The 144,179-nt window shown below is 44.0% G+C and overlaps 1 protein-coding gene across 2 annotated transcripts; it reads right to left on the reverse strand.

The window, feature by feature from the left end:
• Positions 1 to 28,330: 28,330 nt before the first annotated feature.
• LOC124046979 (ubiquitin-conjugating enzyme E2 E3) lies at positions 28,331 to 97,461 on the reverse strand. Of its 2 annotated transcripts, none has more exons than XM_046367732.1 (6): positions 97,304 to 97,461; positions 95,872 to 96,091; positions 93,574 to 93,624; positions 53,419 to 53,551; positions 30,299 to 30,446; positions 28,331 to 29,205 (listed from the first exon to the last, which is right to left on the reverse strand). In XM_046367732.1, exons 2-6 carry the CDS (start codon positions 96,078 to 96,080, stop codon positions 29,108 to 29,110), a joined length of 639 nt encoding a protein of 212 aa, XP_046223688.1. In that variant the 5' UTR covers positions 96,081 to 96,091; positions 97,304 to 97,461; the 3' UTR covers positions 28,331 to 29,107. The 2 variants fall into 2 exon arrangements, with proteins under 2 accessions (XP_046223688.1, XP_046223695.1); XM_046367739.1 differs by lacking the exon at positions 97,304 to 97,461 and adding an exon at positions 97,110 to 97,227.
• Between the last annotated feature and the right edge of the window lie 46,718 nt (positions 97,462 to 144,179).

Consider the following 144,179-nt stretch of genomic DNA (forward strand, 5'->3'; position numbering starts at 1 on the left):
CCAGACTCTCAGCGTACATTGTTACATAAATACTCCTGCAGCCAACCCTACATCACAGCGTGTGTGTAGAAAGTACTTCAGTGACGATGCATTTGAATGAGATATGCAATCAGAAAACTGAAGAATACTAAAAGATACAGCTGTTGCTACTCTATTTCCATGGACTGGATCTGGCCAAAATGCAAAGGCGCGTTTGAGAAGAGAAAGCAAGTCTACAGAGGTACAGTTGAAGTCGGAGGTTTACATACACCTTAGCCAAATACATTTCAACTCAGTTTTTCACAATTCCTGACATTTAACCCTAGTAAAAACTCCCTGTCTTAGGTCAGATAGGATCACCACTTTATTTTAGGAATGAATATCAGAATAATAGAGATAATAGAGAGAATGATTCATTTCAGCTTTAATTTCTTTCATCACATTCCCAGTGGGTCAGAAGTGTACATACACTCAATTAGAATTTGGTAGCATTGCCTTTGAATTGTTTAACTTGGGTCAAACATTTCAGGTAGCCTTCCACAAGCTCCCCATAATAAGTTGGGTGAATTTTGGCCAATTCCTCCTGACAGAGCTGATGTATCTGAGTCAGGTTTGTAGGCCTCCTTGCTCACACATGCTTTTTCAGTTCTGCCCACCAATTGTCTATGGGATTGAGGTCAGGGCTTTGTGATCGCCACTCCAATACCTTGACTTTGCCATTTTGACACAACTTTGGAAGTATGCTTGGGGTCGTTGTCCATTTGGAAGAACCATTTGTGACCAAGCTTTAACTTCTAGACTGATGTCTTGAGATGTTGTTTCAATATAGCAACATAATTTTCCATCCTCATGATACCATCCATTTATTGAAGTGCACCACAGTCCCTCCTGCAGCAAAGCACCCCCACAACATGATGCTGCTACCCCGTGCTTCACGGTTGGGATGATGTCCTTTGTGTTTTGGAGCAGTGACTTCTTCCTTGCTGAGCGGCCTTTCAGGTCATGTCGATGTAGGTTTCGTTTTACTGTGGATATAGATACTTTTGTACCTGTTTCCTCCAGCATCTTCACAAGGTCCTTTGCTGTTTTTCTGGGATTGATTTGCACTTTTTGCACCAGCGTACGTTCATCTCTAGGAGACAGAACGCGTCTCCTTCCTGAGCAGTATGGCAGCTGCGTGGTACCATGGTGTATGTACTTGTGTACTATTGTTTGTGCAGATGAACATGGTAACTTCAGGTGTTTGGAAATTGCTCCCAAGGATGAACCAGACTTGTAGAGGTCTACAATTTTTTTTCTGAGGTCTTGGCTAATTTCTTTTGATTTTCCCATGATGTCAAGCAAAGAGGCACTGAGTTTGAAGGTAGGCCTTGAAATACAACCACAGGTACACCTCCAATAGGCTAATTGACATCATTTGAGTCAATCAGAAGCTTCTGAAGCCATGACATGATTTATTCCAATTTTGCCAGCTGTTTAAAGGCACAGTCAATTTAGTGTATGTAAACTTCTGGCCCACTGGACTTGTGATACAATGAATTGTAAGTGAAATAATCTGTCTATAAACAATTGTTGGAAAAATTACTTGTGCCATCCACAAAGTAGATATCCTAACTGACTTGCCGAAACAATAGTTTGTTAAAAAGACATTTGTAGAGTTTTAATGACTCCAACCTAAGTGTATGTAAACTTCTGACCTCAACTGTATGTAGCCTAGCCTGATTCTCAAATCAAATGTTATTTGTCACATGTGCCGAATACAACAGGTGACCTTGCAGTGAAAGGCTTACTTACATCTGCATTGTTGGTTAAGATCTTGTAAGAAAAATTCCACAAAAAAAGGTAAGAAATTAAAGTAACAGTTGTTCTTATTGTGTTATTACCATTACATCACATTATGTACACATATAGGCCTAGGTGCTTTACGGGTTACCATATGTTCCCTATGTATTTACGACAGGGGGGGTTGAGTAGTGACATTGTGTTACCTTACATTAAAGAATAGACTATCCCAAAAAGCATTGTGATAATTCAACATAGGTTATAGAGTGTTTTGGGCTAATGTGAAAACATAAAACCCAATAACGGCCCCATTCATTGAGGTTTATGATAAGCGATCATTCAGTAAAGTAAAGTTTAGCTACGTACTCGTTAGATAACTGTCCATTTGGCCCAACCGGAACAGAGGTGCGTCTCCAATTTGTTTTTGTAATACTGAAAAATGTTTCAAGGACACCAGAGTTTGTGGCTAGCAATATCCCCGTGGTCCCAAAAACAAACTAACTGCTCCTCACATTACATTTACATTTAAGTCATTTAGCAGACGCTCTTATCCAGAGCGACTTACAAATTGGTGCATTCACCTTATGACATCCAGTAGAACAGTCACTTTACAATAGTGCATCTAAATCTTAAAGGGGGGGGGGTGAGAAGGATTACTTATCCTATCCTAGGTATTCCTTATTCATTGTGTTCCTCCATTTCTGTAAGACTTTTAGTCACGTATTTGAATTTGGAGCTCAATTTCCACAATTGCACCACCAGTCTGTGTTGATCCTAAGGATGGGTTGGGGCTGTGGTCGAGCTACTGCTGTGGCTTCGCAGGCTAGAGTGGCAGCGGCCATCTGAAACGCAAATAAATACGGTTCGATTACATCATGGGCGCCCCTCCGGGAGTTTTCTTCATCGTTCGCGAGTTTCAGTCATCAGACATCATTTTTTGTATGTTGTCTACTTTGTATAACTAATGTGTAATGTTGTCTTCACTTCTCCGCCAGAAAATATTTCCATCTGTCACTAAAGGACTTAAGGTGCAGTTTCTATGTACCATCTCCACTGCTGTGGCAGTCGATTACATAAACATTTGTGATTATTTTATATCATTATTTTAAGGTGGAAAAGTACACATTTGCTGACTCAAAGCTGATAGTACTTTTGACAAAAAATAGCTAATTCGGCCGTACACTTTCAGTAAAACAACACATTTGTCCACATGCTGCAGATTTCTGAATCATGAATTCACCGGCACCGGATCAGAGCAAGGCCTGCATCCAGCAACGTCACGAGCTACATGACCCGTTTCTGCATCTGTTTTAGTACAGCACTACAGGGAGAGAGAGACAAGTAGAGGGAAAACACCACTGAACTAGTTTCAGTGTATTGAACCATTTGGGAGTTTCTGGACTTTGGGTAAACTTCTCCTTTAATAGGGTTTATGAGATACAATGTGAGAATGGACAGTCAAGATTCCCACTGGGCACAGAGGTCAAATCGATGTCTATTCCATGTTGGTTCAACATCATTTCATTGAAATGACTTGGAGTCAAACAATTGTTTGATAAGATGGCGTCGAAGAGGATGACTGACTTTTTAGATGTTCCTGACCAATATGTGCTATTTTGTTCATTTTTTTATTGAACTTACTTTGTTAATTATTTTGTACATAATGTTCTATCCTCCAGATTCCTGCGTACAGTACAAGCAAAAACTAAAGCAAGAAGTAAATCAAATCAAATCAAATCAAATTTTATTTGTCACATACACATGGTTAGCAGATGTTAATGCGAGTGTAGCGAAATGCTTGTGCTTCTAGTTCCGACAATGCAGTGATAACCAACAAGTAATCTAACTAACAATTCCAAAACTACTGTCTTATACACAGTGTAAGGGGATAAGGAACATGTACATAAGGATATATGAATGAGTGATGGTACAGAGCAGCATACAGTAGATGGTATCGAGTACAGTATATACATATGAGATGAGTATGTAGACAAAGTAAACAAAGTGGCATAGTTAAAGTGGCTAGTGATACATGTGTTACATAAGGATGCAGTCGATGTTGTAGAGTACAGTATATACATATGTATATGAGATGAATAATGTAGGGTAAGTAACATTATATAAGGTAGCATTGTTTAAAGTGGCTAGTGATATATTTACATCATTTCCCATCAATTCCCATTATTAAAATGGCTGGAGTTGGGTCAGTGTCAATGACAGTGTGTTGGCAGCAGCCACTCAATGTTAGTGGTGGCTATTTAACAGTCTGATGGCCTTGAGATAGAAGCTGTTTTTCAGTCTCTCGGTCCCAGCTTTGATGCACCTGTACTGACCTCGCCTTCTGGATGATAGCGGGGTGAACAGGCAGTGGTTCGGGTGGTTGATGTCCTTGATGATCTTTATGGCCTTCCTGTAACAACGGGTGGTGTAGGTGTCCTGGAGGGCAGGTAGTTTGCCCCCGGTGATGCGTTGTGCAGTCCTCACTACCCTCTGGAGAGCCTTACGGTTGAGGGCGGAGCAGTTGCCGTACCAGGCGGTGATACAGCCCGCCAGGATGCTCTCGATTGTGCATCTGTAGAAGTTTGTGAGTGCTTTTGGTGACAAGCCGAATTTCTTCAGCCTCCTGAGGTTGAATAGGCGCTGCTGCTCCTTCTTCACGACGCTGTCAGTGTGACCCTACCTGACAGACGTCATTTCCGGTCACAACTTGCAGGCTTGTTTTCAAATTGCTGTGCGTTTTGTTGCCAACCTATTTTGCTACCTGACAACTTTACGGGTTTCACTTTTTAATTACCGTTCATATATTTATTTTTTCCTCGACTTTTTCACTCCGGACGCTTTATCTGGACACGATTCGTCAGGACCTCCAACAGCCGAAGCTAAGTAGTAACATTAACATGATGCCTTCTAATTGCAGCCGCTGTGCTCGCCTTACGGCGAGGATAGCTGTACTGCAAGCCCAGCTTCAGACGCAATCGTTAGGCAAGGGTAATTTCAGTGTAGGAAAGGATGAAACAGCGTCTGTGCCACCAGTAAGTACAGATAGTAGTATAAATCCCCTGGCACAGTCCCCGCAGCCGGACAACTTTCTCACGGTTTCTGGTAGGAAATGCTGTAGGAACGCTCAACCGGTGTCGCTCATTCAGCAGACAGAAACTTTCAACCGGTTCTCCCCATTAAGCAGCGGGTCGGTGTCAGAGGCCGAGTCTTCTCTGGTCTCTACTCCTCCCGTTACGGGGTCTGAGACGCCGAAGCTTCCCACCATTAGCTCTGACAAATTGAAAACTCTAGTCATTGGCGACTCCATTACCCGCAGTATTAGACTTAAAGCGAATCATCCAGCGATCATACACTGTTTACCCGGGGCAGGGCTACCGACGTTAAGGCTAATCTGAAGATGGTGCTGGCTAAAGCTAAAACTGGCGAGTGTAGAGAGTATAGAGATATTGTTATCCGTCGGCACCAACGATGTTAGGATGAAACAGTCAGAGATCACCAAGCGCAACATAGCTTCTGCGTGCATATCAGCTAGAAAGATGTGTCGGCATCGAGTAATTGTCTCTGGCCCCCTCCCAGTTAGGGGGAGTGATGAGCTCTACAGCAGAGTCTCACAACTCAATCGCTGGTTGAAAACTGTTTTCTGCCCCTCCCAAAAGATAGAATTTGTAGATAATTGGCCCTCTTTCTGGGACTCGCCCACAAACAGGACCAAGCCTGACCTGCTGAGGAGTGACGGACTCCATCCTAGCTGGAGGGGTGCTCTCATCTTATCTGCCAACATAGACAGGGCTCTAACTCCTCTAGCTCCACAATGAAATAGGGTGCAGGCCAGGCAGCAGGCTATTAGCCAGCCTGCCAGCATAGTGGAGTCTGCCACTAGCATAGTTAGTGTAGTCAGCTTAGCTATCACCATTGAGACCGTGTCTGTGCCTCGACCTGGGTTGGGCAAAACTAAACATGGCGGTGTTCGCCTTAGCAATCTCACTAGGATAAAGACCACCTCCATTCCTGTCATTACTGAAAGAGATCATGATACCTCACATCTCAAAATAGGGCTACTTAATGTTAGATCCCTTACTTCAAAGGCAATTATAGTCAATGAACTAATCACTGATCATAATCTTGATGTGATTGGCCTGACTGAAACATGGCTTAAGCCTGATGAATTTACTGTGTTAAATGAGGCCTCACCTCCTGGCTACACTAGTGACCATATCCCCCGTGCATCCCGCAAAGGCGGAGGTGTTGCTAACATTTACGATAGCAAATTTCAATTTACAAAAAAAAAAATGACGTTTTCGTCTTTTGAGCTTCTAGTCATGAAATCTATGCAGCCTACTCAATCACTTTTTATAGCTACTGTTTACAGGCCTCCTGGGCCATATACAGCGTTTCTCACTGAGTTCCCTGAATTCCTATCAGACCTTGTAGTCATTGCAGATAATATTCTAATCTTTGGTGACTTTAATATTCACATGGAAAAGTCCACAGACCCACTCCAAAAGGCTTTTGGAGCCATCATCGACTCAGTGGGTTTTGTCCAACATGTCTCTGGACCCACTCACTCTCACAGTCATACGCTGGACCTAGTTTTGTCCCATGGAATAAATGTTGTGGATCTTAATGTTTTCCTCATAATCCTGGACTATCAGACCACCATTTTATTACGTTTGCAATTGCAACAAATAATCTGCTCAGACCCCAACCAAGGAACATCAAAAGTCGTGCTATAAATTCACAGACAACACAAAGATTCCTTGATGCCCTTCCAGACTCCCTCTGCCTACCCAAGGACGCCAGAGGACAAAAATCCGTTAACCACCTAACTGAGGATCTCAATTTAACCTTGCGCAATACCCTAGATGCAGTTGCACCCCTAAAAACTAAAAAAATGTCTCATAAGAAACTAGCTCCATGGTACACAGAAAATACCCGAGCTCTGAAGCAAGCTTCAGAAAATTGGAACGGAAATGGCGCCACACCAAACTGGAAGTCTTCCGACTAGCTTGGAAGGATGGTACCGTGCAGTACCGAAGAGCCCTTACTGCTGCTCGATCGTCCTATTTTTCTAACTTAATTGAGGAAAATAAGAACAATCCGAAATTCCTTTTTGATACTGTGGCAAAGCTAACTAAAAAGCAGCATTCCCCAAGAGAGGATGACTTGCACTTTAGCAGTGATAAATTCATGAACTTCTTTGAGGAAAAGATTATGATTATTAGAAAGCAAATTACGGACTCCTCTTTAAACCTGCGTATTCCTCCAAACCTCAGTTGTCCTGAGTCTGCACAACTCTGCCAGGACCTAGGATCAAGAGAGACGCTCAAGTGTTTTAGTACTATATCTCTTGACACAATGATGAAAATAATCATGGCCTCTAAACCTTCAAGCTGTATACTGGACCCTATTCCAACTAAACTACTGAAAGAGCTGCTTCCTGTGCTTGGCCCTCCTATGTTGAACATAATAAACGGCTCTCTATCCACTGGATGTGTACCAAACTCACTAAAAGTGGCAGTAATAAAGCCTCTCTTGAAAAAGCCAAACCTTGACCCAGAAAATATAAAAAACTATCGGCCTATATCAAATCTTCCATTCCTCTCAAAGATTTTAGAGAAGGCTGTTGCGCAGCAACTCACTGCCTTCCTGAAGACAAACAATGTATACGAAATGCTTCAGTCTGGTTTTAGACCCCATCATAGCACTGAGACGGCACTTGTGAAGGTGGTAAATGACATTTTGATGGCATCGGACCGAGGCTCTGCATCTGTCCTCGTGCTCCTAGACCTTAGTGCTGCTTTTGATACCATCGATCACCACATTCTTTTGGAGAGATTGGAAACCCAAATTGGTCTACACGGACATGTTCTGGCCTGGTTTAGGTCTTATCTGTCGGAAAGATATCAGTTTGTCTCTGTGAATGGTTTGTCCTCTGACAAATCAACTGTACATTTCGGTGTTCCTCAAGGTTCTGTTTTAGGACCACTATTGTTTTCACTATATATTTTACCTCTTGGGGATGTTATTCGAAAACATAATGTAAACTTTCACTGCTATGCGGATGACACACAGCTGTACATTTCAATGAAACACGGTGAAGCACCAAAATTGCCCTCGCTAGAAGCATGTGTTTCAGACATAAGGAAGTGGATGGCTGCAAACTTTCTACTATTAAACTCGGACAAAACAGAGATGCTTGTTCTAGGTCCCAAGAAACAAAGAGATCTTCTGTTGAATCTGACAATTAATCTTAATGGTTGTACAGTCGTCTCAAATAAAACTGTGAAGGACCTCGGCGTTACTCTGGACCCTGATCTCTCTTTTGAAGAACATATCAAGACCATTTCGAGGACAGCTTTTTTCCATCTACGTAACATTGCAAAAATCAGAAACTTTCTGTCCAAAAATGATGCAGAAAAATTAATCCATGCTTTTGTCACTTCTAGGTTAGACTACTGCAATGCTCTATTTTCCGGCTACCCGGATAAAGCACTAAATAAACTTCAGTTAGTGCTAAATACGGCTGCTAGAATCCTGACTAGAACCAAAAAATTTGATCATATTACTCCAGTGCTAGCCTCTCTACACTGGCTTCCTGTCAAAGCAAGGGCTGATTTCAAGGTTTTACTGCTAACCTACAAAGCATTACATGGGCTTGCTCCTACCTACCTCTCTGATTTGGTCCTGCCGTACATACCTATACGTACGCTACGGTCACAAGACGCAGGCCTCCTAATTGTCCCTAGAATTTCTAAGCAAACAGCTGGAGGCAGGGCTTTCTCCTATAGAGCTCCATTTTTATGGAACGGTCTGCCTACCCATGTCAGAGACGCAAACTCGGTCTCAACCTTTAAGTCTTTACTGAAGACTCATCTCTTCAGTGGGTCATATGATTGAGTGTAGTCTGGCCCAGGAGTGGGAAGGTGAACGGAAAGGCTCTGGAGCAACGAACCGCCCTTGCTGTCTCTGCCTGGCCGGTTCCCCTTTTTCCACTGGGATTCTCTGCCTCTAACCCTGTTACGGGGGCTGAGTCACTGGCTTGCTGGGGCTCTCTCGTGCCGTCCCTGGGGGGGTGCGTCACCTGGGTGGGTTGATTCACTGTTGTGGTCGGCCTGTCTGGGTTTCCCCCTTTGGGTTGTACCGTGTCGGAGATCTTTGTGGGCTATACTCGGCCTTGTCTCAGGATGGTAAGTTGGTGGTTGTAGATTTCCCTCTAGTGGTGTGGGGGCTGTGCTTTGGCAAAGTGGGTGGGGTTATATCCTTCCTGTTTGGCCCTGTCCGGGGGTGTCCTCGGATGGGGCCACAGTGTCTCCTGACCCCTCCTGTCTCAGCCTCCAGTATTTATGCTGCAGTAGTTTATGTGTCGGGGGCTAGGGTCAGTTTGTTTATCTGGAGTACTTCTCCTGTCCTATTCGGTGTCCTGTGTAAATCTAAGTGTGCGTTCTCTAATTCTCTCCTTCTCTCCTTCTTTCTCTCTCTCGGAGGACCTGAGCCCTAGAACCATGCCCCAGGACTACCTGACATGATGACTCCTTGCTGTCCCCAGTCCACCTGGCCATGCTGCTGCTCCAGTTTCAACTGGCCTGGGCCCTAGGACCATGTCCCAGGACTACCTGACATGAGGACTCCTTGCTGTCCCCAGTCCACCTGGCCATGCTCCTGCTCCAGTTTCAACTGTTCTGCCTTACTATTATTCAACCATGCTGGTCATTTATGAACATTTGAACATCTTGGCCACGTTCTGTTATAATCTCCACCCGGCACAGCCAGAAGAGGACTGGCCACCCCACATATGCTCTCTCTAATTCTCTCTTTCTTTCTCTCTCTCGGAGGACCTGAGCCCTAGGACCGTGCCCCAGGACTACCTGACATGATGGCTCCTTGCTGTCCCCAGTCCACCTGACTGTGCTGCTGCTCCAGTTTCAACTGTTCTGCCTTATTATTATTTGACCATGCTGGTCATTTATGAACATTTGAACATCTTGGTCATTTTCTGTTATAATCTCTACCCGGCACAGCCAGAAGAGGACTGGCCACCCCACATAGCCCGGTTCCTCTCTAGGTTTCTTCCTAGGTTTTGGCCTTTCTAGGGAGTTTTTCCTAGCCACCGTGCTTTTACACCTGCATTGTTTGCTGTTTGGGGTTTTAGGCTGGGTTTCTGTACAGCACTTTGAGATATCAGCTGATGTACGAAGGGCTATATAAATAAATTTGATTTGATTTGATTTGAGTGGACCAATTCAGTTTGTCTGTGATGTGTATGCCGAGGAACTTAAAACTAGCTACCCTCTCCACTACTGTTCCATCGATGTGGATAGGGGGGTGTTCCCTCTGCTGTTTCCTGAAGTCCACAATCATCTCCTTAGTTTTGTTGACGTTGAGTGTGAGGTTATTTTCCTGACACCACACTCCAAGGGCCCTCACCTCCTCCCTGTAGGCCGTCTCGTCGTTGTTGGTAATCAAGCCTACCACTGTTGTGTCGTCCGCAAACTTGATGATTGAGTTGGAGGCGTGCGTGGCCACGCAGTCGTGGGTGAACAGGGAGTACAGGAGAGGGCTCAGAACGCACCCTTGTGGGGCCCCCGTGTTGAGGATCAGCGGGAGGAGATGTTGTTGCCTACCCTCACCACCTGGGGGCGGCCCGTCAGGAAGTCCAGTACCCAGTTGCACAGGGCGGGGTCGAGACCCAGGGTCTCGAGCTTGATGACGAGCTTGGAGGGTACTATGGTGTTGAATGCCGAGCTGTAGTCGATGAACAGCATTCTCACATAGGTATTCCTCTTGTCCAGGTGGGTTAGGGCAGTGTGCAGTGTGGTTGAGATTGCATCGTCTGTGGACCTATTTGGGCGGTAAGCAAATTGGAGTGGGTCTAGGGTGTCAGGTAGGGTGGAGGTGATATGGTCCTTGACTAGTCTCTCAAAGCACTTCATGATGACGGAAGTGAGTGCTACGGGGCGGTAGTCGTTTAGCTCAGTTACCTTAGCTTTCTTGGGAACAGGAACAATGGTGGCCCTCTTGAAGCATGTGGGAACAGCAGACTGGTATAGGGATTGATTGAATATGTCCGTAAACACACCGGCCAGCTGGTCTGCGCATGCTCGGAGGGCGCGGCTGGGGATGCCGTCTGGGCCTGCAGCCTTGCGAGGGTTAACACGTTTAAATGTCTTAATCACCTCGGCTGCAGTGAAGGAGAGACTGCATGTTTCCGTTGCAGGCCGTGTCAGTGGCACTGTATTGTCCTCAAAGCGGGCAAAAAAGTTATTTAGTCTGCCTGGGAGCAAGACATCCTGGTCCGTGACTGGGCTGGATTTCATCTTGTAGTCCGTGATTGACTGTAGACCCTGCCACATGCCTCTTGTGTCTGAGCCATTGAATTGAGATTCCACTTTGTCTCTGTACTGACGCTTAGCTTGTTTGATAGCCTTACGGAGGGAATAGCTGCACTGTTTGTATTCAGTCATGTTGCCAGACACCTTGCCCTGATTAAAAGCAGTGGTTCGCGCTTTCAGTTTCACGCGAATGCTGCCATCAATCCACGGTTTCTGGTTAGGGAATGTTTTTATCGTTGCTATGGGAACGACATCTTCGACGCACGTTCTAATGAACTCGCACACCGAATCAGCGTATTCGTCAATATTCCCATCTGACGCAATACGAAACATGTCCCAGTCCACGTGATGGAAGCAGTCTTGGAGTGTAGAGTCAGCTTGGTCTGACCAGCGTTGGACAGACCTCAGCGTGGGAGCCTCTTGTTTTAATTTCTGCCTGTAGGCAGGGATCAGCAAAATGGAGTCGTGGTCAGCTTTTCCGAAAGGGGGCGGGGCAGGGCCTTATATGCGTCGCGGAAGTTAGAGTAACAGTGATCCAAGGTTTTACCACCCCTGGTTGCGCAATCGATATGCTGATAAAATTTAGGGAGTCTTGTTTTCAGATTGGCTTTGTTAAAATCCCCAGCTACAATGAATGCAGCCTCCGGATAAATGTTTTCCAGTTTGCAAAGAGTTAAATAAAGTTCGTTCAGAGCCATCGATGTGTCTGCTTGGGGGGGGGATATATACGGCTGTGATTATAATCGAAGAGAATTCTCTTGGAAGATAATGCGGTCTACATTTGATTGTGAGGAATTCTAAATCAGGTGAACAGAAGGATTTGAGTTCCTGTATGTTTCCTGTATGTTTCCTGTATGTTTCCTTCATCACACCATGTCCCATTAGTCATGAGGCATACGCCCCCTCCACTCTTCTTACCAGTTACTCGCTCAATACGGAAGTGGTCAGATGACGCGGATGCTAAGCTACAGGACTGTTTTGCTAGCACAGACTAGAATATGTTCCGGGACTCATCCAATGGCATTGAGAAGTATACCACCTCAGTCATTGGCTATATCAATAAGTGCATCGACGACATCATCTCCCCAGTGACCATACGTATATATCCCAACCAGAAGCCATGGATTACAGGCAATGACTGAGGTGGTATACTTCTCAATGTTATGCTACAAGACCATGGTGCTTGCCTACGGAGCTGTGAGGGGAACGGGAACGGCACCTCAGTACCTCCAGGCTCTGATCAGGCCCTACACCCAAACAAGGGCACTGCGTTCATCCACCTCTGGCCTGCTCGCCACCCTACCACTGAGGAAGTACAGCTCCCGCTCAGCCCAGTCAAAACTGTTCGCTGCTCTGGCCCCCCCCAATGGTGGAACAAACTCCCTCACGACGCCAGGACAGCGGAGTCAATCACCACCTTCCGGAGACACCTGAAACCCCACCTCTTTAAGGAATACCTAGGATAGGATAAGTAATCCCTCTCACCCCCCCCCCTTTAAGATTTAGATGCACTATTGTAAAGTGACTGTTCCACTGGATGTCATAAGGTGAATGCACCAATTTGTAAGTCGCTCTGGATAAGAGCGTCTGCTAAATGACTTAAATGTAAATGTAATGTAAATGCAACAACCGCACTGAGCTAAAGGCTAGAGCTGCCGCTTTCAAGGAGTGGGACACTAATCCGGACGCTTTTAAGAAATTCCACTATGCCCTCAGACGAACAATCAAACAAGCAAAGCATCAATACAGGATTAAGATTGAATCCTACTACACCGGCTCTGACGCTCGAAGGATGTGGCAGGGCTTGAAAACTATTACGGACAACAAAGGGAAACCAGACGTCAGCTGCCCAGTGACGCGAGCCTATCTAAATAAATGTTATGCTCGCTTCGAGGCAAGCAACACTGAAGCATGCACAAGACCACTAGCTGTTCTGGATTACTGTGCGATAACACTCTCAGTAGCCGATGTGAGCAAGACCATTTAAACAGGTCAAAATTCACAAAGCAGCAGGGCCAGATGGATTACCAGGATGTGTACTCAAAGCATGTGCGGACCAACTGGCAAGTGTCTTAAATTAAATTTTCAACCTCTCCCTGACTGAGCCTGTAATACTTATATATTTCAAGCAGACCACCATAGTCCCTGTTCCCAAGGAAGTGAAAGTAACCTGCCTAAATTATTACTGCCCCGTAGTACTCACGTCGGTAGCCATGAAGTGCTTTGAAAGGTTGGTCATGGCTCACATCAACAGCACATTCCCGGATACCATAAACCCACTCCAATTCGCATACCACTCCAACTGATCCACAGATGACGCATTCTCAATCACACTCCACACGGCCCTTTTCCCACCTGGACAAAAGGAACACCTACGTGAGAATGCTGTTCACTGACTACAGCTCAGCGTTCAACACCATACTGCCCACGAAGCTCATCACTAAGTCCCCCATTCTCATTTACGGGGCTGTAGTGGAGCAGGTTGAGAGCTTCAAGTTCCTTGGTGTCCACATCACCAACAAACTATCATGGTTCAAACACACCAAGACAGTAGTGAAGAGGACACGACAAAACCTTTTCCCCCTCATTAGACTGAAAAGATTTTGCATTGGTCCCCAGATCTTCAAAAAGTTCTACAGCTGCACCATCAAGAGCATCCTGACTGGTTGCATCACCACCTGGTATGGCAACTGCTTGGCATCTGACCGTAAGGCACTACAGAGGGTAGTGCGCATGGCCCAGTACATCACTGGGGCCAAGCTTCCTGTCATCCGGGACCTATGTAATATGCTGTGTCAGAGGAAAGTCCATAAAATTGTCAGAGACTCCAGTCACCGAAGTCATAGACTGTTTTCTCTGCTACCGCCAAGTCTAGGACCAAAAAGCTCCTTAACAGCTTCTACCCCCAAGCCATAAGACTGCTGAACAATTAATCAAGTGGCCACTCAACTATTACATTGACCCCCCCCCCCCAATTTGTTTTGTACACTGCTGCTGCTTGCTGTTTTATTATCTATGCATAGTCACTTCACCCCTAACTACATGTGCAAATTACTTGAGCTAATCTGTACCCCACACACTGACTCGCACCGGTACCCCCTGTATATAGCCTCATTATTGTGTTAATTATTTTAATTATTTTTTTAATTATTTGGTAAATATTTTCTTAACTCTTCTTGAACTGCATTGGTTAAGGGCATGAAAGTAAGCTTTTCACAGTTTTATTTTATTTCACCTTTATTTAACCAGGTAGGCTAGTTGATAACAAGATCTCATTTACAACCGCGACCTGGCCAAGATAAAGAATAGCAGTGTGAACAGACAACAACACAGAGTTACACATGGAGTAAACAATAAACAAGTCAATAACACAGTAGAAAAAAATAGTCTATATACATTGTGTGCAAAAGGCCTGAGGAGGTAGGCAATAAATAGGCCATAGGAGCGAATAATTACAATTTAGCAGATTAACACTGGAGTGATAAATGATCAGATGATCATGTGCAAGTAGAGATACTGGTGTGCAAAAGAGCAGAAAAGTAAATAAAATAAAAACAGTATGGGGATGAGGTAGGTAAATTGGGTGGGCTATATACCGATGGACTATGTACAGCTGCAGCGATCGGTTAGCTGCTCAGATAGCAGATGTTTAAAGTTGGTGAGGGAAATAAAAGTCTCCAACTTCAAGCGATGTTTGCAATTCGTTCCAGTCACAGGCAGCAGAGAACTGGAAGGAAAGGCAGCCAAATGAGGTGCAAATGAGTTTTGTACACAGTAAGTCAGAACAAATCAATCGTGTGTTCTGTTCTGGCGTTTTCTACACATTCAGTGATTCACCCAGGGAGTCATCCATGTCTACTGATCCCTTCATCAAACCCTGAACACTCCAGACTATGATGAGATTATAAAACCCCAATTAAAGTTTTCAAAGTTTCCCATTAGAATACCGATCATGTCTTTGAACAGTGTCACCATTAGCTAGTTAACAGAAAACATATGTTTACGAAGAGCTCTTCTATTAGCGTCATGGAAGTTTATATCCATTATCCTAGGCTGACTAAGTGAAGTTTATATTCATGGCTGACTAACTGCTTGTTCTCAACAGTTGTATGTCTTAAAAGCTCCTGCTGTTCTTTGACGTGAGAAGACAGAAGAGGCTGCATCTCAAATGGCATCCTAGTCCCTATATCGTGCACTACAAAGGGAATAGGGTGCCATTAGGGAGGCAAACAGAGATGATTGAGTATATTGCCCACAGCTAAAACCACATTATACTCTTCAGCACACAAGAAGAAGTAGGAAACAGATCAGTCACACATTGAGACCTTATTTGGGTGTGTGGACAACCCTCTTCCTGTGTTTCCCTGTCTGTGTGAATGAATGAGAACTCTCAGAATTCCACACACATCAGCTCGGCTCAGACACACACACCACAAACACGCGCACACACATGGCCGCGCACACACACACACACATGCACGCATGTATGTGCTCTGAGTTCAAAGTGGGGGCCAATCAGTGTGGCCACAGAGCTGATCTCACTGAAAATGAATATGAAAGACAACTTTCTGGTGACTTATGCCTGGCAGGCAGCAAGATGCGTGGGTAGGGTAGCTTTGCCTCATATAGAGTTTTTCTGGCTGCGAAGGACAAGGGACGTGGGGTCTGTATTCATATTCAGCAGACCAGGAGCTGGAATTTTTTTCGAGAATAAGATGTGTTTAGTGGGGTAGAATCCTGAGTACTTCGGGGGGACCTCAGGACAGCTATAGTCCAAACCTGGCCATGTAAAATGGCCATGTAAAAAATCCTTCATTACTATGGTCTCTGTTCTTCTTCAAATATGAAATTATTGGCGTTGTGTTCTAAAAATACATTATTTGAACATTAATCCCACTATTTTGTCAACTATCAGACAGTTACTGGGACAACAGGGTTATGTTTTCTGGCCTGAGAAATACCTTGGTTCTAAACATGTTTGACAAGGCATTTTCAAACATGACATCTTATGAGATTTCTGACATCTTCATGTCCTCCTACTTATGTCTTCTCCAGAAACACACTCCCCATGTTCCTACCTCATCTTTTATAAACTGAAAGACAGGGACGCTGGATTCACTCAAACCCCACACAGGAGGCATATATGAACCAAACACACCACACCTCAAACTGACGAGAATCCTAACTTTTTATGGGAAAATACCCAGATCAAGGTGCTGATAGTACTGACTGACTCTGCCCAGGGGAGGTCAGGCTAGGGGTCCTAGAGGAGGAGATACAGACTGCTTCCCAAATCCCTTTATAGTGCATTACTTTTGACTAAGGCCCATAGGCCCCATGTAGGGTATAGAGTGCTATTTGGGACACAGACTAGATGATTGCATGTTTTAGTGCAACCATAAATATAGGGAATATAATGGCAATAGCACTACATAGGGAATAGGATGGGTCCTGGTCAAAATTAGTGCACTATATCGATACCATTTGGGACGCATTCTCAGTCTGCTGCGTCATGTAGGACCTTCTGTTTGGACTGGTTTTAGACTGGAGGAGGATCCCCAAGGAAAATAAACACACAAAGCCCTCCTGTAACCCCTGCTTGAGTTTGAAGGGGAGCGGAAAACAGGGTTTCTACATACAGTCTAGTCCTGAGTCACTATAGCAAGAGCAGACACACAGAAGTGGTCCACTTATTACTGTCTTGCTTTGATTGCTATAAAAAAGAGGGATATAGTTGAGACTGACCAAGGATAAAAATCAACTGAGGATAAAAATCTATTTCATGCAGACAGGTTCATAGTACTATATGGTGTGCTGCAGTTCACACAAATTATATAAATTCACCCCATTTAACCCAATATTACACCACCCAAAAAGGTCAGTGATATTAGACTATCGACTATTGTCGATAAGCTGAATTCCCTCATTGCTTCTTGAATCATCAGCAGCACCAAGAGGTGAAAATGAAGAAACAGTGGTTCTCAAAAAGAGGAACTACATAATGTCCTCTCCTCTCTTCTCTAGAGTGAAACGGTAATCATAGTGAAACAATATCATAACCACCATCGATAAAAGACAGTACTGTGCAGCCATCTTCATTGACCTGCCCAAGGCTTTCTACTCTGTCGATCACCACATTCTTATTGGCAGACTCAATAGCCTTGGCTTCTCAAATGACTCACCAACTACTTCTCAGACAGAGTTCAGTGTGTCAAATCGGAGCGCCTGTTGTCCGGACCTCTGGCAGTCTCTATGGGGGTGCCACAGGGTTCAATTCTCGGGCCGACTCTTTTCTCTGAATATATCAATGATCTCGCTCTTGCTGCTGGTGATTCTCTGAGCCACCTCTACACAAACGACACCATTCCGTATACATCTGGCCCCTCTTTGGACACTGTGCTAACAAACCTCCAAACGAGCTTCAACGCCATACAACACTCCTTCCGAGGCTTTTAAATGTAAGTAAACTAAGTAAAACTAAGTGTATGCTCTTCAATCAATTGCTGCCCGCACCCAACCGCCCGACTAGCATCACTACTCGGTTCTGACTTAGAATATGTGGACAACTACAAATACCTAGGTGTCTGGTTAGACTGTAAACTCTCCTTCCAGACTCATATTAAGCATCTCTAATCCAAAATTAAATCTAGAATCGGCTTCCTATTTCGCAACAAAGCCTCCTTCACTCATGCTGCCAAACATAACCGCGTAAAACTGACTACCCTACCGATCCTTGACTTCGGTGATGTCATTTACAAAATAGCCTCCAACACTCTACTCAGCAAACTGGATGTAGTCTATCACAGTGCCATCTGTTTTATCACCAAAGCCCCATATACTACCCATCACTAGGACCTGTATGCTCTTGTTGGCTGGCCCTCACTACATATTCGTTGCCAAACCCACTGGCTCCAGGTCATCTATAAGTCTTTGCTAGGTAAATCCCCGCCTTATCTCAGCTCACTGGTCACCATAGCAACGCCCACCCGTAGCACGCGCGCCAATAGGTATATTTCACTGGTCATTCCCAAAGCCAATACTTCCTTTGGCCGCCTTTCCTTCCAGTTCTCTGCTGCCAATGACTGGAACAAATTGCAAAAATCACTGAAGCTGGAGTCTCATATCTCTCTCTCTAACTTTAAGCATCAGATATCAGAGCAGCTTACTGATCATTGCACCTGTACATATTCCATCTGTAAACAGCCCACCCACCATATTATGTATTCTTTTGCTCCTTTGCACCCCAGTATCTCTACATGTACATCATTATCTGCACATCTATCACTCCAGTATTAATGCTGAATTGTAATTATTTCGCCTCCATTGCCTATTTTTTGCCTTACCTCCCTACTCTTCTACATTTGCACACACTGTGCATAGACTTTTCTATTGTGTTATTGGCTGTATGTTTGTTTATGTGTAACTCTGTTGTTGTTTTTGTCACACTGATTTGCTTTATCTTGGCCTGGTCGCAGTTGTAAATGAGAACTTGTTCTCAGCTGGCCTACCTGGTTAAATAAAGGTTAAATAAATAAATAAATAAAATGGGCCAATGATCCCTGCGGCAGCAGCAGCTGCTATGGTTTGTGAGAGAAGAGAATCTCATGTTGGAGTCTGATTGGCTGGCTGGCTGACTGCTAAACTGCCATGACAACAGCACCCGAGACGACATACTTAGCCACTCATCTAAGCTCCATCATGAAAACAAAGCAACTCAAATCTCTGTGTCACTGGCTGTTCAACCAGAAACTGGAACAGTATGGATACACCGCCATCTGTTGGTCACATAAACTAGCACACATACACACGAGATATGAATTAAAAACGTCAATTTAGAGATTAAGATTAGGTTTGCTAGATTACATTTGACAGATGTAGCTACTATTCCTTGGAAGAATCTCATTGTGAATCTGATAAGATAATGGATGGAACAACAGTGGCTGTCTCAAAGTAGTTTTTGACTACAGCATGTGTTTGTGGGCCAATTATACACCTTCTGGCTTGCTGTTCCAAATCAGGCTTGGCTCATGGGATCAGCTGACTGTAGGCACACAGCATACTGCCCTTACGCTATCATGACACTGTGACATGCCTGCTGACACCGTGCTGCTAGTGGATGGCTGTGAAGAATAGAGCTGCAATGGATAGCTGCTATTTTACGGACTCCTGACCAATTATGCTATTTTGTATGTGTTTTTGCGATGATCTTAACTTTTTTTGTACATAAAGTTTCCGCCATCATTTCCTATGACTGAAAAGAGCTTCTGGACATCAGAACAGTGATCATTAACCTTGATTTTGGATTAGGATTTCTACTTCAGAGAGTCTGTGGCACAGGACATACTGCTCACCCCGGACCAGGCCCTAATCCCAGAGACTCGGAAAAGGAAGAGATGGCATTAGAGAGGCCAACTATGTCGGTGAGTACATAATCCGCCTCTACCAGCATGTCACCTGTGCAACTAGAGGCAACCAAACTCTAGATCACCTTTACTCCACACACAGAACTGGTCTGATGAAGCAGAGGCTAACCTACAGGACTGTTTCGCTAGCACAGACTGGAATATGTTTGTGGATTAATCCAATGGCTTTGAGGAATTTACCACATCAGTCACCGGCTTCATTAATAAGTGCATCGATGACGTCTTCCCCACAGTGACCGTAAGCACATATCCCAACCAGAAGGCTAGAGCTGCCACTTTCAAGATGAGGGACATTAATCCCGGCACTTATAAGAAATCCCGCTATGACCTCCGACAAGCCATCAAACAGGCAAAGTGTCAATACAGTACTAAGATCGATCCTATTACGCTAGCTCTGAAGTTCGTTGGATGTGGCAGGGCTTGCAAACTATCATGGATTACAAAGGGAAACCCATAATCGAGCTGCACAGTGACGCAAGCCTAAATGTCTTCTATCCTCACGTCGAGGCAAGCAACATTGAACCATGCATGAGAGCACCATGCATGGTTTTAACCTCTCGTTGACCCAAGCTGTAATACCTACATGTTTCAAGCAGACAAACAAAGTCCCTGTGCCCAAGAAAGCCAAGGTAGCCTGTCTAAATGACTATTGCCCTATAGCACTCACATCTGTTGCCATGAAATGCTTTGAAAGGCTGGTCATGGCTCAAATCTACCACATCTACACCAAAAGGAACACCAACACTACCGTTCAAAAGTTTGGGGTCACTTAGAAATGTTCTTGTTTTTGAAAGAAAAGCTTTTTTTGTCCATTAAAATAACATAAATTTGATCAGAAATACAATGTAGACATTGTTAATATTGTAAATGACTATTGTAGCTGGAAATGGCTGATTCTTAATGGAATATTTACATTGGCGTACAGAGGCCCATTATCATCAACCATCACTCCTGTGTTCCAATGGCACGTTCTTCTGAAACTTGTCAGTCTATTCTTGTTCTGAGAAATGAAGGCTATTCCATGCGAGAAAATGCCAAGAAACTGAAGATCTGGTACAATGCTGTGTACTACTCCCTTCACAGAACAGCGCAAACTGGCTCTAAGCAGAATAGAAGGATGAGTGTGAGGCCCCAGTGCACAACTGCGCAAGAGGACAAGTACTTTAGAGTGTCTAGTTTGAGAAACGGATGCCTCACTAGTCCTCATATGGCAGCTTCATTAAATAGCACCCGCAAAACACCAGTCTCAACGTCAACAGTGAAGAGGCGACTCCGGGATGCTGGCCTTCTAGGCATAGTTGCAAAGGAAAAGCCATATCTCAGACTGGCCAATAAAAATAAAAGATTAAGATGGGCAAAAGAATACAGTCACTGGACAGAAGAACTCTGCCTAGAAGGCCAGCATCCCGGAGTCGCCTCTTCACTGTTTACGTTGAGACTAGTGTTTTGCGGGTACTGCACGAAAGAGTGCAATATGTACGGCCCAGTATATCACTGGGGCTGAGCTCCCTGCCATCTCGGAACTCTATACCAGGCGGTGTCAGAGGAAGGCCCTAAAATCTGTCAAAGACTCCAGCCACCCAAGTCATAGACTCTCTCTGCTACAACACGGCAAGTCTGAAACCAACAGAACCCTGAAAACCTTCTACCCCAAGCCATAAGACTGCTATATAGTTTGTTAAATAGTTAAATGAATACATAGCTGGACAATCTGCATGGACCCCTTTTGAACTAACTTTGGCCCTTTTTTAACTAACACGTTTCCACAACTCCAGAGTCCAACGGGGTGAGCTTTACACCACTCCAATCGACGCTTGGCATTGCGCATGGTGATCTTAGGCTTGTTTGCGGCGGCTCGGCAATGGAAACCCATATCATGAAGCTCCCGGCGAACAGTTCTTGTGCTGACATTGCTTCCAGAGGCCGTTTGGAACTCGGTAGTGAGTGTTGAACTGAGGACAGACGATTTTTACTCGCTACGCACTTCAGCACTCTGTGGTCCCATTCTGTGAGCTTGTGTGGCCTACCACTTTGCAGCTGAGCCATTGTTGCTCCTAGACTTTTCCACTTCACAATAACAGCACTTGACTGGGGCAGAAATTTGCAGGGCAAAAATTTGACAAACTGACTTGTTTGGACAGGTGGCATCCTATGACGGCGTCACATTTAAAGTCACTGAGCTCTTCAGTAAGGCCTACTGCCAATGTTTGTCTATGGAGATTGCAAGGCTGTGTGCTCGATTATATATACCTGTCAACAACAGGTGTGGTTGAAATAGCCCAAACCACTAATTTAATGGGTTGTCCACATACTTGTTTTTATATATATAGTGTATCTACCTCAATTGCCTAGTACTCCTGCACACTGACTCGGTACTGGTTCACCATGCATATAGCCAAGTTATTGTTGCTTGGTGTGTATTTATTATTACTTGTATTATTACTTTTCTATTATTTCTCTATTTTCTTTCTCTCTGCATTGTTGGGAAGGGCCTGTAAGTAAGCATTTCACTGTTAGTCTGCACATGTTGTTCATGAAGCATGTGACTAATACAATTTGATTTGATTTGTTCAATCTCCCCTCTTCATTGGTTCTTCTTAACCTTTGACTGGATGACACACAGGCTCACTTTCTAGTACAGCACAAGTGCTAGGAATTATTACTAGAACACATGTAGAACAATTTCAAATGACTCGAAATGGCTGATATTTAGTTTGACCATGCATAACCACATTATAATGCATTATACATAATCTCATCTGAGTCATGGATAGTTTGACCCAATTAAAGCCATTTAAATAAGGAGTTGGGGGCCCACAGGTCCTCAAGGAGGAAATTCCTTGTTTTACATGCGTATAAAAAAGCAAGAACCAATGTGCAAACAATTACTTGTGGTGAGAATTCTACATTAGAAATACCTCAAATTTGTAACGGAAATGTAGTGTTTAAAGCGTGATAGTCATTCCAGGTTTATTTTCTCTTAAAAACCTTGGTGGGAAGGAAGGTTTTTGGAATAGTTTTATATCCTGGACCAAAGCCTATGTCCAGTTCGGATGGCTCTGTCTTTCCCTGTCAAAAGACACAAGCTCTGGTTTTTGAACTAGGGCAAAACACAGCATGAAGGAAGCAAAAAGATTTTTAGCCAGCCAAGAGAGCAACACTCCTACACACTATCCATTCCTTATCCATCTTGATAATACAGGTACAGTACATGTTTGGAAAGTGTGTCCTTGGGTGATAAATTCAACACTGCATCCTTTACAAGGAAGAAATACCACCCAGGCAATTTTTTATTTTGAATTAAATTACAGCCGAACTCAGGTTTGTGTGATTTCATTATGACCATGTAGGCCTAGTGAAAAGGGTTTCAGATTAAAGGAAATGTTGCACGGCCTGCCATTGGAAACACATAGTCCTTCAGAAACAATAAGTACGGTTTTAGCCGCCCAAGACAGACAAACACACACACCCTCCATCCGAGGTCCTCTATTGTGACTCTAGTTTATGGTAATTCGGAGATCCATAGCACACAGAGAGCAGACCACAGATCACTTAATCTCAATTAACTCATTGTGTCTGCCACTTGTAATGGCTCTAACACCACGGGAGAGGCTTAAAGAGGAGAGGGGAGAGGAGGTAGGAGAGAGGGGTCAGGTGTGACTATGCTGACAGAGAGGGGTCTGCTTACTCTATTTCTGACCACTTGGCTCAAGAGAGGAAGTGAGTTGCCTCTGTACACTTTTTATTGATACTGTTTACAGGCCTCCTGGGCCGTATATAGCACTCCTCACTGAGTTCACTTAGTTCCTATCGGACCTCGTAGTCATGGCAGATAATACATTAAAACATTTTGGTGACTTCAATATTCACACAGAGAAACTTTTGGAGCCATCATTGACTCATTGAGTTTTTACATGTCTCGGGACATATGCATAGTTTTGTCCTGTGGAATAAATGTTGTGGATCTAAATGTTTTTTAAATCATAATCCTGGACTATCGGACCACCATCTTATTATGTTTACAATCACAACAAATAATTTGCTTAGACCTCAACCAAGGATTATCAAAAGCCACGCTATAAATTCTTGAACAACCCAAAGATTCCTAAATGCCCTTCCTGAGTCCCTCCCCTTACCAAAGAATGGCAGAGTACAAGAATCAGTTAACCACATAACTGAGGATCTAAACTTAACCTTGCGTAATACCCTAAATGCAGTTTCACTGCTAAAAACAAAAAAAATCGGTCACAAGAAACTAGCTCCCTGGTATACAGAAAATACCTAAGACCCGAAGCAAGCTTCCAGAAAATTTGAACAGAAATGGTGGTCCACCAAATTGGAAGTCTTCTGGCTAGTTTGGAAAGAGTACCGTGCAATATTGAAAAGCCCTCACTGCTGATCTAACAGTCTACTTTTCCAACCTGATTGAGGAGAATAAATACAATCCAAAATGTTTTTTGATACAGTCACAAAGCTAACTAAAAAGCAGCATTCACCAAGTGAGGATGGCCTTCACTTCAGCCGTGATGAATTCATTAACTTCTTAGATTAAAATAATAAATAAATAAAAAATACGGACTCCTCTTTGAATATGCATATTTCTCCAAAACTAATTTGTCCTGTGTCTGCACAGAACTGCCAGGACCTCGGATCAATAGATACTCAAGTTTTCTATACATTCACAAAAATAGTCATGGCCTCTAAACCTTGAAGCTGTCTACTGGACTAAACTTTAGAAAGAGCTTCCTGTGCTTGGCCCTCCTATGTTGAACATAATAAATGGCTCCCTATCCTCCAGATGTGTACCAAACTCATTAAAAGTGTCAGTAATAAAACCTCTCCAGAAAAAGCCAAACCTTGACACGGAAAATTACAAAAACTATCGGCCTCTGTCGAATCTCCCATTCCTCTCAACATTTGTTTTTGAAATAATTTGCTCAGCAACTCACTCCCTTCCTGAAGACAAATACTGTATACGAAATGCTCCGGACTGGTTTTAGACCACATCATAGTACTGAGACCGCACTTGTGAAGGTGGTAAATTACCTTTTAATGGCGTCAGACCAAGGCTCTGCGCCTGTCCTCGTGCTCCTAGACCTTAGTGCTGCTTTTGACATGATCGATCACCACATTCTTTTGGAGAGATTGGAAATCGTAATTGGTATACACGGACAAGTTCTTGCCTGGATTAGTTCTTATCTGTTGGAAAGAGATAATTTTGTCTCTGTGGATAGGATAGTTTGTCCTCTGACAAATCAGTAGTACGTTTCGGTGTTCCTCAAAGATCCATTCTAGGACCACTATTGTTTTCACTTTATATGCTACCTCTTGGGGATATCATTTGCAAACACAATGTCAAATTTCACTGCTATGCAGACGACACATACATTTCGATGAAACATGGTGAAGCCCCAAAATTGCCTACCCTGGAAGCGTGTGTTTCAGACATAATGAAGTGGATGACAGACAAAACAGAGATGTTAGTTCTAGGTCCCAAGAAGGAAAAAGAGATCTGCCATCGGATCTCACAATGAATCTCAAAGGTTGCTCAGTACAATTGTCTCAAATAAAACTGTGAAGGACCTCCGAGTTACTTTGGACCCTGATCTAGCTTTTGACGAACACATACAAAATATATCAAGAGCAGTCTTTTTCCATCTTCTTAACATTGCAATAATGTGAAACTTTTTGTCCCAAAATTAGGGAGAAAAGCTAATCCATCATTGTTTCACTTCGTCTACCCAGATAAGGCACTAAATAAACTTCAGGTAGTGCTAAATACGACTGCTAGAATCTTGACTAGAACTAAAACATTTGATCATATTACTCCAGTGCTAACCTCTACACTTGCTTCCCGTTAAGGCTAGGGCTGACTTCCAAAATTTTACTGATAACATAAAAAGCATTACATGGACTTGCTCCTACCTATCTTGCCGATTTGGTCCTGCCGTACATACCTGCATGTACACTACGGTCACAAGACACAAGCCTTCTTATTGTTCCTAGAATTTCTAAGCAAAAAGCTGGAGGCAGTGCTTTCTCCTAATAGAGCTACATTTTTATGGAATGGTCTGCCGATCCATGTGAGAGACGCAGACTCTGTCTCATCCTTTTAGTCTTTACTAAAGACTCATATCTTCAATAGGTCCTATGATTGAGTGTAGTCTAGCCCAGGGGTGCAAAGGTGAATGTCAATGTCCTGGACTGACGAACCACCCTTGCTGTCTCTTCCTGGCCTGCTCCCCACTCTCCTCCGGGATTGTCAGCCTCTGACCCTATTACGGGGGCTGAGTCACTGGCTTGCTCTCGCTCTCCCATCCTTTCTGTCCTCTGGCTTGTGCGGTGGGGGAGATCTTTGTGGGCTATACTCCACCTTCTCTCAGGGTAGTAAGTTAGTGGTCTGTTGATATCCCTTTGGTGGTGTGGGGGCTGTGCTTTAGCAAAGTGGGTGGGGTCATATCCTGCCTGGTTGGCCCTGTCCTAGGGTAATTTTGGATGGGGACACAGTGTCCCCCGACCCCCCCCATTTCTCAGTCTCTGTCTCCAGGATCTAAACTCACCCCTGAGTTTGTGGGCTATACTCTACCTTGTCTCATGACAGCAGTCCTGCTGTCTGAGAGAAATTCAGTGGAGAGTGAGGCCCCACTTGGCCCGTGGTAGGGAAAGCATTACAGCTTGCCCTACCAGCCATAGGGATTCTCTCAATCTATGTGTGTGTCTGTGATATGTCCATTTATGATCTCCACCCTTTCAATCTTTGAAAAGATAATTAATTACTCTCTCCTTATGCTTCAATCTCTCTTCCTACTGTGTCCCTACTGTCTCCCTACTGTGATAATTCCAGTCAGAATTACTGATATACACAGCGTAGTTCATGTTATATACAATGTGATAACTACACTGAACAAAAATATAAACGCAACATGTAAAGTGTTGGTTCCATGTTTCATGAGCTGGAATATAAAATCCCAGAAATTGTCCATGAACACAAAAAGCTTATATTACATCCCTGTTACTGAAAATGTCTCCTTTACCAAGATAATTGATCCCCCTTACAGGTGTGGCATATCAAGAAGCTGATTAAACAGCATGATCATTACACAGGTGCACCTTGTGCTGGGAACAATACAATGCCACTTTAAAATGTGCGGTTTTGTCACACAACACAATGTCACAGATGTCTCAAGTTTTGAGGGAGCATGCAATTGGTATGCTGACTGGAATGATGTCCACCAGAGCTGATGCCAGAGATTTGAATGTAAATGTCTTTACCATAAACTGCCTCCAACACTGTTTTAGAGACTACAGACCACATGTAGCCACGCCAGCCCAGGTCTTCCACATCCGGCTTCTTCACCTATGGGATCATCTGAGGGGGGATTGGGGGGTGCTGAGAGGTATTTCTATCTGTAATAAAGCCCTTTTGTGAGGAAAAACTCATTACGATTGGCTGGGTCTGGCTCCCATCGCTGCACTTCTGCCCAGTCATGTGAAATCCATAGATTTGGGCCTAATTTATTTATTTCAGTTCTGATTTCATTATATGAACTGTAGCTGAGTAAAATCTTTGAAATTGTTGCACGTACCTTTCATATTTTTGTTCAGTATAGTTTAGAATTACAACTAGCCATTTATCTTATAAGCATCTCTTCCCATCTAGTCTTTAAAAAGTCGGAATCATCAGATACACCGCAAGTAATCATTTACTTACTGTGGTTTCTCAACGCATCATATGAATATTGCTTCATTAAACCAGCAACATGCTATCTATCTATGGTCATAGAGCATAATTCAATGTAGAACAAGACCATGAGTACTAGAACAATAGCCTCTTCCAGGTATGTGTAGTTCAAAGATCCAACCACAAGGGGGTGGTCTAACTATGAGAGGGTGATTTTAAGGGTGAAATTGTCCCTAGAAACAGATCTAGGATCAGCTTGCAATACCAACAGCCTAACCTCAGCAATTGCGACAAAACACAGACCAGTATGTAGTGGTACCTATGCCTTAATCCTAAAGCACCACTACCAGGTATTCTTCTATCCATCTCCAGGGTTATGATACGGGCCAGAGAATATCTATCTCTCACTCCACTGTTGAGGCTAGACAGTGAAAATAGAAAAATTAGCCCGAACACTGACAGCAGCTACTCTTCAGAGACCAACTCTTGAACCACACATCAAACAAGTCCGAGATCAATAGAGAATAATGAAAAAACCCACGTCAATTAAAACGAAAACCTGTATCTATGTTTATAGAGTACAGAGGCAGCTAGCAAAAATAGAGAACACTATATCTACTAAATCTACTACAGTTACAAAATTCTACTTGAATAGCATTTACCAGTTTCTCTCTTTCCAGCCTTCAACGTTTTGTTTTATTCTCATAGGATTTAACTTCAAGAGATGGAGAGCTGCGTCTGTTTCCCCTTTTATGTGTACTTCAAGTCTAGGTCGATTTGAGCACCGTCTTTTCCTACAGACATCAGTCCTCATATGGTAATAGCAGTTGTAGAATCAGTATGAAATTATACATCTCAAGAGATAACAGTATAGCAGTTTGCAGAGCAGCAGTTCTGAGTGTCCAACTTTATGTAACATAATGACATTGTCTTGGTCATTTCCCGGGGTTCTCTCATTCCTCTCATTGGCCCTGAACAAATTGAGCCTTTCTCTATGTCCCAAATGGCAACCTATCTTCTATGTAGTGCCCTTCTTCGCATGGGCTCTGGTTACAAGTCAGAATATGGTGTCATTTGGGATGCAACCCTGGTTATTGAATGCTAACTGCCAATGTCAATCATCCATGAGTTTACACTGTACAATTCAACCCTTGGGGACAAGTTTATTGTGTTTTGGGGATGTTACAGTGGTGGCTCATCTTTTGTTGAGCTACAAAAAGGTTTCAATGAAATCTCGTTTTCATTACAAATTGACAAGGTAAAACAGAGTCATCACAACAGTATAATGTAACTACATAACTGGAAATGGGTGTCTGGCTTTCATATAAATGACATCATCATCTCTAATAATCTACATCAGCTAGTTGTTTTTTCTTCTTTAACTTCATACAGATAATGGAGAAGGCTAAAATGCACCATAATATTTGGTTGAGACTTTAGGAATAGTTTCCTTTATTACATCACAAAATACATTTTATTTTTTAATATCCCAAAGAAGCAAGACTTGCAAGTAGAGGCATTTAAACATAACTAAAATCTACAGCGACAAAATTCTACTCCAATATACATTTACCTTTTGTTGGGCATTGTCTTCCGACAGATGGCGTCATTCTAACGCTCTGTGTTGCCATGAACTACAGTATCAGTGCAGACAGAGGCGACACTTCGCTATCTGACGTGAGACAATGCCTGCTTGGATCTTTCTCTCTGTCTCTCTTCAGACCCAGTCCTCATAGCAGGGAAAAAATGTGGAGGAGTAGAATCAGTAATCAGACATATACACAGAAGTCCGTATTGTAAAGGCTATAAAGATTTGTTGCACGATGTGACGTCGCCTCCGGGACCTTCACACTGCAGGCAGGGGGACTGGGTGGACAGGGGATCAGACAGGACGGGGTTAGGGGTCGTGACCTCTAAGTGGCGTATCTCTTGGTCCACTGTCGGGCTATCCTGTCATGCTCGGCTCTGTTGGTCAGGTACTGAGTGGCAATGCTACCAACCAGAGGGTCAGCTGAGGAGAGGAAAGGGAGAAGACAGGAAAGAGATGAGCAACGCATTAGTAAGAGGGTTGCGGAAGTCTAAAATGACTGAAGAGGAAAGGGACGAGACAGTCATGAGTAAGAGGCCTTAGTCATTGGTAAGAGGACGAACTTAGATCAAGTCTCAAGCCAGGCATACAGGACTGCATTTTTTGTTTTTGTATAAATTACTTCATTCAAGTAGAAATTGAAGCATGCATCAAGGTAGAAGAAAGATTGAGTAGGATTTCTACATTTATGGCTGTCCCGTTGTCCCATCCCTGACACAGTGCAAACATTCCACAAGTCAAGTGCAGTGTAATCTCTTTGGTTTTGAGGCTTGTTTTGGGGTTCCAGTCTGTTACTGGTGTACAGTATATTTACTGTATGTCTGACTGGTTGCCCGCTGTGTCACTCACCAGGGTTGCAGTCTGTATCTACTATACACTGAGTGTACAAAACATTATGAATACCTGCTCTTTACACGACAGGCCGACCAGGTGAATCTATGTGAAAGCGATGATCCCTTATTGATGTTACTTGTTAAACACTTCAAATCAGTCTAGATGAAGGGTAGGAGACAAGTTAAAAAATGATTTTTAAGCCTTGAGACAATTGAGACATGGATTGTGTATGTGTGTCATTTAGAGGGTGAATGGGCAAAACAAAAGATTCTAGTGCCTTTTTTAAGTGGTAGTAGGTGCCAGGCACCCCGGTCTGCGTCAAGAACTGCAACGCTGCTGGGGTTTTTCACGCTCAACAGTTTCCCGTGTGTTTAAAAAATGGTCCACAACCCAAAGGACAACCAGCCAACTTGACACAACTGTGGGAAGCATTAGAGTCAACATGGGTAGGCATTCCTTTGGAATGATTTTGACACATTGTGGAGTCCATGTGCCGATGAATACAGGCTGTTCTGAGAGGGAGGGGGGTGCAACTCACTATTAGGAAGGTTTTCTTAATGTTTTGTACACTCAGTGTACGTCTGATTGGTTGACCGCTGTGTCACTCACCAAGGTTGCAGTCTGTTGCATGTGTACAGTATATATACTATATGTCTGATTGGTTGACCACTGTGTCACTCACCAGGGTTACAGTCTGTGAGCAGGGAACAGATGGACAGCAGCACCTTGGAGATGGTGAGGGCGGGGCTCCAGTTGTCCTTCAGGATATCCAGGCAAATCACACCCTGACTGTTGATGTTACAGTGGTAGATCCTGGTGCGGAATGTCACCTACGGAATGAAATAAAGCAGATCTAACATCACCTAAGAAATAACATAAAGTTGATCCAGACAGATCAAACCCTGACTGTCGATGATACAGTGGTAGTTCCAGGTGCAGAATGTTACCTAGGAGACAACATAAAGTAAATATATACAGTTGAAGTCGGACGTTTACATACACCTTAGACAAATACATTTAAACTCAGTTTTTCACAATTCCTGACATTTAATCTGTAGCTCAGTTGACATTTAATAGTGGGTTCGATCCCCGGGACCACCCATACGTAGAATGTATGCACACATGACTGTAAGTCGCTTTGGATAAAAGCGTCTGCTAAATGGCATATATTATTATTATTATTATTATTAAAAATTCCCTGGCTTAGGTCGGTTAGGATCACCACTTTAGTTTAAGAATGTGAAATGTCAGAATAATAGAAGATAATTATTTATTTCAGCTTTTTTTCTTTCGTCACATTCCCAATGTGTCAGAAGTTTACATACACTCAATTAGTATTTGGTAGCATTGCCTTTAAATTATTTAACTTGGGTCAAACGTTTTGGGTAGCAATCCAAAAGATCCCACAATAAGTTTTGACCCATCTCTCCTGACAGAATTGGTGTAAATGAGTCAGGTCTGTAGGCCTCCTTGCTCACACACGCCTTTTCAGTTCTGCCCACAAATTTTCTATGGGATTGAGGTCAGGGCTTTGTGATGGCCACTCCAATACCTTGACTTTGTTGTCCTTAAGCAATTTTGCCACAACTTTGGAAGTATGTTTGGGATCATTGTCCATTTGGAAGACCCATTTGCGACCAAGCTTTTAACTTCCTGACTGATATATTGAGATGTTGCTTCAATATATCCACATAATTTTCCAGCCTCATGAAGCCATCTATTTTGTGAAGTGCACCAGTCCCTCCTGCAGCAAAGCACCCCACAACATGCTGCCACCCCCGTGCTTAACGGTTGGGATGGTGTTTGTTTCATCAGACCAGAGGACATTTCTCAAAAAAGTATGATCTTTCTCCTCATGTACAGTTGCAAACCGTAGTCTGGCTTTATTTATGGTGGTTTTGGAGCAGTGGCTTCTTCCATGCTGAGTGGCCTTTCAGGTTATGTTTCGATATAGGACTCGTTTATGTGGATATAGATCATGTTGTACCTGTTTCCTCCAACATCTTCACAAGGTCCTTTGCTGTTGTTCTGGGATTGATTTGCACCCCCCAAGGAAGTTCATATCTAGGAGACAGAACGTGTCTCCTTCCTGAGCGGTAGGTCGGCTGCATGGTCCCATGGTGTTTATACTTGCGTAATATTGTTTGTACAGATGAACGTGGTACTTTCAGGCATTTGGACATTTCTCCCAAGGATGAACCAGACTTGTGGACGTCTACAATTTTCTTTCTGAGGTCTTGGCTGATTTCTTTTTATTTTCCCCATCTAAAACAAAATCCAGAAAAACACATTGTATGACTTTTAAGTAATTCATTTGCATTTTGTTGCATGACATAAGTATTTGATACATCAGAAAAGCAGAACTTAATATTTGGTACAGAAACCTTTGTTTGCAATTACAGAGATCATACGTTCGGATGAAAAGCGTGCCCAGAGTAAATTCCCTGCTACTCAGGCCCAGAAGTTAATATATGCATATTATTAGTAGTATTGGATAGAAAACACTCTGAAGTTTCTAAAACGGTTTGAATGAGGTCTGTGAGTATAACAGAACTCATATGGCAGGTTGAAAACCTGAGAAAAATCCAACCAGGAAGCGGAAAATCTGAGGTTTGTAGTTTTTCAACTCATTGCCTATCGAATATACAGTGTCTGTGGGGTCATATTGCACTTCCTAAGGCTTCCACTAGATGTCAACAGTCTTTAGAACGTTGTTTGAGGCTTCTACTGTGAAGTGGGGGTGAATGAGAGCTGATTCAAACAGAGGTCTGCCAGAGTGGCACGAGATGATCACGCGCACAACCGTGAGAGCAACCTGCGTTCCATTGCATTTCTAAAGGCAAAGGAATTCTCCGGTTGGAACATTATTACATAAGATTTATGTTAAAAACATCCTAAAGATATATTCTATACATCGTTTGACATGTCTCTACGAACTGTAATATAACTTTTTGAACTTTTCGTCTGAACTTTCGCCTGGACTTGCCCGCACCTCGTGCAAGTTTGGATTTGTTTACTAAACGCGCTAACAAAAGGAGGTATTTGGTCATAGATGATGGACTTTATGGAACAAAACAAACATTTATTGTGGAACTTGGATTCCTGAGAGTGCATTCTGATGAAGATCATCAAAGGTAAGTGAATATTTATAACGCTATTTCTGACTTTTACTGACTCCACAACATGGCAGGTATCTGCATGGCTTGTTTTTGTGTCTGAGCGCCGTACTCAGATTATTGCATGGTTGGCTTTTTCCGTAAAGATTTTTTGAAATCTGACACAGTGGTTGTATTAAGGAGAGGTATATCTATAAATCTGTGCATAGTACTTGTATCTTTTATCAAAGTTTACTATTTCTGTAAATTGATGTGGCCCTCTGAAATTTTGCCGGATGTTTTCGAGGCACAACATTACTGACCATAAAGCGCCAATGTAAACTGAGATTTGTGGATATAAATATGAACTTTATCGAACAAAACATACATATATTGTGTAACATGAAGTCCTATGAGTGCCATCTGATGAAGATCATCAAAGGTTAGTGATTAATTTTATCTCTATTTCTGCTTTTTGTGACTAGGCTCTGACCTAACATAATCATATGGCATGCTTTCGCTGTAAAGCCTTTTTTAAATCGGACAAAATGGGTAGATTAACAAGAAGTTAAGCTTTAATTTGGTGTATTGCACTTGTGAATGTATGAAAGTTAAATATTTTTTTAAAAGCGGAACCCCTAGCCCTAACAAGTTTAACAAGACATTTGTGGAGTGGTTGAAAAACGAGTTTAATTGATTCCAACCTAGTGTATGTAAACTTCCGACTTCAACTGTACACTGGCTAGGAAACAACACATACATACAGATCAGTACGACCTGATTGTTTTTGTTAGGCCCACTTTCCACTCTCAAATGAAAACTGACCTGTGGAAGAGGAGGAAGGCATGAAACACATTCAGGCTTTATCAGCCATCCAGATAAGATAAGCTACAGTGTTAACAATTGGGTCAACAATAAAGCATGCAAGGATCACGAGCTAGAACATTTACTGAGGAGCTAGAACATTTACAGAGGACAAAGAACATTTACTGACATTTACATTTTAGTCATTTAGCAGACGCTCTTATCCAGAGAGACTTGCCGTAGCAATTATGTTTAAGTGTCTTGGTCAAGGGCACATCGACGTATTTTTCAGTTAGTCGGCTCGGGGATTTGAAACCAAACCTCTCGGTTACTGTCCCAAAGCTCTTAATTGCTAGGCTACCTGCCGCCTGAGGAGGAGCGAGAACATTTACTGTGGAACAAGAATATTCCCAACCATCCACAGCTCCCTGGATGTTAAGTCTGCAGATACTGTCGTCATCTAAACCTCACAAAGCTAAATCACACATCCTTCACATTTGCCTTTATAAAACAGCATAAAGACAGGCAATTGGCATAAATGTGTATGGCAACTTAACACATCCCATAATTAAGCCACCATACAGTAGATAAGACCGGGAGACCTCAGGTACCAGCAAATGGTGTGTGAATATCTATTAGCATTTCCCTGCTATATCTGGTAGTTAGGCCAGTCGGTGACATGTGTTGAGCTAACTCTTAAGGAAAAACCACATGAATTGCAAATCTCATATGATCACGTGATTTAATGTAAAGGTAATGTGAAGCAACATGTGATAACATAAATACACATGACAACATGTTAGCAGATGTGAGAATGTGATGTCGTGAAATTAACGTGAAATAAATGTGACAAAAAGAGGATGCAAAATCTCAACATGTGATAACATGAAACTACAAGTGACAGACAGCATGTAAAAATAAAAAAATGTGACATGTGGAGGAAAAATTTCTACATGTGATCCCATGAATATGACACTGTATTTTTATTGCTAAATTATGGTGTTAATGGACAGTATGATGCTTTATTTAAAAAACAGTCCACTTTCTTTTTTATTTAACCAGGCAAGTCAGTTAAAAACTAATTCTTATTTACAATGACAGCCTACCCCAGCCAAACCCGTACGACGCTGGGCCAATTGTGCGCCGCCTTATGGGATTCCCGATCACGGGCCGGATGTGATACAGCCTGGAATTGAAACAAGGACTGTAGGAACACCTCTTGCACCAGGATGCAGTGCCTTAGACTGCTGTAACACTCAGGAGCCCTATTATTTGAATCACTTGGTAACCAACCTGAGAACCGCTTGGTTGCTAGCTATCTGAAATTCCTGCTGTGTCACCAGGTCTGTAGACATAAAGGAGATCAGCTATATATTTATTGCCAAGAACACACTTGTGCACTTCGCCTAAAGTTGCAGTGAAAATAAAGTAAATATATACACAACAACTTGTAGGCGTTATTTATATCAAGAAACATTATACTGATGTCGCTCTTGATGCTGGTGATTATTTGATCCACCTCTATGCAGACAACACCATTCTGTATACATCTGGCCCTGCTTTGGACACTGTGTTAACTAACCTCCAAACGAGCTTCAACGCCATACAACACTCCTACCGTGGCCTCCAACTGCTTTTAAATGCTAGTAAAACTAAGTGCATGCTCTTCAAACGATTTCTTCCCGCACCCAACCGCCCGACTAGCATCACTACTCTGGATGGTTCTGACTTAGAATATGTGGACAACTACAAATATCTAGGTGTCTGTTTAGACTGTAAACTTTCCTTCCAGACTCACATTAAGCATCTCCAATCCAAAATTAAATCTAGAATCGACTTCCTATTTTGCAACAAAGCCTCCTTCACTCATGCTGCCAAACATACCCTCGTAAAACTGACTATGCTACCGATCCTTGACTTTGGCGATGTCATTTACAAAATAGTCCCCTACTCAGCAAACTGGATGCAGTCTATCACAGTGACATCCATTTTATCACCAAAGCCCCATATACTACCCAACACTGCGACCTGTATGCTCTCCTTGGCTGGCCCTCACTACATATCCATTGCCAAACCCACTGACTCCAGGTCATCTATAAGTATTCGGTAGGTAAAGCCCTGCCTTATCTCAGCTCAGTGTTCACCATAGCAATACCCACCCGTAGCACGCGCTCCAACAGGTATATTGCACTGGTCACGTCACCCCCAGAGCCAACACTTCCTTTGGCTGCCTTTCCTTCCAGTTCTCTGCTGCCAACGAATTGCAAAAATCTCTGAAGCTGGAGTCTTATAACCCCCTCTCTAACTTTAAGCATCACGTGTCAGAGCAGTTTACTGATCACTGTACCTGTACACAATCTGTAAATAGCACACCCAACTACCTCATCCCCATATTGTTACTTATCCTCTTGCTCTGTTGCACACCAGTATCTCTACTTGCACATCATCATCTGCACATCTATCACTCCAGCATTAATGCTGAATTGTAATTATTTTCTAATGCCTATTTAGTGCCTACCTCCCTTCTCTTCTACATTTGCACACACTGTAAATAGATTTTTCTATTTTTCTTTACTTTTGTGTTATTGACTGTACGTTTGTTTAGGTGTAACTCTGTTGTTTTTGTCGCACTGCTTTGCTTTATCTTGGCCATGTCGCAGTTGTAAATTAACATTTGTTCTCAATTGGCCTATCTGGTTAAATAAATGTGAAATAATTTATTTCTTTAAATTCTGATTTCAATTACTGTAGAATCTTGTACTGTTACCACCATTGGGACCTTGAATGGAATTTGAATTCATAACGTCTCAGTCGCTCACAACCTGAAATGTCCTGCTACAGTGCAGCTACACCACCAGATCTGTGAGTGTGAAATAAATATGGGCCACATACATATTGGCAGGAATGCATTTCTGCATTATTCAACACTGCCCAGAATCAAGTAAATAATTGTGCAATTATCACCACCAACGTAACATTTAGGTAAAACTAGCAGTGCTCAAGCAGCTGTTGTAGCAGTTTAAGTGTTTGATGGTTATGCCGATGCAAGTCAAGCACCTCTTTTCTGCAAACTTTGTAAGAGCATGCGTCACTAATAAGCTGCACTGTAAAGAGGTTATTGTGCTTTTTACAGTAAGTTAATTGCAACTTGTTGCAAGAAGTTGCTGTGAATTTGTCATTTTTTACTTTGAAACTACTAGTTAGTAAGTTATTGTCAAATTAACAGATACATACTGCCAATTTTTGGGGGACAGTAACCAATCTTTGCTCGTAACCTACTGTGCATTCACCGACTCTTCTGTTGACAACATGTGCATCACTTGGCAGCATAGTTCGTTGTTGTAAATTAAATGACAAAATACAGTTCAGCTGTGGAAATACATAAAAAGTAGCTGGTAACTTACTATAAAATAATCAGTGTATCATGTTCATTTGCATGACGCACAAAAACCCTCGCAAGGCTGCAGGCCCAGACGGCATCCCCAGCCACGCCCTCAGAGCATGCGCAGACCAGCTGGCTGGTGTGTTTACGGACATACTCAATCAATCCCTATCCCAGTCTGTTGTTCCCACATGCTTCAAGAGGGCCACCATTGTTCCTGTTCCCAAGAAAGCTAAGGTAACTGAGCTAAACGACTACCGCCCCGTAGCACTCACTTCCGTCATCATGAAGTGCTTTGAGAGACTAGTCAAGGACCATATCACCTCTGTTAAACAGCCACCACTAACATTGAGTGGCTGCTGCCAACACACTGACTCAACTCCAGCCACTTTAATAATGGGAATTGATGGTAAATGATGTAAAATATAACACTAGCCACTTTAAACAATGCTACCTAATATAATGTTCCCTACATTATTCATCTCATATGTATACGTATATACTGTACTCTATATCATCTACTGCATCCTTATGTAATACATGTGTCATGTTTTGTCATATATTGTCTTGTCCTTGTGCTTTCCCTTCTGTTCGTTTCCCCCTGCTGGTCTTATTAGGTTTGTTCCCTTTTTCTATCCCTCTCTCTCCCCCTCCCTCTCTCTCTTCTCTCTATCGTTCCGTTCCTGCTCCCAGCTGTTCCTCATTCTCCTAACTCACTCATTTACTCTTTTCACACCTGTCCCCTATTTTGCCCTCTGATTAGAGCCCCTATTTCTCCCCTTGTTTTCCGCTTCTGTCCTTGTCGGATCCTTGTATGATGTTCGCTGTTCTGTGTCCTTGTCTCGCCCTGTCGTGTTTTGTCTTCTTCAGATGCTGCGTGTGAGCAGGTGTCTTAGTCTGCTACGGTCGGTGCCTTCCCGAAGCAACCTGCAGTCAATGGTCGAGTCTCCAGTCAGTCCTCGTTACTACGAGTGGATTTAAGTTTTTTCCTGTTTTGTTTTCTTCTTGATTTATCCAGGATTATTACTTTTGTCATATACTGGAATAAAGACTCTGTTTTCGTTAAGTCGCTTTTGGGTCCTCATTCACCAGCATAACAGAAGGATCCGACCAAGAATGGACCCAGCGACTACGGATTCTCGTAACACTGCCGTCGAGATCCAGGGAGCTATGCTCGGCAGACACGAGCAGGAATTGTCTGCTGCCCGTCATGCCGTTGAGACCCTGGCCGCTCAGGTTTCCGACCTCTCAGGACAGTTTCAGAGTCTTCGTCTCGTGCCACCAGCTACTTCCTGGTCTTCCGAGTCTCCGGAACCTAGGGTTAATAACCCACCATGTTACTCGGGGCAGCCCACTGAGTGCCGCTCCTTTCTCACCCAGTGTGATATTGTGTTCTCTCTCCAACCCAACACATACTCAAGAGAGAGAGCTCGGATTGCTTACGTCATTTCACTCCTTACTGGTCGGGCTCGAGAGTGGGGCACAGATATCTGGGAGGCAAGGGCTGAGTGTTCTAACAATTATCTGAACTTTAAAGAGGAGATGATACGGGTTTTTGATCGTTCAGTTTTTGGTAGGGAGGCTTCTAGGGCCCTGGCTTCCCTATGTCAAGGTGATCGATCCATAACGGATTACTCTATAGAGTTTCGCACTCTTGCTGCCTCTAGTGACTGGAACGAGCCGGCGTTGCTCGCTTGTTTTCTGGAGGGACTCCACGCTGAGGTTAAGGATGAGATTCTCTCCCGGGAGGTTCCTTCCAGTGTGGACTCTTTGATTGCACTCGCCATCCGCATAGAACGACGGGTAGATCTTCGTCACCAAGCTCGTGGAAGAGGGCTCGCGTTAACGGTGTTCCCCCTCTCCGCATCGCAACCATCTCCTTCCTCCGGCTCAGAGACTGAGCCCATGCAGCTGGGAGGTATTCGCATCTCGACTAAGGAGAGGGAACGGAGGATCACCAACCGCCTTTGCCTCTATTGCGGTTCTGCTGGACATTTTGTCAATTCATGTCCAGTAAAAGCCAGAGCTCATCAGTAAGCAGAGGGCTACTGGTGAGCGCTACTACTCAGGTCTCTCCATCAAGATCCTGTACTACCATGTCGGTCCATCTACGCTGGACCGGTTCGGCTGCTTCATGCAGTGCCTTGATAGACTCTGGGGCTGAGGGTTGTTTTATGGACGAAGCATGGGCTCGGAAACATGACATTCCTCTCAGAAAGTTAGGGAAGCCCACACCCATGTTCGCCTTAGATGGTAGTCTTCTCCCCAGTATCAGATATGAGACACTACCTTTAACCCTCACAGTATCTGGTAACCACAGTGAGACCATTTCCTTTTTGATTTTTCGTTCACCTTTTACACCTGTTGTTTTGGGTCATCCCTGGCTAGTATGTCATAATCCTTCTATTAATTGGTCTAGTAATTCTATCCTATCCTGGAACGTTTCTTGTCATGTGAAGTGTTTAATGTCTGCTATCCCTCCTGTTTCTTCTGTCCCCTCTTCTCAGGAGGAACCTGGTGATTTGACAGGAGTGCCGGAGGAATATCATGATCTGCGCACGGTCTTCAGTCGGTCCAGAGCCAACTCCCTTCCTCCTCACCGGTCGTATGATTGTAGTATTGATCTCCTTCCGGGGACCACTCCCCCTCGGGGTAGACTATACTCTCTGTCGGCTCCCGAACGTAAGGCTCTCGAGGATTATTTGTCTGTTTCTCTCGACGCCGGCACCGTAGTGCCTTCTTCCTCTCCCGCCGGAGCGGGTTTTTTTTTGTTAAGAAGAAGGACGGTACTCTGCGCCCCTGCGTGGATTATCGAGGGCTGAATGACATAACGGTTAAGAATCGTTATCCGCTTCCCCTTATGTCGTCAGCCTTCGAGATTCTGCAGGGAGCCAGGTTCTTTACTAAGTTGGACCTTCGTAATGCTTACCATCTCGTGCGCATCAGAGAGGGGGACGAGTGGAAAACGGCGTTTAACACTCCGTTAGGGCATTTTGAGTACCGGGTTCTGCCGTTTGGTCTCACTAATGCTCCAGCTGTTTTTCAGGCGTTAGTTAATGATGTACTGAGAGACATGCTGAACATCTTTGTTTTTGTCTACCTTGACGATATCCTGATTTTTTTCACCGTCACTCGAGATTCATGTTCAGCACGTTCGACGTGTACTCCAACGCCTTTTAGAGAATTGTCTCTACGTGAAGGCTGAGAAGTGCGCCTTTCATGTCTCCTCTGTCACATTTCTCGGTTCTGTTATTTCCGCTGAAGGCATTCAGATGGATCCCGCTAAGGTCCAGGCTGTCAGTGATTGGCCCGTTCCAAGGTCACGTGTCGAGTTGCAGCGCTTTCTAGGTTTCGCTAATTTCTATCGGCGTTTCATTCGTAATTTCGGTCAAGTTGCTGCCCCTCTCACAGCTCTTACTTCTGTCAAGACGTGCTTTAAGTGGTCCGGTTCCGCCCAGGGAGCTTTTGATCTCCTCAAGAAGCGTTTTACGTCCGCTCCTATCCTTGTTACTCCCGACGTCCCTAAACAATTCATTGTCGAGGTTGACGCTTCAGAGGTGGGCGTGGGAGCCATTCTATCCCAGCGCTTCCAGTCTGACGATAAGGTCCATCCTTGCGCTTATTTTTCTCATCGCCTGTCGCCATCGGAACGCAACTATGATGTGGGTAACCGCGAACTGCTCGCCATCCGCTTAGCCCTAGGCGAATGGCGACAGTGGTTGGAGGGCGACCGTTCCTTTGTCGTTTGGACTGACCATAAGAACCTTGAGTACATCCGTTCTGCCAAACGACTTAATGCACGTCAAGCTCGTTGGGCGTTGTTTTTCGCTCGTTTCGAGTTTGTGATTTCTTATCGCCCGGGTAATAAGAACACCAAGCCTGATGCCTTATCCCGTCTCTTTAGTTCTTCTGTGGCTTCTACCGATCCCGAGGGGATTCTTCCTTATGGGCGTGTTGTCGGGTTGACTGTCTGGGGAATTGAGAGACAGGTTAAGCAAGCACTCACTCACACTGCGTCGCCGCACGCTTGTCCTAGTAACCTTCTTTTCGTTCCTGTTTCTACTCGTCTGGCTGTTCTTCAGTGGGCTCACTCTGCCAAGTTAGCTGGCCATCCCGGCGTTCGAGGTACACTTGCTTCTATTCGCCAGCGGTTTTGGTGGCCTACTCAGGAGCATGACACGCGCCGTTTCGTGGCTGCTTGTTCGGACTGCGCGCAGACTAAGTCAGGTAACTCTCCTCCTGCCGGTCGTCTCAGACCGCTTCCCATTCCTTCTCGACCATGGTCTCACATCGCCTTAGACTTCATTACCGGTCTGCCTTCGTCTGCGGGGAAGACTGTGATTCTTACGGTTGTCGATAGGTTCTCTAAGGCGGCACATTTCATTCCCCTCGCTAAGCTTCCTTCCGCTAAGGAGACGGCACAAATCATCATTGAGAATGTGTTCAGAATTCATGGCCTCCCGTTAGACGCCGTTTCAGACAGAGGTCCGCAATTCACGTCACAGTTTTGGAGGGAGTTCTGTCGTTTGATTGGTGCTTCCGTCAGTCTCTCTTCCGGTTTTCATCCCCAGTCTAACGGTCAAGCAGAAAGGGCCAATCAGACGATTGGTCGCATATTACGCAGCCTTTCTTTTAGAAACCCTGCGTCTTGGGCAGAACAGCTCCCCTGGGCAGAATACGCTCACAACTCGCTTCCTTCGTCTGCTACCGGGCTATCTCCGTTTCAGAGTAGTCTGGGGTACCAGCCTCCCCTGTTCTCGTCCCAGCTCGCCGAGTCCAGCGTTCCCTCCGCTCAGGCGTTTGTCCAACGTTGTGAGCGCACCTGGAGGAGGGTGAGGTCTGCACTTTGCCGTTACAGGGCGCAGACTGTGAGAGCCGCCAATAAACGTAGGATTAAGATTCCTAGGTATTGTCGCGGCCAGAGAGTGTGGCTTTCCACTCGTAACCTTCCCCTTACGACAGCTTCTCGTAAGTTGACTCCGCGGTTCATTGGTCCGTTCCGTGTCTCCCAGGTCGTCAATCCTGTCGCTGTGCGACTGCTTCTTCCGCGACATCTTCGTCGCGTCCACCCTGTCTTCCATGTCTCCTGTGTCAAGCCCTTTCTTCGCGCCCCGTTCTTCTTCCCCCCCCGTCCTTGTCGAGGGCGCACCTATTTACAAGGTACGTAGGATCATGGACATGCGTTCTCAGGGACGTGGTCACCAGTACTTAGTGGATTGGGAGGGTTACGGTCCTGAGGAGAGGAGTTGGGTTCCATCTCGGGACGTGCTGGACCGTTCGCTGATTGATGATTTCCTCCGTTGCCGCCAGGATTCCTCCTCGAGTGCGCCAGGAGGCGCTCGGTGAGTGGGGGGGTACTGTTATGTTTTGTCATATATTGTCTTGTCCTTGTGCTTTCCCTTCTGTTCGTTTCCCCCTGCTGGTCTTATTAGGTTCGTTCCCTTTTTCTATCCCTCTCTCTCCCCCTCCCTCTCTCTCTTCTCTCTATCGTTCCGTTCCTGCTCCCAGCTGTTCCTCATTCTCCTAACTCACTCATTTACTCTTTTCACACCTGTCCCCTATTTTGCCCTCTGATTAGAGCCCCTATTTCTCCCCTTGTTTTCCGCTTCTGTCCTTGTCAGATCCTTGTATGATGTTCGCTGTTCTGTGTCCTTGTCTCGCCCTGTCGTGTTTTGTCTTCTTCAGATGCTGCGTGTGAGCAGGTGTCTTAGTCTGCTACGGTCGGTGCCTTCCCGAAGCAACCTGCAGTCAATGGTCGAGTCTCCAGTCAGTCCTCGTTACTACGAGTGGATTTAAGTTTTTTCCTGTTTTGTTTTCTTCTTGATTTATCCAGGATTATTACTTTTGTCATATACTGGAATAAATACTCTGTTTTCGTTAAGTCGCTTTTGGGTCCTCATTCACCAGCATAACAACATGTATCACTAGCCACTTTAACTATGCCACTTTGTTTACATACTCATCTCATATGTATATACTGCACTCAATACCATCTACTGTATCTTGCCTATGCCGCTCGGTACCATCACTCATTCATATATCTTTATGTACATATTCTTTATCCCCTTACACTTGTGTCTATAAGGTCGTAGTTATGGAATTGTTAGCTAGATTACTTGTTGGTTATTACTGCATTGTCGGAACTAGAAGCACAAGCATTTCGCTACACTCGCACTAACATCTGCTAACCATGTGTATGTGACAAATAAAATTGGATTTGATTTGAAGTAGTCTGCATTGCAATTGACAGTAAACATGTATCAAAACACTAATACAGTATCCTATTACAGCAATGGCTAACATGTAGGACCACATTATTTCACATGTGGAAAATCACATGATTTGACATTTCACATGTGAAATTCTGTGAAAACTTCACATGTGAAAACATGTTTTTGGAACACTTCATGTGACATTTCGCATATGGAATCATGTAAAAATGTGTTTTTGGAACACTTCGTGTGATATTTTACGTGAAAACGTGATTTTGGAACACTTCACATGTGACATTTCACTTGTGAAAATGTGTTTTTGGAACACTTTACAAATTTGGTTTTGAAGCTTCACATATGTTTTTCACGTGTGAAGTCACTGTTCAGCTAAAGTATGACCCCACCTGGGATTTGAACACACAACCTCTGGATTTGAGGTATGCTGCCCTTACTGCTGCACAACAAAGTCTGTAACATTCTCATACACATTCAACAACTATAATACATCTCTGCACTTAGCAAAAGAGTGACATCTGCACTGCTATTTTAGTTATCAGTTATTCTGACTATTCTCTCATCATTGATTACATTGACTTATTTCAGCAATTTGAGGGATTTCTGTGACGTTGTCTAATGTTGGTGGGCATATTATTTTACTTTAATGTTACACCTGAATCTCAGATTTGCTAAAAAATATACTGAATCAGGTGAGAGTATTTTTTAGCAAATCTGAGATGTAATTCCAAAGTCTAGGAATACGGGTGAAATGAGTTAATGACACAGACATGGTGGCGAAGCAGGACAATTGGAATGCAGTGAACCAAGAGGTTGTGAGGTCTAATCCCAGGTAAAGACAGGTTGAATAATAAGTACTATATAAATAAACATACACAATGTAGTTATGTGTCCAATATGTAAGTTGAAAACACTGTGTGTATCATGAAGACGCATATTTGTTTGCAGGGCATCACCTGTGAAATCTCGTGTGAAAACTTGAGTGAAAGGTAATGCGAACACGTGAAAATCCACATGTGAAATATCATGTGAAGTGTTCCAAAAACACATAGTTTCACATGAAATGTTCCATTAACACATGGTTTCACATGTGAAAATCCACATCACCACATGTGAATTATTCCAAAAATACATGATTTCACATGTGCAATTTTCCACATGTGTGATTTTCCACATGTGAAATGATGTGGTGTTTACATAAGGGAAGTCTTTTAACATCCATCCCATTGAGGCCTTCTCTCTCTGAGCAGCCCTTATTTCAGGGGAAACCAATTAGGGCCACGCACAGCCAATGATCTTAATGATACCACTAGCTGTTTATGGCTTTGACATTAGAGGGAGAGAGAGATAAGAGAGAGAGAAAGAGACAGAGAGCGAGAGAGAAAGAGAGGAGAGAGAGAGTAGATCGAGAGCAGACTTGTTCAGAGGCTGTCATGTTTGTCATTTATTATCATGTCTTGTCCCTGTGCTCCCCATGCTATTCGTTTCCCTCTGCTGGTCTTATTTGGTTCTTTCCCTCCTATCCCTCTCTCTCCCCCTCCCTCTCTCACTCTCTCGCTCTCTCTTCTCTCTGTCGTTCCGTTCCTGCTCCCAGCTGTTCCTATTCCCCTAATCATCATTTAGTCTTCCCACACCTGTTCCCGATCCTTTCCCCTGATTAGATTCCCTATTTATTCCTTTGTAATCCGTTCCTGTTCCGTCGGTTCCTTGTTTTGTATTCCATGCTGTAATTGCGTTTCGCCCTGTCCTGTCGTGTTTTTTGCCGTGATTGTGTATCACCCTGTCCTGTCGTGTTTTGTGCCTTCTTCAGACGCTGCGTGTGAGCAGGTGTCTCAGTTGACTACGGCCTGCGCCTACCCGAAGCGACCTGCAGTCTGTGGCCGCTTCTCCAGTTGTTTTCCCCTCTACAAATCTAGAGGATTTCAGTTATTCCGTTTTGAGCATTAATAAACTCTGTTTCTGTTAAGTCGCGTTTGGGTCCTCTTTCACCAGCATGACAGAAGGAACCGACCAAGGAATGGACCCAGCGACTTCAGACGCTGTTTACACTGCCGTCAAGATCAAGGAGCCATGCTCGGCAGACACGAGCAGGAATTGTCTGCTGCTCGCCATGCCGTGGAGAACCTGGCCGCTCAGGTTTCCGACCTCTCTGGACAGTTCCAGAGTCTACGTCTCGTGCCACCTGTTACTCCCTGGCCTGCCGAGTCTCCAGAACCCAGGGTTAATAACCCACCTTGCTACTCCGGGCAGCCCACTGAGTGCCGCTCCTTTCTCACGCAGTGTGAGATTGTGTTCTCTCTCCAACCCCACACATACTCTAGAGAGAGAGCTCGGGTTGCTTACGTCATTTCACTCCTTACTGGCCGGGCTCGAGAATGGGGCACAGCTATCTGGGAGGCAAGGGCTGATTGCTCTAACAGATTCCAGAACTTTAAAGAGGAGATGATTCGGGTTTTTGACCGTTCAGTTTTTGGTGAGGAGGCTTCTAGGGCCCTGGCTTCCTTATGCCAAGGTGAACGGTCCATAACGGATTATTCCATTGAGTTTCGCACTCTTGCTGCCTCTAGTGAGTGGAACAGATGCCGCGCTGCTCGCTCGTTTTCTGGAGGGACTCACGCAGCGGTTAAGGATGAGATTCTTTCCCGGGAGGTTCCTTCAGATGTGGACTCTTTGATTGCTCTCGCCATCCGCATAGAACGACGGGTAGATCTTCGTCACCGGGCTCGTGGAAGAGAGCTTAAATCAACGGTGTTTCCCTGCTCCGCATCGCAACCATCTCCCTCCTCTGGCTTTGAGACTGAGCCCATGCAGCTGGGAGGGATTCGCATCTCGAATAAGGAGAGGGAACAGAGGATCACCAACCGCCTGTGCCTCTATTGCGGAGTTGCTGGACATTTTGTTATTTCATGTCCAGTAAGAGGCCAGAGCCCATCAGTAAGCGGAGGGCTACTGGTGAGCGCTACTACTCAGGTCCCTTCATCTAGATCTTGTACTACTATGTCGGTCCATCTACGCTGGACCGGTTCGGATGCTACATGCAGTGCCTTGATTGACTCTGGGGCTGAGGGTTGTTTCATGGACGAAGCATGGGTTCGGAAACATAACATTCCTTTCAGACCATTAGACAAGCCTACGCCCATGTTTGCCTTAGATGGTAGTCATCTTCCCAGTATCAAATTTGAGACACTACCTTTAACTCTCACAGTATCTGGTAACCACAGTGAGACTATTTCTTTTGATTTTCCGTTCACCGTTTACACCTGTTGTTTTGGGTCATCCCTGGCTAGTATGTCATAATCCTTCTATTAATTGGTCTAGTAATTCTATCCTATCCTGGAACGTTTCTTGTCATGTGAAGTGTTTAATGTCTGCCATCCCTCCCGTTTCTTCTCTCCCTACTTCTCAGGAGGAACCTGGCGATTTGACAGGAGTGCCGGAGGAATATCATGATCTGCGCACGGTCTTCAGTCGGTCCCGAGCCAACTCCCTTCCTCCTCACCGGTCGTATGATTGTAGTATTGATCTCCTTCCAGGGACCACGCCTCCTCGAGGTAGACTATACTCTCTGTCGGCTCCCGAACGTAAGGCTCTCGAGGATTATTTGTCTGTGTCTCTTGACGCCGGTACCATAGTGCCTTCTTCTTCTCCGGCCGGGGCGGGTTCTTTTTTGTTAAGAAGAAGGACGGTACTCTGCGCCCCTGCGTGGATTATCGAGGGCTGAATGACATAACGGTTAAGAATCGTTATCCGCTTCCCCTTATGTCATCAGCCTTCGAGATTCTGCAGGGAGCCAGGTGCTTTACTAAGTTGGACCTTCGTAACGCTTACCATCTCGTGCGCATCAGAGGGGGGACGAGTGGAAAACGGCGTTTAACACTCCGTTAGGGCATTTTGAGTACCGGGTTCTGCCGTTCGGTCTCGCCAATGCGCCAGCTGTTTTTCAGGCATTAGTTAATGATGTTCTGAGAGACATGCTGAACATTTTTGTTTTTGTCTATCTTGACGATATCCTGATTTTTTCTCCGTCACTCGAGATTCATGTTCAGCACGTTCGACGTGTTCTACAGCGCCTTTTAGAGAATTGTCTCTACGTAAAGGCTGAGAAGTGCTCTTTTCATGTCTCCTCCGTTACTTTTCTCGGTTCCGTTATTTCCGCTGAAGGCATTCAGATGGATTCCGCTAAGGTCCAAGCTGTCAGTGATTGGCCCGTTCCAAGGTCACGTGTCGAGTTGCAGCGCTTTTCCAGGTTTCGCTAATTTCTATCGGCGTTTCATTCGTAATTTCGGTCAAGTTGCTGCCCCTCTCACAGCTCTTACTTCTGTCAAGACGTGTTTTAAGTGGTCCGGTTCCGCCCAGGGAGCTTTTGATCTTCTAAAAGAACGTTTTACGTCCGCTCCTATCCTCGTTACTCCTGACGTCACTAGACAATTCATTGTCGAGGTTGACGCTTCAGAGGTAGGCGTGGGAGCCATTCTATCCCAGCGCTTCCAGTCTGACGATAAGGTTCATCCTTGCGCTTATTTTTCTCATCGCCTGTCGCCATCTGAGCGCAACTATGATGTGGGTAACCGTGAACTGCTCGCCATCCGCTTAGCCCTAGGCGAATGGCGACAGTGGTTGGAGGGGGCGACCGTTCCTTTTGTCGTTTGGACAGACCATAAGAACCTTGAGTACATCCGTTCTGCCAAACGACTTAATGCCCGTCAAGCTCGTTGGGCGTTGTTTTTCGCTCGTTTCGAGTTTGTGATTTCTTACCGTCCGGGTAGCAAGAACACCAAGCCTGATGCCTTATCCCGTCTGTTTAGTTCTTCTGTGGCTTCTACTGATCTCGAGGGATTCTTCCTTATGGGCGTGTTGTCGGGTTGACAGTCTGGGGAATTGAAAGACAGGTTAAGCAAGCACTCACGCACACTGCGTCCATGCGCTTGTCCTAGTAACCTCCTTTTCGTTCCTGTTTCCACTCGTCTGGCTGTTCTTCAGTGGGCTCACTCTGCCAAGTTAGCTGGTCATCCCGGTGTTCGAGGCACTCTTGCGTCTATTCGCCAGCGCTTTTGGTGGCCGACTCAGGAGCGTGACACGCGCCGTTTCGTGGCTGCGTGTTCAGACTGCGCGCAGAAGAAGTCTGGTAATTTTTTTCTGCTTCTGCTCCTGGTCTTGCTGGGTCTCAGTCTGTTCCCTGCCATCGCATCTCTCCTGTTCTTGTCCCTGCCCTTGCTGTGTCTCAGTCTGTCCCTAGTTCTCATTTTTTTTTTAGAGTAGTACCCTAGTTTCCCTTTTTATCGTTTTTCGTTACGGTCCTGAGGAGAGGAGTTGGGTTCTTTCTCGGGACGTGCTGGACCGTTTGATCTATGATTTCCTCCGTTGCTGCCAGTGTTCCTCCTCGAGAGCGCCAGGAGGCGCTCGGTGAGTGGGGGGGGTACTGTCATGTTTGTCATTTATTATCATGTCTTGTCCCTGTGCTCCCCATGCTATTCGTTTCCCTCTGCTGGTCTTATTTGGTTCTTTCCCTCCTATCCCTCTCTCTCCCCCTCCCTCTCTCACTCTCTCGCTCTCTCTTCTCTCTGTCGTTCCGTTCCTGCTCCCAGCTGTTCCTATTCCCCTAATCATCATTTAGTCTTCCCACACCTGTTCCCGATCCTTTCCCCTGATTAGATTCCCTATTTATTCCTTTGTAATCCGTTCCTGTTCCGTCGGTTCCTTGTTTTGTATTCCATGCTGTAATTGCGTTTCGCCCTGTCCTGTCGTGTTTTTTGCCGTGATTGTGTATCACCCTGTCCTGTCGTGTTTTGTGCCTTCTTCAGACGCTGCGTGTGAGCAGGTGTCTCAGTTGACTACGGCCTGCGCCTACCCGAAGCGACCTGCAGTCTGTGGCCGCTTCTCCAGTTGTTTTCCCCTCTACAAATCTAGAGGATTTCAGTTATTCCGTTTTGAGCATTAATAAACTCTGTTTCTGTTAAGTCGCGTTTGGGTCCTCTTTCACCAGCATGACAGAGGCGGTGTGGTTCCCCTCCATGCTACCAATTACCCTAGGGTCTGACTCCCTCTCCCTCTCCAGTCAAACTGTATATGCCATCTTTATGACATGTTAATAGAAACCAGACGAGCCAGACTCAGTCTTGTATTACCATAACCACTGTAAAGGCTAATCCCATCACTGTAAACAGCGGATTTGTGTTGAATAATAAAACTGTTAGACAGAGCAAACATATCATGACACCCCCCTCAGTCCAGTATAGAGTATAGAGTGGTACAGCGTTTAGTTCTGAGGGTGAATTCTCCTAAATAGATTATGTTAGTTTTATGTGAAATGGGATTGCTTTCTATGAAATAACCCTATTGCTCCCTCCACTAGCAGAAAGCTATTATGATCCTGATTATATCCACCTCCCGTATAGTTTTCTCAGGAACATAATAGGCAGTGTAGCCTGTTGTAGCATATTACTGAGAATATACGCTTCTAAAAAAGAGGAGCCCCTGCAGTGCCTATAACAGACTAGAAGCTGCATCCCAAAAGGCACCCTACTCCCTGCCTTCAGAAAGTATTCATACCCCTTGAATTATTCCACATTTTGTTGTGTTACACACAATACCCCCCTAACGACAAAGGGAAAACATGTTTATTGAAATTTTTGCACATTTATTGAAAATTAAAAACAGAAATGTCTCATTTACATAAGTATTCACACCCTTGGGTCAATCCTTTGTAGAAGCACATTTGGCAGGGATTATAGCTGTGAGTCTTTCTGGGTCTCTAAGCTTTCCACACCTGGATTGCACAACATTTGTCCATTATTCGTTTGAAATTTCTTGAAGCTCTGTCAAATTGGTCATTGATCATTGCTAGACAACCATTTTTAGGTCTTGCCATGGATTTTCAAGTAGATTTAAGTCAAAAACTGTAACTCGGCCACTCAGGAAAATTCACTGGCTTCTTGGTAAGCAACTACAGTGTAGATTTGGCCTTGTGTTTTAGCTGCATTCCGTTTATTTTTTATCCTGAAAAACTCCCCAGTCCTTAACGATTACAACTATACCCATAACATAATGCAGCCACCACTATAATGGGGCTCCAGAGTGGCGCAGCGGTTTAAGGCACTACATTGCATGCAGCAGTGCTAGAGGCATTACTACAGTGTTGGGTTCATATCCTGGGCTGTGCCACAACCAGCTATGGTCGTGAGTCCCATAGGATGGTGCACAATTGGCCCAGCGTTGTCTGGGTTAGGGGAGGGTTTGGCAGATGGGGCTTTACTTGGCTCATTGTGCTCTAATGACTCATTGTGGTGGGCAGGCTGACCCCAAATGCCAGATGAACGGTGTATCCTCTGAAACATTGGTGTGGCTGGCTGGTGGGTCTTAAGGACGTTGTTAAGTGGGTCATGTTTCTGGCGGACACATGACTTAAAATCAAATTTTATTGGTCACATACACATGGTTAGCAGATGTTACTGCGAGTGTAGCGAAATGCTTTTGCTTCTAGTTCTTGTTAATATCTAACAAGTATTCTAACAATTTCACAACTACCTAACTAACTAACTACTTGCCTACCTGGTTAAATAAAGGTTAAATAAATTAAATAAATAATAAAATAGGTAAAGGGATGGCAATTTGTAAGTCGCTCTGGATAAGAGCGTCTGCTAAATGACTTAAATGTAAATGTAAATGTAAATATAAATATATGGATGAGCGATGGCCGAGTGGCATAGGCAAGATGCAACAGATGGTATAAAATACAGTATATACATATGAGATGAGTAATGTAAACATGTCAACATGTCTCTCGGTCCCAGCTTTGATGCACCTGTACTGACCACGTCTTCTGGATGGTAGCGGGGTGAACAGGCAGTGGCTCGGGTGGTTGTAGTCTTCGATGATCTTCTTGGCCTTCCTGTGACTTCGGGTGCTGTAGGTGTCCTGGAGGGCAGGTAGTTTGCCCCCGGTGATGCTTTGTGCAGACTGCACCACCCTCTGGGGAGCCTTGCGGTTGAAGGCGGTGCAGTTGCCATACCAGGCGATGATACAGCTCAACAGGATGCTCTCAATTGTGCGTCTGTAAAAGTTTGTGAGGGTTTTAGGTGACAAGCCAAATTTCGCACCTCCTTTTCAATTTGTCTGTGATGTGTACGCCGAGGAACTTAAAACTTTTCACCTTCTCCACTGCTGTCCCGTCGATGTGGATAGGGGGGTGCTCCCTCTGCTGTTTACTGAAATCCACTATCATCTCCTTTGTTTGGTTGACATTGAGTGAAATGTTGTTTTCCTGACACCGCACTCCGAGTGCCCTCACCTCCTCCCTGTAGGCTGTCTCGTCGTTGTTGGTAATTTAAGCCTACTACTGTTGTGTTGTCTGCAAACTTGATGATTGAGTTGGAGGCATGCATGGCCGCACAGTCATGGGTGAACAGGGATTACAGGAGGGGGCTGAGCACGCACCCTTGTGGGACCCTAGTGGAGATGTTGTTTCCTACCTTCACCACCTGGAGGTGGCCCGTCAGAAAGTCCAGGACCCAGTCGCACAGGGCAGGGTTGAGATCCAGGGCCTCAAGCTTAATGATGAGCTTGGAGGGTACTATGGTGTTGAATGCTGAGCTATAGTCAATGAACAGCATTCTTACATAGGTATTCCTCTTGTCCAGATGGGATAGGGTAGTGTGCAGTGTGATGATGATTGCATTGTCTGTGGACCTGTTATGCAAACTGAAGTGGGTCTAGGGTGGCAGGTAAGGTGGAGGTTATGTGATCCTTGACTTGTCTCTCAAAGCACTTCATGATGACAGAAGTGAATGCTACAGGGCAATAGTCATTTAGTTCAGTTATCTTTGCCTTCTTGGGTACAGGAACAATGGTGGCCATATTGAAGCTTGTGGGGACAGCAGACTGGGATAGAGAGCGATGTCCGTAAACATACCAGCCAGCTAGTCTGCATACCTTCGCCTCTCCAGAGCCCGTTGGGTAGTTGCAGCGATAAGCCAAGATTGAAAAAAGTGGGTAAAATAACAATATGGAGAGTGTTATTCAGTAATGTATTGGATATGCCCCAAACATAACACTTTGTATTCAGGACATTTTTTTTTGCAGCATTACTTTGGTGCCTTGTTGCAAACAGAATGCATGTTTACCTTCTTTTCACTCTGTCAGTTAGGTTAGTATTGTGGAGTAACTGCAATGTTGTTGATCCATCCTCAGCTTTCTCCCATCACATCCATTAAACTATGTAACCGTTTTAAAGTCATCATTGGCTTCATGGTGAAATCCCTGAGCGGTTTCCTTCCTCTCCGGTTAGGAAGGACGCCTGTATTTTTGTAGTGACTAGGTGTATTGATACACCATCCAAAGTGTAATTAATAGCTTCACCATGCTCAAAGGGATATTTAAATGTTTTACCCACCTACCAATAGGTGCCCTTCTTTGCGAGGCATTGGAAACCCCCCCCCCCCCCCTTGCCTTTGTGGTTGAATCTGTGTTTGAAATTCACTGCTTGATTGAGGGACCTTACAGATAATTGTATGCGTGGAGGACAGAGATGAGGTAGTCATTCATAAATCATGTTAAACACTATTGCACAGAGAGTGAATCCATGCAATGTATTATGGGACTTGATAAGCACATTTTTACTCCTGCTTGTCATACAAAGGGGTTGAATACTTATTGATCCTAGACATTTCCACTTTTCCTTTTTTATTAATTTGTAAACATTTCTAAAAACATAATTCCACTTTGACATGATGTGGTACTGTGTGTATACTTTCTGAAGACACTGTAGTGCACTACAGAGCCCTAAGGGCCTGGGTCAAAAGTAGTGCACTATGTAGGGAATAGTGGGCATTTGGGACACACAGAGACTCTGCTGGGCTTCTCTCTTCTCTCTGCTGCTGCTGCCTCTCTTTCTCAATAATAACAGCATTGTGTTAAATGGCTCAGGGTTATTTTGGTCCCCTGGTCTCCACAGTCATGTGACAGTAGAGCAGAGTGCTGTAGTGTAACTGCTGCTGTGTAGTAGCCTCAAGGAGATGATGGCTGGGCAGCGCCAGTTAGTCAAAAACACAAGACAAGACATCATGTTAATCAGCCTCAAGGTTTCAACTGATGACCTCAGCAAACTCATGTCAGCCCTGACCTCCATGTGGAACAATAGAGGACTAACTGCAGACAGAGACTGCGTCCTAAACAGCACCCTATTCCCTACATAGGGAACAAGGTGACATTTGGGACGCAAGTAGAGGCTCCCATGTTACTGAACTGTTTAACCAACCACCTCTAAACCTATAAAGCAAGTGAATAAAGCGTACAGTACCTTTGGTGGCTTGAAGGGGTAGTCGGATGAGAAGGTGATATCTAGGAAGAAGACCCCTCCCTCGTACACAGAGCCTGGTGGTCCCAGGATGGTGGATCTCCATTCATAGATGTTGTCTCCCTTGGGTCCCGCACTGCAAATACACAAAGACAACAGCCAGAGTAAGTAAAACCCTTTCTGCCTTTATTGTTAAGCCTGACAAAGACCTACAGGTCAAAACGTTGCACTCAATAAAACTGTGGAAAAATGCAATAATGTGAGGGTCTTTATTTCATGACTTGATTTTTGGACCCTGCTGCTACCTATTACACCTCAGTTCCTCAGTTAGAGACCAGCATCACTCCTCCAGACCCATTTAAATGGATGTAAATGGACAAGCTATCACAGGGGAAAGTCACACAGTCAGGGCTCTGCCTGAATAGGCTGTAGAAGCATATCTTAACAGGAGAGATAGCTAGCTATGTGTTAATGTAGCACTCAGACAAGCAGGTGAATGAGGGGGTGGAAGCTGCCTTGAGCAGACAGACACTTATCTACACTGTCCTCACTATTCACCCTCGGCTCTATTACCATGTGATGAAAAGACATCGCACGCACGCACGCACGCACGCACGCACGCACGCACGCACGCACGCACGCACGCACGCACACACACACACACACACACACACACACACACACACACACACACACACACACACACACACACACACGTCTGTCAGTAGCCTTGAGAAAGAGAGAGAGATAGAGAGGCCACTCACCACTCACCAGTCTCTCAGTAAAGTACTCAACCCATTGTCAATAGGACAATTGATAAAAATACACCCTGATTACAGCACTGTCAATAATATGGGTATAAATAAAATCAATACGACTGTACAAATGTATGATCACTAGCCTTGTCCCATATTGTATACAATGTCAGTCAGAGAAGTTAAATCAAACACAGGCTGATCATTATTATAATCCTGGTTTTAGAGCAAAATAAAACAGTTCGTTTTACCCATAAGATCTAGACAAAGAACTCTGAGCTAGAAGACAAAGGGACAGAATGCCAGAACAGGTGATGATGCTTTAACTATAGCCATCTGTCCTTCACTGGAGATATCTGGTGGTAGAGACAGATCAATCTTTTCACCTCTTCCCTCCACACATCAATCTGACAAGCCTTCAGCAGAGGCATGAGAACCCCTTCTTTAAGCTGCCAACCTGGCTGTCTGAGAGACACTCCCTCACCTTGTTACCTGATCTCACTGTTACTTACTATACAGGAGACTTTCATTTAGGAATAACGGTACATCTAGCCTGGTGCTAGATCTGTTTGCCCTGTATTATAGTTAACTTTAGGTAACACTTTATTTGGATAGGCTATCTGAAGATGCTCTACAGACTATGCACAGACTATCAGTAACATTTCAACTGTAACACTTTATTTGGATAGGCTATCTGAAGATGCTCTACAGACTATGCACAGACTATCAGTAACATTTAAACTGTAACACTTTATTTTGATAGGCTATCTGAAGATGCTCTACAGACTATGCACAGATTATCAGTAACATTTCAACTGTAACACTTTATTTGGATAGGCTATCTGAAGATGCTCTACAGACTATGCACAGACTATCAGTAACATTTCAACTGTAACACTTTATTTGGATAGGCTATCTGAAGATGCTTTACAGACTATGCACAGACTATCAGGAACATTTCAACTGTAACACTTTATTTTGATAGGCTATCTGAAGATGCTCTACAGACAATCTACAGACTAGCATTAACATTTAAACGATCTATTAAGCCAGACCCTAGCTGTAACCCTAACGTTAACCCTAACCCTTATTCTAAACCTTACCCTAACCGTAACCTTAGCAAGCAGTTGCTTATCAACAGAGAGTTTGTTGATAGTATGACCATCTACAGATGGAAAAGCAGGACTATCCAAAAAAAGCGTGACCCAGCTATGACCATAGGAGTCGGCTATACAGCACAAACAGATCTGGGACCAGGCCTATGTAAACCTGTCCCTTAATGTACATATCTCAAGGAAACTAGGATATGTTACGTGCAAAGATCCACAGCCTACAACCTGTTCAGGCCAGCCTGTCATGTTTTGTCATTTATTATCTTGTCTTGTCCCTGTGCTTCCCATTCTATTCGTTTCCCTCTGCTGGTCTTATTAGGTTCTTTCCCTCTTTCTATCCCTCTCTCTCCCCCTCCCTCTTTCACTCTCTCGCTCTCTCTTCTCTCTATCGTTCCGTTCCTGCTCCCAGCTGTTCCTATTCCCCTAATCAATCATTTAGTCTTCCCACACCTGTTCCCGATCCTTTCCCCTGATTAGAGTCCCTATTTCTTCCTTTGTGTTCCGTTCCTGTCCTGTCGGTTCCTTGTTTAGAATTCACCGTGCTGTGATTGTGTATCGCCCTGTCGTGTCGTGTTTTCCTCAGATGCTGCGTGGTGAGCAGGTGTCTGAGTCTGTCTGGTTCAAGTGCCTTCCCGAGGCAACCTGCTGTTCACCTGCTGTTCAAGATCGAGTCTCCAGTTTGTCCTCGTCATTTCGAGTGAAAGTTGTGTTTTTTGTTTGTATTTACTTTACTGGATTAAAGACTCTGTTTTCGCCAAGTCGCTTTTGGGTCCTCTTTCACCTGCATGACACCAGCCATCATGGAGTCGCCTCTTTACTGTTGACGTTGAGACTGGTGTTTTGCGGGTACTATTTAATGAAGCTGCCAGTTGAGGACTTGTGAGGCGCCTGTTTCTCAAACTATACACTCTAATGTACTTGTCCTCTTGCTCAGTTGTGCACTGGGGCCCTCACTCCTCTTTCTATTCTGGTTAGAGCCAGTTTGCACTGTTCTGTGAAGGGAGTAGTACACAGCGCTGTACGAGAGCTTCAGTTTCTTGGCAATTTCTCGCATGGAATAGTCTTCATTTCTCAGAACATGAATAGACTGATGAGTTTCAGAAGAAAGTTATTTGTTTCTGGCCATTTTGAGCCTGTAATCGAACCCACAAATGCTGATGCTCCAGATACTCTAAAGAAGGACAGTTTTATTGCTTCTTTAATCAAAACAACAGTTTTCAGCTGTGCTAACATAATTGCAAAAGGGTTTTATAATGATCAACTAGCCTTTTAAAATTATAAACTCGGATTAGCTAACACAACGTGCCATTGGAAAACAGGAGTGATGGTTGCTGATAATGGGCCTCTGTACACCTATGTAGATATTCCATAAAAAATCTGACGTTTCCAGCTACAATAGTAATATACAACATTAACCATGTCTACACTGTATTTCTGATCAATTTGATGTTATTTTAATGGACATAAAATGTGCCTTTCTTTCCAAGTGGCCCCAAACTTTTGAACGGTGGTATATCTACTATTTCAGAATCATGTTGACTCTAATGCTTCCCACAGCTGTGTCAAGTTGGCTGGATGTCCTTTGGGTGGAGGACCATTCTTGATACACACAGGACACTGTTGAGCGTGAAAAATTCAGCACTGTTGCAGTTGTTGACACAAACCAGCACTCCCATACTCACTCTGAATGGTACACATACACAATCCATGTCTCATTTGTCTCAAGGCTTATCAATCCTTCATTAACCTGCCTCCTCCCCTTCATCTACACTGATTGAAGAGGATATACCATCGTTCAACAGAAGTTGTTTTGTCCACTCTGTATATCACTCATTGCCCTATTCCTCTGTTCTGGCACATATCTACTATTCCCAGGGATCCTCTCAGAGTCCCTCACCCTTCATCCACCCTCCACTACTTTCTTCACTGCCTCAGAATACGACACCTTCTGCACTACTCTGACCCTGGCCACGTCAACCTGCCTCTCTCACACCAGACACCTCCGATCCCCAGTAACATGGGCACCACTACAGTTGACACACACAACTTTTCCCACAAAAACTACAAATTCCTCTGTCCCATGTCCTCCTGCACACTTCCCACATCCTGGAGTCTCCCTCCTACACACTGCTGCAACATGCCCATAAACGTGACACCTATAACACCGCAGTGTATTTGGCACAACAGCTCTAACAGCATAACTCATATATCATAACATGACTTTGTCAGGTAAAGACTCTGAATCAAAGCTCAAAATAACAGACTGTGTCACCTCTGTTTCACCACCGAATCTGTGTCGCAACGAACGGTGGGTGTCACAAACACCAGGAATCTTCAACTTAAATTGCTCCACCTCCACATGTAACACTACCCCAGAAATCACTCCCTTCAATGGTGCAAAGCAAGATACAGGGCTTTCCCCAAGTTGTATCGCATGGAGCGCCTGTGCCCTCCGAGCTAAGGTAATACAAACAAACATCACAAGTCCACTTCGGGTTACCTTCACCGGCTCAACAGCACCCACCATCTTTTCCACCCAACCTGAAACCACCCATGGATCAGCAAAAAGGCCTGGTTCCACCCTCTTCAAAAATCTCCCTCCCACTGGAACAAATGTATCTTTATCCTAACCATGTCTATCAATGCAGGGCTCGGGCTTCGAGCTCCTCACATCACCTTCTACCCCTTCCATTTCACCTCCAGAACTCAAACTGGCGTCCGGCTCACTCTGTTTGAAGTTGACAAAAATCTTCCTCAACATACCTTCTTCCCCATCATCGCTAGCCCCAACCTACATGTACAAATTACCTTGACTAACCTGTACCCCTGCACAGTTTCCGGTACACCTTTGATACAGCCTTGTTGTTGTTATTTTATTGTGTTACTTTTTATTTATTTGGTAAATATGTTCTTAACTCTTAAGGGCTTGTAAAGTAAGCATTTCACAGTAAGGTCTACACATGTTGTACTCGTGACAAATACAGTTTGATTTGAATTTTACAGATTCAATCCCATCCTCCTCCCTTCACCAATTACCCTACACCTTCTGAAAATATTTTTAAGCCAAAATCTCTTTTTAGCCTCCTCGAGACATGCTAAGCCCTGTACTCCCTCCACTTCAAACTCAAACTGCTTCCCCTGCTCGAGTCATGTAGCCGATCGTTCCACTCAGAGAGTTCACGGAAATTAACACGATCGAGAAACAACACCACATGACTGAAACTATTTCTTGAATCAAATGTCCTGTTCTGTTTTGCTGAAATGTAGGTAAGGTCACAGACATTCCTAACACTGATCTGATTCAAATGCATGGAAAACCACATCAATGACTAAAAGTAATTCTAAACAGGATGATAGGAAAAGTGTTTCAAATCTGAACACTAAGAAGATAGGTGTTTTCCTGGTTGGAAACTGACTGGAAAAAGCTGACTGTCATGTTTAATCTTGCATTCTAAACACCTGTGTTGAAGAGGAGAACACCTATTGGCAAATCTAAATGCCTAATGTGTAAGTTTTCAACACTGACGTTTAAGTTCTAATCGTGCCACGTTTCATGGTGTTACAGTGTAGCAATTGGGTAAATAGATGAAACAAGCTCCAGTAGGCTAATATTTTTTAATCCCGTATTAATTGCTCCCGAGTGTCGGAGCGGTCTAAAGCACTGCATCTCAGTGCTAGAGGCATTACTACAGGCCCTGGTTTGATCCTGGGTTGCATCACAACCGGCCGTGATCGGCAGTCCCATAGGGCAGCACACAATTGGCACAGCGTCATCCGGGTTAGGGGAAGGTTTGGCCAGGGTAGGCCGTCATTGTAAAATAAAAATTTGTTCTTAACTAGCTTGCCTGGTTAAATAAATAAAAAATATTGTATTATAGTATAATTACAACTCATATATCGGCCGATATTGGCCTTTTAACGCTATATAACGGTATGGGCCGATAACTCCACCGATACCGATATTCAATAAGTAGGATGAAAAGGGAATCTCATGCTTATCAGAACACGTGTGGCCATTGTCAAGATGTGCCATTATTATCACAATGTATGAAATCAACATTTGAAGCATAGTTATTGGACAATTGGTCTTTTGGATTGCAATTTATGAGAATTCAGTGTGAAATGTTTTAACTTTTTATTTCCCCGATGTAAAACAGTATTTTAGCAGATATATCATAATCAGTAAGATGGTGCAGCTGTAAAACCTTTTGAGGATCTGAGGACTCATGACAAATCTTTTCAGTCTCATGAGGGGGAATAGGTTTTGTTGTGCCCTCTTCACGACTGTCTTGGTGTGCTTGGACCATGTTAGTTTGTTGGTGATGTGGACGCCAAGGAACTTGAAGCTCTCAACCTGCTCCACTACAGCCCCGTCGATGAGAATAGGGCCGTGCTCGGTCCTCCTTTTATAGTCCACAATCATCTCCTTTGTCTTGATCACGTTGAGAGAGAGGTTGTTGTCCTGGCACCACACGGTCAGGTCTCTGACCTCCTCCCTTTAGGCTCATTGTTGTCAGTGATCAGGCCTACCACTGTTGTGTCATCAGCAAACGTAATGATGGTGTTGGAGTTGTGCCTGGCCGTGCAGTCATAAGCGAATGTGCACCGATAATGGAGTGTTTGGGTTAGATATGTACAGGGGTAAGGTGACTAGGATATGTGATAAACAGAGTAGCAGCTGCGTTTAATATGATTGTATGTGAGTGTGTGTGTGTGTGTGTGTGTGTGTGTGTGTGTGTGTGTGTGTGTGTGTGTGTGTGTGTGTGTGTGTGTGTGTGTGTGTGTGTGTGTGTGTGTGTGTGTGTGTGTGTGTGTGTGTGTGTGTGTGTGTGTGTGTGTGTGTGTGTGTGTGTGTAGATTCAGTATGTGTTATGTGTGTGTGTAAGCAAATTAAGTGTGTGTGTATTGGAGTGTCAGTGTGAGTGTGAGTGTGTAGAATGTAGGGCTAACCCCAATTGTTTGGTCGATAGGCTGTTGGTTGACCGAGATTTTCTTTTGTCGAGCAGTAGCAAATATATATATATATATATTTTACGGTGCACGAGATGCCTGTCTTATTCACGCCCATCTCAGTGAACTGATACATTGCGGGGGCTGCAGGGATGGCACAGGCCAAGAAGAAGGAGAATGTGGCTGAGATGCACAATGCACATCTCTATCCAGAATGCGTTCCCTCCCACCAATTTGTGCACATTCATTGTTTCATAACTTCATTGTTTGAATTGTTTGTGTTTGATTGTTAGTGTCTATCAATTCCCCATTAAATATATCACCGCTAGTAAATTGACCATTCATTTCTAATCTACAATGTTTTTTTGTTTACAGTCATTTCTGTTAATGCATTCAATAAATGATTATTCCAGTGATTTACCATTCTCATTGACTATGAAATAACACATATGGAATCATGTAGTTCCCCCAAAAGTGTTAAACAAATCAAAACATATTTTATATTCTTCAAAGTAGCCACCCTTTGCCTTGATGACAGCTTTGCACACTCTTGGCATTCTCTCAACCAGCTTCACTTGAAATTAGTTCCCACATATGCTGAGCACTTGTTGGCTGCTTTTCCTTCCCTCTGCGGTCCAACTCATCCCAAACCATCTCAATTGGGCTGAGGTCGGATGATTGTGGAGGCCAGGACATCTGATGCAGCACTCCATCACTCTCCTTCTTGGTCAAATAGGCCTTACACAGCCTGGAAGTGTGTTGGGTCATTGTCCTGTTGAAAAAAAATTATAGTTCCACTAAGCGCAAACCAGGTGGGATGGCGTATCACTGCAGAATGGGGTGGTAGCCGTGCTGGTTAAGTGTGCCTTGAATTCTAAATAAGTCACCGACAGTGTCACCAGCAAAGCACCCCCACACCTCCTCCTCCATGTTTCACAGTGGGAACCACAATGCAGAGATCATCCATTCACCAACTCCATGTCTCCCAAAAATCTCAAATTTGGACTCATCAGACCAAAGGACAGATTTCCTCTAGTCTAATGTCCATTGCTCGTGTTTCTTGGCCCAAGCAAGTCTCTTCTTATTATTGGTGTCCTTTAGTAATAGTTTATTTGCAGCAATTAAACCATGAAGGCCTGATTCACGCAGTCTCCTCTGAACAGTTGGTGTTGAGATGTGTCTGTTACTTGAACTCTGTGAAGCATTTATTTGGGCTGCAATCTGAGATGCAATTAACTCTAATGAACATATCCTCTGCAGCAGAGCTAACTCTGGGTCTTCCTTTCCTGTGGCGGTCCACATGAGAGCCAGTTTCAATGTAGTGCTTGATGATTGACTTGAAGAAACTTTCAAATGTCTTAAAGTAATGATAGACTGTTGTTTCTCTTCGCTTATTTGAGCTGTTCTTGGCATAATATGGACTTTTACCAATTAGGGCTATCTTCTGAACACCACGCCTACCTTGACACAACTGATTGGCTTAAACGCATTAAGAAGGAAAGAAATTCCACAAATTAACTTTTAACAAGGTACACCTGCTAATTTAAATGCATTCCAGGTGACTATCTCATGAAGCTGGTTGGGAGAATGCCAAGAGTGTGCAAAGCTGTCATCAAGGCAAAGGGTGGCTACTGTGAAGATTCTAAAATGTATTTGAATGAATAGGTGTGTCCAAACTTTTTACTGGTACTGTATATATATACTGAACTAAATATAAACACAACATACAACAATTTCTAAGATTTTAGTGAAATACAGTTCACATAAAGAAATCAGTCAATTGAAATAACTTCATTAGGCCCTAATCTATGGATTTGACATCACTGGGAATACAGATATGCATCTGTTGATCACTGATACTTAAAAAAGTATGGGTGTGGATCAGAAAACCAGTCAGTATCTGGTGTGGCCACCATTTGCCTCATGCTGTGCGACACATCTCCTTCACATAGAGTTGATCAGGCTGTTTATTGTGGCCTGTGCAATGTTGTCCCAGTCCTCTTCAATGGCAGTGTGAAGTTGCTGGATATTGGCGGGAACTGGAACACGCTGATGTACAAGTCGATCCAGAGCATCTCAAACATGTTCAAATGGGTGACATATCTGATGAGTATGTAGGCCATGGAAGAACTGGGACATTTTCAGCTTCCAGGAATTGTGTACAGATCCTTGCGACATGGGGCCGTGCATTATCATGCTGAAACATGAGGTGATGTCGGCAGATGAATGGAATGACAATGGGCCTCAGGATCTCGTCACGATATCTCTGTGCATTCAAATTGCCATTGATAAAATGCAATTGTGTTCGTTGTCTGTAGCTTCTGCCTGCCTGCCTGCCCATACCATAACCCCACTGCCACCATAGATCACACTGTTAACAACGCTGTTATCAGCAAACCGCTCGCACTCACCATGACATCTGCTCGCTACAGTTGAAACTGGGATTCCTCCGTGGAGAGCACACTTCTCCACAATGCCAGTGGCCATCGAAGGAGAGCATTTGCCCACTGACTTCGGTTACGACGCCAAAATGCAGTCAGGTCAAGACCCTGGTGAGGACAACGAGCACGTAAATGAGTGAACTTGAGACGGTTTCTGACAATTTGTGAAGATATTCTTCGGTTGTCTGAACCCACAGTTTCATCAGCTGTCCGGGTGGCTGGTTCTCAGATGATCACACAGGTGAAGAAGCCAGATGTGGAGGTCCTGGGCTGCCGTGGTTACACATGGTCTGCGGTTGTGAGGCCGGTGGGACGTACAGGGCTTTGCAAAAGTATTCACCCCTTGGTGTTTTTCCCATTATGTTGCATTACAACCTGTAATTTAAATCGATTTCATGTAATGGACAAAATAGTCAAAATTGGTGAAGTGAAATGAAAATAATTACTACAAAACAAAAACCTGAAAAGTGGTGCGTGCAGATGTATTCACCCCCTTTGTTATGAAGCCCTTAAATATGAAGCCCTTAAAAAAAACAATTTTCACATCACCCTGAGAACATCGTCCCCAGTGAAGCATGGGGATGGCAGCATCATGCTGTGGGGATGTTTTTCATCGGCAGGGACTGGGAAACTGGTCAGAAATGAAGGAATGATGGATGGCGCTAAATACAGGGAAATCTTTGAGGGAAACCTGTTTCAGTCTTCCAGAGATTGGAGACTGGGATGGAGATTCACCTTCCAGCAGGACAATGACCCTAAGCTTAGTGCTAAATCAGTGGTTTAAGGGGGATCATTTAAATGTCTTGGAATGGCCTAGTCAAGCCCAGACCTCAATCCAGTTGAGAATCTGTGGTATGACTTAAAGATTGCTGTACACCAGCGGAACCCATCCAAATTGAAGGAGCTGGAGCAGTTTTGCCTTGAAGAATGGGCAAAATTCCCAGTGGCTAGATGTGCCAAGCTTATAGAGACATACCCCAAGAGACTGCAGCTATAATTGCTGCAAAAGGTGGCACTACAAATGATTGGCTTTGGGGGGAGGTGAACATTTATGCATGCTCAGGTTTTCTGTGTTTTTGTCTTACTTCTTGTTTGTTTTACAACAAAAAAATATTTTGTGTCTTAAAAGTGGTAGGCATATTGTGTAAATCAAATGATACAAGAGGGGTGAATACTTTCGCAAGCCAATGTACTGCCAAATTATCTAAAACAACATTAAATGATCTGGTAACAGCTCTGGTGGACATTCCTGCAGTCAGCATGCCAACTGCACACTCCCGCAAAGCTTGAGACATCTGTGGCATTGTGTTGTGTGACGAAACTGCCCATGTTAGTGTCATTTTATTGTCCCCAGCACAAGGTGCACCTTTGTAATGATCATGCTATTCAACTTCTTGATATGCCACACAGGTCAGGTAGATGGATTATCTTGGCAAAGTAGAAATGCTCACTAACAGGGATGTAACCACATTTGAGAGAAATAATCTTTTTATGCATATGGAACATTTCAGGGCTCTTTTATTTCAGCTCATGAAACATGGGACCAACACTTTACAAGTTGCATTTATATTTTTGTTCAATCTTGAACATGATTATTTATTTTGGATGCAATTTGAATGGAATTGATGGAGAGAGAAAAATACTATGAGAGAGTGCTCACATGCACAATTATTTAAAGCAACGATATTCGAGTGATAGCCTGTTTTAAAACTTTGCATCTGGAATTTAAAAAAAATCTTTCAAAAAAAAAAATGAAGGTAACCCTGAAAGCGAGATGGATATGTATAAATTAGAAATGCACTCAGTTTTTATATTACTATTGTATCTGCTCATCTGCAGCAAATATATACCTGTCACAAGAAAAAAGTTACCATGATGAGATGATACATGCATTGTAAACTGCACTCCATACCGAGATGTGCTGTCTGTCCCCACCCTGAGTGTTGATGATTGATCATGCAGATAACTGAGAGTAGGCCATAGAGAAGCCAGATTTAGAAATGTAACAGTTCCATTTCACATAATCCTGTTCATAAAAAGAATGTATTATAATTGACAGGTTTCTCACAGTTGTTGATTGCGGGAAAAGAGAGTGGGTTTGAGCAGGAGATCTCAGTAAATCTCGGTCACCCGTTTCCCGCTATTCAACCCTAGCTACTACTACTAAACCATATAGCATTACTGCTGTCTGAGCAATGATGCTTACAGCATCTGTAAATAGCCCGTCCAATCTACCTACCTCATCCACATATTGCTAATATGAACTTTTTGCACACCAGTATTTCTACTTGCACATCATCATCTGCTCATCTATCACTCCAGTGTTACATTGCTGAATCGTAATTACTTCGCTACTATGGCCTATTTATTGCCTTACCTCCTCACGCCATTTGCACACACTTTATATAGATTTTTTTTCTATTGTGTTATTGACTGTACGTTTGTTTATTATTATTTATGTGTAACTCTGTGTGGTTGTTTGTGTAGAACTGCTTTATCTTGGCCAGGACACAGTTGTAAATGAGAACTTGTTCTCAACTGGCCTACCTGGTTAAATAAAGGTGAAATAAAAATGTAAAAATCACCAAGCCAAGCCAGCAACACCTCAGCAGCCACACCGTATTCAGTCAGTCATACTACAAGGGCTACTACTCCTAAACTCGTCTGGCAGAATTACAGACTACTCTAGAATCTCTGGTAGGGATGTGACAAATGGACAATTGTTTTTAAATTTTAAACTGCATTTTTTAAATCAGTTTTCGGTTTCCTTTTTTAATTTTTCACAATTCAACTGTGCTGCTGCCAGCAACGGTTTCGGTCTCACGGTGAGCCCCTTTCAGATGGTTAAGCATTGCACAAGTACTTCCACTACTGTACTTCAATTTCACCTCACAAAGTTTGCTATTCCTTTTCATTTAGCTTCTCAAAGTATTGCCATACAGGAGTTCGCCATTTTTCTAGCTGTTAACGATGATGACATAGTGGTGGAGAGTCGACTACAAAATAATTTAATTCTCGATTTCTTGGTTTGCAATGTCTCGCAACTTCAGTAAAGCAGGGCCTATCATCAATGAATAGGCTAGGATACTCTACACCCAAAAGACCGAAGACTGAACACACACTTACATCATAAGCCAAGAGAAAGAGCAGGGTTTGCAACTAAAACAAGAGTTTCTATAGTTTCTATAGGTAGATCCCTTTCCGTGTCATTCCGTTTGCTTCCGTTTAAGAAATGTTTTGCAACAGAATTGGCGTAATGAATACACCCCGGGCAAGCCAGTGCAATATTTGGTGTGCATATGTCTTGGTAATCTGTCTTGCATTCTTTGCAAATTCACCAAAGTAACCTAAAGTTTGCCTCTTTCTCTCTGGATTTGTTTAAATTACACAACCTTCCCCAGGCCTTTATAGCCTATTGTCTATTTAGGCTATAACACAGAAAATAATGTTTTGTGATAACTTCACTGCAATCTTAACTTTATGGGATGTTTCTTCACGTTATTAACAATTCCAATTTCATGTAAACGTTTTAACGTTTAAGTGTTGGAACACCACTAATCTCTGGGGCAGTGGCATGAACACAGCTGACATACAGAGATCAGAAATCCTCCCAGGTATAGTATCTGTCTGCTGGCCAAGACAGACAGCCTTCCTGGTGTGGTCCACAGAAAGAAGCACCACCACCATGCTAACATAGCCTGGTCCAACATCTTTCAGCAATTGGCATGACATCAAAGACAGATCTGGGACCAGGCTATACTAATCCCGCAGAAGAACATATAACACGTGAATTTATATTAGTATAATATATATTCAATTTTGCAGTCCAAAGAGGCTTACAGTCATGGGTGCATGCATTTTCGTAGACAGGTTAGCTACATGTATACTAACTAACCCATCTGGAGAAAATACAACACATTCATGTATAGCCACACTGACTAGTTCCAAACCCCACTGGAGACAAAATATATACAACACATTCATTTATGATGCAATTACATCAATATGCTGCTTGTGTTACATAATAGGAAATAGGATCCAAGCCAAGTTAAGGCCTGCTAGTTAGTGGTGAATGTCTGGTAATATTCCTGCTAAAAAATGGCTTGACCTCAGTAATGTGTGTTTGTGGAGTGGTGGGTTTGTCGTTGGTTCCCGCTCTCTCCCTGCAGCCCCAGGGCTGGTAGTATGGTGTAATGCAGGTTTTCCTCAGGTTACATGCAAGTGTGCACACAAATCACCTACCGTGTGTTTGCAGAGAACCCTCTTCCTGCTCCTCGTACATACTACGTTCAGTCACCCCACACTGCAGAGATCAGTTTAGCAACCATGTAAGGACTTGTTACCCTTTAAAGCAGCAATCACAACCTGGTTTGGTAAAAAGCTAAGGGCAGGGCTGGAGAAGTTGAATCACTCTCAAATTCATAGACAGAGCTATGGATGCAAGCACTGACCATCCATGATATCAAAATGATAGTTTTAACCATGTTAGGATGCTATACAGTGTTTGTTTAAAATTGTATTAGTTTACAAACATTGGAGTAAAATAAGCTTATATTTTGGGTTCTGATGGGTAACAACAGTTGAACTAAGCTCATGAGGCATTTACAAGTTATATTCATATCAATGGGCACATAATTAATTTATACGTCACAAGAAGTGGGTGTAGCAACTGCTGATTGCCCCTTTAACTTTACGCTCCACAGAAAACTCTTGCTATTAACAAGACTTAGGTTCTGATTCTTTCACACTCACTTTACAGAAGCAAGCACTTCAGTATAAAAGCCTTTTCCAGGGCAGTCCTTCCACGCCAGAGGCAAAATAGGAAATCCAGAATAAATAGCTAGAAAAAATTGAGAAAACATCCAAAACAATACTGACTGATGGTGTTTCCTGTTTGTGGTCCCACATCGATCCAGAGCTATGGTCTGTGTCCCAAATTACACCTGATTCTCTATGTAGTGCACTACTTTTTACCAGAGCCAATAGGGCTCCTTTCTCCCCCTCCCTAGGCCACCCCTCTCTCTTCCTCTCTTCCACTCTCCCCCCTCTCCCGCACTCCCCCTCCTCCCTCTCCCTCCTGCTGGTACCAGAAGCTATAATCATGTTACAGGATATGACTTAGACTGTTATCTATCCATGTGTGTGTGTGTGTGTGTGTGTGTGTGTGTGTGTGTGTGTGTGTGTGTGTGTGTGTGTGTGTGTGTGTGTGTGTGTGTGTGTGTGTGTGTGTGTGTGTGTGTGTGTGTGTGTGTGTGTGTGTGTGTGTGTGTGTGTGTGTGAGGAGAGAGAGAGAGAGTGTGTAAAGTCAGTGGCCAGTCAGCTCTCTGTAATTATGATGTTATTATATAAATAACCATAATCCACAGCTCTTAAAGTGTCAAATACAGAGCACTTTATTACGACACAAAGAGACATGAGAAGTGTAGGTAATACTGCAGAACAATGATGCTACATCTGCCTGGAGAAGAGCGGAGCGCAATCAAATGAAAGTGTCTAGCTATGCCTCCCACCCAACACTTTACACCAAACAAATGCTGAAACAATCAATACACCACACCTCAGCTTTGCTATGGTTGAATATAACAGCCACACGCATCATTACCGCACACTATTTCAATTTATGTTTCACTTCACATAATTTATATCTTTAGGATGCATTTAGCATTTATCCTCAATCATAATGGTATAAGACGGAGGTAAACTAGCTAGTTGCGAGTGGAGAAAGGAACACGTAACTCTTTTGATAGACCACTACTATAATTCATCACCCCCTTTTTGTGATCGTCCTGACTTCAGTACATTCTCCGAGACATTGGTATATAGTGTTCTCCGAGACATTGGTATATAGTGTTCTCCGAGACATTGGTATATAGTGTTCTCCGAGACATTGGTATATAGTGTTCTCCGAGACATTGGTATATAGTGTTCTCCGAGACATTGGTATATAGTGTTCTCAGAGACATTGGTATATAGTGTTCTCCATTGGTATATAGTGTTCTCCGAGACATTGGTATATAGTGTTCTCCGAGACATTGGTATATAGTGTTCTCAGAGACATTGGTATATAGTGTTCTCCGAGACATTGGTATATAGTGTTCTCCGAGACATTGGTATATAGTGTTCTCAGAGACATTGGTATATAGTGTTCTCAGAGACATTGGTATATAGTGTTCTCAGAGACATTGGTATATAGTGTTCTCAGAGACATTGGTATATAGTGTTCTCAGAGACATTGGTATATAGTGTTCTCAGAGACATTGGTATATAGTGTTCTCAGAGACATTGGTATATAGTGTTCTCCGAGACATTGGTATATAGTGTTCTCCGAGACATTGGTATATAGTGTTCTCCGAGACATTGGTATATAGTGTTCTCCGAGACATTGGTATATAGTGTTCTCCGAGACATTGGTATATAGTGTTCTCAGAGACATTGGTATATAGTGTTCTCAGAGACATTGGTATATAGTGTTCTCCGAGACATTGGTATATAGTGTTCTCAGAGACATTGGTATATAGTGTTCTCAGAGACATTGGTATATAGTGTTCTCAGAGACATTGGTATATAGTGTTCTCCGAGACATTGGTATATAGTGTTCTCCGAGACATTGGTATATAGTGTTCTCCGAGACATTGGTATATAGTGTTCTCCGAGACATTGGTATATAGTGTTCTCTCGAGACATTGGTATATAGTGTTCTCCGAGACATTGGTATATAGTGTTCTCCGAGACATTGGTATATAGTGTTCTCCGAGACATTGGTATATAGTGTTCTCCGAGACATTGGTATATAGTGTTCTCCGAGACATTGGTATATAGTGTTCTCCGAGACATTGGTATATAGTGTTCTCAGAGACATTGGTATATGTGTTCTCAGAGACATTGGTATATAGTGTTCTCCGAGACATTGGTATATAGTGTTCTCCGAGACATTGGTATATAGTGTTCTCCGAGACATTGGTATATAGTGTTCTCCGAGACATTGGTATATAGTGTTCTCCGAGACATTGGTATATAGTGTTCTCCGAGACATTGGTATATAGTGTTTTCCGAGACATTGGTATATAGTGTTCTCCGAGACATTGGTATATAGTGTTCTCCGAGACATTGGTATATAGTGTTCTCCGAGACATTGGTATATAGTGTTCTCCGAGACATTGGTATATAGTGTTCTCCGAGACATTGGTATATAGTGTTCTCCGAGACATTGGTATATAGTGTTCTCCGAGACATTGGTATATAGTGTTCTCAGAGACATTGGTATATAGTGTTCTCCGAGACATTGGTATATAGTGTTCTCCGAGACATTGGTATATAGTGTTCTCCGAGACATTGGTATATAGTGTTCTCCGAGACATTGGTATATAGTGTTCTCCGAGACATTGGTATATAGTGTTCTCCGAGACATTGGTATATAGTGTTCTCCGAGACATTGGTATATAGTGTTCTCCGAGACATTGGTATATAGTGTTCTCCGAGACATTGGTATATAGTGTTCTCCGAGACATTGGTATATAGTGTTCTCCGAGACATTGGTATATAGTGTTCTCCGAGACATTGGTATATAGTGTTCTCCGAGACATTGGTATATAGTGTTCTCCGAGACATTGGTATATAGTGTTCTCCGAGACATTGGTATATAGTGTTCTCAGAGACATTGGTATATAGTGTTCTCCGAGACATTGGTATATAGTGTTCTCCTCAAGGGTTAATAAAGATGGATTTTATAGATCTTTTCAAGAATCATCATTTTCCTTTAGGCGTGTTGTTGTTGTACACATGACACAAATAGATATCCGTATGCTAAGCAAGACTGCATCTGAACCTGATATGGTATATAAACTGTCAGCTTTATCACGAGCCATTACATCACAGGCAGAATGAGATGAAACGGCTTCCAGAGAAAATAAACAGATATTTATATGCCATTAATCACAGATACTGGCCTTTATAAAAACATGTTGGGGAATCATTTACGAGACATTTGTGCATTATTTGTGAAATATTTCTGAATCATTTGTGGGTAAAAAAAAAGAGAAGTTTTTATTTCCGCCACAAAACGACTACAATTTATCACCACGGCAAGCTAAAGCTATCACAGTAAAGTATCCAGCATCTTAAAAATAACAAAATCATCTATAAAGGCAAACAAACGGTGAAACGACAGAATCCGACAGAGGGGATGTTCTTAAAAAGGAGTTCCCTTATCTGAATTGATATATGTCATAGAGCACAAACATGGTTGACAATCAGCTGGGGGCCTGAAGCAGCTTCCGGAAAGATTCATCAATAACTTGAAAATGAATTTGAGGATCATCTAAGGGCCTGATTGATTGAATAAAATGTATCGATCCGCAGAGGGAAAATGGGTTGTTCTTTCAACCTTCTGTATCTAAATAGCTGAAGTATTTGCAGCAGTAGGCAGTGGTATCTCACTGCATCATTGATACAGTACTTAACTAAGCATACTGAGTTGTTCTGTTCCGCACACACCTGGGAGGAAGAGAGCAGTACATGCAGAAACCTGACAGAGCTCTGAAGGAAGAGCATGACGGATGCATAGAGCTCGGAGAAGCGAGCCCCACCACTGCACTGAGTGCAATTCACCCCAGCTGCCTGCAAAATGATCATGACATAAAGTTTGTGATCTGGAGCGACATTTCAGACAAGCCCTGCTGATGTCCTGATGTTCCTGCTCAATACAGAGAGTAACAGGGAAAACTCAAGTCCCAAGAAAGTGCGTTTTTGACATAAAGATAAACTGTACTAGTTGTTCAAGCTCTGATCTTGTCCCATCTTGATTACTGTGCGGTAATATTGTCAGGTGCAGTAGAGAAGACGTAGTAAAGCTGCAGCGGTCTCAAAACAAAACAGCACTCCCTGCCCTTAACTGCACACACATCTAACATCCACAACATGCGTGATAGTCTTTCACGGCTGAGGGTTGAGGAGAAATTGACTACTTCTCTTCAAGTCTTTTTATGAAATATGTGTCATGTTGAAAATGTCTAACCACTTGTATAATCTATTTGCATACACTTCAAACAGACATACATACCCCCACCCTATGCATTTCTTCACGGTACCCAAACCAAAAACAGATGTAATGCGTCGCTCTGTTACGTATAGAGCCATGTCATCATGGAATGCTTTGCCACCAAAGGTAAGTCAGACAAAAGGCAAGATGAGCATTAAAAAACAGATGAAAAAAACATATTGTAACACAGAGCCTTTCTATCTAAAGATCTCATTTAACTGTGACTAAGAATATTAATATGTACAGTATATATGAATAATTTGTAAAGTGTTTTTTGTCTTTTTTTGTCTTTCTAATATATAACTCATATTTTTTTATATATTTTTTCGTATTACATATTTCATTTACTTAATATCCTTGTCTATAGTTGTTCTGTACTTAGTTGTGCATTTGTACATTTTATGTGGACTCCAGGAAGAGTAGCTGCTGCATGTGAAGTAGCTAAAGGGGATCCTCATAAACTAAAACTAAACTTTTCAGCTTTTTAATTTAAGCTTTTATTTTCATAGTTTTTTATTCATTTTTTTCCTGTAAAGCACCTTACGGTGCATTCCATGTCTGAAATGTGCTGTATAAATAAAGCTTGATTTGATTTGATAAACTATTAGTCCTGATTGCTGAAGTGAACTCAACTGCTCTGCAGCTGCATGTGCGTATTTACGGGATCAAACTGGGACACTTTCACTTCTGGCACTTTTCTAATTAATTATTGATTTTAAATCCATCAACTTTCATCAATCTTAAAGCCTTTGAATTAAATGTGTTCAGTGGTTCAGTGTGACAGGATCTGCAACTGTTTAGATTTGCATGATAGTGCTTTTAAAAAGCAGCCAGTTAGGCAAAAATCCAGATATATAGCAGAGCTTCTGGTCTGAAAGACTAGGCCTGCGTCCCAAATGGCACTCTATTCCCTACATCATCCACTACTTTTGACCAGGGCCCGTAGTTTATTCAATTACCCACCTCTTACCCAGCTGTCTAGAGTGGGGATTCCATATGCCCTTGGAATGGTCGGCGGGCCGGAACATAATTACAAATCATTTCGCAAGAAGCCCAAACAGATCAGAAAACTTGGGTGGACAAATAAATCACCCGCGGGCCATCATTTGGGGAACCTTGCCCTGGGGGAATTCCTCAAGCATAGTCATTCTTGCAAAACATGGTGTAATATATGTCTCTGCTATTACCACTAATACCTTACAGTGAGAGCAGAAGGTGCTCTACAACCCAGATCTTTCCAGCTTTAAAGATGGTGAATGAGCAACAGTGTCTGGTGCTATTCCGAAACACACGACAGGATGTGGTCTCTGCAATGGCAGAGAGTATTGAGTGCATAAAGCGAACAGCTGTATGACAGTAGAGATTCTCTTCTAGTCCTGTTCTAGTTATGCTGAGAACATCATGCCAGCCCAGAAAAACAAAGATACACTCACTGGTCAACAAGCACAACATGGTTTCATATACAGTGCATTCGGATAGTATTCAGACCCCTTGACTTTTTACACATTTTGTTATGTTACAGCCTTATTCTAAAATGGATTCAATTGTTTTCCCCCTCATCAATCTACACACAATAACCCATAATGTCAAAGCAAAAATAAAAAAACAAAAAAATAATAATAATAATAATATCACATTTACATAAGTATTCAGACCCTTTACTCAGTACTTTGTTGATGCACCTTTGGCAGTGATTACAGCCTCGATTCTTCTTGGGTATGACGCTACAAGCTTGGCACACCTGTATTTGGGGAGTTGCTCCCATTCTTCTCTGCAGATCCTCTCAAGCTCTGTCAGGTTGGATGGGGAGCGTCACAGCACAGATATTTTCCGGGCTCTGACTGGGCCACTCAAGGACATTCAGAGACTTGTCCCGAAGCCACTCCTGCATTGTCTTGGCTGTGTTCTTAGGGTCGTTGTCCTTTTGGAAGGTGAACCTTCGCCAAAGTCTGAGGATGTCGCTGTACTTTGCTCCGTTCATTTTTCCTTAGATCCTGACTAGTCTCCCAGTCCCTGCCGCTGAAAAACATCCCCACAGCATGATGCTGCCACCCTCAAGCTTCACTATAGGGATGGTGCCAGGTTTCCTCCAGATGTGATACTTGGCATTCAGGCTAAATAGTTTAATCTTGTTTTCATTAGACCAGAGAATCTTGTTTCTCAAAGTCTGAGAGACCTGTAGGTGCCTTTTGGCAAACTCCAATCGGGCTGTGCCTTTTACTGAGGATTGGCTACCGTCTGGCTACTCTACCATACATTTTGAGTCTCATATCAAAGGGTCTGAATATTTATGTAAATAAGATATTTATTTAAATAAGATATGTTTGTGTTTTATACATTTGCTAATATTTCTAAAAACCTATTTTCACTTTGTCATGATGGGGTATTGTGTGTAGATTTATTTAGATTTATTTAATCCATTTTATAAGGCTGTAGTGTAACAAAATGTGGAAAAGGGGAAGGGGTCTGGATACTTTCTGAATGCACTGTATACAGTAGATATACTTTTTAGCAAGCATGAACTCCCCTTTTGAAAAGCCCTGAGGTAGTAATCCATTCACAATATCAGATTTGTCATTCCACCACTACTACAATAGATAGACCAACCAATCAACACACAATCAAATCAGACCACTACAAAACAATCCATAACAACCGGGTCGACCAATAGTAGAAAAGCAGTGCCTCTATAATTAGGGTGTCCAATCAAAAATGCATATTTTGACCAATTTGTGTAGACACTCCTCTAAGAAAAACAATGGTCCAAACATCATGTCTCGATCAAATCAAATCATATTAAATGTTATTTGTCACATGCGCGGAATACAACAGGTGTAGAACTTACAGTGAAATGCTTACTTACAACACCTTAACCAACAATGCAGTTTAAATTAAGAAAAATACGTAAATAAAAATAAGAAATAAAAGTAACAAAAAATGAAAGAGCAGCAGTAAAATAACAATCCGTTCTAAATGTACTGGAGTATTTACCCTTGTAGGATGGCCACGATTAGGGTTACTAAATCAATGGAGGCCAGAGAAAAAAAGTGGTCAAGGAAAATAGCATTGCGTCATCTATGCTGGATGCTGTGTGATAATTAAGGTTACCTGACAGGCTCACCGTTGAACTCGTCACCTTTCTTCTCGAATCCGAGACTTGTCCCGAAGCCACTCCTGCATTGTCTTGGCAATAAAGAAGTAGGATGGATATCGATTTTGAGACATGACATGTATTTTCATAGTTTAGCATACGCTTTCCATATTAACGCAAAATTCCTGATATTTTTCTCAAATGTTTCCGAAAAACAAGCGTACCTCTGTGAAATGTCAAAGGAGCCCTGAGCTGAACTCGTCATTTAATTGACCTTTTTGCGATCCCGCGGAAACAACTTTGGAGGAGACCACCACAACAAGTAAAATCCACAAAACTTGCTGCGAGAAGCGGCACCACTCTGTCAACAGAGCTCAGTGCTTATTATAGGATGTATTAGGCTACAAAATCTGCCTTTTTGGATATAATGTCAATGGTATGTTTGAGAAAGACCCCTCTGAATAATTCAGAACATGAAGGATCATATTTGTCTTGGTGAAATGTATTTTATAACATAAGGAAGTGAATTTTCATCGCCAAAGTGTGTTTTCACCCACTCTGTGCAGAGTGGGAGGAAACCCTTCTATAATGTATGTCCCAAGAGAGGACTGAGGAGGTGGGATCTGAGGAAGAGCAGAGACTGACTGAGAGATGAATCACTACTGATGAGTTATTGTGTGTGTGTGTGTGTGTGTGTGTGTGTGTGTGTGTGTGTGTGTGTGTGTGTGTGTGTGTGTGTGTGTGTGTGTGTGTGTGTGTGTGTGTGTGTGTGTGTGTGTGTGTGTGTGTGTGTGTGTGTGTGTGTGTGTGTGTGTGTGTGTGTGTGTGTGTGCACTCGCGCGTTATTGTGTGTGTGTGTTTGTGTGTGTGTAACTATCTCTGCTAAGACTTGTTGCTAAGAGATCTGCCAAGACTTTTAATTGTGGATTATGACAAGGCAGACAGCCATGAAAGAGAGCAGCCCTATTCACTTCATCCTGCTATGATACAAAAAGAGAGAGAGACAGAGAGAGAGAGAGCGAGAGAGGGGCACTTCAAAACAGTGTTCTGTTTGAGGCCTGACACGGATGTTGACACGAATGAAATGTTTCTTGTGGTGTTGTGTTTATAAAGTCATAATTCAAATCCACATTCAACAATGAATGTGGAGGACAACCCACACTTGTGTATCCTGTAACAGCTCTGCTCTCCTCTCGACCTCATCAAGTTCATGAACATCTAAGAAGATACCTATTCATTTGAACTTGTTACACCTCCATGAACACATTTTTAATCAGTAAACATGCCATAACATTGCTGTTTCTGACAGATGCTAAGTAATTTTCAACATGATTCAAACCTGGCTATATTCTTCATAGAAAATAGACACAAAAACATGAACGGAATAGTCTGGACAAGGTACTGTATCTGTCGTGTCCCTGTGATGCTGTTCTGTGAGACAGTCTTCTGACTCATAAGATATTGGTACAATCATATGTGCCATGAATTCTTCACAGGGAAACAGCACACAGAAAATACACATCATGAAAACAAGGAGAGGGAGCGAGTATCCAAACCAGCGTTGTCAAACAATAGGAATTACAGATAAACAGAATGACTCTAGTTTGGATGAGCATAGTGCACAGTGAGCATGTCATACAAGACAAACTACTGGTGATGATGCACAACAACACCACCACATCCCAGGTCTATTGACAGGTACACAGTGATGAGACAGACGCGGCCCACAGGCCGGCTTCCCTACTGGGGCTCCGTGATTAGATTCAGCTAGCTCAGCATCAGCCGGGCCAGGGGCAGAGAGGAGACTACGTTCCAAATGGCACCCTAGTCCCTATATAGTGAATCATCACACAACCTATGGGTCCTGGTCAAAAGTAGTGCACTACATAGGGAATAGGGTGCTATTTGGGACTCAGCCATGGAGGCTTGGAGGAGGAAAAGAGAAATGCTAATGTAGGAAACGGGCAGGCTTCACTGACAACAACAAGTGCCTGATGTGGAGAGCGGCTCGTTGATAGGCCACTTTGAAAACAGGATGAGCTCTTTTGTCTGATTCAAAGGGAGCCAGGCAGTAAAAAAAAAACGGTTAGCCCAATTGGACTAGCGTGTTGTGTAGCTGGTCTTCCCTTTGTGTGTGTGTATGTGTGTGTGTCGAGGAGAAGGGCAGCTGGCCTATAGGTCTGTAGGGTCTGGTCTCTTTTGTCCCGGAGATGTAATGAGATGAGACTCGCTCTCTGGGACCCTTGGCTTTCTATTGTCACCACTACCCGGGCCGTGGCTGGTGTGAAACTGAGTGGTGTGGCCTTGTGCTCTCAGTGTTACAGTAAGGAGCTAGATCTGCGTTCTAAATGTCACCTTATTCCCTATAAAGCGTCTCAGAGTAGGAATGCTGATCTGGGTTCAGGTTCTACCCGTCTATATAATCTTATTCATTATGATATAAAATGAAAAACTGTATCCTGGATCAGCATTCCTAGCTAGCACTCTGTGTGAATACGGACCATGATTGCAAAGGAAAAACACTCAAAAGTGGAAAAGTGAACCACCCACAACTCAGCAACAGAACAGTTGTATGCTGAGTGGCCTGGCCTTTAACCCAAAACGAATAGACTAACGAGGTTAGGTCTCCATGAAATCAGCAGAGAAGGAGGAGAGCGATTACAAAAGGAAAACAATATCTTGCTGGACAAGAATCCTGGATTGTCCTTGAATGAAAAAGAGACAAAGCCACAAATAGCTGGAGGCGGGAAAAAATAACAGCGATCACAAAGAAATGAGACCTTTATTCTTCCGATCCCTCACCTAGTAGCATTGTGACATGAGGGGGTAATGTTGTTATCTCAGGCTACATATTGTTATCTCATGCTACATATTGTTATCTCATGCTACATATTGTTATCTCATGCTACATATTGTTATCTCATGCTACATATTGTTATCTCATGCTACATATTGTTATCTCATGCTACATATTGTTATCTCAGGCTACATATTGTTATGGCATGAAAAGGTTTCTGTTCTCTGTTTCTGTTATCAGGCCTGAGTGATGGGCTCTGAGCATAGAAGGGGGGAGGGGATCATACTGGGACAGCCAGCCCACTCAGGAGACACTGTAGAGGGGGAAGGGTGAGGAACAGCCAGCCCAGAGCCCACTCCTGAGACATCGGATTTAGACAGAGCTAGGAGCCAGCAGCCTAGCACATTACATTATGACATTATGACATACCTGGGATTTAAAGTTGGATTTACATTAGTAAAATATGTGTAGTGAGATCTATCTCTTCAAAGTCAGATTTGCAACTTTCTATTTACACTAGGCTTGGATATGGTGTAGCTAAAGCCACATTCCTGCTTCATGTTTGAGTGCAGCTACTGGAATACCGTAAATACCATAGTATATAGAAAAACCAAATAAGATAGCAATTCCAGCTATACAGGAGCTTCTTATCATATACATTTTTTTGTTTGTTTAACTTTTAACCCCCTTTCTCTCCAATTTTGTGATATTCAATTGGTAGTTACAGTCTTGTTCCATCGCTGCAACTCCCCTACGGACTCAGGAGAGTCGAGAACTATGAGTACTCTGAAACACAACCCCGCCAAGCCGCACTGCTTCTTGACACACTGCTCGCTTAACCCGGAAGCCAGCCTTACCAAAGGAAACACCGTTCAGCTGGAGATCACCGTCAGCTTGCAGGCACCCGGCTTGCCACAAGGAGTCGCTAGACTGAGAAGATCACTAGCCGGCTTCCCCCCGGTTGGTTACGCAACCCTGCACCTTAAGAGGCTGCTGCCCCATATACATAGACTTCGAATTACTGGCCACTTTAATAATGGAACAATAGTCGCTTTAATAATGTTTACATACTGCTTTACTCATCTCATATGTATATACTGTATTCTATTCTACTGTATTTTAGTCAATGCCACTCCGACACCGCTCAATCTAATATTTATATATTTCTGAATTCCATTATTTTACTTTTAGATTTGTGTGTATTGTTTTGAATCATTTTTTGACACTACTGCACTTTTGGAGCTAGGAACACAAGCATTTCGCTACACCCACAATAATATCTGTTAAATATGTGTATGTGAACAATAAAATGTTACTTGATTTTAGAAAACTATGGGACAAGGAAATATGTTGATATATTTTTAAAGCCTTTCATTTTAAATTTGGCAAATTACTGGTATTAAGTTAAGTTAATTAAGGTCATTCTTGCAGGGACATGTGGTGTGGGAGAGCCATTGTCTTTACATTATACCACTCAGAGGGGGGTATGTGTTGTAGATGTCTCCCACACTACCTCCGGAGTTAGGCGGGGAGATATCTCTTAAATCTAGATTTAAATCTAGATCTGTCTCTTTAAGATGGCCGCATGCTTCGTGCATATATTATGACGACTATTAGAGATTTTCTTTTTCGTTTTAGGCAACTATTTTTCATCGGTTCGCGCACACAAATAACAGTCATTGGTCAACAGTAGGGATTCTTGCAGTGTTTGTTGTCATTCAACAAGAGACGGCTCGTTTTCATGCACATTGTTTTACTTGAGAAATATTACACCAAACTTAGATGTAAAATTGTGTGACTAAGATCTCCCCAGCAAAACCGTCAAAATGAATGACACATTTCTTGAGTTATCTTAGATTTATTCTGTCTACTTTGAGGAAGTGTATACTGGCTACGGTGTCTCAAAACGGACACACTATTGGCACCTTTTCTTGTTTTTCAAGCAAAGGTCTTTTAAGGGAGTATGCGAGCACACTCATTCGGTTCACCTAGCCAGCCAAACCGAAGAATGCAGCCTTTACACTACACATGTATCTCTCCTAGACCTAGTTTGTAGTGTAGTGTAAAGAGGCCCTAAGGCCACAGACACAAAGTCAAAATTATGTCTAAACTCCTTTTATTTCTACAATAAACCTAACCCTAACCTTAACTCTAACCTTAACAACACTGCTAACCCTATGCCCACCATAAACCTTAAATTAAAACCAAAAAGCTCATTTCTGATTTACGATTTAGCCAATTTTGACTTTGTGGCTGTGGAATCTAGTGGAAACCGGATTTAAGGGCGGGGGAGGACAAGCATGACACAGAGATAAAGAATCATTATCTACATTTACCATATCTGGAGGAATTGAAGCAGGACTGGCTTCACATAACATCCAAGGCAGAGAACCCTCTCTAAGTAGTTAGAATCTCTCTTGGCTGCCTTTTATAAAAACCCCGGCTTTCATATTCCATTCCCCAAACAGCAATCGGGAATCATTCTTTCATATTATTCACAGGTTAGACACTCTAGTCTTTTTGTAAGCCTATAAAACAAGTTGTTGTAATGCAGTAACATTAACAAGAGAGGAGAGGTTGCTGCACTAAGTGATGAGCTAAATAATGTGGATTGGTGTAGCTTAGCAGTTAAGAGCATTGGGCCAGTAACTGAAAGGTTGCTAGTTTGAATCCCTGAGCCGACAAGTTGAAAAAGCTGCTGATGTGCCCTTGACCAAGGCACTTAGTACTAGTTTCTCTGGATAAGAGCATCTGCTAAATGACTTAATTTTAATGGGTTTCCACTGTTGATAAATCCATGAGAGGGGGTGTGCAAGTGGATCCGCAGGATGCAGCTTTTAGTCAGGCCCAGATTACAGGACATTCTCCGGGGCTCAGTTTTTCAAAAGTTATTCAGACGTCGTCTTTTGAATAGGATTAAATGCATATAAATAGAATGAATAGAATGGATGAATCATTGACTTGAATGGGGACTCCCGTTCAATTCATTCTATTTCTATGCATTTATTCCTATCCCGATAGCCGAAATCTGGATAAATAGACCACTTTTGAAAGACTAGGACCAGAAGGTCAGACTGTAATCTAAAACACCCTCGTCCCCCTGTGAGACAAGCTAAGTGTAATTAATTCACAAACGACCAAAGCATTAATCAGAAGCATGGCAAGGCTTCACACAGGTGATCTTAATACACTGAATGAATCACTCAGAACAGAGGCAACAAACACAACACAGCACATTTCAATAACACATCAAGTGTGTGAGAATGGACGAGGGAGGTGGGGAAACTGGGAAACTGTTCATGCATCTCTGACTGATAACAGATCAATAGTGGTTTGGGGCCTGTTGTTTCCTATATAGAGGTGTGGAAAGGGGCAGACTGATGGGGCACAGGACACAGGGAGTGTGTGTGAACTGTATGCGCGTGTAGGGTGGTGTCTGTTGGGTCATTTTCTGCCACAACAAACCCCAGTGGGACTCTGACAGGGTAGGCTCAGCCAGATAAATACTTGTATGTCATCTCAGGAGTAAATGTGTGTTTGAAAGGCAGACAGCACAGAAGGAAGTTAGAAAGAGTACAGAGAGGAAGAGCCAGGACTGGAGTGGACAGCAGTTTTACCTTAGGAAAAGACTGCAGGTACTGTCAGATAATAATTATACAACGGGTGGATCTAATCCTGAATGCTGATTAGTTAAATCCGCATTCCAGATGGTGTCTATTCCACAAGTTACCACGGGCTAAATCTATGACGATAAAATGCCTATTTACTCTGTTCCATCTGACTGTGCAATCCACTGTCTCGTCAACCCAGCCAGGCAATTTATAAACTTGATCTCCACTATAAAAAGCATCTAGACATTCTCACGTTTATTTTAGACTAACATTTCGTTTTCAACAACGGAGATTTGTATTAACTTGCTGTCTGTCTCTCCGACATTTGCAACATTGTTTCAATATTCAAATTGGATCTCCAGCTGTCCCATAGTATTGCATGTGTCGGGAGTTGGGATATAAACAAAGAACTATCAATAGAAAACAGGTAAAACAAAACAAAATGCAGCTAGTTTGCAATCTTTCCAGCTTCAGTTTGAAGTGATTGTGTTAGCTGTGTCCAAATAAATGTCACTAGAAAACAGCTTAAACAAACGCAAATGCAGCTACTTTGCTGTTATTCTGGCTTTTTGACATGACTAAGTTAGCCGTTGTTGGCAAACTAGCAAGCAAGAGATAAAAACGTTACAAGCCAGTATGGCAATGAAACATTTACAACAAACAACTGGGTCTCGTCTATAGATACAGAACAAAAAGACTGAATGACTGGGTAATCCAGACGGGAGATGACAAGTGCCTGGATTAGGACCTGCGCCGCTTCCTGTGTGAGGCAGGGTCGTACTCTGCGGATGTTGTAGAGCATGAACCTACAGGAACGGGCCACCACCTTGATGTTAGTTGAGAACGACAGGGTGTTGTCCAGGATCACGCCAAGGTTCTTAGCGCTCTGGGAGGAGGACACAATGGAGTTGTCAACCGTGATGGCGAGATCATGGAACGGGCAGTCCTTCCCCGGGAGGAAGAGCAGCTCCGTCTTGCCGAGGTTCAGCTTGAGGTGGTGATCCGTCATCCACACTGATATGTCTGCCAGACATGCAGAGATGCGATTCGCCACCTGGTCATCAGAAGGGGTGCATTGAGCTCAGGTGCATCCTGTTTCCATTGATCATCCTTTAGATGTTTCTACAACTTGATAGGTATTCACCTGTGGTAAGTTCAATTGATTGGACATAATTTGGAAAGGCACACACCTGTCTATATAAGTTCCCAAAGTTGACAGTGCATGAAATCAAGCCACAAGGTCGAATACGCAAGTCAGTTAAAAGAACAAATTCTTATTTAAAATGATGGCCTACCCCAGATGACGCTGGGCCAACTGTGCGCCACCCTATCGGACTCCCAATCACAGCCGGATTTGATACAGCCTCGATTTGATCCAGGGATTGTAGTGACGCCTCTTGCACTGAGATGCAGTGCCTAAGAACGCTGCGCCACTGGGAGCTTAGAGTTTGCCAAAAGACACCAAAAGACTCTCAGACCATGAGGAACAAGATTCTCTGGTCTGAAGAAACCAAGATTGAACTCTTTGGCCTGAATGCCAAGTGACACGTCTGGAGGAAACCTGGCAACATACCAACGGTGAAGCGTGGTGGTGGCAGCATTATGATGTGGCAATGTTTTTCAGCAGCAGGGACTGGGAGACTAGTCAGGATAGAGGGAAAGATGAACAGAGCAATGTACAGAAAGATCCTTGATGAAAACCTGTTCCAGAGCGCTCAGAACCTCAGACTGGGGCAAAGGTTCCCCTTCAAACAGGACAACGACCCTAAGCGCACAGCAAAGACGACACAGGAGTGGCTTAAGGACACGTCTCTGAATGTCCTTAAGTGGCCCAGCCAGATCATCTCTGGAGAGACATGAAAATAGCTGTGCAGCGACACTTCCCATCCAACCTGACAGAGCTTCAGAGGATCTGCAGAGAAGAACAGGAGAAACTCCCCAAATACAGGTGTGAGCTTGTAGTGTCATACCCAAGAAAACTTCATAAACAAGAAAACTCAAGGCTGTAATCGCTGCCAAAGGTGCTTCAACAAAGTACTGAGTAAAGGATCTGAATACTTATGTAAATTTATTTCTATTTTTTAGCTAAAATAAAAACCTGTCTTTTCTTCGTCATTATTGTGGGTATTATTGGGTATTGTGTGTAGATTGATGTAAAAATGTCATCCATTTTAGAAATAGGCTGTAATTTAACAAAATGTGGAATAAGTATGAATACTTTCCGAATGTAAATCATTATTTGAATATGTTGGTAACCCGGTGTATAAAAGTGATAATGCCCTCGAAGCCGGTGTTTGGAGGATATATTGGCACGGTCTGCCGGCCTTCAACATCGTCTCGGGCATTATAACTTAAATAACGCATGGCACTTAGTTTCTATTCAAAGCCACTTACAGTACGGCGAGTGCATGCGATTTTTAGCATGTGTATACGATCCCAACCCACGACACCCCACAAGATCACAGGTATAGTGTTATGACAGGACAGAATAACCTTCTTAGCAGTCTTAGGAGTGAAGGAGGGAGGGAGGAGAGTGAAGGGAGGAGTGAGGAGGGGGCGTACATGTACTGTGGCTTACATGTACATGGAAACAATGTTTCCCTGGCTGACCCGTCAGTAATGCAGGGTAGAATGTCCAAGACGCTCAGTACAGCTGAGAAAGTAACAGGGCAGATAACTGCCAGCAGCATGACTACCAACTCATTCTTATTCATATCAGACATGGGCATCAAACCTTAATGACAAGTTCCAGCCTAGAGCTTTCTTTAAACATTTCTTGGAGGTGGATCATCTTGGATGAACAGGACAATGGTAGCAGCATCATATTTCTTCATAGTCCACTCTAAATGCACTGCTTCATCTAGGTGTAATAATGACAAGAGAAATAGAATACTTGTCTATGTTGAGGGGTATGAGTTTCTCTGATTGACTATGGTCTATATACTTTGAAAAAAAGTTGCTATCTAGAATCTAAAAGGGTTCTTTGGTTGTGCCCATAGGAGAACCCTTTGAAGAACAGTTTTTGGTTCCAGGTGGAACCCTTACAGTTCCAGGTGCATGGAACCTAAAATAGCTCTACCTGGAATGAAAAAGGGCTCTACCTGGAACCAAAAACGTCTGTCCTATGGCGAAACCCTTTGGAAACCTTTTTTTCTTTAAGCTTGTAGCATACACACTAACAATGCTTCTTCCCCTGATCTCTTTCTGAACTACAGTAGGCTAAATGCAAAGCAGATAACCAATCACATAACTCATTTACCAATTACATACAAACTAGATTGTATGAATAAATAAATGGAACATGGATAAATAAGAGTAGGCTTTTTCATAATTTTGATAATATCCCTAAATTATTCTTCAACAGTATCCCTCTGGAAACCAGATGATGAAAAGGATTGATGTTTTCCACCTGCTGTTTCCTAATAAGAAGAGAGCTAGGGATGGACAGATGGTGAAATCTACCCCGCCATGCAGAATTAACAATCAATACACAAGACAAGCAAACAACAAGAACAGCTCCAACGTATACATGGACCTAAAGTTGGGAATTTGAACCACACAATTGTATATTTAACAAAATCATTCCAATTACTATGTATCCTATATTTTACCAGGGAAGTCAAATTGAGATTGACATCCTCTTTTCAAGTGAGCTGGTTATGCAGGGCAGACATAGATGGTTCAATCCATGTTCTAGTGCTGTTGATGGTTGCTTTTTTTTAAAGTCAGGTGTCTTTAATACTGTATTATAAACCCTGTAGTGTAGTAACCTATTTCACCTCCATCTAGGCCTACCTGTCTACACATCTTTATATTCAAAATTGCAATGTTAACAACCGACCATAATAGTCACAAAACCACTACTTTCACACTCTGGGCTTCCCTCCCTCATAAAGAGGAATCTGATAATGATGCATAAAAAGGAGATTGAATATGCTGCCCCCCCCCCTCTCTCCCCTTCCCACTCCCTCCTTCTCTTTCTCTTTCTCTCTCTCTGTCTCTCTCTCGCTCGCTTCCTCTAACACCTCTCTCTTTCTCTGCAAATGTATTGATTAGTAGTGTGGCGCTGACATGTAAATCGGACGATTTAAGGGCTACTGACCAATTCTGCTGTTGTGTGTGTTTCTGATCTTTTATTGGACATACTGTTTCCGCCATTGTTTCCTATGACTGAAAAGAGCTTCTGGACATCAGAACAGCGATCACTAACCTCGATTTAGTTGAAGATTTCTACTTCAATGACTCGGCCGCGCAGGACATACTGCTCATCTGGGACCAGCCCCTAATCCACGACACGCGGAAGAGGAAAAAACAGAGATATAGAGGCCGACATGGGGGCAGCCTGATGAAACTACGGAGGCGAGTAAATAAACCTCCTCTACCCTCTGTTCTATTGGCGAATGTGCAATCATTGAGAACAAACTAGATGAGCGCAGTTCGAGATTATGCTTCACGGAGTCGTGGCTGAACGAGGACAGAGCGACAGCGTCTTGTAAGCTCAACGGCGGGGCTGTATGTATCTTTGTTAACAACAGCTGGTGCACGATCTCTAATATTAAGGAAGTCTCGAGGTATTGAATGCCAAACTTAGAATATTGCATGATAAGCTGTAGACCATACTATTTACCAAGAGAGTTTACATCTATATTTTTAGTAGCTGTCTACTTACCACCCCAAACCGATGCTTTCACTAAGACTGCACTCAACAAGCTAAATAGGGCCATAAACCGACAAGAACATGCTCATCAGAGGTAGCACTCCTAGTGGCCAGTGATTTTAATGCAGGAAAATTGAAATCGGTTTTATCTCATTTCTACCAGCATGTCACCTGTGCAACTTGAGGGAAACAAACTCTAGATGACCTTTACTCCACACAAAGAGACGCATACAAAGCTCTCCCTCGCCCTCCATTTGGGAAAACTGACCATAACTATACCCTCCTGATTCCGGCTTACAAGCAAAAACTCAAACAGGAAGTACACTCTAAGAACAAAGGGTTATTCGGCTATCCCCATAGGATAACCCTTTTTGATTTCTGGTAGAACCCTTTTTGTCTCCAGATAGAACTATTTGGGGTTCTATGAGAACCCTTTAGGGAAGGGGTTCTACCTGGAACCAAAGGGGTTCTATTTGGAACCAAAAGGGGTTCTTCAAAGGGTTCTCCTATGAGGATAGCCAAAGAACCCATTTAGGTTCTAGATAGGACATGTTTTTCTGTGTGCCAGTGACACGCTCAATTCGGAAGTGGTCCAATGAAGCGGATGTAAAGCTACAGGACTGTTTTGCTATTCATCCGATGGCATTGAGGAGTTCAACACGTCAATCCCCGGCTTCATTAATAAGTGCATCGACGACGTCATCCCCATAGTGACCGTTATACATATCACAACCAGAAGCAACGGATTAAAGGCAATATCCACACTGAGCTAAAGGCTAGAGCTGCCACTTTCAAGGAAAGGGACACTAATCCAGACACTCATAAAAAATCCTGCTACGCCCTCTGACAAACCATCAAACAGGCAAAGCGTCAATACAGGACTAAGATCAAATCCTACTACGCCGGCTCTGACTCTTGTCGGGTGTGGCAGGGCTTGCAAACTATCACAGATTGCAAAGGAAAACCCAGCCACGAGCTGCCTAGTGGCACGAGCCTAGACGAGTTAAATGCCTTCTATGCTCACTTCGAGGCAATCAACACTGAACGATGTGTGAGAGCACCAGCTGTTTCGGACGACTATGTGATCACGCTCTCTGTAGCCAATGTGAGTAAAACCTTTAAACAGGTTAACAGACAGATTACCAGGACGTATACTCAGAGCATGCGATGACCAGCTGGCAAGTGTCTTCACTGACATTTTCAAGCTCTCCCTGACCCAGTTTGTAATACCTACACTCTTAGAAAAAAGGGTTACAAAAGGGTTCTTTTCTGAGGGATAGGTTTCTACCAAGAACCATTTTGATCAGAATTACTGCTTTTTGGAAGACACATGTTCTTTGTAAGGCAACGGGTTCTACCTAAAACCTTTAACATCCTAAGAACCGTTTTTGGAAGAAAGGGTTCTTTAATGATTCTTTGGAAGACAAGAAGCCTTCTAAATAGAACCATATATCATATTTCCCAGCATTCTCTATTGTTTGTTTTACTATAATATCTGTATTTGTGCATGTATATTGACTGGATGATACATTTTAGGCTACACAAAGATAAATAACATACAGTTTTCTAAACTAATCCAAATGTTAATGATTGGATTTACTGCACCCGTTACAGAGATGATTATTCCAGTTTAGATGATTGAGGTATTCTCAGTATTCAAATCTTCCTTACCGTGGCAGTCTTTCTGAATGCAGGTTGCGGGTGATTAAAACATTCCATTTGTTGGATATCGTAACTGGATGGATTCCAATAAGAATTACACAGCACTTTGCAAGCCACCATTATGTGACTTGCAGGCCTGGTGTGACCTGTAAACCAGGAGATTTCTAACACCCCTGTGTTAGGGTATAACCTGTCCCTCAAAGAAAGGTCTTATGCTATATGTAATTACATTTTAAATGATAATAAGGCTGGTGGAACCGTTCATAGAGGGTTCTAGGGAGAACACTCCAAAGATAAAATGGTTCTAACACCATCACTAAGTTTGCCAAAGACACGACGATGTCAACGATGACGATGAGACAGCCTACAGGGTGGTGCCAACGTCAGTACGCCAAAAGAGCTGATTGTGGACTGGAGGTCAACCGATTATGATTTTTCAGCTCCGATACTGATACCGATTATTGGAGGACCAAAAAAGCTGATTCTGATTTATCGGACGATTTTTATACATGTATATATATATTTGTAATAATGACAATTACAACAATACTGAAATAACACTTTTATTTTAACTTAATATTTTACATGTATAAAATCAAATTAGTCTCAAATAAATAATGAAACATGTTCAATTTGGTTAAATAATGCCAAAACAGTGTTGGAGAAGAAAGTAAAAGTGCAATATATGCCATGTAAAAAAGCTAACGTTTAAGTTCCTTGCTCAGATCATGAGAACATATGAAAGCTGGTGGTTCCTTTGAGTCTTCAATATTCCCAGTTAAGAAGTTTTAGGTTGTAGTTATTATAGGAATTTATAGGACTATTTCTCCCTATACCATTTGTATTTCATATACCTTTGACTATTGGATGTTCTTATAAGCACTATAGGATTGCCAGCCTAATCTCGGGAGTTGATAGGCTTGAAGTCATAAACAGCGCTGTGCTTCAAGCATTGCGTAGAGCTGCTGGCAAACGCAGGAAAGTGCTGTTTGAATGAATGCTTATGAGCCTGCTACTGCACATTTCAGCAGCACTACCTGGATCTGGTTTCAGTTGTTTGACCTAGCCTAGTTCACTGTTGTCAGTTCGGTTGCATTATTAATAGTTAACTAGTGATTATGTGAAGATGTATTGTTTTTTATAAGATAAGTTTAATGCTAGCTACCAACTTACCTTGGCTCCTTGCTGCACTGGTGTAACAGGTGGTCAGCCTGCCGTGCAGTTTCCTCGTGGAATGCAATGTAATCAGCCATAATCGGCGTCCAAAAATGCAGATTACCGATTGTTATGAAAACTTGAAATCGGCCCTAATTAATCGGCCATCCACATTAATGTAGAAACATATTATATTCTTATTTACAATAAATGTGACTCCAAAATGACACAATAGATTATTTACCCTGAATATCTATTGGGCACAAAATGATCTGGATCACAACCAAAACAAACAGCAAACAGCTTGATGTAGTCATTGCATGCTATGAGTATGGGACCAAATACTTACATTTTTACTACTTTAACACACATATAAGTGAATTTGTCCCAATACTTTTGTTCCCTAAAATGGGGGGACTATATACAAAATGTATTGAAATTTCTAAACAGTTCACCCGATATGTATAAAAATACCTTTAAATTAAAGCTGACAGTCTGCATTTCAATCCCATAGTCGTTGTATCATTTGCTGGAGTACAGAGCCCCAAAAATGAAATAAATTGTCAATACTTTTCGAGCTCAGTGTATGTCCTTTGATCATAAATATGTATGTTTATGTGTGGTCTGACAAACAATATTAGTGTTTCTCAGTGGGGAAATATTGGATGATATTGGACGGTAATATACGGTATGTCTGCATTATTATATAATATTATCAGCATAAACAGGGACATAGAAACCAGGATATCCCTCATCCATCAGGTATAATAAGTATTTGGGTTAATGATTAATAAAATATAATATAAAATGTTTATTTTTCCTAGAGGGAACGAGTCACTGGCCACTGTGGACTAGCAGAACACAGACAATGTTTGAATTAGTCTGTTTAAGAATGGCATTCAGTCCATTAAGTCTGTATTTCTTAGTGTCAAATTGCAGGAGTTTACTCCATGTGTAACTCTGTGTTGTCTGTTCACACTGCTATGCTTTATCTTGGCCAGGTCGCAGTTGCAAATGAGAACTTGTTCTCAACTAGCCTACCTGGTTAAATAAAGGTGAAATAAAATAAATAAAACAAAAATTGCAGGTGAGCTTGCACTTAGATTAGTCATTATAATAATTTAATTTGGGGGGTGCTTATATTTGTCCAGTTACACACTTGTGGGTGGACACTTGTACAAGAGTGTAATGGATATGTGTTTCATTGCAAATCCCAACTCCCCCTGAGACACCTGCTGGGAGTGGGGTCATGGCCAGGTTCACCATTGTCCAGCGCCTGGAGCGATTGGGGTTAAGTGCCTTGCTCATGGGCACAATGACAGATTTGTGTGTGTGGGTATGTGTGTTACTTGATAGTTGATAATGCAACCGAACTGACAACAGTGAATCAGGCTAGGTCAAACAACTGAAACCAGATCCAGGTACCTTTTTTCTTTTCCATGATATGTCCAGGCCAGGCAGTGCTGCTGAAATGTGATGCATTATCATCAAATTAATGTAACATCCCAGGCAGCCTCCAGGTAAACAACACACTGCGGAGACCGAGTCTGCATCCCAAATGGCACCCTATTCCCTATACAGTAAACAACTTTTGACCAGAGCCTCACATGTAGTGTACTATATAAGGAATAGGTTGCTATTTGGGATGCAACCAGACTGACTGACTGACTGTCCTACTAATTGAAAGGGAAATCATGAGCCAGGGATGGAGCTGATATATAGGCATTGTGGGGTTATTATCTCCTTCTGCTGAGAACAGGATCAGGGCCCCCCTGTCCATTTTATGATAGCCATAATAATCTGAAAGGCTAAACTGATCCTACATCAGCACTTCTACTCTGAGAGTGCACAGCGCAGAGCAGAGGATCAGACCATGAAAGGCCATCAAATCCCTGCATTGTCAATGACCATTATCAACGTTGTCTCAGGAATCCCCTAGTCGTGCCGCGACACGATATTGATCCCCCGGTTTTCTATTCAGAAGACACACGGTGTGGGCTGGAGCTCACCAATACCGCATTACCACAACAGGAAGCGGAGAAGGAGCACACATTCACCCACAGACATTAAGCCACATCTTGCTGATCAGTGGTCCATGATCCACGTCCTCACAGGGATACAGTGACCTGAGCTGCATCTTAGTAAGGAAGTATTGCATGGCGAAGGTTAACTTAACCGATGCATACATGCAACATCAGCTTTTTAGACAACAGAATGTTTGTGCAAAGTAGTTTCTGATAAATGGCTCTTGACTAAAGGTAGCAGAAACTACATCCACGTCTATGACACCACACACTAACTGCTTCCAATTTAAAACCACAAATGTGGAGTCAAAGGAATTCATGTCGAATCTTAGTGTGATATTGTTGCAACATGAATCATATCACACGGCGTCTTAAGAGAGGGCCTTTCAAAGGGTCAGTGGGCACGGTGAGGTTTGTTTAACAGGAAATAATTAATGTTTGCAGCCCAATAGAGGGGTGAAGGGGCTAGTCTAAAGAATGCCAAAACCCCCCTTTAAACCCCGGGTCTAGAGAACAAAACAAAGACCATATGTCATAGTGCTACTTCATGAATAAATCCTAGAAGGAAAATCCCGGGCCAGGGTCAAAGTCATTAGAGCTAACCGACTTCATGAATGAAACACATATTTGGAGGGATAACTCAAACTCAATGCAATCCAAATCATTTGGTCACTGTGTGTAATTTCTCCTTGGTTGTAAACATTTAAAATGCAATTAAAAAACAGTGAAAATACCCTCTGCCGGTATCTATGCAACACTGGTTTGATTAAAGAATGATTGCCCACCCCAGTAAGCAAAGTATTGTAAAGTTTATCAGGTTGCATGACATCTATTCAATTACAGGAGACTCAAGACTAGCAAAATGGCTTTCAAGAATCTTTACAAACAAACCACAAAAAATACCTCCCAAAAACATGTGTCATTAAACGAACAGTAAAAAGAATATAAAGCAAAATTCCTCTGCGTTCATCAAAAACATAAAATCATACATTCACTAATTAAACATAATTACACTGAATCTGCAGCATCACATCTGTTTCATAAAACACATACCTATGTCAACTCTGTCATTTAAAAAAAAAATGTAACCTTAATTTAACTAGGCAAGTCAGTTGAGAACAAATTCTTATTTACAATGACGGCCTACAATGGCCAAACCCTGATGATGCTGGGCCAATTGTGCGCCAACCTATGGGACTCCCAATCACAGCCGGTTGTGATACAGTCTGGATATAAACACCTTTCTATGTCAACTCCGATATAAACACATATCTATGTCAACTCCGTTATAAACACATATCTATGTCAACTCCGTTATAAACACATATCTATGTCAACTCCATTATAAACACATATCTATGTCAACTCCGATATAAACACTTATCCATGTCAACACTGTTATAAACACATATCTATGTCAACTCTGTTATAAACACATATCTATGTCAACTCCGTTATAAACACATATCTATGTCAACTCCGATATAAACACATATCTATGTCAATTCCATAATAAACACATATCTATGTCAACTCCGATATAAACACATATCTATGTCAACTCCGATATAAACACATATCTATGTCAACTCCGATATAAACACATATCTATGTCAACTCCGATATAAACACATATCTATGTCAACTCAATTATAAACACATATCTATGTCAACTCCATTATAAACACATATCTATGTCAACTCTGTTATAAACACATATCTACGTCAACTCTGTTATAAACACATATCTATGTCAACTCCATTATAAACACATATCTATGTCAACTCTGTTATAAACACATATCTATGTCAACTCTGTTATAAACACATATCTATGTCAACTCTGTTATAAACACATATCTATGTCAACTCTGTTATAAACACATATCTATGTCAACTCTGTTATAAACACATATCTATGTCAACTCTGTTATAAACACATATCTATGTCAACTCTGTTATAAACACATATCTATGTCAACTCCATTATAAACACATATCTATGTCAACTCTGTTATAAACACATATCTATGTCAACTCTGTTATAAACACATATCTATGTCAACTCCATTATAAACACATATCTATGTCAACTCCGATATAAACACAAATCTATGTCAACTCTGTTATAAACACAAATCTATGTCAAATCCATTATAAACACATATCTATGTCAACTCCGATATAAACACAAATCTATGTCAACTCTGTTATAAACACAAATCTATGTCAACCCCGTTACAAAAGATGGAATATAAGACAGTCTGTGTAAATGCAGCATCTGTTGCATTATTAAAAAACATGACAGTGCAAAGACCATAGCTAAACATAAATGATTTAACACATCAAAAACCACCACACCAGACTTTCCTCTCTGTCTCTGCTTTGAAGCCTAGCATTGTTCGTTTTGGACTTCGGTTAAGGTTTTTACGGCTGTTCGGGTACACAGCATTTTTTCTGAAGGCAAGTCGAAGTTCAGAGACTAAGTCCACTCCCCTTCTTCGGTGATTGGTCAACAGTAGAAATTCTTCAATAAAGTCTTTGTTGTCATTCAACGGGGGACGACTTGTTTTCATACCCATTTTAGTTAGATGTCAAATTGCACGACTAAGATCTCTTCGGCAAAAACTGCAAAATTTATGACAGATTTCTTGTGTTATCTTAGATTAATTATGACTATTTTGAGGAAGAGGAATCATTTTTCAAGCGAAGGTCTTTTAAGGGAGGATGCAGGCACACTCCTTCAGTTCGACTAGCACAGTTCGGCTAGGCGCCAGCCGACCTGAAGCATGCTGACGCCTTTAAGCCTTATCAACAAAAAGAGCATAAACTGAGAATATAAATGAATATGAAATCTTTGCCATACCTGCAGTTAGGTGGTGGATCTAGAGTGATCTCAGCGAGCTCCTTCTGGATTCTGTGGAAGAGAAATGAGACATGTGCTGAAGCTGTGAGAAGAGGGCTGTGAGAGGAGAATGTACAGCACTACACTGGAGGGATGAACAATACACACACTAAAAACACTTTGAAGTCAACAGACTTGTTTCTATCGTGGTCTTTGCTGTCAGAGAGAGAGAGAAATGAGAGAGGAAAAGAGAAGCTGTGAGAAGAGAGTTTACAGCTCGAGACTAGAGATTTACACTGCCCTCTACCAGCGATGCTCTAACTGCACGCCCCCCCCCCTCCCTCTCTCCGCTCAGCACAGCTAACATGGCTGCTTCCTCTTTGTTCTCCCAGGCAGAACCCGAAGCCCAGAACAGCAAAACTTTCTCTCCTTCGTTACTCCCTGTCCGTTTACCCCAACACAACCCTCTCACCCCCAGCACAAAGCTAGCCCCCTCACCTACCATCCCACCGCTCATCCACCCATTCCAGTCACTTTTAGCACAAAATATTTTCTTTTAAAGCTTATATGCAAATGAGGTAGAGAGGGAGAGGGAGGGGGGAGGACCTTGGGTATATTTGACAGGGCCTTTAAACAGAGAGCTGAGTAGATTGCTGTTACTAAAGCATTATTAACGGTGTGTAAAGGGAGAAAAGGGGAGGATGTTGACATACTTGCCACTCAATACATTTGTTTTCTCATCTACTGTTAGTACTTGATACATTTGTTTTCTCATCTACTGTTAGTACTTGATACATTTGTTTTCTCATCTACTGTTAGTACTTGATACATTTGTTTTCTCATCTACTGTTAGTACTTGATACATTTGTTTTCTCATCTACTGTTAGTACTTGATACATTTGTTTTCTCATCTACTGTTAGTACTTGATACATTTGTTTTCTCATCTACTGTTAGTACTCAATACATTTGTTTTCTCATCTACTGTTAGTACTCGATACATTTGTTTTCTCATCTACTGTTAGTACTCAATACATTTGTTTTCTCATCTACTGTTAGTACTCAATACATTTGTTTTCTCATCTACTGTTAGTACTTGATACATTTGTTTTCTCATCTACTGTTAGTACTTGATACATTTGTTTTCTCATCTACTGTTAGTACTTGATACATTTGTTTTCTCATCTACTGTTAGTACTTGATACATTTGTTTTCTCATCTACTGTTAGTACTTGATACATTTGTTTTCTCATCTACTGTTAGTACTCAATACATTTGTTTTCTCATCTCATCTGTTAGTACTCAATACATTTGTTTTCTCATCTACTGTTAGTACTCAATACATTTGTTTTCTCATCTACTGTTAGTACTCAATACATTTGTTTTCTCATCTACTGTTAGTACTTGATACATTTGTTTTCTCATCTACTGTTAGTACTCAATACATTTGTTTTCTCATCTACTGTTAGTACTCAATACATTTGTTTTCTCATCTACTGTTAGTACTCAATACATTTGTTTTCTCATCTACTGTTAGTACTCAATACATTTGTTTTCTCATCTACTGTTAGTACTTGATACATTTGTTTTCTCATCTACTGTTAGTACTCAATACATTTGTTTTCTCATCTACTGTTAGTACTTGATACATTTTTTTAAGACTATCGTGTAGACAAGTCAGTTTCTTTTTGAGGCTCAGATAAAATTGCATGCAACTGCTTTATATTTATTAGTTGGACGTTAAAGTGATCATTCTCCTCTTACCAACACTAAATATAGTTGCATAGGCCTAATAAGAGGAATAGGACATTTGTCATAAAAATCTTTTTGACCATTTTCTCCCCAAACTTAGAAACAGTTTTCTACAACCAAACTAACACAGTTTGCAACACAGGAAAGACATCAACTGTGAGCGTGAAAACACCTATTTTACAATACTCAACCATCACAAGTATGTGAACTCAAAAACAATTTATCCTCAGATACGCTAAGTTAGATGTGAACAAGTAATATTAAGTCCTGCTCTGCTCTTGTAGCCTAACTTGACAAACGATGCATATCCAGCGACAATAGACCAATCAACCAAATAAAGGCATTACTATGATAATGTACTTGCATGGCTTTAGTTTTTAACAATCTTATTTGGCACAGGAACAATAATAATTCAAAAATAAATATCTCTCCTTTGTGTCTCAAAAGATTAAAGCATTATAAATTAACCATAAATCATTCATTAGGCTACTCAGTTTAACAGAAGGATCATGTAGACTACAGTATCCCTGATTGTAAGAATACAGTGATTATGATAATGAAGACATTACCTTTTAGCACTAGTGGACAACTTGGCGGTAGTCTTGCTGGATAATTTGGTGGGTTTCTTCTGTTGCTGAGGAGGTGTGGGGGGCTGCTGTTTTCTCTCCTCCGCCTCCTCTGGCTCCGGTACCGCCGGGTCTCTCTGGTCCGCATCAGAACTACCACTGCTGGTGCTTGGACTCTCGTCATCTGACCGCCCCTGTCTTTCACTGGACATTTTGATTCCCCCTGAAAACGAACGACAGAAAAGTTATCAAACTGATCAATGCAATATAGGCTAGCATCTATAGACATATAGCCTTTCACTGGGCATATATTTCCCCCCATAAAGAAGAAAAGATAGACACTTTTTAATTGGATCTATCAATGGGATACCTACATACATACATACATACAGAGAGAGAGAGAGATGCTGCTCATCAGACAGGTAGGTTATCATACCTCAACTTTACATAATTCTCTGGACTGGTAGACCCCTTTGTGGGTTGGTCTTTGGTTCGTAGCCTACATTATTATTAATTTCTCAGAGTATGTGTCCTGCTGTCGACTTACATGGTTGGATGTTGAACATTACCGTCTATTCATCAAAAGTTGTTTATAAACAATAGCTATAGACTATTTATAAATCAAATCCATTAGAGTACTTAATTAAAATTCCTGTCATTTTGAAGGACAAACGATGTTCACGATGTTTCCATAATGGTCACACCACACGCCTATAGCAAGCTAGATGGTTAGATAAGGAGCACCAAATCATTACATTAGCTCGGTCCAATTGGCTTTGAATAATCCCCCCCACAGAACCGTAACACGAGTGCAAATATTGTTAGGCTACATTATCGCAGCTCATTTGTAGCCTTGTCGTTAATAAAAGCAGGCTCGGATTCAGTCATTGTGACTACTGACTAACGTTACTAGGCTACCTTCGTTTTGTGGTGAGATCCCGGGAGCTTTATCTGTCAAAAGCCAAGCAATAGGTGAAAACAACACAGAACACTCAAACAGCATACAGTCACCAGCGCACGAATATAGGTTGGGAGAATGCGAATGAAGAGCTGCAGGGAAAACATAATTGCACCTATTTGCAGTAAGGGGGGCTCGCAAGGCATGCAGGCGAGCTAAATAAAACACAGCATGTTTCTCCCACTTTAGGAGAACATTAATCGTATATACCCGACGAATATGAGCATATTGATTATAAGTCATTTGACGCATCCTAAGGAACGATAAATGGTTCGAATCCGACCTTAGAATCCTTTGTAGAACGGAGAGGTTTGTTATGGTAGGAGACACTCCAGTATCAGCATGGTGTACCAACTGATGCATGAAGTCAGTTCCGAGCAAGCTCCCTCTAACACGACAGCGCTGAAAACACCAAATAAGGACGATCTTTCTCCGCCTAACCTAGACTCTCCCGGATCATTGGAGCTTCTTCTTTACCTTTGGCGTGGTCTCGTCTTGATCTGAGACGGGTAGGAGCGTTAAAAATCCGGTGGAAATGGAGCCGGGAAGACGACAAGCTCCGGCCAAGCTGTGGACATTGGAGAATCGGAAGGAAAGGAGATGCTGCAGTACTGGCCTGGAATCCAGGTGGCGCTGGATAGCGAGTGAGTCAATCGTTGCTTTGGGTCCATTGAGTCAAGGGGTTCGTTTTCACTCTCGCTTCAAAATGATGGTCATGGAGCAAACGGCACGAAATCAACTGGCTGTCACTTCTTGCAGTCCTCTGATATTCGTTTGAGTAAGGGAGCACATGTAGGACTATTGTTGTTTTGGAGATTCTAAACAGCAGAGGGGAATTACATAACACAGGTTGGAACAATGCTTGGTATGTTATTATTTACTACAGTTGAATAATTGCCTTGTGAAAGTTTGCTGTGATTATTGCCTTGACTGCAGCTATTCATGGAACGGGAGAAGGGATACATTGTAAATAAACAAGGCTGTAATAGTATATCTTTGGGAAAAATTGAAAGTTGCCAAATACTTGTCAATTTATTACATATATAGGCCAAAAACCGAATGTAATTGTGTTCTATCATGGAACATGCATCTATTTTACATGAAACGTTAATAATTAATATAATATAGTATCATCATAGAATTCATTTAAAATGTTCATCATAATTGGAGAACTGATTTTATTTCAAGTGGCATTTGAATAGGCTACTGTAGGTACAGTTCTATTGACTGTTTACAGCACTTTATCATTGACCCATTCATTCAGAGACAAAGGAAGCACCTATGGTTATCTGTGTGATATAGTAAACTGTTGCTGGGTCTTGAACAGGCTCTGTCTCCAAGGCCAGGTCACACAGTTGTAGGTTGAGTTATGTCAAGGTTGAGGGCAGAAGCATGAAAGAATAGCCAACAACCTCAAACATTGGAATTGATTTGTGAATACCTCTCTGCACTACACACATACACACATTCAAATGAATGCCATGATGACAGCTTGGTTAAACTAAACAAATAAAAGGGGCTCCAGGGTGTCAGGTGTCAACATGAAGAACGCAGGAGTCAGAAATAAGTCACACACTGTCATGGCAGGCTGGAATGTGCAGTTGTCAGCCTCTCACTCACAGGGAAGAGAGGTGAAATCAGAAAATGTTGCGACTTCCGCAGCTCCCATAGGATGCATGTGCAAACAGGAGGAAGAGCTGCAACTCTTGACACGTGGCAGATAAACAGATAGTTGATTGCTAGAGGGGGGAAAACACATTATCAGTGAATGATTTGCTAAGTACATGTCATGCCATTGTAATTACAAGATAGTAGACAAAAATGATACAATTGCTCAGTGTAGGCTTCAGTATCAGCTGCAACACACTTTGATGTCTCCTTCTCAGAATCTTTGATGGCTCCTTCTCAGAATCTGGAGGGGAAATGAGAATGGAAAGATTGTTTGGTTTGGCTGTGTGGCTAGAGCTGGCTAGCGCTCCCTATGTCTCTCTCCCCTGAGAGAGGAGAGGAGAGGAGAGGAGAGGAGAGGAGAGAGCAAGTGTCTGACGTCTGGGCCTTATCGTCTGTTACAGCGCACTGACAACAGGGAAAGAAACGGGAAACAGAACTGCATGGATTCCTGCTTTCCTATTGATGTCATAAAAGTGAAATACAAGGCTCAACTTACCCATGATATGAATCAGATGTACAGTATGGAGAGAAATCTAGAGCATAGAATAGAATGAACAAACGGTTACATTAGGAGTAGATCATGGTCCTCTGTAGCTCAGTTAATATTCTGAGATGGCACTGTACTGTACGGCTGCGGCTTTGTTAGCTCCGACCTAACTTTGCTATTTTGTGATTCTTTTGCCGTTTATTTTTTATTTTATTTTCACAAACTGTATCCGCTATTTCTTATAACCAACAATAACTTTAACAATAACTCGGCAGTTACTTACCTCAATTCTGGTTTCAACTTTGAATTTGAATCATCTGCCCTGTATTCTTTCTGTCATTTTTACCCAATTTTGGGGGTTTCCAAGTGGAAACGGCAGGAGTCCTGCCGGGGTTAAGGCGAAGGGAAAACCTGCCACCTCCTCCCTCCATTCTACTGGCCAGTCACTTGATAATAAGAAGGATGACCTCCGATCGCGGATTTGCAACCAACGGGACTGCAATATTCTCTGCTTTTCTGAAACATGGCTTTCGGACAAGATATCCCCCATGGCTATCCAACTCTACAGATTCTCCATTCACTGAGCGGACAGGATAGTGGAGTCAGGGAAATCGAGAGGGGAAGGGGTTTGCCTCTTCAACAACAACAAATGGTGTGCTGACTTGAGCGCAGTGGAAGTCTTGACCCATTGTTCACACATCTTGGAATACCTGATGGTAAAAAGCCGACACTTCTACCTCGCGAGTGAGTTCTCAGCTCAGATTTTTCAGCTTTTCGTAACGGTTGTATGCATACCACCTCAGGAAAAGAAAAATAACAAGCTGACACTTAACAAACTGCAAGAGGCTATACATAAGCAACTTCCATCAATATGTCTCCTTCGCCACTAGGGGCGATAAAGTCCAAGACTACTGTTACTCCACCCACAAGCAAGCATACAAGGCCCTCCCTTGTCCCCCATTCGGCAAATCAGATCATGACTCCAAACTCCTGTTTACAAGCAGAAGCAGGAAGTACCCGGGACTTGCTCCATTGAGAAATGGTCATCAGAATCAGAGATTATGCTAAAGGACTGCTTTGCTTGCTCTGATTGGAATATGTTCCGAGACTCAGACAATAACATCAATGAGCTAACCACCTCCATCACCGGCTTCATTGGGACATGCACTGGTGACGTTGTCCCCACTCTGAGGCTATGGCCGAGGACAGGAACAAGTACAATAAGTTCCACTATGACCTTCACAGAGTCATCAAACAAGCAAAAGAACAATACAGGAATAAAGAGGAATAATATTACACAGGCTCCGATGCACGTCACATGTGGCAAGGGCTTCAGTCAGTTACGGATAACAAAGGAAGACCCAGACATGATCGGCCCAATGATGCCTCTCTACCAGACAAATTCAGTGCATTTTATGCACGCGTCTACAATAAAACACAGGGCCATGCGTGAGGGCCACCACTGACCCAGAGAACTGAGTGATCTTAAGGCCGCAGGCTGGACGGTATTCTCAGAGCATGCGCAAAACAGCTGGCAGGCATATTCACAGTCATTTCCAACCTCTCCTTATCCCAGTCTGTAATCCCCACATGTCTTAAGCTGACCACCATCACGTGTTCCCAAGAACTCTTAGGCTTTATGCCGAAATGACTACCACCCTGTAGCACTCATATCTGTAATCATGAAGTGTTATGAAAGGCTTGTTATGGCACACATCATCTTCATCATCCCAGACACCCTGGACCCACTCCAATTTCCATACCGTCCCAACAGATCAATACAGTGCCTTCAGAAGGTATTCAGACCCCTCGACTTTTTCCACATTTTGTTACGTTAGAGCCTTATTCTAAAATGTATTAATTGATTTTTTTCCCTCATCAATCTACACATAATACCCCATAATGACAAATCAAAAACAGGCTTTTAGAAAAAAAAATCTAATTTATGTAAAATAAAAAACTGAAATATTACATTTACGTAAGTATTCAGACCCTTGACAGCAATTACAGCCTTGAGTCATCTTGGGTATGACGCTACAAGCTTGGCACACCTGTATTTGGGGAGTTTCTTCCATTCTTCGCTGCGTATCCTCTCAAGCTCTGTCAGGTTGGATGGGGAGCGTTGCTGCACAGCTATTTTCATTGTCCTGTTGGAAGGTGAACCTTCACCCCAGTCTGAGCTCCTGAGCCCTCTGGAGAAGGTTTTCATCAAGGATCTCTCTGTAATTTGCTCCGTTCATCTTTCCCTCAAACCTGACTAGTCTCCCGGTCCCTGCCGCTGAAAACATCCCCACGCATGTTGCTGCCACCACCATGCTTCACCGTAGGGATCGTGCCAGGATCCCTACAGGATCCCTGCAGAAATGATTTTCTTCGACTTCATGGCTTGGTTTTTGCTCTGACAAGCACTGTCAACTGTGGGACCTTATATAGACAGGCGTGTGCCTTTCCATATCATGGTCACTCAATTGAATTTACCACAGATGGACTCCAATCAAGTTGTAGAAATATTTTAAGGATGACCAATGCATACAGGATGCACCTGATCTCAATTTCATGTCTCAGCAAAGGGTGTGAATACTTATGTAAATAAGGTATTTCAGTTTTTTGTTTTTAATTCATTTGCTAAAATGTCTAAAAAACAGTTTTTGCTTTGTCATTATTTATTTTACCTTTATTTAACCAGGCAAGTCAGTTAAGAACACATTCTTATTTTCAATGACGGCCTGGGAACAGTGGGTTAACTGCCTATTCAGGGGCAGAACGACATTGTCAGCTCGGGGGTTTGAACTCGCAACCTTCCGGTTACTAGTCCAACGCTCTAACCACTAGGCTACCCTGCCGCCCCATAGGTGCAGTGGTATTGTATATTGTGTGTAGGTTGCTGAGGAAATTATTTTCATTTAATAATAATAATAAGGCTGTAATGTAACAAAATGTGAAAAAAGTCAAGAGGTCTGAATACTTTCCCAAGTTACTGTATGTGAGAATGATGATCATTGACCACACACACACACACACACACGCTCAGTGTTCAACACCATTGTCCCCTCCAAACTTGTCACCAAGTTCAGGACCCTGGGACTGAACACCTCCCTTTGCAATTGGATCCTGGACTTCATGACGGGCTGACCCCAGGTGGTGCGGGTGACCCACACTGACCCTCAACACGGGGGCACCACAGGTGTGTGTGCATGCATAGTCCCCTTCTGTACACCTATGACTGCGTGGCTACACATGACTCGAATACCATCATCAAGTTTGCTGATGACACGATGGTGGTAGACCTACAGGGAGGAGGTCAGTGACCTGGCAGTGTGGTGCCGGGACAATAACCTCTCCCTCAATGTCAGTAAAAAAAGGAGCTGATCATGGACTACAGAAAATGGGGGGTGAGCACCCCCCCCAGCCACATCAACGGGGCTGCAGTGGAGTGGGTCTGGTGCCGGGACAATAACCTCTCCCTCAACGTCAGTAAAAAAAGGAGCTGATCATGGACTACAGAAAATGGGGGGTGAGCACCCCCCCCCCCCAGCCACATCAACGGGGCTGCAGTGGAGTGGGTCAAGAGCTTCAAGTTCCTCTGTTTCAAAATCATTAAGGACTTAAAATGGTCCACACAGACACACACAGTTGTGAAGAAGGTGCGACTGCGCCTCTTCCCCCTCAGGAGGTTGAAATCATTTAGTATGGGCCGCCAAATCCTCAAAAAGTCCTACAGCTGCACCATTAAGAGTATCTTGACTGGCTGCATCATTGCTTGGTATGCTTGGTAACAGAACTGCCCTCAATCGCATGGCCCAACAGAAGATGGTGCGGACAGCACAGTACATCACTGGGGCCGAGCTCCCTGCCATCCAGGACTTCTATATCAGACAGTGTGAAAGGAAGTCCCAATTTTAAATTTCAGCCACCCAAGCCATAGACTGTTCGCTCTGCTTCTTCACGGCAAGCTGTACAGGTGCATCAAGTCTGACACCAACAGGCTCCTGAACAGCTTCTATCCCCAAACCATAAGACTTCTAAATAGCTAACAAAATGCCTACATTTTATTTTATTTTTTTGCCCTGTCTCTGTGCAAGACTCCACACACACACACACACACACACACACACACACACACACACACACACACACACACACACACACACACACACACACACACACACACACACACACACACACACACACACACACACACACACACACACACACACACACACACACACACACACACACACACACACACACACACACACAATGAATTTGCTCATGCACATACTGTATAACATGCACACACATTTATACTGACTCTACACACACTCATACACAGTCACACACACTCACAAGCAATCATCATACACACTGCTGCTGCTCTGTTTATCATATATCCTAATGCCTAGTCACCTAGTCACGTATCTACCTCCATCACTATCACTACAGTATCTCTGCACATTGTAAATATGGTATTGAATCTGGCCCTGTATATAGTATGCTTACTTACATCTCGTGTTCTTCTTATTTCTTATTTTTATTTATTTTATTTTTTTCTACCTTATGTTACTTTGATTACTACATTGATATTGATGGCTGCATTGTTGGGTTTAGAGCTTGCATAAAGGCATTTCACTACACATGACATTAAAACTTGAGCATGGCACGTCCAACAACAGGATAGTGGTTTCAATTCCCGGAACCACCAATAAGTAAAAATGTATACACGTATGACTGTAATTCACTTCGGATAAAAGCGTCTGCTAAATAGCATATATATTATACACTACATAACCAATATTATGTGGGTGTCACGCCCTGGTCGAAATATATTGTGTTTATCTTCATTTATTTGGTCAGGCTAGGGTGTGACATGGGTTTATTGTGGTGTGTTTCGTCTTGGGGTGTCTAGCTTAGTCTATGGCTGCCTGAGGCGGTTCTCAATCAGAGTCAGGTGATTATCGTTGTCTCTGATTGGGAACCATATTTAGGCAGCCATATTCTTTGAGTATTTGTGGGTGATTGTTCCTGTCTCTGTGTTTGTAGTCACCAGATAGGCTGTATAGGTTTTCACGTTCCGTTTGTTGTTTTGTATTGTTCGTGTTTTTGTCGTTCAATAAACATGTATGAAAATGACCACGCTGCATTTTGGTCCGACTCTCCTTCGATGGAAGAAAACCGTAACAGAATCACCCACCACCACAGGACCAAGCAGCGTGGTGACAGGCAGCGACAGCAACAGCAGCGAAAAGAGGAATGGACATGGGAGGACGTTATGGACAGCAAGAGTATGGACTATACTACTTGGGAGGAGATAGACAGGTGGGCGGTCGACCCAGAGAGAGTGCCGGAGCCCGCCTGGGATTCGCTGGAACAGTGCGAGGAGGGCTATAGGAGAATGGAGTTGAAGAGAAAAGCACGGCGGCGCAGAAGGAAGCGCGAGAGTCAGCCCCAAAAACATTTTTGGGGGGGGCCTCAGGGAGAGTGTGGCAAAGTCAGGGTTCAGACCTGAGCCAACTCCCCTGTTTATCGTGAGGAGCCAAGGAGGAGACCAGAACCAGAGCCGGTGTTGGAGGTGAGTGAAGCAGAGACTGTGAATGAGTTAATGGAGAAAGTGGAGGAGAGAGTTATGAGGGAGTTGCTAGTTTGGTGCTTTAAATACGATATTCGCCCGACAGAGCGTGTCGGGATTTAATGGCACCTGGGTCAGTGCTCCATACTCGTCCTGAGGTGCGTGTTAGTCGGCTGGTGAAAATTGTGCCAGCCTCACGCACTAGGCCTCCTGTGTACCTACCTAGCCTTGCACGTCCTGTGCCAGTCCTGCTCTCAGGCTCACCAGTACGCCTTCACGGTCCGGTCAATCCTGTGCCACCTTCACACACCAGTCCTCCGGTGGCAGCTCCCGCACCAGGCTTCCTGTGCGTGTCCTCGGCCCAGTACCACCAGTGCCAGCACCACGCACCAGGCCTTCAGTGCGCCTCGCCTGTTTAGCGCTGCCAGAGCCTTTCTCCTCTCCAGTGCTGTCGGGAGCCTCCCGCCTGTTCAGCGCTGCCAGAGCATTCCTCCTCTCCTGCGCTGCCGGAGTCTCCCGCCTGTTCAACGCTGCCAGAGCCTTCCTCCTCTACAGTCTCCCGCCTGTTTAGTGCAGCCAGAGCCTTTCTCCTCTCCTGCACTGCCGGAGTCTCCCGCCTGTTCAGCGCTGCCGGAGCCTTCCTCCTCTACAGCGCTGCTGGAGTCTCCTGCCTGTTCAGCGCAGCCAGAGCTGTCAGCCTGCATGGAGCAGCCTGAGCTGTCAGTCTGCATGGAGCAGCCAGAGCTGTCAGTCTGCATGGAGCAGCCAGAGCTGCCAGTCTGCATGGAGCAGCCAGAGCTGTCAGTCTGCAAGGAGCTGTCAGTCTGCATGGAGCTGCCAGTCTGCAAGGAGCCGCCAGAGCTGTCAGTCTACATGGAGCAGCCAGAGCCGCGAGTCAGCATGGAACAGCCAGATCCGTCAGTCTGCCAGGATCCGCCAGTCAGCCAGACTCTTCTAGATCTGCCAGTCAGCCAGACTCTTCCAGATCTGCCAGTCAGCCAGACCCTTCCAGATCTGCCAGACCCTTCCAGATCTGCCAGTCAGCCAGACTCTTCCAGATCTGTCAGTCAGCCAGGATCTACCAGAACCGCCAGCCAGCCAGGATCTGCCAGATCCAACCATCTGCCTGAGCTTCCTCTTAGTGCTGGGCTTCCTCTCAGTGCTGAGCTTCCTCTCAATGCTGAGCTTCCCCTCAGTGCTGAGCTTCCCTTCAGTGCTGAGCTTCCCCTCAGTCCCGAGCTCCCTCAGTCCCGAGCTTCCCCTCAGTCCCGAGCTGCCCCTCAGTCCCGAGCTGCCCCTCAGTCCCGAGCTGCTCCTCAGTCCCGAGCTGCCCCTCAGTCCAGTGGGGTTCTGGGTGAGGACTACTAGGCCATGGTCGGCGGCGAGGGTGGAATATCCTAGGACGCGAGGAAGAGGGACTAAGACATTGATAGAGTGGGGTCCACGTCCCGCGCTGGAGCCGCCACCATGGACAGACGCCCACCCGGACCCTCCCTATTGTTTTGATGTGCGTCCGGGAGTCCGCACCTTAGGCGGGGGGTTCTGTCACGCCCTGGTCGAAATATATTGTGTTTATCTTCATTTATTTGGTCAGGCTAGGGTGTGACATGGGTTTATTGTGGTGTGTTTCGTCTTGGGGGTGTCTAGCTTAGTCTATGGCTGCCTGAGGTGGTTCTCAATCAGAGTCAGGTGATTATCGTTGTCTCTGATTGGGAGCCATATTTAGGCAGCCATATTCTTTGAGTATTTCGTGGGTGATTGTTCCTGTCTCTGTGTTTGTAGTCACCAGATAGGCTGTATAGGTTTTCACGTTTCGTTTGTTGTTTTGTATTGTTCGTGTTTTTGTCGTTCAATAAACATGTATGAAAATTACCACGCTGCATTTTGGTCCGACTCTCCTTTGACGGAAGAAAACCGTAACAGTGGGCATCTGCTCATTGAACACCTCCGTCCAAAATTATGGGCATTAATATGGAGTTGGTCCCCCCTTTGCTGCTATAACAGCCTCCACTCTTCTGGGAATGCTTTCCTCTAGATGTTGGAACATTAATGCGGGGACTTGCTTCCATTCAGCCACAAGAGCATTAGTGAGGTCGGACACTGATGTTGGGTGATTAGGCCTGGCTCGCAGTCGGTGTTACCATTCATCCCAAAGGTATTTGATGGGGTTGAGGTCAGGGCTCTTTGCAGGCTAGCAAGCTCTTCAACACCAATCTCAACAAACCATTTCTGTATGGACCTCACTTTGTGCACGGGGCATTGTCGTCCTGAAACAGGAATGTTTTTTTCTCCAATCTGTTGCCACAAAGATGGAAGCACAGAATCATATAGAATGTCATTGTATGCTGTAGCGTTACGATTTCCCTTCACTGTGACTAAGGGGTCTTTATTTGGACTATTTTCCACATTGTAGAATAATAGTGAAGACATCAAAACTTTGAAATAACACATACGGAACCATGTAGTAACCAAAAAAGTGTTCAAAAAAATCTAAATATACTTTATATTTCAGAATCTTCAAAGTAGCCACCCTTTTCCTTGATGGCAGCTTTGCAAACACTTGGCGTTCTCTCAACCAGCTTCACCTGGAATGCTTTTCCAACAGTCTTGAAGGAGTTTCCACATATACTGAGCACTAGTTGGCTGGGAATATGTGCAAGTTAATTATGCATGTATTTATTTACCCAGGAGGTAAGGAATGTCTTTGAATGAATCAGTAGGTCAACTGATAGTTATCTGCAAAGCTATCATCCGTGTACTGTCTAAATCCAACTTCCAGTGGATTTAACTGTTTTAGGGCTTAACTGAAGCCTTCAAGCTCCTTTTTCAAAGATATGCAAAGTAAAGGAACATTATACACCTGCATTTGACTAAAAGCTGCAGGATGTCCTTAATCACTCATCCATGATATGTGTAATAACAGTTAATTGGCGACTGAAAAACCCCTTATCATAACAGAGAGATACCACTCTACTGGTAGATACTGAGCAGATATTTCTGATCATAATCAGCGAACTGCGTTTGTCAGACCATAAAATGCTTTACTCAAGTGTTTCAAAGCCTTTGGTGTGCACGACAGGTAGATAGAATAAAGTAAATCATAACTAAACTGAGAGCTACTCTAAAGACAATTAGTTTGCATTTACAAGACAGCCAAAGTGATTCATTTGCCCACACACATACACACACAGTTCCAAAACCACTATAAATAAATGTCCCGTACTTTGTGGCACTCACTTTGTGCTTTTAAAAGGTTAAATGAGAGTAAATTTAGGAATTGCCTGAACCCTAAAATGATTGTCCTGCTTTAATATTAATGAGTTCTTAATTAGACCATCAGCACACAGAAGCAGACGAAATGGACATTAATATTTAATCACCCATAGTTCTCTCTCTCTCACACACATATCTCTCTCTCTCACATACACATATCACTTGCTCACGGATCTCTCTCTCTCTTTTCATCCATCCATTCCAGGGAAACAGCTACAGTAGACAGGGCAGAGATTCACAACAAGCACTTCAAGTGCATACAAACAGACTGCATCTGGACTGGAACATTGCTCTTCAAATCCCAACATCCACTTATTGTGCTGTCTGTATGTATTTTGGTTGGAAGTGGTATGTCCCAAGGTAGGACCTAGTGTGTGTTAGTTTTTTAAAATCATATTTACTAAGAGTGTTTGTGTATCGGGATGTCTATATTTGAAGTTAGTCTATTGAGCCACTTAAGCTTTCCCCTCTCTTTTAACTTTGTTATGGAAGGGAAAACCAAGCATGAGCTGCCTCTGTTTGTATAAAGAATATGAGTCAGCAAGGTCAGACACTCAGAGAGCAGGAAGTGTATCTTCCATCTTTTTGAAGGTGCCCTCTGTCGAGTACTGAGTGTAGATAGAGCCACGAGCATTAGTCTGGTATAGTGGAAGTGCTGCAGACTTCCGGCGCCGGCCTCGCTTCGCGTTCCTAGGAAACTATGCAGTATTTTGTTTTTTTATGTGTTATTTCTTACATTGTTACCCGAACTATTGGATATAAGAGCAATGTCAACTCACCAACATTACGACCAGGAATACGACTTCCCTGAAGCGGATCCTCTGTTTGGCCACCACCCAGGACAATGGATCGGATCCCAGCCGGCGACCCAAAACAAAAGCGCCACAGAAGGGGCAGACGGAGCGGTCTTCTGGTCAGGCTCCGTTGACGGGCACATCGCTCACCGCTCCCGAGCATACTACTCGCCAATATCCAGTCTCTTGACAACAAGGTAGACGAAATCCGAGCAATAGTTTCCTTCCAGAGAGACATCAGAGATTGTAACGTTCTTGTTATGCAAGTGAGTGAGGACCCAAAAGCGACTTAACAGAAACTGAGTTTATTAATGTCCAAACAGGGAAAACATAAATCCTCAATCTTTACAGGAGATGTCCAAACAGGGAAAACATAAATCCTCAATCTTTACAGGAGATGTCCAAACAGGGAAAACATAAATCCTCAATCTTTACAGGAGATGTCCAAACAGGGAAAACATAAATCCTCTAGTTGTAGAGGAGAATTGCAGGACTAGCGGCAACAGACTGCAGGTCCCTTCGGGTAGGCGCGGGCCGTAGAGGACAGAGACACCTGCTCACACGCAGCATCTGATGAAGAGGCAGAACACGACAGGACGGAACAAGGGCAAAGCAAACAAGAATCCGACAAGGACAGAAGCAGAAACAGAGAGAGAAATAGAGACTTAATCAGAGGCAAAAGAGGGGACAGGTGTGAGAGAGTAAACGAGGTCGTTAGGAGAATGAGGAACAGCTGGGAGCAGGAACGGAACGATAGAGAGAGAGAGAGATAGAGAGAGAGAAAGAAACCTAATACGACCAGCAGGAGGAAACGAAGAGAAGAGAAAGCACAGGGACAAGACATGACAATACATGACAGTTCTTTGTTTCATGGAAACATGGCTCACTCGAGACACGCTATCGGAGTCGATACAGACACCTGGTTTCTTCAGACATTGCGCCGACAGAAACAAGCATCTCTCTGGTAAGAAGAAGGCCGGGGGTGTATACATTATGATCCATGAGACGTGGTGTGATCATAACAACATACATGAACTCAGGTCCTTTTGTTCACCTGATTTAGAATTCCTCACAATCAAATGCCGACAGCATTATCTACCAAGATAATTATTTTTGATCATAATCCCAGTCGTGTATATTCCCCCCCAAGCAGATATATATAGATATAGATATATATATAGATATATATGTATATCCCCCCCCCTCAGCCCTGAAATAACTTAATTCGGCTCTATGTAAACTGGAAAGCACATATCCTGAGGCTGCATTTATTGTAGCTGGGGATTTTAACAAGGCTAATCTGAAAACAAGGCTCCCAGATCCTATCAGCATATCGATTGCGCGACCCGGGCTGGTAAAACCCTAGATCATTGTTATTCTAACCTCGCCCTCCTTTCGGAAAAGCTAACCACAACTCCATTTTGTTGCTCCCAGCCTATAGACAGAAACTAGAACAGGAAGCACCCACGCTCAGGTCTGTTCAACTCTGGTCCTCAGAGCATGCACAGACCAGCTGCCTGGTGTGTTTACTGACATATTCAATCAATCCTTATCCCAGTCTGTTCCCACATGCTTCAAGTGGGCCACCATTGTTGCTGTTCCCAAGAAAGCTAAGGTAACTGAGCTAAATGACTACCGCCCTGTAGCACTTCAGTCATCATGAAATGCTTTGAGAGACTGGTCAAGGACCATATCGCCTCCACCCTACCATACACCCTAAACCCACTCCAATTTGCTTACCGGCCCAATAGGTCCACAGACGACGCAATCGCAATCACACTGCACACTGCCCTAACCCATCTGGACAAGAGAAATACCTATATAAGAATGCTTTTCATCGACTACAGCTCAGCATTTAACACCATGGGTCTCGACCCCGCCCTGTGCAACTGGGTCCTGGACTTCCTGACGGGCCGCCCCCAGGTGGTGAGGGTAGGCAACAACATCTCCACCCCGCTGATCCTCAACATTGGGGCCCCACAAGGGTGCGTTCTGAGCCCTCTCCTGTACTCCCTGTTCACCCACGACTGCATGGCCATGCACGCCTCCAACTAATCATCAAGTTTGCAGATGACACTACAGTGGTAGGCCTACAGGGAGGAGGTGAGGGCCCTCGGAGTGTGGTGTCAGGAAAACAACCTCACACTCAATGTAAACAAAACAAAGGAGATGATCGTGGACTTCAGGAAACAGCAGAGGGAGCAGCCCCCTATCCACATTGACAGGACAGTATGGAGAGGGTGGAAAGCTTTAAGTTCCTCGGCGTACCCATCACGGACAAACTGAAATGGTCACCCACACAGACAGCGTGGTGAAGAAGGGGCAGCAGAGTTTGAGACCCTTTTTTGGCTACTCTGTCTAAGCTTCTCTGTTGTTTATCTCCCTCTATGTAACTTCAAAGAATAATTAAAAAGCGAAAGGGCATTAGAAATCTGATGTCCATTTTTTTAAGAAGAGAGAAGCCTCCATTCCTCAAGGAAGTGCTCCTGCTTCTCCTGGATCTAGAGGCTGAAACACCACATTGGTAGATACAGACTCCTAGACATGACACTCCGCCATGTCAGAGGCTCCATGCAGCCAAAGATAACACCCGCAGAAGAACATTGTGTAATCTGATGTTGTTTTCTCTCTCTGGTGTGGTTGTAGAGGAAGTAATATTTTCCTCACACTGATATTTAACTCCCAGTGAGACATGGAAGGCAGGCACCTCGCTAACCAAGTTATGGGCTGTAACTTATCCAGAGACAAAGTTGCAACCAAAATGGCACTCTATCCCTATATAGTGCACTACTTTTGACCACACTCTGGTCAAAGTAGTGCACTATATAGGGACTAGGGTGCCATTTGGGAAAGACATTAAACGCAGTATTATAGAGGACTGCCACCCAATGTTCTCATACTGGCTAGAGCAGTAGAGCTATTTGTTTTCACTGTAGCTGAGATTTAATCAGGTTTACTCTGTGGGAAAAGAACAGTTGGTAGACAAGATTATAGTATTTCATTAAAGAGTATGGTCCAGTTATTTCATTATAAGGTGTTACCCTTGATGTCTTCGTGGATGTTTCCCATATGGTTCTTATAAAGTTAAATGCAGTATTTTGAAAGAAAAGGCTTGGTGTGTTTTTGCTGCATCTGGCTATTAGATAACTGATCTGATTTCTTTATTCAGATTTTGTAGTCTTCATTTCTTTGCTCATTGACAAGTTATAACATGCATCTAGTTTTGTTTGAATGGCTTCTGAAATTCTACCTGCCTCACACAATTATATACACTGGTCAAAAAAATAAAGGGAACACTAAAATAACACATCCTAGTTCTGAATGAATGAAATGTTCTTATGAAATACTTTTTTCTTGACATAGTTGAATGTGCTGACAACAAAATCACTCAATGGAAATTAAATTTATCAACCTATGGAGGTCTGGATTTGGAGTCACACTCAAAATTAAAGTGGAAAACCACACTACAGGCTGATCCAACTTTGATGTAACGTCCTTAAAACAAGTCAAAATGAGGCTCAGGAGTGTGTGTGGCCTCCACGTGCCTATATGACCTCCCTACAACGCCTGGGCATGCTCCTGATGAGGTGGCGGATGGTCTCCTGTGGGATTTCCTCCCAGACCTGGACTAAAGCATCCGCCAACTCCTGGACAGTGTGTGGTGCATCGTGGCGTTGTTGGATGGAGCGAGACATGATGTCCCAGATGTGCTCAATTGGATTCAGGTTTGGGGAACGGGCAGGCCAGTCCATAGCATCAATGCCTTCCTCTTGCAGGAACTGCTGACACACTCCAGCCACATGAGGTCTAGCATTGTCTTGCATTAGGAGAAACCCAGGGTCAACCGCACCACCATATGGTCTCACAAGGGGTCTGAGGATCTCATCTCGGTACCTAATGGCAGTCAGGCTACCTCTGGTGAGCACATGGAGGGCTGTGCGGCCCCCCAAAGAAATGCCACCCCACACCATGACTGACCCACCGCCAAACCGGTCATGCTGGAGGATGTTGCAGGCAGCAGAAAGTTCTCCACGGCGTCTCCAGACTCTATCACGTCTGTCACATGTGCTCAGTGTGAACCTGCTTTCATCTGTGAAGAGCACAGGGTGCCAGTGGCGAATTTGCCAATCTTGGTGTTCTCTGGCAAATGCCAAACGTCCTGCACGGAGTTGGGCTGTAAGCACAACCCCACCTGTGGACGTCGGGCCCTCATACCACACTCATGGAGTCTGTTTCTGACCGTTTGAGCAGACACATGCACATTTGTGGCCTGCTGGAGGTCATTTTGCAGGGCTCTGGCAGTGCTCCTCCTGCTCCTCCTTGCACAAAGGCGGAGGTAGCGGTCCTGCTGCTGGGTTGTTGCCCTCCTACGGCCTCCTCCACGTCTCCTGATGTACTGGCCTGTCTCCTGGTAGCGCCTCCATGCTCTGGACACTACGCTGACAGACACAGCAAACCTTCTTGCCACATCTCTCATTGATGTGCCATCCTGGATGAGCTGCACTACCTGAGCCACTTGTGTGGGTTGTAGACTCCGTCTCATGCTACCACTAGAGTGAACGCACCGCCAGCATTTAAAAGTGACCAAAACATCAGCCAGGAAGCATAGGAACTGAGAAGTGGTCTGTGATCACCACCTGCAGAACCACTCCTTTATTGGGGGTGTCTTGCTAATTGCCTATAATTTCCACCTGTTGGCGATTCCATTTGCACAACAGCATGTGAAATCTCTTGTCAATCAGTGTTGCTTCCTAAGTGGACAGTTTGATTTCACAGAAGTGTGATTGACTTGGAGTTACATTGTGTTGTTTAAGTGTTCCCTTTATTTTTTGAGCAGTGTACAAACAACTCATCGTGACATTTCTTAAAGATTGCTCTCTGCAATGGATTTTGTCAAAATACAACAAATATTGACTTTGTTGTAATCCAATAGCACAAAGGTGGTCTAAAAGAAGTAGTCACAAGTTCATAGTTATGCTGTCTTTTGTGGGGGAGGTTATTGTGTGAATAACTCCTGACTGTGTATGTTCACTGATTGGTTTGTAGATTTAACATATCTGGAGACGTGCCAAAGGGAGGGCTCAGAGCGGATATATGCCCTCTTTGATCACAATGGTTCAATTCCAGATGACACTCTATTCCCTATGTAATGCACTATACAGCTTGTCTTGGACCACTATGTAAAGTATGATCTTGACGACACTGGGCCACTGGGCCACTGGGACACTGGGCCACAGATACATGATTTTGCTCCGTTACAACAGTGTGATGATTAGAAGTGCTGCTCGGAGGGGGACAAACTGAATCTGTCAATTAATATCATTCATTCATTCATGAACCCTGAGGTGTATTACAACTTGCAGGTAAGGAAACATGAAACAAAGTCAGACCAAAAGACTCTGGAACTGAATGAGACAGTGACAAGGGGAAGGTGGTTCAACACACAGCATTTATGGGCAGGGTTATGTTCATTAGGGCACATTAGGGTTATTTAGAAAACAAAAATGTGTGTTTTTTATTGGATAAAGCCATCTAAACCCTCCCTGTTTCAGTCTGGAGCCGAGCGAACACAACTCTGGTCTTAATCGCTGTTGATTTATTAAACAGGATTGTGTTTTAACTCCAATCTCCTCTCTGTTGACCTAGATTAATATACAGTATAAAGCTGATGTACGGTACAAAGACCTCCTTTCAAGACTTACCCTCTTTCTCTCTCCCCCATCTTTCTCCCTTTCACCTTCACTCACTCCCATCTCCCCCTCTTTCCCATCTCTCTCTCTCTCTCTCTCTCTCTCCATTCAATTTCAATTCAATTCCATTTAAGGGGCTTTATTGGCTTGGGGAACATATGTTAACATTGCCAAAGGAAGTGAAATAGATAATAAATAAAAGCGAAATAAACAATAAAACATTAACAGCAAACATTATATTCACATTACACACTCTCTCTCAACCCCTCTCTCTCATGAGTAAACATTACACTCACAAAACTCTCTCAACCTCTCACTCCCATCTCTCTCTCTCATATCTCTATCTCACTTCAAATTCAATTCAATTTAAGGAGCTTTATTGACATGGGGAATATATGTTTACATTGCCAAAGGAAGTGAAATAGATAATAAACAAAAGTGAAATAAATAATAAAAAATGAACAGTCAACATTACTCACAAAACTCTCCCTCCCTCCCTCCCTCCCTCCCTCCCTCCCTCCCTCCCTCCCTCCCTCCCTCCCTCCCTCCCTCCCTCCCTCCCTCCCTCCCTCCCTCCCTCCCTCACTCTGTCCATGTGTCCCAATTGTTCTCTGCCAGTATGATTACTACAGTGTATTTTGCATGTTAAATGTGATGCACTAATATCTCTCATTAATTATTGCTAGTGAAAGGGGGATTCGTGTGATTCCTCTCCTCCTTCCTCTCGCTCCCTCCCTCTCTATGACTCTCTCTGTCTCTCCCTCTCTGTCTCTCTCTGTCTCTCTGTCTCTCCCTCTCTATGTCTCTCTCTGTCTCTCTCTGTCTCTCTATGTCTCTCTCTGTCTCTCTCTGTCTCTCCCTCTCTGTCACTCTCTGTCTCTCTCTGTCTCTCCCTCTCTGTCACTCTCTGTCTCTCTCTGTCTCTCCCTCTCTAAGTCTCTGTCTCTCCCTCTCTGTCTCTCTCTCTCTCTCTCTATGTCTATGTCTCTGTCTCTCTCTGTCTCTCACTCTGTCCAGCATCTCTGTCTCTCCCTCTCCGTCTCTCTCTCCCTCTCTGTCTCTCTCTCTATGTCTCTCTCTCCTCTGTCTCTCTCCAAGTCTCTCTGTCTCTCCCTCTCTGTCTCTCTCTATGTCTCCCTCTCTATGTCTCTGTCTCTGTCTCTCTCTCTGTCCAGCATCTCTGGCTCTCCCTCTCTGTCTCTCTCTCCCTGTCTTTGTCTCTCTCTCTATGTCTCTCTCTCTCTAAGTCTCTCTGTCTCTCTGTCTCTCCCTCTCTGTCTCTCTATCTCTTTGTCTCTCTCTCTAAATATCTCTCTAAGTCTCTCTGTCTCTATGTCTTTCTCCCTAAGTGTCTCTCTATGTCTCTCTCTCTATGTCTCTCTCTCTATATATATATGTCTCTACAAGGGCACATGGCAAGACCCAGATGCAGATGGTTCGAGTCTCTGATATTTATTATAATCCAAGGGGCAGGCAAGAAAATGGTCGTAGACAGGCAAAGGATCATAAACAAGGTCAGAGTCCAGGAGGTACAGAGTGACTGGCAAGTTTGAGGTCAGGGCAGGCAGTATGGTCAGGCAGGCAGGTTCAGAGACAAGGCAGGCAAGGGACAAAACCAGGAGGACTAGCACAAAAGTGATAAGAAAATGCAAGAGCACGTAAAAACATGCTGGTTGACTTGATAATACGACCTGGCAACAGACAAGCAGGGAACACCAGATTAGATGGTGTTCAATCACCACCTTCCGGAGACACCTGAAACCCCACCTCTTTAAGGAATACCTAGGATAGGATAAAGTAATTATTCTCACCCCCCCCCCCCTTAAAAGATTTAGATGCACTATTGTAAAGTGGCTGCTCCACTGGATGTCATAAGGTGAACGCACCAATTTGTAAGTCGCTCTGGATAAGAGTGTCTGCTAAATGACTTAAATGTAAATGTAAATGTAATGTAAATGTAAATACCCAGGGACTAATGGGGGAAACAGGTGACACCTGGAGGTGGGTGGAGACAATCACAAAGCCATGTGAAACAGATCAGGGCGTGACAGTCTCTCCCCCTCTATGTCTCTCTGTCTCTCCATGTGTCTCTGTCTCTCCCTCTCTATGTCTCTCTCTCTGTCTCTCCCTCTCTATGTCTCTATGTCTCTCCCTCTCTATGTCTCTCTGTCTCTCCCTCTCTATGTCTCTCTGTCTCTCCCTCTCTGTCTCTCCCTCTCTATGTCTCTCTCTGTCTTTCCATGTGTCTCTGTCTCTCCCTCTCTATGTCTCTCTCTGTCTCTCCATGTGTCTCTGTCTCTCCCTCTCTATGTCTCTCTGTCTCTCCCTCTCTATGTCTCTCTGTCTCTCCCTCTCTATGTCTCTCTGTCTCTCCCTCTCTATGTCTCTCTGTCTCTCCCTCTCTATGTCTCTCTGTCTCTCCCTCTCTATGTCTCTCTGTCTCTTCCTCTCTATGTCTCTCTGTCTCTCCCTCTCTATGTCTCTTCCCCTGTCTATCTCTTTCTTTCCTCTCTCTATTTCTCTCTCTCTTTCTTTCCTCTCTCTGTCTCTCTCTTTCTTCTTATTGCTGCTTCTTTCTTTCATTCTGTGCTGGGAAGGAAAATTTAGTCATCATTATTACCCATCTTGGTTCATAATCCCCATCCACTCAGCAACATGTCAAACCAATCTCACCAACCTACATTGGTTATTAACCTGAGCGAAAACCTCCCCTATGTAAAAAAAATCAATAAATGGTGAAATAAAATGTATTTTCCATGGCACTAGATGTCTATGGATGTCTATCTATTGTTGTGAATTGTTAGATACTACTGTACTGTTGGAGCTAGGAATACAAACATTTCACTACACCCACAATAACATCTGCTAAATGTGTGAATGTGACCAATAACATTTTATTTGATTTGATCTACAGTTGAAGTCGGAAGTTTACATACACTCAGGTTGGAGTCATTAAAACTTGTTTTTCAACCACCCTTTTTTTCAATTTCTTGTTGACAAACTATAGTTTTGGCAAGTCGGTTAGGACATCTACTTTGTGCATGACACAAGTCATTTTTCCAACAATTGTTTACAGACAGATTATTTCACTTATAATTCACTGTATCACAATTCCAGTGGGTCAGAAGTTTACATACATTAAGTTGACTGTGCCTTTTAAACAGCTTGGAAAATTCCAGAAAATGATGTCATGGCTTTAGAAGCTTCTGATAGGCTAATTGACATCATTTGAGTCAATTGGAGGTGTAACTGTAGATGTATTTCAAGGCCTACCTTCAAAGTCAGTGCCTCTTTGCATTACATCATGGGAAAATCAGAAGAAATCGGCCAAGACCTCAGAATTCTTTTTTGTAGACCTCCACAAGTCTGGTTCATCCTTGGGAGCAATTTCCAAATGCCTGAAGGTACCACATTCATCTGTACAAGCAATAGTACGGAAGTATTAACACCAAGGGATCACGCAGCCGTCATACCGCTCAGGAAGGAGACGCAGTCTGTCTCCTAGAGATACACGTACTTTGGTGCGAAAAGTGCAAATCAATTCGAGAACAACAGCAAAGGACCTTGTGAAGATGCTGGAGGAAACAGGTACAAAAGTACCTATATCCACAGTAAAACGAGTCCAATATCGACATAACCTGAAAGGCTGCTCAGCAGGGAAGAAGCCACTGCTCCAAAACCGCCATAAAAAAGTCAGACTACAGTTTGCAACTGCAGATGGGGACAAAGATCGTACATTTTGGAGAAATGTCCTCTGGTCTGATGAAATGAAAAAATAACTGTTTGTCCATCGTTATATTTGGAGGAAAAAGGGGGAGGCTTGCAAGCCAAAGAACACCATACCAACCGTGAAGCATGGGGTGGCAGCGTCATGATGTGGGGGTGCTTTGCTGCAGAAGAGATTGGAAACAAGACTCCCTAAATTTTATCAGCATATCGATTGCGCAACCAGGGGTGGTAAAACCTTGGATCATTGTTACTCTAACTTCCGCGACGCATATAAGGCCCTGCCCCGCCCCCCTTTCGGGAAAGCTGACCACGACTCCATTTTGCTGATCCCTGCCTACAGGCAGAAGCTAAAACAAGAGGCCCCCACGCTGAGGTCTGTCCAACACTGGTCAGACCAAGCTGACTCTACACTCCAAGACTGCTTCCATCACGTGGACTGGGACATGTTTCGTATTGCGTCAGATGGAAATATTGACGAATACGCTGATTCGGTGTGCGAGTTCATTAGAACGTGCGTCGAAGATGTCGTTCCCATAGCAACGATAAAAACATTCCCAAACCAGAAACCGTGGATTGATGGCAGCATTCGCGTGAAACTGAAAGCGCGAACCACTGCTTTTAATCAGGGCAAGGTGTCTGGTAACATGTCCGAATATAAACAATGCAGCTATTCCCTCCGCAAGGCTATTAAACAAGCTAAGCGTCAGTACAGAGACAAAGTGGAATCTCAATTCAATGGCTCAGACACAAGAGGCATGTGGCAGGGTCTACAGTCAATCACGGACTACAAGAAGAAACCCAGCCCAGTCACGGACCAGGATGTCTTGCTCCCAGGCAGACTAAATAACTTTTTTGCCCGCTTTGAGGACAACACAGTGCCACTGACACGGCCTGCAACGAAAACATGCGGTCTCTCCTTCACTGCAGCCGAGGTGAGTAAGACATTTAAACGTGTTAACCATCGCAAGGCTGCAGGCCCAGACGGCATCCCCAGCCGCGCCCTCAGAGCATGCGCAGACCAGCTGGCCGGTGTGTTTACGGACATATTCAATCAATCCCTATACCAGTCTGCTGTTCCCACATGCTTCAAGAGGGCCACCATTGTTCCTGTTCCCAAGAAAGCTAAGGTAACTGAGCTAAATGACTACCGCCCCGTAGCACTCACTTCCGTCATCATGAAGTGCTTTGAGAGACTAGTCAAGGACCATATCACCTCCACCCTACCTGACACCCTAGACCCACTCCAATTTGCTTACCGCCCAAATAGGTCCACAGACGATGCAATCTCAACCACACTGCACACTGCCCTAACCCACCTGGACAAGAGGAATACCTATGTGAGAATGCTGTTCATCGACTACAGGTCGGCATTCAACACCATAGTACCCTCCAAGCTCGTCATCAAGCTCGAGACCCTGGGTCTCGACCCCGCCCTGTGCAACTGGGTACTGGACTTCCTGACGGGCCGCCCCCAGGTGGTGAGGGTAGGCAACAACATCTCCTCCCCGCTGATCCTCAACACGGGGCCCCACAAGGGTGCGTTCTGAGACCTCTCCTGTACTCCCTGTTCACCCACGACTGCGTGGCCACGCACGCCTCCAACTCAATCATCAAGTTTGCGGACGACACAACAGTGGTAGGCTTGATTACCAACAATGACGAGACGGCCTACAGGGAGGAGGTGAGGGCCCTCGGAGTGTGGTGTCAGGAAAATAACCTCACACTCAACGTCAACAAAACTAAGGAGATGATTGTGGACTTCAGGAAACAGCAGAGGGAACACCCCCCTATCCACATCGATGGAACAGTAGTGGAGAGGGTAGCTAGTTTTAAGTTCCTCGGCATACACATCACAGACAAACTGAATTGGTCCACTCACACTGACAGCGTCGTGAAGAAGGCGCAGCAGCGCCTCTTCAACCTCAGGAGGCTGAAGAAATTTGGCTTGTCACCAAAAGCACTCCAAACTTCTACAGATGCACAATCGAGAGCATCCTGGCGGGCTATATCACCGCCTGGTACGGCAACTGCTCCGCCCTCAACCGTAAGGCTCTCCAGAGGGTAGTGAGGACTGCACAACGCATCACCGGGGGCAAACTACCTGCCCTCCAGGACACCTACACCACCCGATGTTACAGGAAGGCCATAAAGATCATCAAGGACATCAACCACCTGAACCACTGCCTGTTCACCCCGCTATCATCCAGAAGGCGAGGTCAGTACAGGTGCATCAAAGCTGGGACCGAGAGACTGAAAAACAGCTTCTATCTCAAGGCCATCAGACTGTTAAACAGCCACCACTAACATTGAGTGGCTGCTGCCAACACACTGTCATTGATACTGACCCAATTCCAGCCACTTTAATAATGGGAATTGATGGGAAATGATGTAAATATATCACTAGCCACTTTAAACAATGCTACCTAATATAATGTTACTTACCCTACATTATTCATCTCATATGCATATGTATATACTGTACTCTACATCATCGACTGCATCCTTATGTAATACATGTATCACTAGCCACTTTAACTATGCCACTTTGTTTACTTTGTCTACACACTCATCTCATATGTATATACTGTACTCGATACCATCTACTGTATGCTGCTCTGTACCATCACTCATTCATATATCCTTATGTACATATTCCTTATCCCCTTACACTGTGTATAAGACAGTAGTTTTGGAATTGTTGGTTAGATTACTTGTTGGTTATCACTGCATTGTCGGAACTAGAAGCACAAGCATTTCGCTACACTCGCATTAACATCTGCTAACCATGTGTATGTGACAAATAAAATTTGATTTGATTTGATTTGATTTGCACTTCACAAAATAGATGACATAATGGGGATGGAAAATTATATGGATATATTGAAGCAGCATCTCAAGACATCAGTTAAAGCTTGGTCGCAAATGGGTCTTTCATTTACATTTACATTTAAGTCATTTAGCAGACGCTCTTATCCAGAGCATTCAATTGGACAATGACCCCAAGCATACTTCCAAAGTTGTGGCAAAATGGCTTAAGGACAACAAAGTCAAGGTATTGGAGTGGCCATCACAAAGCCCTGACCTCAATCCTATAGAAGATTTGTGGGCAGAACTGAAAAAGCATGTGTGAGCAAGGAGACCTACAAACCTGACTCAGTTACACCAGCTCTGTCAGGAGGAATGGGACAAAATTCACCCAACTTATTGTGGGAAGCTTGTGGAAGGCTACCTGAAACATTTGACACAAGTTAAACAATATAAAGGAAATGCTACCAAATACTAATTGATTTTCTGTCAACTTCTGACCCACTGGGAATGTGATGAAAGATATAAAAGCTAAAATAAATAATTCTCTCTACTATAATTCTGACATTTCACATTCTTAAAATAAAGTGTTGATCCTAACTGACTTAAGACAGGGAATTTCACTGGGATTAAATGTCAAGAATTGTGAAAAACTGAGTTTAAATGTATTTGGCTAAGTGTATTTCAATGTATTTGGCAATGGTGTATGTAAACTTCCGACTTCAACTGTACCTCGCAGCAATAGGAGCAAAGCACAGCAGGCACCATAGCAGGCACCACAGCAGGCACCACTCTGTATGGGCATAATGCCATATTCAAATTCCATCTGCTTCACTTCCCTCGCTGGTAGGACTGGCAGTTCTGGCATGTGTTGGTTTCAATCAGTGCAATCTGTCACCAGGTCTGGTCTAGCTCAGCTGATGGGTGGTCTGTTATAATGGAGTTCTGTTGAGGGGATTCCTTCCTGGTTTGACCAGGCTAGATGTACAGTATTTTAGGGATTCAGGCCATACCCAGTGGACAAAACTTGTTGAAGTGATGTCAACAAACAGATTACAATCAACCAGGTTGCAATCAGTTCAGGATAAGTTTGCCAGAACGCACTCCTATTCTCATGAATCAAACTATATGGTCAATCAAAACTACTGCATTTTTTAAAAAATGTGGTGTTAAGTATAATACAGTGCCTTGCGAAAGTATTCGGCCCCCTTGAACTTTGCGACCTTTTGCCACATTTAAGGCTTCAAACATAAAGATATAGGGTATTAACTTAAGGGGGGTGAATAATTTTGCACGCCCAATTTTTCAGTTTTTGATTTGTTAATAAAGTTTGAAATATCCAATAAATGTCGTTCCACTTCATGATTGGGTCCCTCTTGTTGTTGATTCTTCACAAAAAAATACAGTTTTATATCTTTATGTTAGAACCTGAAATGTGGCAAAAGGTCGCAAAGTTCAAGGGGGCCGAATACTTTCGCAAGGCACTGTATATTTTGAAATTACTAAGTTTGCTGTGGATGCAGTGAAGCAATATTCAAATCTATGACATGGCATTATTAGTGCATAGAGAGCCAATGGTCAGTGTGTCGATGACTGAGATGAGCCCCTGAGGATTAGTTGCCTTAGAGAGACTGATAGGTGACTAAACCTTCTGGCATCGTCTTCTGCTCTCATGCTTTGTTTCTGAATGGCACTACATAAGAATTAAGTGTGATTTCAATGTCATTCTTAACAATAGTCTGGATGAGGAAGATTATAACAGATGACTGCAGAAGTAGAGTCTGTTGTTACTGAGATAGAGAGAGAGAGAGAGAGAGAGAGAGAGAGAGAGAGAGAGAGAGAGAGAGAGAGAGAGAGAGAGAGAGAGAGAGAGAGAGAGAGAGAGAGAGAGAGAGAGAGAGAGAGAGAGAGATAGATTTTAAATGTATTGATTTTTTTGTAACTGTTGAATGTTTACAGTTAATTTTTTATTGTTTATTTCACTTTTGTTTATTATATATTTATCTTTGTTTGACAATGTAAACATATGTTTCCCATGCCTATAAAGCCCTTTGAATTTAATTGAGTGAGAGAGAGAGAGAGAGAGAGAGAGAGAGAGAGAGAGAGAGAGAGAGAGAGAGAGAGAGAGAAAGAGAGAGAGAGAGAGAGAGAGAGAGAGAGAGAGAGAGAGAGAGAGAGAGAGAGAGAGAGAGAGAGAGAGAGAGCGAGAGAGAGGGAGAGAGAGAGAGAGAGAGAGAGAGAGAGAGAGAGAGAGAGAGAGTGAGAGAGAGAGAGAGAGAGAGAGGGGGACAGAGAGATGGAGAGACAGAGAGGGGGACAGAGAGATGGAGAGACAGAGGGAGAGAGAGACAGAGAGGTATATAGACAGAGAAACAGAGAAAGAGAGAAATAAGGGCATTCTATGCCATTGAAAGGAACATAAAATTCTACATACCATGTTCACAAACACAAACAGACCCCACAGAGCCCCAGGACAGCAACACAATTAGACCCAACCAAATTATGAGAAAACAAAAAGATAATTACTTGACACATTGGAAAGAATTAACAAAAAAACAGAGCAAGCTAGAATACTATTTGGCCCTAGGGAGTTCACAGTGTTATAATACCTGACCACTGTGACTGACCCAAACTTAAGGAAAGCTTTGACTATGTACAGACTCAGTGAGCATAGCCTTGCTATTGAGAAAGGCCGCCATAGGCATACCTGACTCTCAACAGGCTATATGCACCCTGCCCACAAAATAAGGTGGAAACTGAGCTGCACTTCCTAACCTCCTGCCAAACGTATGACCATAGAGGCACATACCTCCCTCAGATTACACAGATCCACAAAGAATTCGACAACAAACCCGATTTTGTGAAACTCCCATATCTACTGGGTTAAATACCACAGTGTGCCATCACAGCAGTAAGGTTTGTGACCTGTTGCCACAAGAAAAGGGCAACCAGTGAAGAACAAACACCATTGTAATTACAACCTATATTTATGTTTATTTATTTTCCCTTTTGTATTTAACCATTTGCACATTGTTACAACACTGTAAATATACATAATATGACATTTGGAATGTCTTTATTCTTTTCCAACTTCTGTGAGTGTAATGTTTACTGTTCATTTTTATTGTTGATTTCCCTTTTGTATATTATCTACTTCACTTGCTTTGGCAATGTTAACATATCTTTCCCATGCCAATAAAGCCCCTTGAATTGAATTGAGATAGACAGATGGACAGAGAGAGAAAGAGGCACAGACAGACAGACAGAGGCAGGCAAGCTCTCTCTTTCTCTCTCTCTCGTTGCAGCCTGGGGCAGAGAGAGAGGATTACAGAACATTCAAACTGCGTCTCAAATAGCACCCTATTCCCTTTATATTGCACTTCTTTTGTGCAGTGCCCATAGGTCTCGGGACAAAAGTAATGCACTATATAGGGAATAGGCTGCCATTAGGGATGCAGTCAAAGACAGCAGCTGTATTCGTTTGGATTCTTTTGTCCTCTTTGTGAGTCTATGGTTTCTATGCAGAGTCAATTAGGATAGTGTTGTATTTTATTTTGTGGTTTTACTGTTAAAGATGGTTGGAACAATGCATTGCAGGGATGGAGGTAGACAGTGTTAGCTGGCAGTGTCAGGACCCGGTTACGAACCAGGGTCTCCGGAGTGAGAAACAGTCACTTAAACAACTGAGCCACGAATAGTTGGCAGAACCCAGAAGATGAGGCAGACACAGCAGTACTTGAGACGGTGTATTTAATGAAGTAAAAAGTGAAGTTCTTCAGGAAAACATGTAACTCCACAACCTCAAAAGGAATTCCACAAGAACAAAGGTAATCCTCCAAGACAAAAAGGTCAATCTACAAGGTGGAAGGTATAGCACAAAAAGCCTAAAAAAATACTCAAAAAACAAACAAACAAGAACAAAAAACAGAATTCCACAAGAGAGTCCACCGGGATCAACAAGAGTTCACAGAGAACTAGGGCTGGGTGCTAACATACAAACACAGAGCAAAGGACTGAGGAAAACAAAGGGTTTAAATACAATCAGGGGAAACGAGGCACAGGTGCAAATAATAATGGGGATCAAGGGAAAACAAAAGGTCAAAAGGCACAATGGGGGCATCTAGTGACCAAAAACCGGAACAACCCTGGCCAAATCCTGGCAGGCAGTACAATGATTTTCACTGTTTTCCAAACCTACTTTACTGTTACTGTATTTTCAATTTGTTTCTTATTTATATCAACCTGATCATCTTCAAACTTGATGATTTTAGTTTATTTCATCTTGAAAATGATGATTTTAGTTCAGTTAATCTTGAAAATGATGATTATCTTCAAAAGTGATGACTATTGTTACCCATCAGGGTGTCCATTGTCTGTGGTCCAGTTTGAGGAACCGTAGTCTCTCAATCTCCCTCAAGCCATTTTATCATATTCTTACATTTATATGTAAATCAGCACTCACTGTACCTCACACCCTCCAGCGTCAAGTACTCCTCAAGGAATCCCTCTCTCCATCTTCTCCTCCTACTAACCCCTTCATCTCTTCCTGGCTGTCATCCTCACACTGGTCTCTTTGTACTTTCATAACACATCATGTCTTTATTCTTGATGCGGACACAGTCAACAGGATGAATTACTGAGTAGGTGGTCTATCGTGAGAATGATGAAGAAGGCTTATGGTCACAGAGAAAGAATTCTGTTACTATCAACTCAACTAAGCCCTTCACTTCTTCTCTTCACCAAGGGTTCAATATTCCACAGCATAAATTGAATGAACCTGCACACAATATACAGTATGACATATATTCACGATTCATGACATACAGTACATGATTCTTTGTATACTTATTATTCCCTCTGTAGGATCTGTAGGTATATCAAATTCTCAGCTGTATCTACCCCAGATATATTTCAGCCATTTGTTCCAGTAAGGTTAGAGCTGACCTTGGGTCCTCATAAATACCTGATTGATGTGCCCCTGTGGTGCTGGCTGTGTATGATAAAGAGATGAGGGTTGGACAGAGTTGCATGAGGAATCAGCCACACAGGGTGAATGCTGGAGAGAGGACAATCTCTGTTGACTTCCCTATAAAAAAGTAAAGGTTAAATAAATTAATATATTCTACAAACATGTCATAAAAAAAACATTACAGGAAAAACTATGTTAAATGATGGTGTTAACCCTGTAGTGTTTTGTTTTTTAGAATGGCTGATCAAGCAATCAGCTCATTCTTCAGTTGTGACACAAATGGCAACCTATTCCCTTTTCAGTGAAGGGAATAGTGGCAACCTATTCACTCTGAAGGGAATAGTGGCAACCTATTCACTCTGAAGGGAATAGTGGCAACCTATTCACTCTGAAGGGAATAGTGGCAACCTATTCACTCTGAAGGGAATAGTGGCAACCTATTCACTCTGAAGGGAATAGTGGCAACCTATTCACTCTGAAGGGAATAGTGGCAACCTATTCACTCTGAAGGGAATAGTGGCAACCTATTCACTCTGAAGGGAATAGTGGCAACCTATTCACTCTGAAGGGAATAGTGGCAACCTATTCACTCTGAAGGGAATAGTGGCAACTTATTCACTCTGAAGGGAATAGTGGCAACCTATTCACTCTGAAGGGAATAGTGGCAACCTATTCACTCTGAAGGGAATAGTGGCAACCTATTCACTCTGAAGGGAATAGTGGCAACCTATTCACTCTGAAGGGAATAGTGGCAACCTATTCACTCTGAAGAGAAGAGTGGCAACCTATTCACTCTGAAGGGAATAGTGGCAACCTATTCACTCTGAAGGGAATAGTGGCAACCTATTCACTCTGAAGGGAATAGTGGCAACCTATTCACTCTGAAGAGAAGAGTGGCAACCTATTCACTCTGAAGGGAATAGTGGCAACCTATTCACTCTGAAGGGAGTGGCAACCTGAAGGAATAGTGGCAACCTATTCACTCTGAAGGGAATAGTGGCAACCTATTCACTCTGAAGGGAATAGTGGCAACCTATTCACTCTGAAGGGAATAGTGGCAACCTATTCACTCTGAAGGGAATAGTGGCAACCTATTCACTCTGAAGGGAATAGTGGCAACCTATTCACTCTGAAGGGAATAGTGGCAATCTATTCACTCTGAAGAGAATAGTGGCAACCTATTCACTCTGAAGGGAATAGTGGCAACCTATTCACTCTGAAGAGAATAGTGGCAACCTATTCACTCTGAAGAGAAGAGTGGCAACCTATTCACTCTGAAGGGAATAGTGGCAACCTATTCACTCTGAAGGGAATAGTGGCAACCTATTCACTCTGAAGGGAATAGTGGCAACCTATTCACTCTGAAGGGAATAGTGGCAACCTATTCACTCTGAAGAGAAGAGTGGCAACCTATTCACTCTGAAGGGAATAGTGGCAACCTATTCACTCTGAAGAGAAGAGTGGCAACCTATTCACTCTGAAGGGAATAGTGGCAACCTATTCACTCTGAAGGGAATAGTGGCAACCTATTCACTCTGAAGAGAAGAGTGGCAACCTATTCACTCTGAAGGGAATAGTGGCAACCTATTCACTCTGAAGGGAATAGTGGCAACCTATTCACTCTGAAGGGAATAGTGGCAACCTATTCACTCTGAAGGGAATAGTGGCAACCTATTCACTCTGAAGGGAATAGTGGCAACCTATTCACTCTGAAAGGAATAGTGGCAACCTATTCACTCTGAAGGGAATAGTGGCAACCTATTCACTCTGAAGGGAATAGTGGCAACCTATTCACTCTGAAGGGAATAGTGGCAACCTATTCACTCTGAAGGGAATAGTGACAACCTATTCACTCTGAAGAGAATAGTGGCAACCTATTCACTCTGAAGAGAAGAGTGGCAACCTATTCACTCTGAAGGGAATAGTGGCAACCTATTCACTCTGAAGAGAATAGTGGCAACCTATTCACTCTGAAGAGAAGAGTGGCAACCTATTCACTCTGAAGGGAAGAGTGGGAACCTATTCACTCTGAAGGGAATAGTGGCAACCTATTCAGTCTGAAGGGAATAGTGGCCACCTATTCACTCTGAAGGGAATAGTGGCAACCTATTCACTCTGAAGGGAATAGTGGCAACCTATTCACTCTGAAGGGAATAGTGGCAACCTATTCACTCTGAAGGGAATAGTGGCAACCTATTCACTCTGAAGGGAATAGTGGCAACCTATTCACTCTGAAGGGAATAGTGGCAACCTATTCACTCTGAAGGGAATAGTGGCAACCTATTCACTCTGAAGGGAATAGTGGCAACCTATTCACTCTGAAGGGAATAGTGGCAACCTATTCACTCTGAAGGGAATAGTGGCAACCTATTCACTCTGAAGGGAATAGTGGCAACCTATTCACTCTGAAGGGAATAGTGGCAACTTATTCACTCTGAAGGGAATAGTGGCAACCTATTCACTCTGAAGGGAATAGTGGCAACCTATTCACTCTGAAGGGAATAGTGGCAACCTATTCACTCTGAAGGGAATAGTGGCAACCTATTCACTCTGAAGGGAATAGTGGCAACCTATTCACTCTGAAGAGAAGAGTGGCAACCTATTCACTCTGAAGGGAATAGTGGCAACCTATTCACTCTGAAGGGAATAGTGGCAACCTATTCACTCTGAAGGGAATAGTGGCAACCTATTCACTCTGAAGAGAAGAGTGGCAACCTATTCACTCTGAAGGGAATAGTGGCAACCTATTCACTCTGAAGGGAATAGTGGCAACCTATTCACTCTGAAGGGAATAGTGGCAACCTATTCACTCTGAAGGGAATAGTGGCAACCTATTCACTCTGAAGGGAATAGTGGCAACCTATTCACTCTGAAGGGAATAGTGGCAACCTATTCACTCTGAAGGGAATAGTGGCAACCTATTCACTCTGAAGGGAATAGTGGCAATCTATTCACTCTGAAGAGAATAGTGGCAACCTATTCACTCTGAAGGGAATAGTGGCAACCTATTCACTCTGAAGAGAATAGTGGCAACCTATTCACTCTGAAGAGAAGAGTGGCAACCTATTCACTCTGAAGGGAATAGTGGCAACCTATTCACTCTGAAGGGAATAGTGGCAACCTATTCACTCTGAAGGGAATAGTGGCAACCTATTCACTCTGAAGGGAATAGTGGCAACCTATTCACTCTGAAGAGAAGAGTGGCAACCTATTCACTCTGAAGGAATAGTGGCAACCTATTCACTCTGAAGAGAAGAGTGGCAACCTATTCACTCTGAAGGGAATAGTGGCAACCTATTCACTCTGAAGGGAATAGTGGCAACCTATTCACTCTGAAGAGAAGAGTGGCAACCTATTCACTCTGAAGGGAATAGTGGCAACCTATTCACTCTGAAGGGAATAGTGGCAACCTATTCACTCTGAAGGGAATAGTGGCAACCTATTCACTCTGAAGGGAATAGTGGCAACCTATTCACTCTGAAGGGAATAGTGGCAACCTATTCACTCTGAAAGGAATAGTGGCAACCTATTCACTCTGAAGGGAATAGTGGCAACCTATTCACTCTGAAGGGAATAGTGGCAACCTATTCACTCTGAAGGGAATAGTGGCAACCTATTCACTCTGAAGGGAATAGTGGCAACCTATTCACTCTGAAGAGAATAGTGGCAACCTATTCACTCTGAAGAGAAGAGTGGCAACCTATTCACTCTGAAGGGAATAGTGGCAACCTATTCACTCTGAAGAGAATAGTGGCAACCTATTCACTCTGAAGAGAAGAGTGGCAACCTATTCACTCTGAAGGGAAGAGTGGGAACCTATTCACTCTGAAGGGAATAGTGGCAACCTATTCAGTCTGAAGGGAATAGTGGCCACCTATTCACTCTGAAGGGAATAGTGGCAACCTATTCACTCTGAAGGGAATAGTGGCAACCTATTCACTCTGAAGGGAATAGTGGCAACCTATTCACTCTGAAGGGAATAGTGGCAACCTATTCACTCTGAAGGGAATAGTGGCAACCTATTCACTCTGAAGGGAATAGTGGCAACCTATTCACTCTGAAGGGAATAGTGGCAACCTATTCACTCTGAAGGGAATAGTGGCAACCTATTCACTCTGAAGGGAATAGTGGCAACCTATTCACTCTGAAGAGAAAAGTGGCAACCTATTCACTCTGAAGAGAAGAGTGGCAACCTATTCACTCTGAAGGGAATAGTGGCAACCTATTCACTCTGAAGGGAATAGTGGCAACCTATTCACTCTGAAGGGAATAGTGGCAACCTATTCACTCTGAAGGGAAGAGTGGCAACTTATTCACTCTGAAGAGAAGAGTGGCAACTTATTCACTCTGAAGGGAAGAGTGGCAACCTATTCACTCTGAAGGGAATAGTGGCAACCTATTCACTCTGAAGAGAAGAGTGGCAACCTATTCACTCTGAAGGGAATAGTGGCAACCTATTCACTCTGAAGGGAATAGTGGCAACCTATTCACTCTGAAGAGAAGAGTGGCAACCTATTCACTCTGAAGAGAAGAGTGGCAACCTATTCACTCTGAAGGGAATAGTGGCAACCTATTCACTCTGAAGGGAATAGTGGCAACCTATTCACTCTGAAGAGAAGAGTGGCAACCTATTCACTCTGAAGGGAATAGTGGCAACCTATTCACTCTGAAGGGAATAGTGGCAACCTATTCACTCTGAAGAGAAGAGTGGCAACCTATTCACTCTGAAGAGAATAGTGTGTCATTTAGGACACATACTAAGTGATCAAAACTTCTGGTGAAAATCAATGAATACTGAATGCTCCATCCATTATAGCCTTCAATGAACAGCCAATTGAGAGAGACAGACAGAACTGCTTCATAATGTTCCAGGTACTCTTCATCATTTACTAGCTGATTGACGCCCCAGGGTGCTGTGTGCAGACGCAGGTTTTGAAGGGGAGAGAATAGGCTGTCTCAATATAGTGGCATGAGATTGAAAGGAGGGTGTCATTACTCATCTGGCTGTCAATACAACAAGTAATCTAGTCTGTCTCCCTATGGGCCCTGATCGAACGTACCACACTAAATAAGGAATAGGGTGCCATTTGGGACACAGTCTAGATTACTTGTTGTATTGACAGCCAGATGAGTAATGACACCCTCCTTTCAATCTCACGCCACTATATTGCGACTGGTGAAGGATATCCCCAACTGACAACCATGTCCTCACAGGGCCATTGACAAGAATGCATCCCAAATGCCACCCTATTCCCTATTTAGTGCACTACTTTTGACTAAGGCCCGTAGGCCTTAGTCAAAAGTAGTGCACTAAATAGGGAATAGGATGCCATTTTGGACACAGGCAATGTGATGTGTGTCAATGGGTTGTTCCTCTGTATCACTGCGATATAGTAGACACCCCGGCCCCATAAGCATCTATTTCCAACTGCTATGTTTCAGATATTAAATATTTTTCAATAACATATTTTTAAAAACACAAAACAATGTTTTTATTTGAACAGATATACTGGAGATTTACGTACCTTTACAGCCCAGACTATATTTGTGTCTCTCTCTGTTGAGAACCATGTTTTGGCAGGCCATGCACCTGCAGCCTCTAAATCACCCAGTCCCAAATGGCACCCTATTCTCTATTTAGTACACTACTTTTGACCAGGGCCAAAGGACCTAGTGCACAATATAGGGGATATAGTGCCTTTTGGGACATAATCCCAGTCAACTCCTTCCCAGGGGCAGCTGTGAAATTTAGATTGGAGTGTGGCTGTGGAGTGACATAAAATGTGTGGCTGTGGAGTGCTTTCGAAACAGTATAATTTAGCTGCTGGGGTTTGAAAGGTGGCTGCCACAGAGCTATCTGGGGAAAGCGACATGAGAGGGGAGAGCGACGTGAGAGAGGGCAGAGAATGATGATTGTGTGTGTGTGTGTGTGTGTGTGTGTGTGTGTGTGTGTGTGTGTGTGTGTGTGTGTGTGTGTGTGTGTGTGTGTGTGTGTGTGTGTGTGTGTGTGTGTGTGTGTGTGTGTGTGTGTGTGTGTGTGTGTGTGTGTGTGTGTGTGTGTGTGTGTGTGTGTGATGGTTGTCTCCTGGTCCTACAGACTCAGCAAGCACATGATTGAGCCCGACGGACCTACACTGTAAATGCACTCTAAAAATACACACGGCTGAAAAAGATGACTAGCTCTGAAAAAGATGACTAGCTCTGAAAAAGATGACAGTGCAGGGAGACGGCAGGGGGCTTCTCAGGTTTCACTCTGACCGGGACAACTCCAGTTCTGTCTTGGCCCTCTGGGGGTGACCTCTTCACTTTTTAGCTCTCCCTCTATTCAATTCAAAGGGCTTTATTGGCATGGGAAAAATATGTTTACATTGCCAAAGCAAGTGAAATAGATAATAAACAAAAGTTAAATATGTGTCTCTAATATGGTCATACATTTGGCACGAGGTTAGGAAGTGCAGCTTAGCCTGCACATAGCCTGTCTTCTCTTGAGAGCCAGGTCTGCCTTCGGCGGCCTCTCTCAATAGCAAGACTATGATCACCTCTATCACAAACCTCAAGGGGAGCTCTCTCTCTCTCTCTCTCTGTAGACTAGGACCTGAGTAATCTCTCAAAAGTGGCTGGCCTGCCTTCAAAAGACTTGAAGGATCAAGACAAGGCACCTCTCCGACTACTGTGATCCAGTTACTCAGTCTGTCCCTCTCCCTGGTTCTTATGAGAATTCTTAACCACTGGAGTTCTACAGCGGGTTCCTAAAGGACCAGAACTGAGTACTGTTCAGGCTCATTCTATAACTCCTTTTGTTCAATTAGAAACCCCAGTCATTGTTTAGAATTCGCTTTTATGGATTAACTCACTCTTGTTTTCTCTAAATGAATCATAGCAGGCACACTAGTTCACTGGATGCCCCTAATGAAGCAGGCTTTATTATCAGACCTGCACCTGATTGTGATTGGTATATTATGGTATGCATCTAGGCCTTGCATATAACAGTGTGACTGTTGTTTACATTTAAGTCATTTAGCAGACGCTCTTATCCAGAGCGACTTACAAATTGGTGCATTCACCTTATGACATCCAGTGGAACAACCACTTTACAATAGTGCATCTAAATCATTAAGGGGGGTGAGAAGGATTACTTTATTCTATCCTAGGTATTCCTTAAAGAGGTGGGGTTTCAGGTGTCTCCGGAAGGTGGTGATTGACTCCGCTGTCCTGGCGTCATGAGGGAGTTTGTTCCACCATTGGGGAGCCAGAGCAGCGAACAGTTTTGACTGAGCTGAGCGGGAACTGTACTTCCTCAGTGGTAGGGAGGCGAGCAGGCCAGAGGTGGATGAACGCAGTGCCCTTATTTGGGTGTAGGGCCTGATCAGAGCCTGGAGGTACTGAGGTGCCGTTCCCCTCACAGCTCCGTAGGCAAGCACCATGGTCTTGTAGCGGATGCGAGCTTCAACTGGAAGCCAGTGGAGAGAGCGGAGGAGCGGGGTGACGTGAGAGAACTTGGGAAGGTTGAACACTAGACGGGCTGCGGCGTTCTGGATGAGTTGTAGGGGTTTAATGGCACAGGCAGGGAGCCCAGCCAACAGCGAGTTGCAGTAATCCAGACGGGAGATGACAAGTGCCTGGATTAGGACCTGCGCCGCTTCCTGTGTGAGGCAGGGTCGTACTCTGCGGATGTTGTAGAGCATGAACCTACAGGAACGGGCCACCGCCTTGATGTTAGTTGAGAACGACAGTTTGTTGTCCAGGATCACGCCAAGGTTCTTAGCGCTCTGGGAGGAGGACACAATGGAGTTGTCAACCGTGATGGCGAGATCATGGAACGGGCAGTCCTTCCCCGGGAGGAAGAGCAGCTCCGTCTTGCCGAAGTTCAGCTTGAGGTGGTGATCCGTCATCCACACTGATATGTCTGCCAGACATGCAGAGATGCGATTCGCCACCTGGTCATCAGAAGGGGGAAAGGAGAAGATTAATTGTGTGTCGTCTGCATAGCAATGATAGGAGAGACCATGTGAGGTTATGACAGAGCCAAGTGACTTGGTGTATAGCGAGAATAGGAGAGGGCCTAGAACAGAGCCCTGGGGGACACCAGTGGTGAGAGCGCGTGGTGAGGAGACAGATTCTCGCCACGCCACCTGGTAGGAGCGACCTGTCAGGTAGGACGCAATCAAGCGTGGGCCGCGCCGGAGATGCCCAACTCGGAGAGGGTGGAGAGGAGGATCTGATGGTTCACAGTATCGAAGGCAGCCGATAGGTCTAGAAGGATGAGAGCAGAGGAGAGAGAGTTAGCTTTAGCGGTGCGGAGTGCCTCCGTGATACAGAGAAGAGCAGTCTCAGTTGAATGACTAGTCTTGAAACCTGACTGATTTGGATCAAGAAGGTCATTCTGAGAGAGATAGCGGGAGAGCTGACCAAGGACGGCACGTTCAAGAGTTTTGGAGAGAAAAGAAAGAAGGGATACTGGTCTGTAGTTGTTGACATCGGAGGGATCGAGTGTAGGTTTTTTCAGAAGGGGTGCAACTCTCGCTCTCTTGAAGACGGAAGGGACGTAGCCAGCGGTCAGGGATAAGTTGATGAGCGAGGTGAGGTAAGGGAGAAGGTCTCCGGAAATGGTCTGGAGAAGAGAGGAGGGGATAGGGTCGAGCGGGCAGGTTGTTGGGCGGCCGGCCGTCACAAGACGCGAGATTTCATCTGGAGAGAGAGGGAGAGAAAGAGGTCAGAGCACAGGGTAGGGCAGTGTGAGCAGAACCAGCGGTGTTGTTTGACTTAGCAAACGAGGATCGGATGTCGTCGATCTTCTTTTCAAAATGGTTGACGAAGTCATCTGCAGAGAGGGAGGAGGGGGGGAGGGGGAGGAGGATTCAGGAGGGAGGAGAAGGTGGCAAAGAGCTTCCTAGGGTTAGAGGCAGATGCTTGGAATTTAGCGTGGTAGAAAGTGGCTTTAGCAGCAGAGACAGAGGAGGAAAATGTAGAGAGGAGGGAGTGAAAGGATGCCAGGTCCGCAGGGAGGCGAGTTTTCCTCCATTTCCGCTCGGCCTTCCGGAGCCCTGTTCTGTGAGCTCGCATTGAGTCGTCAAGCCACGGAGCGGGAGGGGAGGACCGAGCCGGCCTGGAAGATAGGGGACATAGAGAGTCAAAGGATGCAGAAAGGGAGGAGAGGAGGGTTGAGGAGGCAGAATCAGGAGATAGGTTGGAGAAGGTTTGAGCAGAGGGAAGAGATGATAGGATGGAAGAGGAGAGAGTAGCGGGGGAGAGAGAGCGAAGGTTGGGACGGCGCGATACCATCCGAGTAGGGGCAGTGTGGGAAGTGTTGGATGAGAGCGAGAGGGAAAAGGATACAAGGTAGTGGTCGGAGACTTGGAGGGGAGTTGCAATGAGGTTAGTGGAAGAACAGCATCTAGTAAAGATGAGGTCGAGCGTATTGCCTGCCTTGTGAGTAGGGGGGAAGGTGAGAGGGTGAGGTCAAAAGAGGAGAGGAGTGGAAAGAAGGAGGCAGAGAGGAATGAGTCAAAGGTAGACGTGGGGAGGTTAAAGTCGCCCAGAACTGTGAGAGGTGAGCCGTCCTCAGGAAAGGAGCTTATCAAGGCATCAAGCTCATTGATGAACTCTCCGAGGGGACCTGGAGGGCGATAAATGATAAGGATGTTAAGCTTGAAAGGGCTGGTAACTGTGACAGCATGAAATTCAAAGGAGGCGATAGACAGATGGGTAAGGGGAGAAAGAGAGAATGACCACATGGGAGAGATAAGGATCCCTATGCCACCACCCCGCTGACCAGAAGCTCTCGGGGTGTGCGAGAACACGTGGGCGGACGAAGAGAGAGCAGTAGGAGTAGCAGTGTTATCTGTGGTGATCCATGTTTCTGTCAGTGCCAAGAAGTCGAGGGACTGGAGGGAGGCATAGGCTGAGATGAACTCTGCCTTGTTGGCTGCAGATCGGCAGTTCCAGAGGCTACCGGAGACCTGGAACTCCACGTGGGTCGTGCGCGCTGGGACCACCAGATTAGGGTGGCAGCGGCCACGCGGTGTGGAGCGTTTGTATGGTCTGTGCAGAGAGGAGAGAACAGGGATAGACAGACACATAGTTGACAGGCTACAGAAGAGGCTACGCTAATGCAAGGAGATTGGGATGACAAGTGGACTACACGTCTCGAATGTTCAGAAAGTTAAGCTTACGTAGCAAGAATCTTATTGACTAAAATTATTAAAAATGATACAGTACTGCTGAAGTAGGCTAGCTGGCAGTGGCTGCGTTGTTGACTTTGTAGGCTAGCTGACAGTGGCTGCGTTGTTGACACTACACTAATCAAGTCGTTCCGTTGAGTGTAGTAGTTTCTACAGTGCTGCTATTCGGGGCTAGCTGGCTAGCTAGCAGTGTTGATTACGTTACGTTGTGTTAAAAGAACGACAATAGCTGGCTAGCTAACCTAGAAAATCGCTCTAGACTACACAATTATCTTTGATACACAGACGGCTATGTAGCTAGCTATGTAGCTAGCTACGATCAAACAAATCAAACCGTTGTGCTGTAATGAAATGAAATGAAAAATGTGATACTACCTGTGGAGCGAAGCGGAATGCGACCGGTTGTTGAGTGCGGAAGTTCTATTCAGTAGACGTTGGCTAGCTGTTGGCTAGCTAGCAGTGTCTCCTACGTTAAGGACGACAAATAGCTGGCTAGCTAACCTCGGTAAATTAAGATAATCACTCTAAGACTACACGCTCTAAACTACACAATTATTTTGGATACGAAGACAGCAAAGACAACTATGTAGCTAGCTAACACTACACTAATCAAGTCGTTCAGTTGAGTGGAATAGTTTCTACAGTGCTGCTATTCGGTAGACGGTGGACGTTTGCTAGCTGGCTAGCTGCTGGGCAGATAGCAGTGTAGACTACGTTAGGACGACGAAAAACGAAGTTGCAATAGAAGTGCTAACTGTTTCACTTTGTTGTCCTCTTTCTTTTCCTTTTTCTTCTGTCCTTTGTCCTTATTTTGTCTTCCTTTCTTCTGTTAACTAGATATTTTTTGTTGTTATTCTTTGTAAGCTAGCTAGCTTCTTCCAGGAGAGTCCCTAGCAACTGCTTAGCTTGTTGTGACTGTTGATATACTGTACAATGTATACAGTATCAACTGAGAAATGTCAGATGGGTGTTATGACATTGTGACAATACTTTTGATTGTTGTACATGGCATATGATATGGGGCCATATGTATTCATCGTCTCAGAGTAGAAGTGCAGATTTAGAATAAGCCCCCCTCCTATACATGCAATGACTTTGTACTTTTATTGAGGCTACCTGTCACACCCTGACCTTAGTTATCTTTGTTTTCTTTATTCTTTTGGTTAGCTCAGGGTGTGACGAGGGTGGTATGTTTTTAAAAAACTTAGTTTCCACCATAATTTGCAAATAAATCCACAAACAATCCTACAATGTGATTTTCTGGATTTTTTAAAACCATTTTGTCTGTCATAGTTGAAGTATACCGAAATTACAGGCCTCTCTCATCTTTTTAATTGGGAGAACTTGTACAATTGGCTGACTAAATACTTTTTTGCCCCACTGTATAATGAAAAACATAGAATGCCCACCCCAACTCACGCCCTGACCAAACCAAAATAGAGACATAAAAAAGGAACTAAGGTCAGGACGTGACAGTACCCTCCCCCCCCAAAGGTGCGGACTCCGGCCGCAAAACCTGAACCTATAGGGGAGGGTCTGGGTGGGCCTTTCATCACGGTGGCGGCTCTGGTGCGGGTCGTATACCCCACTCCACCTTAGTCTTGGCCCACTTAGGTGGCGCCTCTGGAGTGGCGACCCTCACCGCCGACCCCAAACTGGGGACCCTTACAGCGAGCCCCGAATAAGCGGGAAACTCTGGCGGCGCCGGACAGGCGGGAGACTCTGGCGGCGCCGGACAGGCGGGAGACTCTGGCGGCGTCGGACATGCGGGAGAATCTGGCAGCTCCGGACAGGCGGGAGGCTCTGGCAGCACCGGAGTGAAGGGCGGCTCTGGAGTGAAGGGCGGCTCTGGCGGCTTCGGACAGACGGGCGGAGGGCGGCTCCTGACAGGAGGATGGCTCTGGCGGATCCGGACTGGAGGGCAGCTTTGGCGTATCCGGACTGGAGGGAGACTTGGTTCTGGGAGCAGGCACAGGACTCACCAGGCTGGGGAGACCTACAGGCGGCCTCTTCCTTGGCCGAGGCACCGGATGCACTGGGCCGTGGAGGCGCACTGGAGGTCTCGAGCAACGAGCCTGCACAACTCGTCCTGGCTGGAGATCCCCTGTAGGCCGGCAAGTGCGGAGAGTTGGAACAGGCCGCACTGGGATGTGCTGGCAAACCGGGGTGTCATGTTTGTCATTTATTATCATGTCTTGTCCCTGTGCTCCCCATTCTATTCGTTTCCCTCTGCTGGTCTTATTAGGTTCTTTCCCTCTTTCTATCCCTCTCTCTCCCCCTCCCTCTCTCACTCTCTCGCTCTCTCTTCTCTCTATCGTTCCGTTCCTGCTCCCAGCTGTTCCTATTCCCCTAATCAATCATTTAGTCTTCCCACACCTGTTCCCGATCCTTTCCCCTGATTAGAGTCCCTATTTCTTCCTTTGTGTTCCGTTCCTGTCCTGTCGGTTCCTTGTTTAGAATTCACCGTGCTGTGATTGTGTATCGCCCTGTCGTGTCGTGTTTTCCTCAGATGCTGCGTGGTGAGCAGGTGTCTGAGTCTGTCTGGTTCAAGTGCCTTCCCGAGGCAACCTGCTGTTCACCTGCTGTTCAAGATCGAGTCTCCAGTTTGTCCTCGTCATTTCGAGTGAAAGTTGTTTTGTTTGTTTGTATTTACTTTACTGGATTAAAGACTCTGTTTTCGCCAAGTCGCTTTTGGGTCCTCTTTCACCTGCATGACAGAAGGAACCGACCAAGGAATGGACCCAGCGACTTCAGACGCTCGTTACACTGCCGTCGAGATCCAAGGAGCCATGCTCGGCAGACACGAGCAGGAATTGTCTGCTGCTCGCCATGCCGTGGAGAACCTGGCCGCTCAGGTTTCCGACCTCTCTGGACAGTTCCAGAGTCTACGTCTCGTGCCACCTGTTACTTCCTGGCCTGCCGAGCCTCCAGAACCTAGGGTTAATAACCCACCTTGCTACTCCGGGCAGCCCACTGAGTGCCGCTCCTTTCTCACGCAGTGTGAGATTGTGTTCTCTCTCCAACCCAACACATACTCTAGAGAGAGAGCTCGGGTTGCTTACGTCATTTCACTCCTTACTGGCCGGGCTCGAGAATGGGGCACAGCTATCTGGGAGGCAAGGGCTGATTGCTCTAACAAGTTCCAGAACTTTAAAGAGGAGATGATTCGGGTTTTTGACCGTTCAGTTTTTGGTAGGGAGGCTTCTAGGGCCCTGGCTTCCTTATGCCAAGGTGAACGGTCCATAACGGATTATTCTATTGAGTTTCGCACTCTTGCTGCCTCTAGTGAGTGGAACGAGCCGGCGCTGCTCGCTCGTTTTCTGGAGGGACTCCACGCAGTGGTTAAGGATGAGATTCTCTCCCCGGGAGGTTCCTTCAGATGTGGACTCTTTGATTGCTCTCGCCATCCGCATAGAACGACGGGTAGATCTTCGTCACCGGGCTCGTGGAAGAGAGCTCGCATCAACGGTGTTTCCCTGCTCCGCATCGCAACCATCTCCCTCCTCTGGCTTTGAGACTGAGCCCATGCAGCTGGGAGGGATTCGCATCTCGACTAAGGAGAGGGAACGGAGGATCACCAACCGCCTGTGCCTCTATTGCGGAGTTGCTGGACATTTTGTTAATTCATGTCCAGTAAAGCCAGAGCTCATCTGTAAGCGGAGGGCTACAGGTGAGCGCAACTACTCAAGTCTCTCCATCAAAATCCTGTACCACTTTGTCGGTCCATCTACGCTGGACCGGTTCGGGTGCTACATGTAGTGCCTTGATAGACTCTGGGGCTGAGGGTTGTTTCATGGACGAAGCATGGGTTCGGAAACATGACATTCCTTTCAGAGAGTTAGAGAAGCCTACGCCCATGTTCGCCTTAGATGGTAGTCATCTTCCCAGTATCAGATTTGAGACACTACCTTTAACCCTCACAGTATCTGGTAACCACAGTGAGACTATTTCTTTTTTGATTTTCCGTTCACCGTTTACACCTGTTGTTTTGGGTCATCCCTGGCTAGTATGTCATAATCCTTCTATTAATTGGTCTAGTAATTCTATCCTATCCTGGAACGTTTCTTGTCATGTGAAGTGTTTAATGTCTGCCATCCCTCCCGTTTCTTCTGTCCCTACTTCTCAGGAGGAACCTGGCGATTTGACAGGAGTGCCGGAGGAATATCATGATCTGCGCACGGTCTTCAGTCGGTCCCGAGCCAACTCCCTTCCTCCTCACCGGTCGTATGATTGTAGTATTGATCTCCTTCCGGGGACCACTCCTCCTCGGGGTAGACTATACTCTCTGTCGGCTCCCGAACGTAAGGCTCTCGAGGATTATTTGTCTGTGTCTCTTGACGCCGGTACCATAGTGCCTTCTTCCTCTCCGGCCGGGGCGGGGTTCTTTTTTGTTAAGAAGAAGGACGGTACTCTGCGCCCCTGCGTGGATTATCGAGGGCTGAATGACATAACGGTTAAGAATCGTTATCCGCTTCCCCTTATGTCATCAGCCTTCGAGATTCTGCAGGGAGCCAGGTGCTTTACTAAGTTGGACCTTCGTAACGCTTACCATCTCGTGCGCATCAGAGAGGGGGACGAGTGGAAAACGGCATTTAACACTCCGTTAGGGCATTTTGTGTACCGGGTTCTGCCGTTCGGTCTCGCCAATGCGCCAGCTGTTTTTCAGGCATTAGTTAATGATGTTCTGAGAGACATGCTGAACATCTTTGTTTTTGTCTATCTTGACGATATCCTGATTTTTTCTCCGTCACTCGAGATTCATGTTCAGCACGTTCGACGTGTTCTACAGCGCCTTTTAGAGAATTGTCTCTACGTAAAGGCTGAGAAGTGCTCTTTTCATGTCTCCTCCGTTACTTTTCTCGGTTCCGTTATTTCCGCTGAAGGCATTCAGATGGATTCCGCTAAGGTCCAAGCTGTCAGTGATTGGCCCGTTCCAAGGTCACGTGTCGAGTTGCAGCGCTTTTTAGGTTTCGCTAATTTCTATCGGCGTTTCATTCGTAATTTCGGTCAAGTTGCTGCCCCTCTCACAGCTCTTACTTCTGTCAAGACGTGTTTTAAGTGGTCCGGTTCCGCCCAGGAGCTTTTGATCTTCTAAAAGAACGTTTTACGTCCGCTCCTATCCTCGTTACTCCTGACGTCACTAGACAATTCATTGTCGAGGTTGACGCTTCAGAGGTAGGCGTGGGAGCCATTCTATCCCAGCGCTTCCAGTCTGACGATAAGGTTCATCCTTGCGCTTATTTTTCTCATCGCCTGTCGCCATCTGAGCGCAACTATGATGTGGGTAACCGTGAACTGCTCGCCATCCGCTTAGCCCTAGGCGAATGGCGACAGTGGTTGGAGGGGGCGACCGTTCCTTTTGTCGTTTGGACAGACCATAAGAACCTTGAGTACATCCGTTCTGCCAAACGACTTAATGCCCGTCAAGCTCGTTGGGCGTTGTTTTTCGCTCGTTTCGAGTTTGTGATTTCTTACCGTCCGGGTAGCAAGAACACCAAGCCTGATGCCTTATCCCGTCTGTTTAGTTCTTCTGTGGCTTCTACTGATCCCGAGGGGATTCTTCCTTATGGGCGTGTTGTCGGGTTAACAGTCTGGGGAATTGAAAGACAGGTTAAGCAAGCACTCACGCACACTGCGTCGCCGCGCTTGTCCTAGTAACCTCCTTTTCGTCCCTGTTTCCACTCGTCTGGCTGTTCTTCAGTGGGCTCACTCTGCCAAGTTAGCTGGTCATCCCGGTGTTCGAGGCACTCTTGCGTCTATTCGCCAGCGCTTTGGTGGCCGACTCAGGAGCGTGACACGCGCCGTTTCGTGGCTGCTTGTTCGGACTGCGCGCAGACTAAGTCGGGTAACTCTCCTCCTGCCGGTCGTCTCAGACCGCTCCCCATTCCTTCTCGACCATGGTCTCACATCGCCTTAGACTTCATTACCGGTCTGCCTTTGTCTGCGGGGAAGACTGTGATTCTTACGGTTGTCGATAGGTTCTCTAAGGCGGCACATTTCATTCCCCTCGCTAAACTTCCTTCCGCTAAGGAGACGGCACAAATCATTATTGAGAATGTATTCAGAATTCATGGCCTCCCGTTAGACGCCGTTTCAGACAGAGGCCCGCAATTCACGTCACAGTTTTGGAGGGAGTTCTGTCGCTTGATTGGTGCGTCCGTCAGTCTCTCTTCCGGGTTTCATCCCCAGTCTAACGGTCAAGCAGAGAGGGCCAATCAGACGATTGGTCGCATACTACGCAGCCTTTCTTTCAGAAACCCTGCGTCTTGGGCAGAACAGCTCCCCTGGGCAGAATACGCTCACAATTCGCTTCCTTCGTCTGCTACCGGGTTATCTCCGTTTCAGAGTAGTCTGGGTTACCAGCCTCCTCTGTTCTCATCCCAGCTTGCCGAGTCCAGCGTTCCTCCGCTCAAGCGTTTGTCCAACGTTGTGAGCGCACCTGGAGGAGGGTGAGGTCTGCACTTTGCCGTTACAGGGCACAGACTGTGAGAGCCGCCAATAAACGCAGGATTAAGAGTCCAAGGTATTGTTGCGGCCAGAGAGTGTGGCTTTCCACTCGCAACCTTCCTCTTACGACAGCTTCTCGTAAGTTGACTCCGCGGTTCATTGGTCCGTTCCGTGTCTCCCAGGTCGTCAATCCTGTCGCTGTGCGACTGCTTCTTCCGCGACATCTTCGTCGCGTCCATCCTGTCTTCCATGTCTCCTGTGTTAAGCCCTTTCTTCGCACCCCCGTTCGTCTTCCCTCCCCCTCCCGTCCTTGTCGAGAGCGCACCTATTTACAAGGTACATAAGATCATGGACATGCGTTCTCGGGACGGGGTCACCAATACTTAGTGGATTGGGAGGGTTACGGTCCTGAGGAGAGGAGTTGGGTTCCGTCTCGGACGTGCTGGACCGTGCACTCATTGATGATTTCCTCCGTTGCCGCCAGGATTCCTCCTCGAGTGCGCCAGGAGGCGCTCGGTGAGTGGGGGTACTGTCATGTTTGTCATTTATTATCATGTCTTGTCCCTGTGCTCCCCATTCTATTCGTTTCCCTCTGCTGGTCTTATTAGGTTCTTTCCCTCTTTCTATCCCTCTCTCTCCCCCTCCCTCTCTCACTCTCTCGCTCTCTCTTCTCTCTATCGTTCCGTTCCTGCTCCCAGCTGTTCCTATTCCCCTAATCAATCATTTAGTCTTCCCACACCTGTTCCCGATCCTTTCCCCTGATTAGAGTCCCTATTTCTTCCTTTGTGTTCCGTTCCTGTCCTGTCGGTTCCTTGTTTAGAATTCACCGTGCTGTGATTGTGTATCGCCCTGTCGTGTCGTGTTTTCCTCAGATGCTGCGTGGTGAGCAGGTGTCTGAGTCTGTCTGGTTCAAGTGCCTTCCCGAGGCAACCTGCTGTTCACCTGCTGTTCAAGATCGAGTCTCCAGTTTGTCCTCGTCATTTCGAGTGAAAGTTGTTTTGTTTGTTTGTATTTACTTTACTGGATTAAAGACTCTGTTTTCGCCAAGTCGCTTTTGGGTCCTCTTTCACCTGCATGACACGGGGACACCGTGGGTAGGGCTGGTGACGTATAACCCGGGCAGAGGCGACGCACTGGAGACCAGTTGCGCTGAGCCGGCTTCATCCCTCCTGGCTCAATGCCCACTCTAGCCCGGCCGATTCGAGGAGCTGCGATGTAACGTACCGGGCTGTGAACGTGCACCGGAGACACTGTGCGCCGACGATATGATGGTACATGGCTAGCACGGAAGCCCAAGAGGCACACAAGGAGATTGGCTGAGTCAGGTAGGAGACCTGAGCCAACTACTCGTACTTACCGGGGGGAGCGTGTAACTGGTCTGGCACCGTGTTATGCAGAGATGCACACGGTGTCTCCAGTGTGCTATTCTAGCCCGGTGTGGGCATCCAGCCAGGATGTATTGAGCCAGCTCTATGTTCTGGATCTCCAATGCGTCTCGACGGTCCAGTGTATCCTGTGCCTCTTCCCCGCACTCGCCCTGAGGTGCGTGTCACCAGCCCAGTACCACCAGTGCCAACTCCACGCACCAGGCTTCCTGTACGCCTCCAGAGCCCAGTACGCCCTGATCCTCCTCCCCGCACTCGCCCTGAGGTGCGTGTCCTCAGCCCGGTACCACCAGTTCCAGCACCACGCACCAGGCCTTCAGTGCGCCTCCAGGGTCCAGTACGCCCTGTTCCTCCTC

Source organism: Oncorhynchus gorbuscha, linkage group LG01 (assembly GCF_021184085.1).
Source record: "Oncorhynchus gorbuscha isolate QuinsamMale2020 ecotype Even-year linkage group LG01, OgorEven_v1.0, whole genome shotgun sequence".
Lineage (NCBI taxonomy): Eukaryota > Metazoa > Chordata > Actinopteri > Salmoniformes > Salmonidae > Oncorhynchus > Oncorhynchus gorbuscha.

Bases quoted from the DNA above. Each gene is read 5' to 3' on its own strand.
- LOC124046979 (XM_046367732.1), bottom strand. From the start codon at position 96,080: ATGTCCAGTGAAAGACAGGGGCGGTCAGATGACGAGAGTCCAAGCACC. The intron at 30,447-53,418 runs GTACTGTACGCT...TTCATTCCGTAG, and splicing joins ACCCCTTCAAGCCACCAAAG to GTGACATTCCGCACCAGGAT. The intron at 29,206-30,298 runs GTGAGTGACACA...TCCTCTCCTCAG, and splicing joins GCTCACAGACTGTAACCCTG to CTGACCCTCTGGTTGGTAGC.